Source organism: Lytechinus variegatus, chromosome 18 (assembly GCF_018143015.1).
Source record: "Lytechinus variegatus isolate NC3 chromosome 18, Lvar_3.0, whole genome shotgun sequence".
Lineage (NCBI taxonomy): Eukaryota > Metazoa > Echinodermata > Echinoidea > Temnopleuroida > Toxopneustidae > Lytechinus > Lytechinus variegatus.
The window spans coordinates 6,362,692-6,492,255 of NC_054757.1; the positions used below are offsets into that span (position 1 = coordinate 6,362,692).

Below are 129,564 nucleotides of genomic sequence, written 5' to 3' on the forward strand. Positions count from 1 at the left end.
TTCACAAACAATATTTGTTTGCTCTCTGAAAGGAGGGTGTTCCAATTTGCTTGCTTGATTTACTTTTCACTAATGCCATGGTCACATTTGTTCTACGGCGGCCGTACGGCGAGTCGAAAACAACCGTTTTAACATTTTTTTTGTCCAACTACATATACCGGTAGGTGGTTTGAATCAAAATTGATAAAACGGCTGTTTTCGACTAGCCGTACGGCCGCCGTAGAGCAAATGTGACCATGGCATTACTAGTACTTGTTTTCTCTTCAACCCAAACTCTCCATCTAAAAGACACCATAGCAAAACTAAACACAGAAAGGTAAAGAAGATCAAGAGGAGTGCCCATCGCCAAGGAAAAGGAATTAATTTTGATGATTTCAGGTATTCAAGCTCTCTTTTCATTTTCATTTTGATGATTTTCATATCCGAGGAAAATAAAAAAAGTATTATAGTTATGAAATCGCCATGATTTTTCACTTTATCAGCTCCAGACGTATCCATCATGTCCCGCGAAATTAAGTGCCTTTGCTTTGGCTTTGGTCCCATTGACTAATATTTAAGTTAGTTTAGAAATATTGGCAAGGTAAATCGCAGGGAGAGTAGCCCACTCCTAGTACCAATGAGGTCCAAACATTACATGTATGGACCTCATAGGCGACATCAGTGGAAATGCGGGGTTAGAAATCTTTGAGTACAGGATATTTCGATATTATTTCACAAGTATGCGCTTTATTTGATGATTTTTTTTTCTCTCCTAGCTTTTTTAACCAAAATACCCCCCCCCCCAAAAAAAAAGGGAACTAGTGTTAAAGAGAAAGAGAATTATGATAGAGGAACACAAAATACTTTATTTTTTCAGCTTTTATTTATTCGACTTATAATCCCATAATCAAATATTAAATGGGGCTTCCACAGTTTTTTAAGCCCGGGGGCCACTTACATTGACGAGTGGATACCATATATGCGCGACCAAAAAAAAAATCTTTTTCACTATAGGGCACGTTACGTACGTAACGTGATAAGGGTGTCAAAAACACAAAAATAATGAAAAAGGGGTATATCTATTTCGCTAGGAAAATTACGTGTTTAGGGTCGAATTTGAGGGGATGATAAAACAAGATTAAAATGTTTTATAAAGGATGTCCTTGTTTTCCCCAACACTTCGTGTTTAGAGTCCAATTTGCGCAAGGTGTAGAAGATAGGTGGGGTCGTACTAAGCCAAATAAGGTAAAAAAGCCGAAGACCGAAGGACCCGTAACAATAAACATTCCTGTACTTGTTTAGGGGTCATTTCAGGGAATATTTAAAGAGTATCGTTTTGTTTCCAATTCTTGTCAAGGGTACGGTACACGTCAATACTTGTTAAGGGGTGCATTTTCAGAATCAGGAAATTACGTGTTTAGGGTGCTTTTTGAGACCCCATGATCGCGCATGGTATCCACTCGTGAATGGAAGTGGCCCCCGGCTTTTAAAGTCAATTCATGAAAATATTCCTCCTCGGGATTTGAGCTTTCTTTCATGAAATATCAATCTTTTTCGTGATTACCAAAAATACTTAAAATGTCATTTTTTTTATCTTTGTATAAAGCTTTAGCTCATGCGTTGCGCCTGCAATATTTTAATGTTGAGATACAACTTTATGCTTTTAATGAATTCCTAAAAACACTAAATTCTCAGATCATTTGTCGCAATCGAATGATTGGAAATGAATGATTAATAAGTTTCATGAATAATGTTTAAAATGCGTCTCTATCAGTTTTGAATATTTAAAAAAAAATGTCAGCTCGTGCTTTTTGCTCGCAATATTTTGATTAGTAAGAAGTTCTTGTATATATGCGAGTTTGATAGATAAATAAATAGAGAGGGGGAGGGTCCCTCAGCTACTTGTCCGCGATCGCTTATTCCATTTTTTTTATTATGCTCGTACGTGTTGTGAGGTTTTCAAAGTCTTCTTTTTCTCACCCTTTTTATTGTCTCGGAGCTTCCCTCTATTTCTTTGCTACGATGTATAGCCCTTCTTACTTGTTTCAATTCTTTTATGTTCTCATTTCACTGAAAACATAATTATTAAACTGACGTAGAAGACTTTACAACAAAATTTTGATATTGTTTTTTCTTGTTTGTTTGGCTTTCTTTTTTCTTCTCATTTCTTGTTTTTCTTCTTAGTTTCCCTTTCCTTATTTTCTCTTATTTCATTTCATGAGGCATCCGCCAACTTATATACAACAACAAACATATTTAGAGGCCGATATCCAGTGAGGGGGCGTGGTGGTATGCCCCTCTAAAAAAGGAGGAAAATAGGAAGGAAAAAAGAAGGGAAGGGGAAAAAATAAGAAAAAAAGAAAGACGATGATGGCAATGATGATGATGATGAAAATTATCTTGGTGAAGATGATAGTGGTGGTGATGGTGGCGGTGATGATAATGATGATGATAATGATGGTGGTAGTGGTGATGACGATGCTATGATGATGATGACTAGATGTAATTTTGTTATTTTGTCTTTAAAAAAATAATAGTGCACAGGCGAAATCATTTAAAGTTTATTATGAAAATAGCAGAAAAAAATAATTTGAAAAATTGTACCGTTGTGTATCCAGTGGAAAATCCATCCCCCACCAAAAAAGAAAAAAAAGTGAGATTTTGTTTTGTTATTTGTGACGGCGTAGGTCTATGCGAGCAGCTATGGGATGGGAAAAAAAGTAAATGAAATGTCAAGAAATACATGATAATGACTTTTATTGTACATTCAGTATATCAGTAGATAACTTCATACTCTTTCCAAAAAAGAAAAAAGTGGGTATATTATGGACCATTAAAAATGGGCAGTTGCTCTGTATATTATATTACATAGAATATATAGAGCAACTGCTCTTGTGTAGCGGTAAGTTATTCACTGATCTACATAATTCATGCGGCGCACGGCGCGTGCGCAATGTTTAATAATTATTGCTGTGAACACAATGAATGTCATCAAAAACATAATCTCACAGATCAAATAATGCCAGCTCGACGCGCAAAATCAGAAAAAAAATATATTTTCTGCCCTGATAATTTGGTAACCCTAACCTAACCCAATTTCTAAGTATTTTAAACATTAACAGGATAACTACAGACAATGATTTAAATTAACTTTATATTCTTTTGCGAAAATGAATATGAAGGACAGCTTTTTGATAAAGAACACAGTTTTAGAGTGTTAGAGCGCGATTTATACCTACAACCGCTAAATCCTGTCACTGTCGGTATGAAGCAGTGATTCCATCATCTTGCGGTAATAATTTTTGCAACACGGGCGCCAGTCCGAGAAACAGACAGGCATTTGCCCAAACGGACAACATCTCAACCTCTGCTCATTTCTTTTTGCACGGGCACATAAAATCTTGACGTAACCCATCACATTTCTCCCTATTTTCTCCTCCCCCTTTTATTTTCCATTAATTTTTCTTTCGTTCACTTTTATCTGTCTTCTTTCCCCAATTTTTTTTACCCATCACATTTCTCCCTATTTTCTCTTCCCTTTTATTTTCCATTAATTTTTCTTTCACTTTTTTCTGTCCTCTTTTCCCTTCTATTTTTGTTCTCGTCTCACCGCTTTTCCTCATCCCCCAGCCTCCGACGCCTGTGCAGATTCGCAAACAATATCAAGAGTATGTCTACTTGCAAGGGCGGAAATCTCTCCCCAAAGGTAGGGGGACCAGGGGCTGGAAAATTTGACAAAAAAAAGAAGGTTTATCACCTCCTAAAGAAGGTCATCTTAACCAAAAGAAATTTGACAAGCAAACAAGCAAAAAAAGGGGGGCATCCCAAAAGTAAGATCGTCTCTTCCAAACGTTTCATTTCGATTTTGAATGAAATGACCAAAAATAGTAGGGGGATATTTCATAATGTGCCCCCTACTATTTTGGGTGAGGGGTACATGTCCCCCGGCCCTGGGATTTGCGCCCATGTGGGTGGGGGTGTTGCGCCTCCCTATCGGGATCATATCACAGCGAGTATACACTCTTCCATATGGAAGAGTGTTTACTCGCTGTGATTTCGATCTCACACATATAAAAAAAATAGAACAGCTAAGCCTTGATCACAGGCCAAAATGCCTAACGATTTCTCCGCAGCATTAACAACTCTCGTAAGGGGCGCTCCATTTATAAATAAAGTTGCATGAACAGCTGTCTATGGCGACAAAATCGTAGGCAGAATTGTTGCCAGAAGCGTGGGAATTTGGCAGAAAATTCAAGAAAAGAACCGGTGAGTACCGATTTAACAGTAATTATATATTCATTAACATTTATTGAATCATAAGGATAAAGATTTTTTACGGAAAGAAAGCTTAGTTCTAAGCTAGGGCTGCCCAAATGCGCGTGAGTGGAGTCCCAGTTTCTTAACACGGGTAAGTATTGTGGTGTCGGCTAGAGTGCTAGGACTAGGCCTAATCATGTAGGCCTACCGGTTCATTTCCGACATTTCTGCAATATCGATTCATTTTTAAAGGAGTATTCATTAATAAAATGAGAAAAATATTATGAAAAGACGGAAGAGACTTGCCCGATGTTTACGCCGCCATCTTTTTTCTTATTCTTCCCCAACGTTACGCGACGCACGTGTCTGTAATGTTGGGGAAGAACAACTAGAAAGCAGAAACAAGATGGCGGTGACATGGTTCATGGTGCGAGCTACCTCGAGCGAAGTTTGTGCAGCCTCTACTCCACTTCCGCTACACTACGCTCCACCTACCCAAACTTCGAGACCGTGAACTCGATCTGATATTCTGAAGGACAAAGCAGACCTTCATTTTTGAGGAGCGCGATCGTGCCGGCGCTCCTACCGCGCTCCTTAAAAAGAATAAGGAGAGCAAAAAATCGCGCTCCTAAAAAAAAAAAAAAAAAAATTATCATACATGTATTGTAATGAATTGATTTTAGCTCCTCACGGAGAGCGATTCTGAAGAGCTCCATGGAGCTCCTCAAAAAATGAGGAGAGCAATTCATTGAGCTCCACGAAATTATAAACGTGAAGGACTGACAAAGGTGGGATTTTATGGGGGAAAATATAAAATTCATGCAACATCACAATCTTTAAAAACAATTAAAACTAATATTCTTACTTTACACAAAGTTTCACTTCTTTTCCATGCTTCTATCAGTCTAGAAATTGGTGAATTAGAGCCAACATGAAGTTCCTCACACGTATAATTAATCCGCTGCCGATTTCAAAACATCGCATGCGCTTGCGAGGGTCCGAAATCGGACCGGACCCGGTACCTCATACATATCGCATCCGATACGGCAGCGAATTATTTATATGTGCGAGGAACTTCATGTTGACTCTAAATCACCAAAATTCTAAAATATCACAATCACTTTCTTATTTTCTTCAGATTTCAATGAAGTTTACTGTATTATGCTTTTTTAGATTAAAATTTTTTGGGATGGACTTTGTCTTGAAACTGTATAAGCAGTGTTCAATTTCTAATACCCTATTTTTGATCCCATATAAATTTGCCCCTTCTCATTATACAGGAAGAGCAGCAGTCATAGTGCGGAGAGCCTGGGCCAAGCAGAGTCCGGTTCTTGGAATAAAGACAGCACTTGGTCTGGGTCCAAGTCCAGCTCTTGACACCAGGACCATCCACACGAGTCGGACCTGGACCATGGCATCTGGACCAGTGGAGAGTAGCATCAGGGACAAGCTCATGCAGAAATTTCAAGTGGGTGGAATAAAGCAGAGAAAAAATTAATGATCATTAAATAATTTTTTTCTAGGGCTACTGTTTTTAGCTCAACAGCCCAATTATATTGTTTATATTGGACACTACTTGGGAATATCAGGAGCTCTTTATTAGTTTTACAGGGCTCTGTAGGGCATTTTGGAAGCAAATTAGTCCCCAAGGCCCCACCTATATTTTTTCCCTGGACCTACTATTGTGCCCTTGTCACCACATGCATAAATGCTAATTCAACTCTCATCAAACAAGAAATGTAATGAATATGTAGTTTCTATCATGAATACAGAGAGAAATAGTCATAAGAGTCTACATACAAGATTGCGGTCTACATAGCGAAAATGTTTGATGTCAGCCATTTTATGCTCAGGGATTAAAAATGCTGTCTTTCTCACCAGAGACTCTGAAGTGTATGCTGAATGAATCAATGTTCAGACAGGTGGCCACTGTTTCTTCTATTTTTGTATATTTAATCATTTGCACCCCTGGCAGAATGCTGTAGGATACAAGGGCACTGTTCAGACTTTGAGCACTATAGATGGAAATGGAAATTAATGTACAGTACAGTAACAAATAAGGGGTCTTAATATGGCAGATGGAGCAAAACTTGTTTTAATAATGCAAGTAAATTTTGTTTTGGAGGTCCACTGCCCCAAACTCCAGTGGGAACCTCTATGGCCCGTATTCTGAAGTCAGGTTTAACTTCGACCTTGGTCTAACTCTGTGCTAAAATTATGGGAAGCCAATTGTTCAAAAATTCTGTTATTTATGGTATATTTCGTATGTTTACTATTTTGTTTCCTTTTGCTTTCATAGTGAAAAAAAAATACTTCAGTTATCATTCCGAGACAATTATGAACAATTTGGATGTCTTGTGAGTTAATAAAATGAATGTGTACTGTTGGAGATTTGTGCTCCAATTGGCTCTCCATAGTTAAACCACAATTTTAAGCCAGGGTTTAATTTAAACCTGAGTTTAGAATACAGGCCTATGGGTGATTCCATGCTAGAAAAATCAGCCATTTTTATAACATTTTTCAACCAGCTGTCCAAACAAACAAAGAATTTCAATTTGCTTCGTGGTAATATTAAAGTACTACTGAGTAGACATGCAAAAAACTGACAACCAACAAAAATATGTTGTCCATAGGTGAATTAGAGCTTAAAATGTTGCATGTCGTACGGGACATTTCTGCGTCCCGTACGACACACAACATTTTCACCTATAATTTACCCACAATCAATTTGTTTGTGTTGGTTATTAGTTTATTACATGACTACCCACTGTAGCTTTATCATTGACAAAAAAGAACATTTTATTGCTCAAGCATTCGGCTAGGAAACTAGAAATTGTTGTCAAAATGTCCTGTACGACACGTATGGAATCGCCCCTATATATGTCAGCAACACTGAATTCAGGCATGTATGTGATGTACTATGTTAATATTCAAGTTCTCTGTATTGGTTATATAACCACCTGTCCACAGCCCTCTCATTTGGAAGTCATCAATGAGAGTAACATGCACAATGTCCCACGAGGATCGGAGACACATTTCAAGGTCGTGGTGGTCTCGGAGGCCTTCGATAACGAGAGTTTGATAACGCGCCATCGCCTGGTGAATGAGGTCCTAAAGACGGAGCTTGATGGGCCTGTACATGCTCTATCAATACAGGTTAGTCCTGGAGTTTGCGAAAGTTGACCATCAACCTATTAGTGATCTCTCAATAAGCCAGTTCGTAGTTCCTTTCTGCGCATGATCAAAAGAGTCTACACATGATCAGAGGAAGGTCATTTGTACCTTAGTGACATGGTGGTTTAAATTCTAATGAGATAAGCACCAACTCTGATGTCTTGATTATTCATATATTCTTTTGAATAGTGGTTTTCATTTACATCCACAAAAACAACAATGCGTCCACGAACGACTGGTATTTCACAGTTTGCCAAGTACATTGTGTAACATGCTATGATATGCGTTCAAAGAAGGAATGCAGCAAATACCTTCATAAAGTGTTCATTGGTGTGCTATTCTAGTCACCTGGTCTATTCAATTTCTTCATCCTGCTATGTAAGGCAAGCTTAAGTAATATCTTGCTTTGAAATTTGCCTATCATAATGAAAGAAATGAAAGGTCATTTGACCAAAATTGTCCATGAAGTAACTACGAACTGGTCTATTCTTGTTACGATGAGGCAGCAGTTATCTTGCTTGGCATTTATGTTATTGCAATGGGAAGATACACTGTTCCTTACAATTTTGTTCTTCTGTATTCTGGGTGGATTCTAGTTTGTGTTTATCAAATAATTTAGATTGCTATAGTGCCCAATTTCGCAAGATACCAAGTGCTTTGAGATGCCATTCCTGTCTCAGCATAGGAGATAAGATATTTGCAAATTAAAGGCCAATCAAACTCTACTCCAGCTATTAGATGATTTTCATAAAGAGGGAAAATCAACCATGTTTTACTAACAGAATTCATCAAAATCAGATTTGATTTTAAAAAAGTTATGACATTTAAAGATTTTTGCTTTATATTATCTCACAATAGTGGTATAATTTATGTACAAGTTAGGTGGTACGTTTATGAGGTGAGCTGATGAAGTCATATACTCACCTTTTTTGTATTTCATAATATGAAATAGCAAATATTACAGTAATTTTGATACAGATATATGATAAAAGAGCTGTCAAGTTGGTGACTTTTTCATTTTTCATGCCATGTTGATGACAATTTCATTGTCATACTTGTTTGATTTTATCTTTTAGTTCAACTTGGCTTTATGTTTTAGGTTTTCTTGATATACAGTGCGTCCCACGAAAAACGAAACCAAGATTTATCGATGATTTAACTTAATCACAAATACAATTGACAAATGACCTACCATTGTAAAGCTTAGAATCTCTTCTTTCATCTGAAATTACTTAGATCATTTCTCATTCATGCATAAGTGAGCAAAAACAATTTGAAGAAAGGATACCAAAAACTCATTTGGTGGGGGGTATCTGAATTTCAAAAAGAAAATCACATGCCTAAAAAGTTCAGTATCTGCTCTTTCATTTGATACCTCAATCACAGAAAATGGTCAAGAAGTAAAAAAGTTATGTTCCCTTGAAACAATGCTTGTATTTCCATAATTTTATTAAATAAACATGTTTTCACAGGTTTCCCACCGAAGCTATCGCACGGTAACAAAAGACTTAATGCATGGCTGATCGTCAACAAAACAGAGTGTCGAGTGAGTCTGGACGCTCACCTGTAAAACCTTCATTTTATGAAATTATTGAAATTCAAGCCTTATTTCAAATAGAACTGTTCTATTTCTACTGTGATTGAGGTATCATATTAAAGAGCAGATATTGAACTTTTTAAAAATTTGTTTTTCTTTTTGAAAGCCAAGTAACTTTTTGGTATCCCCTCTTCAATTGTTTTTGTTCACTCATGCGTGAATAAGAAATTATCTTACTAATTTCAGATGAAAGAGGAGATTCTTAGCTTTACAATGGTATGTCACTTGTCTATTGTATTTATGATTAAGTTATGACAAATCATCGATAAATCTCGGTTTCGTTTTTTGTGGGACGCACTGTACAGCCTGTATACAAGAAAAAAGTGTCAAATATTTCAATTAAACTTCCTGATTATGTGCATTTGACCACACTTTCTGTTTCCTTTTATTAAAAATCTTTATATTAAAGGGGAATGAAAACTTTGGAACAAATAGGCTTGTGTAGAAACAGAAAAATCAAAGAATAAGAATAAAGAAATTTTGAGAAAAATCGGACAAATAATGAGAAAGTTATGAGCATTTGAATATTGCAATCACTAATGCTATGGAGATCCTCCCATTGGCAATGCGACAAGGATGTGTGATGTCACTGATGAACAACTTTCCCTTTGGTGGACTATAAAATACCCTCAAAATGTCTCTTTTTGCTTTTTCTTATGATGATACAAACTCTTTATCCATGATGTATTCTTAAAAAATATGTATTACATGCCCTCATGTAAAAAGAACACATGATCTATGGATAGATGTGATAAAAGAGGCAATTCAAGGGAAATATATACTAAAGTAAAGGGGAGAGTTGTTCACAAGTGACATCACACATCTATGTCGCATTGCCAATTTGCTATCTCCATAGCATAGTGATTGCAATATTCAAATGCTCATAACTTTCTCATTATTTGTCCTTTGTTCTTTGATTTTTCTGTTTTCACACAAGCTATCTTGTTCCAATGGTTTCATTCTCCTTTAAAATATAAAGATGATTTCGAACAAATCATGATAAAATCATTTTCAAAAAGAGATGCCCAAGAGTTCAATGGCATGGGTTGAAGTGACTATTTGGAAGTTTCTTTTATTCTCCGCCAATCTCCACCTTCCAGGCTAAGACCCCGTCCCAGTGGTCAAGCAATGCAACGGTCACCAAGTCCCCTCCTTGTCTGGGAGGAATGGCCAGAGAACAGCGAGATCATCAGGGTACCTGACCCCGGACACCTCGCCACCCGGACAGAAGGATTACTATGATATTGCATTCTCCTAGAGGCATGCTGTCTGCTCATCCCTTCGTCCCGTTTTCAATCTTGTGGTTACTATTCAAAGAACGATTCACAGATCATATTCATCGACCTCCTACATGTACTTTGGTCATGTATAAATATTTGAGTGATAAAGCTCTGATTAGACATGGGTCACCAGGTCAAAGGTCAAGTTGCAGAGGTCATTATATGAATATATCGTGTTATGCAATATGAAGGATCATTTCTGTTGATCACCGCCAAACCTCGCACAAGTATGCATATGGGAGAAGGGATGGTTTATTTTGGGTCAATTAATTAACTTCATATGACAAAGGTCAAATGTCATAGAGATGATATTCTGTACATGAGTATGATATTTTCTTGCAATAAATGGACAACCATTTGATGGATCAACTTCAGATTTAGCTCTCGTTTGCATACTGTATGGGAGTGACAGTGGTCCGATCTTATTTGGGGGTCACAAGTTACTAAATAGGTCCAGTAGGTATATTAGAATTATAATTGATTTACACATGAATTTTGGATTGGTGATCTCACTAGATTTTGCTCTAGAAATTTTTAAAAGTACAGTGTGCAATATACTTCATATCTTCCATGATGGATGCATTGATTTACATGTGAACTGCTCAGAGTCGAGAATCCATCCAGTTCACCGCATCATGGAAACTTACTATGGTGCAACATTTGCATCATATATGTATATTTAAACATTGTAGGCATCTTTTGATTGGTCAGTTGCAATCACATGACTTTGTACAATTCTTTTCTACATTATGGACTCCCTTAATTCTCCTGGTTCACTGCAGCATCAAACTGTGAATAAGTTTTAAAATGGGGCTGACAAGATATCAGTTATACTTTATTATGATATTGTGATATCATTTCAATCCAAGGAATTGGGTATTTATGTCTATCAACATATGAAGCAAGTTAATTCTCTTATGGTATTGCCCAGCCCCTCTGCATTGAATATTAAATTTGAAATAATTTAATGCTTATAGGAAAAACATGGAAATCCCCTCATTGAATTTGTAATTTAACAATTTCAAGATACACACATGACATCTCTTATTAAATATAACTTTGAAACTCTATTAATATCTTTTAATGAATAGTTAACAGACCGTATGTTTATCTTTTCAACTAACTTGAAGTCAGGGGTTTACTTCCCTTTGAATTAGAAATCCCTTGCTTTCAGTAAATAGATTGTGGCTCTAAGGCCCAAATTCACAAAGGTGGTTTCGTTTGAAACTATGGTTTTTGAAAAACCGCGGTTTCTAAAACCTGTGATTCACAAACGATGGTTTCTAAAACCCACGTTTTAAACCATGATCTCAAATGAAACCACGGTTTCAACAGTGGCTCAAATGAAGGAATCATGGAAGCGACAACGCATCATTGCCAAGAAGGAGTATGGCAAGTACAGGAGAAAATTATTACAAACCGACGGAGGTCCACCACCATCTCCCCTCAAAGCAACAACCATAATCCTCAATGAGATTCTTCCATATGATTTCAAACAGCTACAAAATCTGTATGACGATGATGTAATTCTCCAAAATGACCAGGCCATATCAGCCCAGCAATGTACCAAAATACTGTACTGTGATTGGTCAATGTGCCTAAAAATCATGGTTTTTGTAAAACCCACAGTTTGAAACCACCTGAAACATTCGACTCAGAATCATGCCGAAAAACCTTCGGGGGAAAACCATGGTTTCATTTGAAACCACCTTTGTGAATCGCAAAATCAGTAAAACCCACAATTGAAATCATGGTGCCGTTTGAAACCACCTTTGTGAATTCAGGCTGAAATGTCTACTGTCAATTTAGTTTCATCCCAAATAAAACTTGTGATTTGAAAATGAGACAAATTTGAAAATAAATAAGCTGAAGAAGGGGTGTATTTGAGACCCTACATTTTATTGAATATTGTGTTAAGATGGTACAAACATTGGATTGAAGTACATTTTATAGAATAAGAATGTAAATTTAAGGCAAGCCTACCCCAACTCGTTGATATTATTAAAGTTCGAATGAGCATTTGATTTCATCAAAATTTGATAAAAGAAATAAGAAAGACTGTAATTATTATTTATACTTATTTTAAATCTGCTTGTTGGAAATAAAATTATACTAAATTTATTTGGATCTCCTCAAGTATTTATGGTTTTATTCTACCGTGAACATTATTAATAACCATTATTGTATTTAAGCATAATTCAATCAGAAGCTCTTTCATTTCCATATCACATGTTGTGCATATATATTACTCTTATGACAAAAAATCATGTCATGACTTTCTTACATCCAGTGTTGAAAGTTCTTGGGAGTGAATATGAGAAGTGGGAAGGGAGAAAGAAAAGAGATGGGGGGGGAAGAGATGAGAGGAAGAAGAGAGCATAAAAGGAGAGATAGGAAGAAAGGAGTTAAAGAAAGAGTGAAGGCAAGGGAGATGAAGACAAGAGAAAAGGAAAGAGAGAGGGAGAAGAAGAAAGAATAGAGAAAGAAAAGGGGGACAAGGAAGAGAAATGGAAGAAGAAGAGAGAGACACACACACCACGAACATTAATCTTATCATCATCTCAATACACATCTTCACTCGCCACGCATCTTCATCATTAACATAAGAAATGCAACAAACAGTATTTAGCATTATTCTTTTGATGTGTTTATTTCTTATTTACATGTCCAATCATATACTTCACATATGACATTAATATAGATTGACATAGAATTTTCATATATTTACATGTACACAGTATTCCATTTTTTTCATCAAATAGACATGTGATAATAATACACATCCAATGTATATGTTTTCCCATAGAATACATTCTGTACATAAAACAGAATACACTGGACATAATAAAAAGTACATACACATTATGTACAATCCACACTGTACAAAAAGCATTTTGAAATTATTTATAAAGTTAAAAAGATTTCAATCACGATATATAAATTTAAAGAACATCACATAAATCACTTTAGGCTTTGTAGAACTTTAAACTTAAATATAAATATTTTAAGGTGAATAATACTATAAAATTTAGATGGCAGTTTGTCTAAAAATTCAAATAACTGCACTGATAATTTTGATTTTTTTTTTACAAATTAGCAAAAATGCTTTTCACGGGAGAATACAGGATTAGGTAAGGAAAATTATCTGCCTAAATACTGGGTGTAAAAATCAATGTCTGATACAAGACCTAGAGCCAAGTACTTTAAAAATGGGAGATTTGTGGTAATGAAAATTATAAAAATGTTTGAAATAAGGGTTGCAAATAATGTCATCTTCATAAAAATCTCAATATAAATAGAAAATTGGGCAGTTTAAATACACTGTAATGTTATCCTCCAAATCATGAATTCATTCATATACAATTACTATGAAATAACATTAAAACTCACACATGGGACTAAACTGGGGGATATTCTCTACTCAAGCCATCAAAATTCATGGATTTCAGGTCCTCCCATTCACTTCTAATTAGTAAGCCATGATCACTAGACCTAAATAAATACACCAGTCCTGAAAGAAGACTAGTTATATATCTACATGTACCAAAATAAATAGTCTACTTTCTCTCTCTTGCTTAAGCCACTGTCTATGTACATGATACTGATGCAATCATGTTAGCACCTAATTTTCCATGACTCTCACAACAAGTTACTGTACTACAATATCATAGCTACTTTGGCACCAACTGAAATACTAGCGAACTACTGAAAGGCAAGACATTCTATCAATCAATCTCCTGAAAATAATGTGACATGCTGAAGCCTGCAGATAAGACTAGAAATGCTAGATTAAAACCAGACTAGTTTCAAACATATGAACCAAGTGCTTCTGTAAACAACTTTAGCTTTGTGCCAAGCCCAACTGGTTGTCGACTCCATTGCTAAACTAGCCTTGTTTACACGTTAAGGACTGCGTTCAATCGACACTTTTTCATATGTATGTACTAGAAATAAAGTTTTCAAAGATGTTTAGCTCAATTTAATTTTTGTTCTAAAATATGTTTATCAGAATAATGAAATAAAGATGTTTTCAAAAAAATATCTGCAGAACTTTTTGAATCATACTATTTCACTCCAAAGTTTGACCTTTACTTCCGGGTCAAACTATATGTGGTGGGTGGGCTTAAAAACTGGAAATCTGCATCTTCAATCGCTTTCCCAAAATGACTGTTTTGTGCTTGCATTTCTATCTGTGATTCTAGCCTATGTTAATTACTACCATGTCCCATTACCTTTTGGCAGAAAATAATATTCATACTTCACCACTTAAAGTTGTCTTCATTTACTTGTTACAGAGAGCAGGGGGTGTTTCACAAAGATTGAAGTATAACTTAAGTCGCACTTAAATGCCAATGCGTACATGATATGCAACGCGCGATCTTATTGATAGATACGCAGTAGTGCGCGTCCTCATGGCACGATCTGACCAGTGCGGTCAAGCCTTTCATACCGTACGCAACTCGGCATTTAAGCGCGACTCTAAGTCATACTCAAATCTTTGTGAAACACCCCCCAGGAGTGTTAAATATGGATAACAGTATATAATTGCTCAGTATTAGAACTTGCAAAAAAGAACGGGTAGTTGTTTACACAAATACATTGGCTTGTTCTTGAAAGGCATTTTTAACACCGTTATTCCTTTAAACAAAATACCCAGATTCCATAAGTAAATATGAAATACTGACCAACGGATATACAAAATATGTGACATAGTACCGAGGAAAAGTATAATTCAGCCTATTCGATATGAAAGTAAACAGATATTACACTTATAAAATTTGGTCACATTGAATCAATGGGGACTGGGTACTAGACTAACCCTACAGACAATGAACAAGAATACCCTGCATAAACTAACTGAAATATACACCACAAATTTCAGAATAAAAGAAAATATGTTGCTAGAAAACATTAAAGTGGTCTAGACTATCAACTGGTCTAATAATACAAAACTAAAAAAATATTAAATGGGGGAAAGAGTGAAATAAAAAAAAGTACTAGCAAAATTACAACTTGGGCAAGAACAAAACAAACTTATGTAAAAAACCTAAATTCTTCAACCATTAAAATAAGGTTGTTTCCAAACAACCAACTAGAACTGGTTATCTCCAGGTAACATTCAAAGAAGAATATTGATTTGGAATATAAAAATACACAAGAAAAACTTGCTCCCAAGAACACGATGGAAATGTTACTTCACATTCACAGTCATAACGATTAACAACCTGAAATTTTAGATAAGTCTTGTAAACAAAAAAATGATAAGGGATATAAACTTTTTTTCTTGATTATTATATTGAACTATTTGAATAGTCAAGACGTGACTTTCATGCAACAGCATTGTTTTCATGAAATACTCCCAGGGTTTGCATTTGCAAACAGACCACTCACAACAGGGTATTTAAAAGAAGAAAATCCAACTCATAAATAAATCATGGTGATGATGAATATGGTAATGCTTTCGTAAGGATTTTAGAGTTCTTTCAGATAGTAGAGGAAATCTATTTCCCGTCTGATGCTAAAAGGCAGTTTTCCTCTCCTGGAGGTTAATATCATGATTGCATCAGATCTTTCTACTTCCTGAAAAACTCTTTGCTTCCATCATCAGACGACACTGGATCCGCGAAGTTAATCACCGCCCGCATCCTCACGAGTTACAAGTCTTCCAGTATCTCATCTTGATCAGGATTGCATCAGGCATTCAAAGAGACAATCTTGTGTTCAACTACGCATCATCTTATTTGTGCCATTCTCCCCCTCCACATAAGGGTTTAAATCTCTACATTCATCAGTCTTATCGTTCAAGCTTCTGATTTTATCAGGTTTCTGTCATGAAAAGTACTCTCTTTGCTCCGTCATGGTGCATCTCGGGTCATCCAGATCTCATCATACTGGTGATTGGTGTTTCCAATCCTGCTTTGGTATTCCTAAACATTTTAGATGCTGGCAAACAACATTCACTCTCCATCCATCTTTTATATGGATGAATTGGAGTCTCTTGGGGAAAACCCGCAGTTCATGCTGATACCACCAACCCACCGGTAGCTCCGTCCGTTCCTTCGTACAACTGATTTCAGTTCAAGAGTTCGCTCTCGTGAGATGTGATAGCATCAGCCATTGCCATGGCAACCATACCTATGATGACTTTGATGACGTCGTTGACGTGCATTGCAACCTGTAAGGTGGAGAGAAAGGAATAATTTGATCAGGAATTTGAAAAAAAACAATGCACAAGGAAATCTATTCAAAACATAAGATGTAGGGACGTTGTTGATCAAGCAAGTATTGTAAATTTGGTTTACATCATGATTATGGAGATTTGGTATTTGATAAAGGATTTCTCTCATTTCAGTGCCAATACTATAAAGTTGGTCAACATTTTCCATTAATTTAATTTGATGAACACATAGTAAATTGATCAAACTAATAACTCAGTGCTGCACAAATACAAATTAAATCTTCAAATATTTCTTAAAACATAAGCTCTTCAAAAAACAATTTAAACCACATTAATTCCTCTTCTGTTATCCATTATATTAATTTGTTGGTCATATTTAGCATGGTCTGACACATGCAGACTGTGCATTCCCTTGTCAAAACTCTCCTCCACTGAAAACATTTTGCTGTAGCAGTTGCCAAGACTTGGAATGCTATCCCTCTTTCAATAAGAAATGCTTCTAGTGTTCTTGGCTTCAAATCAACCCTTAAGTAATACCTTTTCCTCAATCATTAAATTCCCTTTTTATCTTAAATATTGTGGTAATTATATTGCAAATGTTAAATTATCATTCATACATTGTACGCGCTATGGTACTTTTCGTTTTTAGCGCCTCTAAATATCCATTATCATTATTATGGTTAGCCTTATTGGTGATTGATACACTAGTTAAGAGACTGCTGGGGTCAATTTCGGGGCTCGGGTCTGCCCTTTTTATAAAACTCACTTGAGGGTCTTGTATTGGGTCTTCTCGAAATCCGTTTCTGGACTTTCGCTTTCGTACGAGGCAAGATTGAGAGCTGTTGGGGAGAAACGACAGAATATGAACAAAGAATTACAGCCTTGGCCAGTATTCATTTACATTCTCCTATTATGTAATAAAATAGGTTTTGCACTTACAAATATAACATAGCCAATTCTTCTTTTATGTGAGGCATTTAGATTTTATTTCATCGTAAGGTGAAAGTTTTAGACAGCTTCAAGTACTTGTAATTACAAGTCTTTTTTTCATCAAGTTTATTTTCAATGGCATTTAACTGGCAAGTGTTATGGAAAGTGAATAAAAATTCATGAAAAAATAAAATGAAATAAAAAAACAATTGACTGACAAATAGTCTCTCATAAAATGGAGGCACTTGAAACTAACATGTATTATTATGACATGGTGCCCAGCCGTTGAGAATAAACAAATTTGAACAATCCCCTTATTTTAATTCTGAATTAACAAGCTATATATCCATGCACTGTAGTTTTTTTTATTTTGTAAATCTATTGTATTACATTGGTCAATCTGGGGACCTCTAAGATGAAAGTGGGTTGAAAAAAGAAATTAATATACTTACAATTTTCAGAGAATACAGGTGCGGTGAGGAGATAATTAAGGGCTTGTCGATCCCGAGGGTACGGACACTCTACAGACTTCCACGTTATGAAGTTTGTCACCTGCTTCGCAAGCTGCCAGAATTTCTGTAAAATAAAAAAGATAAAAAAAGAATAAGATACACTGTACTATTCAAACACTGCTCTTGTATGCAAGAAATGCTGCAAGATCATGTTATTATGATTTCAAACAAATGAAATTAAATGGTTTTACTTTTGTTCTTGGATAAATGGTGAAGTGTTGTTGCATTTTGAAGAAAATCTCATGATTACATTATCATGCAATGATACATTTTTAAGGAATAAAAGTAAAACTAAGTATAAATTATGTTCAAATATTTATATTTTACCATATCTTTCAAATAAACTTTGCAACAACGTTATTCCATGAGGGCTATAACGTGAAACACAGTAATATTCGAAGAATTCGTTTCCCTAGGCTGAATATTTCAGAAACTCGTAAAAATTATCAGTAGAAATCACTGACACATTGATTCTTGACTCATTCTTCCCATGCCTTCATTTCAAATCCCATTATAACAAAATATAATCTTAATAATATTAATTCAATGACTTAATAAAGGAAACTATTAAAACCAGATTGAACTGGTTTACAACAAGATTGAACCAGTTCCTGACAAGATACAACTGGGACCAGTCTTACAAAGAGTTGCGATTGATCAAATCAATCGTAACTCCATGGAAATCCATCAGTGTCATAATTTCTTATACAGGAAATGTGCAAAATGTCCTTTGTAAATAAAAGAGAACACACCAAATTGTCAAGAAATCAATGAATTTATGGATATACATGTACATTCATATCTAGAATTTCTTTTTAACAAACATGCATTTTATATGTTGACTTTGCTGGCTTTCCATAGACGGGGCCCAGGGTTTCTGATAACCACCCTAGTCTCCATCCACTCACCTGAAAGTTGAGGTATCCATTAGGCATCTTATTGTTACAGCCCTCGTTGAGGAAGTAAAGATCCTTGACGAGCAAACTAAAGAATGGGATAACTATCTTATCACAGGCGCCGTCCTGAGCGCTCATTGCTCTCTGCATGGCGGCTGTCAATGATTGTCTGTACGTCGAGAAGTTGGATGTGGGGTCCATTTGGTGCTATAAGGAAGGGGAACAAGAAAAATAAAGTGTGCTAGCTACTTGTCTTTCATGATCCTATAATTAATTCTCTGTTATCCTTAACTTTAATATTCAAGTAAACCATTTCCAACATATTAACTACAAAATTGAGTCATTCCAAAGACTATACTGTATGCAACAGCTGAAGAAATTGAATTTTCTCGTACTGTAGAAATTCTGTTCCTTTTCTTATATTCTGATATTTTTGTTTTCTATTTCAACTGAATTCAATCAGATAGAGTAATCACACTTCATTCAAGAAGTTGCTCAATAAATGAAGGTCACTTTTCATTTGCATTTTCAAATGGCATAAGATGCATACCTCTAGACAGTCAAATTTGTCTGTGTTGATCTTGTTCCACGTTTTCTTTAACCTCGCAACAGGACTCATGTTAAGACCAGCTGTAAAAAGATAGAAAGGAATATCAAGATATGATTATACTAGCTATTACATCAAATATAGCTATGCACAATTAATATCGTATTATAATAATGATAATTATTTGGCTGATGAAAAGGTTTCGTATTATTTCTGGAATTTCACCCTCTTTGTGTACCATAAAAAGCTGGCATACACATACACACACTTTTGCATGTGTATCATATCCTTATAGCCTCAACTGCCTGTCTTGAATGAAACTAAAAGCTTCACTTGTGACTCTTTTGCTGACAGACTTGTAGTTTTCAAAACTATAAAGGATTGCTCATTGTTTAATAACCAGACTTTATCACCAAGGCTGTAACTCTAAGAAAACGTAAAATTACATAACAGTAGGCAAACTTTCATAAGACATTTTACTCAGTGTAGTGTGGATTGATGAATTCAATTAAATTATTTCAATTCAATCATTTTAATTATTATCTAGTTCAGGAACTTACACATAATTGCCATAAGAGAGTTGAAGTTGCCGATATTGAAGCACTCCCTGGCGACATCGGTGAAGTACTCGATGAGGCGAGCTCTGTGCTTCTTCTTTATGTGCATGCAGACCTCCGTCGCTACCAAGAAACTCAGGCGATTGAACCATTCCACGTAAGCCTCTAGGTTCTTGGTCCTCTTCAGGTCCTGGAACTTTACCGTCTGCAAGAATAAGACCAGGAACAGTTGTTTAGCATAAACGGGGTTGTATTGTGTAACATGTTACATAAATGGTGAAGGATGGATGGACGAGTATGAGATTGATTCAACAGAAAATATTTCTTTATTACTAGTATTTTTTTTCTTTGTGCCATTCATTATTTAGTATGCATTATTAACCAATACGCATGGTTTCACTCTTATCTTATTTAAATTCATTTTTTTTTTATGGGTGTACATACATATTATTATTGATTGATAGAAAACTTACTGACAAATGGTTAAAGGAATATATAGACAGAAAGACTGATATATATATATATATATACATAGATATAAGGATGGATGTACATGTATGGGTGGGGGCCTGGGTAGATGGAAGGATAAATCAAAGGATAGAAAGATGGATGGATAGATGGATAAATACAAAGAGATGAAAAAATGTAGAAACTTACTTGAGTATCAGATTCAGTTTGTTTGATGAAAGATTGCACAAACTCCTCTGGCCCAATATTCGTCAATCTCTCCTGTAAATTCAAAAACAGACAATCAAATTAATAATTCAGTCAAGACATACATATATTTCACTACTGTATAAAACAAAAACACAATGCATCACCACATGCAAACTTCATATACATATACTTGAAGAAAAAAACAATAGAGAATGAATTAGGGCATGTCTAGTAAATATTTGAGTAGGAAAGATTTGTGTTTACATTTCCAAATCAAAGGGAGGAAGTGGGACCATTCCACAAAAGATAATAATCTTCTATAAGTATGTGTATGTATCTAACCACAGATTGTTCATATATGTAGAAAATAGGTTTGTGTGGGTAACCACACATCTACTAATTAACTTAAAATACCAGTTTGTTCATATCCTACCAAAGGGTATTGTTTAGAATATAATCAAATAGATGTAAATTCCTTCACTTCAACGACAACATCGTAGATAATAGCAAAGTTCATGTATAATCAGTAGACATAGATTAATTTGAGATTTGAGAGTATCGAAGAATACAGCACGTCTCTGGTATCTACTTAAGTCTGTGTTATATTCAATGTTACTATTGCCAAACATTATCGCCTAATTTTACCGATTCATGATGTTTTGTAGGTAATTCTGTGTCTCATGATACTTAAATAAAATGTTCCAATAATTGTTTTCTTTCTTTCTCACTTTTTCCACTGATGTTTATATTTCAGCATACAAAGAAACTTCATTGTAATTTGCACTATATCAAAACTGACTATATTACCATTATTATTATCATTATCATTATTATTATCATCGTCATCATCATTATTATGATTATCATCATTATTACCATTATCATTATTATCATTATTATTATTATTATTATCATTATTCAGGGGCCGCGGAACGGTTTTCAAAGTGGGGGGGCTGAGCCAAAAGTGGGGGGGCTGACCATGCTAAAAATCACAATCGTATGGTCATTTTTGCGTTTTTGTACACGGTTTTGGAAAAAAGTGGGGGGGCTGAAGCCCCCCCAGCCCCCCCGGTTCCGCGGCCCCTGTTGTTATTATTATTATGAATTGACAAATCAAACTCAACACTTACCAGTTCTATGTGGGTAAGCTGTTGCGCTAGGACATGTGGATGCGGGCAGACATCCATGATGTTCATCTGGAAAGATGCCGGGTTTGCTCGGAGGGCGTGCATCCTCTCTGATGCCGCCGTGTTGACCCTCGCTAACACATCCTCGTATTTCTCTAACGTGGCAAGCTGTAACAAGATAAAAGATGGAGGATAAGTTTATGAGCTAAAGTAAAGATTTAGAATGGGTTAGATTAATTCAATACCAATCAATCTAATAATTTTGCATTTTGTGCGAATTCACCATCAAATGTGCCCTCTAATATAGATCATCATGACAACACACACTATATACATATATATTTTATTTGAGGTAAATGAATTTGTAGATGACAAATTCAATTGAAGACTATTGTTTTAGTTGAGAATATTTGTATTTTGTTACGACAGCAACTTTTATTGAAATGCTGTTGATTCTTAAAATTCATAATATACCACCAAGGGGGGAGATCCAATACTTTCTGCAAATATGAAATTTATGTTTTCCATTTTACTAACATGTGTGTTTTTTAATAAAGATCCTTTCATTAATGACAGTCTGAAATGAATGCTTTTGTTTTTTTGTATCATATATAATCATGCATTGAAACCATCAAATCTCTGCTAAATTTAGAGCAATTTCAAGGTTTAATTATGATATTTCCTTGTTTTCAATCACTTTCTTGTCTTCCTTCCTCATCCCACGACTATTTCAATCACAATCTTTACATTCCGATAAATCTTATAGGAATGCTAACCCATTCATTTGAACTTGAGCTTTAAATCTAACCCCCTTGTTTATAAAAACAAACTCATTTTACTTGTAGGTGTCTGTAATGATGATCATTATGATGTTTATTTATTATTGTATCTCTCACTCTCCCACACAAATATATTTATTTTCTTTTATTCATAAACTTCCCACACAATTTTCTCTCTTCATATTCTCAAGTAGGAGATCTATTACATTTTCGTGAGAGAAATATTGTTCTTTCATTTTGAATGTAAAAACTAATATTAGGAATGAAAGAATCAAATTAATTTTGAACCAAATCTATGTTATCCCAAGCCCCCCGCCCCCTCCCTCAGCTCTTGTTGAGCTATACATGGGTTACATGTATGTGCATTTTTTCTTGAGGTTAATGATATAATATACACTTTTGTGAAAATGCACTACAGTTTCACATCTTATACAAGAAAATAAAACAATCTTTGCATTCTGCGCCCTGGTGCACATAACACAAAGCTAAGCGTTGATCTTAGATCGTTTTTCTACGATTAATTGCATTGACTAAAATGTACAATCAATCATTAAAATCAAGCGTACGATTAACCTTTTGTGTTACGGGACCCAAGTTGTATGTATATAGCATCTTCCCCAATCCTTAATTTACGCTTCTTTATTCAGCTCGGGACGAGTTGCCCGGCTCTGTTCCCGAGGGTGGGGTCGAGGGTGAAGCACTTCATGGGAATGCCTTTGGAAATTGTCCTAATCTTGGTATTCTTTTCCTGTGTGACTACCTACCCCCACCCACTCCCCCTCCCCTTACACTCACCCTTCTTATTAAGCCCTGCATGAGTTGTCCGGCACTTTTCCTGAGGGTGGGGTCGACGGCGAAGCACTTCAGGGAATGCCTTTGGAGACTGTCATAATCTTTGTATTCTTTGCCCGTGTGGTTACCCACCCCCACCCACTCCCCCTCCCCTACACTCACCCTTCTTATTAAGCCCTGCATGAGTTGTCCGGCACTTTTCCTGAGGGTGGGGTCGATGGCGATGCACTTCTGGGTGATGTCTTTGAGGTGTCTCATCATCCTCTCGTCCCTGAAGTCGTATGGAAATGTCTCAGTCCACTCACTGGAAAGATAAAATCAAATAATCATATAATTTCTACTGTATAAAAATAATTTCATTTCTATCCTAGTACATTTCATCATATCTTTGCTCTGTTATTATTATATATATACAAATATATTTTGTCAAGGTGCATATTATGAAATAAAGATGATTTTTATAAAGAAAAACCTGATATACTAAAGGGGGCATTACAGTCAAATGCAAGTAAAGTTTAGGTTCCCAAATCAATCATACTGTAGATATTACAATCAATTACAAATTGCAATTGATTGCTGGTCAGTTTCTTGCTTCAAAAAGTATACATTGATTTGTCATGATCAAATTTACCAAACCTTTGCATGATTACAATGTATACAGGTCATTAACTCAAAATCAAAGGTTATCTCATGCTAGAAATGAAACAATATCCTGAGTAAAATACATAAACATTAACCAACGAGCAGATAAAAAGTGCATGTTAACTCGACTCCATGACCTCATTAAGTTCAGTTTTGAGCCCCATGGCCATGACCATACAAAAACCTGTTAATCCCTTGAAACATAAAATTCATTTTCATAACCTAAGGGGGTCAATGGCTGCTGCATGAGGTCACAACAGACAGGAAGTAGAATGAATGACTGAGGTCACCTTCTTGCTGCTTTATCGGAAGTTTTGAAAGGCTTGTAATAATTGGAGGCCTAGTTGCCTTTGAATGGGTCCAATCAGATCACAACAGTGGAGTTTTATTACCCGTGAATAATCGCTGTAAGCTCATTCATAACCTCCAATCATACATTCCAATTAGCAATTGACAAGGAAAAGAGACAAGTATGGCATCTTTTTTCTTTTACAAAATGCATCCAGTTGCATCAGTAGATAATTATAGCAGCACAAAAATCAGACTTTTAAATACAAATCAGAATGCATATTTGCATATCGACTATGAATCGGTGGCTAACTGTTCTGTAGTAAAGCTGCTCAACATCATAAATAAACTTTGTTCAACCCTGCTATGAAAATACGGACACTGGTCCCTACTAGCATCTACTTTTTCCCACGAGTTTACCCCATTCTCTTCAAAGTGCAAACGGTGTAGCTCACAGACTTACCCCAAGTTCAGTTGAAGTTCAAATCAGAGTTCAGCAATTCATATTAACTACTAAATGACAGCTGAAGTCAAACTAAACCAGGCCTGACGATTGGGGGAAAAATGTTTTTGTGGATACAATGTGTGAGTAGCCACTTACCTGAGCAATTGCATGAGATTCGGACCGAACTTCCTGATGGCCTCTCTGTCGACGTCCTTCGACGTTAGCCTCTGTTGTCTAATGCACACCTGAATGGAAGAAAGTTCGTTCAAATCGTCAACGTCACTGTAATCACAAGTTAGGTCACCCTGTTTCCTCCGAAAGATAATAAGACCTATTTCTATATGATTCCTATCTGGAGATGTGATCTGTGTGATTCTTAGTTACCTACTGACTATTTCACGAGGAAGGTGGTGTAGATATAGGAACCACAATGGTGTAAATCTAACAAATCGCCATGGTAACATTCACACCATCAAAAACAAGCAATGGTGTATCAATTAAGAGAGTTGTAAACAACTAAGTTCATCAATGACAAAAGGAACACAAACCACAAAATTACCAAACTCTATCCTCCCACGTACGTACGTAAATGATATCACGTTGTGTCTATTGTAAAAACAAAACTATATGCATTGGACCAGGACTTGCATCATTTGTATTGTAGCCTAGCTGTTTAACCGGAAGCATGGACCTATCTCAATGTAGTAGGTCCATGCCGGAAGTAAGGAAGACCTTCGCGTAAAGCGTATGAATGTTCTGGCTTCCGGCAGAATTTCCCTGTTACCTTACTATCAAATCTCATCAGGAAATACATGTAGCTGATTTTACATAGTTGAGCTCCAATATCCAATCCTAGCTTGAAAAAAAAATTCTCATCTTAACTCTGATTATCTTCCTTCGCATGTTTGTGAAATTTCCGCCCTTTGCATAATTATTTATGAACTTAGGTCAAAATATCTCGATCATTTACAATTATATTTTTTCTAATTATTGGCAAAATAATTAACACATACTTTCCATACCTTGTCACTAACAATTTCATTGTATTATCCATATTAATTGAACACTATCATCACAATAGATTAACTATTTAAATCCCAGCTGCACTTTTAATGCACCCAGTTTTGTATTGAAGGATTGTTCCCACAGAGGCCAAAAGTTAAACCTACCTGGCAGACATCATTGAGAAGCTGGTGCGGTTTGATATGTAACCTTGATGTGAGCAGGAATGCAAACAGGTACGTCCTCTGCAAGAACAAGAGAAAAACATGGGAAAAAATGTTAGATTTATGATAAATTTGGCATTGGCACTGACTGCCTGCTTGAATGGAGCTTGGCGGAACCTGGCTGTGAAAAGAGTTTCAGAATCAAATGAGAGAAATTGTTGTTTTACGTCATCAGGTATTGTTCTGCTGTAAAATCCCTTATAAGGATTCACATCTAGAAAAGTAAAAACTCATGGATCATGGAACATAAAGGAATACAATCAATATCTACAATTTGAAAGCTTATTTTGGTACAGGCAGACTTACAGTAGAATGGATTATATGTCACCAGGTACTGTTGTCAAACTGAATTTATTTCAAACTGGAAACATGGAAAAGGACTGTACGTGACTCCCAAGAAAAAGTTAGAATGAAGTATTTTGTACAAGTCCACCCATTTTCATCAAGGAATAACAATCACATGGTATGTTTCCAAGTAACTAAATCCATGTAGGCTGACCAAATAGACCTAAAACACCTAAGAAGGCTCAGCCTAACAAGTGACTAAAGAAAAAACCACAACAAAATGTGGGTGCTTAACTAGGATTCACATATTTGGCACTCCCTGCCTCAAATCTGGTTGCCAGGACAACCCCATTGTCAGAGGTTCACGGTCATATTTTTAGCCTTCACAGACAGTGACGTCTGCTGTGGTCGCAGGGTGAGTTTCGCCTCTCGGGAGCGATCAATAAAGGTCAAATTTCCGGAAGTGGGGAAATTCGGCGCTGGACTTCGGGGGCCAGGTTCTGCGCTCCCCGGTGGTAGGTTTTGATGGGTAAGGATTGAAAGGTGGGCTGGACAAGGGGACACGAAGACAGGATACATGAATAATTGTTACAAGCTACCTTCGACAGGGGTACAGAAGATGGGTAATTGATAAAAGCTACCATGGAAAGGGGTATGTATCAGCATTGATTTCACAATGATAAAAGCTATTGTTAGAAAGGGGTGGAAAAGATGTGGTATTGATACAAGCTATAATTAGGGGAAAACAGAATAGATTGATACAATTGATAAACCTAATAACAGAAGGGTAGCACATAATGCACAGTGATAAAACACTAGAAAGTTATTAAATTATAAGCCTATTTCACTGCATGACTGTGAAGTCATGAACGACTGAATCTATAACTAGTTAAAGCTACATGTAACTATTGACAACAGAAGTTGAGATTGGAGTTCATAAATATATAATAAATAGGCCTAACGGCATGTCATGGAAATGGGGCAGGCCTAGATGTAGATGGAGAGGGGTAAACGAGAAGCACCACATCGAACTTCACTTCATATCAAATAAAAGCTACTGAGGAGGGGGATGAGGTGTGTTTACTTGTCTGGAATGGGGTATCTTATTACTTTGGTCTGTCTGCAGGTGAGGCAATGAGGGGGGCATTTCATGAAGTAATTTGTCTACGATTGTATGTTATAAGCTACTGAAATCCTCGACTCTGATTGGCTGGGAGAAAACTTGTCAAGGTAATTCACACTGACAACACGCCCGATGGAACCAACCCCAGGAAAGGAGGATAATTGATACAAGCTACCAAGGAAAGGGGGGAATAGTTGTACCGATGTATGTTAAAAGCAATGATTGAGGGGAGGTAGAGATCGATGTCTGGAGATGTCTTGACCTGGCTTCCAAGTGAGGTGAGGATATAGGATCAGGAAAGACCGATAATTGATCAAATTCTTTGACCAATCCCCACTGATCATGCGTTTAACTGTCATCTTTGTTGTGTATCTATGCAATACTGTCAAAACTTGTCCCCCTACAAGCCCGGCCATAGGCCTACCTAATCCACAGGTGCAGTAAACTATGCTAAAATGAAGCTATTTTTAGTGGGGTGGATCTCAAAATGATCTTACAAATCTGAAAAGATATATAGGGCCTGCAAGTATATTTATAGGTGAACATTGGTAGAGCCACTGTGAAATCATACGAACCAACTACCTTCTACAAAAAAAGCAACCACAAAAAACAATGGCTGCATGCAAGATACTGTTGAAATGAGAAAATTTCCTTTGATAGACACATGTATTAATACCCCTTTCATAAACCCAATTACTATGAATAAGGCGGCTAAAAGCAGCATAATTTGGTCGTAAAATTGGAGGAGGACAAGAGTTATTCACATTACTCTGATGCTGCTATTATCCGCATAATAGCAGCATCGGGATAAGATTTTGAGTTTATGAACGCATTTCCAAATAATGCGGATAATTGCCATAGTGCGGTCACAAGGTCACCCTTTTCCAACACAACCGCATCGGAGGGGGCGTGTCCAGTTGTCATGGCAATTATCCGCCTTTTTCAGGACGGGCGCTCGTAAAAATAATGCGGCTTATTTTCGGAGTTTATGAACGCAATTTTTATTGAATTATCCGCATTACTCTTAGGCGGCTAATTGGAGGATAGGTTTATGAAAAGGGTATAAGTGTCAACCACAGTGCATCATGCTATGAAAATCACATATTCTTCAATATATAGTTTCAAGAAAAAGTAGTGGGCCTATTCATAAGAATTTGCAAGAGGTTTTCACTCAATCAGCTATCCAATGAGTAAATGGATATTAATGATGCCCAAGCACTTATTATAGGCCTAGAGACTTCTTGGAAAAATTGGTAGTATTATTAATCTTCTCCAAGAGTCTGTTTCATTCCAAGGGACCTTCTCAGAAGTTTGTGGATGCATGAATGATTTATTTTTCTTTCATCATCTTGAAGTGAACTGAGACAGAATGCCAAACGCCTACTCAAAAGTGGCACCATCGATATCGAAGCGATTGCGACATTTTCTGCCCATATTTTCACTCTTTTAAGAGGAAGAGCTACATACATGCAAAATACCACTGCACTTTACTGCTGTTCTTTTCATTGGTATCCACAGCTAACAATTTCTTTAGTTGACATTTCTGCAATGAAATTACGAGGCAGAGAAGGACCTTGGGAGTCCATTGCTGGCATGGTAGAAATCATAAGCACTGAACTTCATGCATGCTTGGCTAGACGTGTTAGTAATAATGTTGGACTACGATAGTCTGCCACTCCAGACCTTATCTTATTCAGTGGATGTATATTGTAGTTAGTAGGCCGAGCTTTCATTATGCAGTGTAGTGTACTAGTGCTTGTACACCTCAAATAAATCGATACTTGTCAGCATGGAGAATACTGCATCTTATGTGTATCAAGGTACACTTATCATGGTGTAAGCAAACTATAGGCTATTCCATTTTTTAAAATCATTACTAGATTCTTTTTCATTTGTATAGCTTAATAGTCTATTAGGAAACTGGTGAATCTTCTACAACGTGAAGACAGTTCACATTACCAAATTTATAGCCATTGTTTTTATACCTTCTAAACCTCTCCCTAGCAATTATAGTACACCCATCTTCTTTTCCAAACAAGAAAATGTTAATACAATCGCCGAGGAATGAGAGATTAAAAGTTTATCACATTTCATCATTCAATCGCAGCAAGCTGATTGAAAATCTGTTTTTCTCTTCGGAAAATGATGATTTCATGCATGATCACTCTCGACTAATCTTTCAATAGTAAAGAGGGTTGGTTACAATAAGAATCGCTTGATCACCCATTTGAACAGAGGAGCCGCAATCAAAAAGGGGGAGGGGCATGTACTCTACAAGGTGAAGAGCAAAAAAGTCCCGCTATCATAATGAGATCAGTGTACTTACATCTGGGTAGTATGTTGCCGTGGGAACGAGATGCTGTACGAAAGCTTCCAGCGTCCCGGATGAAAGGATGCCATCTTGGTATACCAATGCCTGCAATACGCAAAATAGAAAAGAAAAATTGAAAAAATTGAGTTGCTAATATCATCTAGCTAACCATATTAAAACTCAAACATATAGGACAATGCCAAATGGGAAAATGTAATACATATTCGAGGAAAAATATATTTAGAGGTATTGACATTTCTTTTCAGCAATCAAAGACATACCATGTCAGATCTTGGAGTTACTCATCATTTCTAAATAAACTCTGTATCACTGCTTCTACAGTTCAGGATTAAAATATCCTTTGAAAACTCTAAGAAAATACTCCATGGTAGAAGCAACCTCTCCCCCTTCTTGGAAAGGGAAGGCTCCTTCCATTACAGAGGAGCCATGCAAGCTGCCCGCTGTTTATTATCCCCATAAAAGAAAATCTACAGTATCCATTTTGATGTCTTCCACAAAAGACAAGAAACAAATTCAACACAGTTGCAGTTTTATTTGACTGTCATCAGTTGAATTCCTCTTTCAATAAACAATCGTAACCTTTCCACTTTCGATGGTTGTAACTTCTTCCAGTTGAAGACTCCAATCCATGGACAAAACCAAGTTCCAGAGCAGACAGTTACGACAGATTATTCTGTCAAGCCCATTTACTTTTCGGAGAAGTCATGCAAATAGATTTCTTCACAGCAATGTGAAGTTCAAGCAAATAGAGAGTTGTTTTTACACCAGAGAGATTTACAACATAATCCCTCAAAGGTCGAAGGTCAATCGCTGATAAACTTGGCTGGGGAAAAATCAACAACATTCCTGCGGTATCATGGGACCTGAATTCCATGCATTCATGACCCCATCTGACCTTTCTCTCAAGTTTATCGCCATGGTTACCCCGATGCTCTTGGAGGTTGGTGCTACGAAAGTAAATAAATGGATTTGATAGTCTTGTCAGAGTCACATGTTAAATTTATGTTCTTTTTCATTAGTTAATATCCCTCATTCTTTTTATAATGATGTTGGTTTCTCTGTCACAATTATACTGCCATTTGCTTCACGATTCTTCAGAATAGTTATACTAGTAATTTACAATCCTACTTGGACCTATAAATCTTTGGTAATAATTCAAACTGCACACACCTCAGCCTGTATCCTGTAAACTGGGATATAAAATTTTATTCCACAAACAATTTATTTTTAATTGGTCTATTTGTGACCCACAATGACCAATATTTAGAACACAAACTCCTGTAAAATTATAATGAAGAATGGAATCACACAATTACAACTGCTCAAACCTCAAACCTTTAAAGTAAATAACTATGAGTGACCACATCATAATAATCCACATACTCACAAAATCACTTTGAAACCACAAAAAAAATCACTTGGGCTATTTGAATTTGTACAATAATATGATGCTATTGTTTACACACAAAACTATAGCATATGTACAAACATGGAAGAGGAAATTTTTATAAATAACAAGAGTTCGCTAACCTATATTAAAGAATGAACCTTACTCATCCCTTGTGATCTTCAAGCCACTTTTCCCACAAGTTGTGACTCATTCTACCACTATCAAAACAACCGAAACCTGGTGTTTTCCCCATCAATACAGGTACACAAAGAAAATATTGATAAGGCAAAGATGACATCCATGTGTGAAGTTATGAGAGATATCATGATAGTTTTGGAAACCTTCTACAGTGTTCGGGAGTCTGCATGACAACAATGAATGAATTCTGCGTTAAGAAGAGGAACAGCTCTCGATATTTTGTCAGAGTCACATGTAAATACGATGTTACACAGTTTCTACCTAAAAAGCAAATTACCATAGGGTGTTCTTCTAACTAAATGTAGGCCTGGATCATATCTTCAAAAATATGCTACTTTTGTCTTTTTTCAATCAAAGTCTGATTCTGTAAATGCCTCATTAGTGTATTTCATTTCTCGTTGATGAACTCTAACTAATTCATAACTTTGTTCCTTTGCCCTATTAAAACAAGTCGCAACATTCACTTTCATGTAGGCCAAGTCATACACGTATATCTTTGTTGGAAAAAGTCGCAAGTTCAAAAGTTCTTCCTTTGCTTTGATAAGAAAGTTATTTAAAAAAACAGTGAATGACAGCACGATTTCCAGAGCAAAAGTTGTTTTAATCCCAGTCCAGTGCCAGTCTTTGCATTGTGACAGGAAACAACAGGAAATAGCCCGGATGTACTCGCAAAATAAAGAAAACTGCCTCCCGGTATTGTGAAAGAAACGATGGAAAATTTTTCACACACATATTTTCTGTCAGATATTCTGGCCACAATACCAGTGAAATTCTTTCTAAGAAGCTGCAGGCAACCAAGAAATATGATTTAGCTGTCACAAGTTTTGAAGACCATTATGAAAACAAAGTAGGTCGAAGAATTAAACCTTAACTTATAAGGCCTTATATCAGGTTTTCACAATACAAGAAAAGGGGGAGTATATAGGAAACATAACTGGAAAAAATGGAGGAAAGTATCTGTCATAAAGGTAGAACTTGAGTAATAACTAGTAACTGGCATGATTAAGTATAGTATAAAGTAGGCCTATATCTTATATGGATCACAATCATTAAGACCTGCTATTAAAGCAAATGAAAACTCTGGTAGCACATAAAAAATTATGAAGTAAAAGCATTAAGATCTGACCAAGGACAATCAGATGACTCTGATACCCTTTTCATAAACCTATCCTCCAATTAGCCGCCTAAGAGTAATGCGGATAATTCAATAAAAATTGCGTTCATAAACTCCGAAAATAAGCCGCATTATTTTTACGAGCGCCCGTCCTGAAAAAGGGGGATAATCGCCATGACAACTGGACACGCCCCCTCCGATGCGGTTGTGTTGGAAAAGGGTGACCTTGTGACCGCACCATGGCAATTATCCGCATAATTTGGAAATGCGTTCATAAACTCAAAATCTTGTCCCGATGCTGCTATTATGCGGATAATAGCAGCATCAGAGTAATGCGGATAACTCTTGTCCTCCTCCAATTTTACGACCAAATTATGCTGCTATTAGCCGCCTAATTCATTTTAATGGGGTTTATGAAAGGGGTATGAAACAGTTGATCTAAGAATTTTTTTTCAAATAAGACCTCAACAGTTTGAGTCAGAGGGGTAGGAGATAAAAATTGAAATTGAATTTGGTTTCAGCTACTTACATGTAATAATGTGTCCATGAGAAACATACCAGGCATTTATCAACAATAAGTAAAATTGTAACTAGTTTTCTGGTCAAAATCAATGTTTGATGGACCAAATTCTATCTAAGAAGTGATTGATTTGATAATCACCACGTACCTTATTAGTACTCTCCTGTAGAATCAGACCGAGCCTTTTCCGCTCCCCGATCTTTGTGGTTAATTCCTTCATGACTTCTTTCATGATTAATGTGCACTATCTCCACCAAGAATGGATGCCAAATATAAACCTCAATCTTAAAATAGGCTCAAAGTCCCACTAAAACAGGTGATGCAGAAAACTATTGAAACTGCACAGTTCCGTCTGAAGTTATACATTAACTTCAACTAAATTTGAAGTCTACTTGCAACTGTGTCGGCCTATACATCAAGCTGTCTAGACTAACAAATGAAGTTATCTTGATATGAACGATTCTTTAAATAATCCTCCCAGGTTTCAGTCCAGAACGCTAATGGAAACCTCAACTTCACCTAACCACCGCTACCACCACCAGCACCAGAACTACTTCACGTTGTCCACAGAGGCACTACCTAATATGACGGACGGAGAGGAAAAAACTGCTCTCCTTGCGGTGAAATTCCCCTCCAACTTTCATACTTGGGACTCTTCCTCTTGATATCAATGTCATTCAATGGGATAGAATAGCCGATTAAAAATAGAGAGTGAGATAGCGTATCATGACTTGTACTTGAAAAGCTCAGCAGGCTATTATGCTTGCCTCGCTCCGCCCCCTTCCGCTCTCTTCCTCACTGTATAAACGAGCTACGTAACACAACTACTTCCCGCTATGCTCCATATTTGTGACCACTTAATGAAGGAGGATGTTTAGAAATGGGGCTATTTTTGGTTTTAATTAATGTGTTTTTGTTTCTAAAGTGAACTATAGACTTCTTTCAAGTAGTGTCCATGCGTAGGTGATGTCATGAATAATTGTGATTAATAATCATAAGATTTGTGCACTTGAATACTCTTCAATAAAATTAATGATCTAATCATAGTAATTAATAATTTTTTTTAGAAAAGCTTAATTCAAGTTTCAATTTATCAAAGCCATCTCCATTTTTTCAAATATTATTAAAGCTAAATAGAAAATGCTTCATTTTACATAGAGAGAAAATACATGTGGGCGGGCTATTTTATATACATGTATGAAGTAACATAATAAAATATTATACTTTCATCTTTTAAAACAAAGTGAAATTTTTAAAAATATCACCTGACATGAAACTGAGAACAAATTTATGAAAGCAATACTAAACACAAATAAACATGTAATACTGAACATGCTTAATAAATAATACTATACAAGTAAGCAAACTTTCCTTTGATGACCTTCAAGAGCATTTTGAATGACATGTGATTTGAGTGCTTCTGTAAATTGTTTGTTTTATTATTGCCATAATTGGAAATATGTAATTCTATATATATTGCAATAGATATTCTGCCAAAAAGGCAAAGAAATAAAAAAGAAAAGTTTCAATAAAATGATAATTTCTTTTAGAATTTTTGCAAGTTTGTTTTCCAATTCCTTTTTTTTTTATTAAATGTCATATCTTAATCAGCTAACAAGATGAGACAACCACATTGGGCATTTTTCAAGTTAGAAGAGAAATTACAGAATTTGTTTTGCTGAATATCTGTACAATAATGGATTTCACTTGATATTTCAACATGAAGATGATACAGAAATTATTCACCCACTGAATAAAAAAAAATATATTTTACATGAAGCAAAATAAGAACTCAAAGATTTCACCAAACATGTCCATCAACCACATGACCAAAACAATTAGGGAAAACAGGGTCATAGAAAGTGAAAAAGAATTTCACCAATTCTAAAATTTCTTTGTAATTTACTTCAAAAACATAAAGGAAGAATCACAAGACGTATCTTCTGAGCCCTGACCATGTGATTATTCTCCAGTTACAACAAACCCTGAATGGAAATAAAACCAGGTTAGGATTACTGAACAAACACATTTATTTAGACCTCGTGTTTTTCAGGATATTACAACATTCACTTTCAAATTAGGGGATTCAACGATCGAGCTATGACGTTGGATACGTATCAGGAAAGAGACCCTTGTAAATACTTGTTCGTTCTGTTCAGACAGAAGAAAAACCATGCACAATGTTAATAATAATGAATCTATATGTTGTAATATGAGATATGTTGTAATATGAAAGTGTCATTCACTATACCAAGGGTCATACACACACAATTAATTTTTTTTTGGTATACAGAAATTAGTTATAACGAGCCAAGAGTTGTGGAAGCTAGAAAGCTCGCTGATCATCAGTGTGTGCTCACAATAGGCCTTGCCAAATTGACTAAACCTGAAAGTTTGAATCATTATTTATGTATTGTTTAGACAAGAATATATAAATATTCATATTCATAACTTTTGTGACCTGATAGCCACATAAGCATGAATTTCATCTCAACAGAATATCAATTATGTGATTTTTGAGACAAGACAGTTAAATGACAGGCCTATACAACAATTTTTCAGTCGTGTGCATGTCAGATCATCATAAAAGATTAAACAAATTATAAAATGGGGAAGTACCCAAAATTGGCAAATGTCTTAATTGTGTTTTATTCACATTTTCATCCTCATCGTGAATTATGACGTCAATTAATATATTATTAGGATGTGTTATCAAATCATTTTGAATAAGGAAATACTTGTGGGCCACTAGTAATACTGTATACAACCAGTATGGCTGCAATTGAGTAGTTAAACAATCACCGAACACCAATTCATCTTAAAATCAAATGAAACAATAGTGATTCAGAATTATTGTTTTTGGAGCTCAAAATAAAAAAAATGCATTTCATCTGATATTCTTCTATCAGAATCTATTATGTCTGAGAACTTAACCAAGTGAGATACTAAAAAGATAACACTAACGAATGCACCATTAATACATTCAAGTGGGTAATTCATCATTTCCAATTGAAAAGAGACATAAGGACAAATCAATTTGTAAGTTTTTGTTAGCAAATTATACTGATGTTTATCTCAAACCCGGACTCTGCAACATGAACTCTCATGTTTTTACTTTCACTCTCTTACTTTCGCTTTTGTATGTTACCTGATATAATGGACACCAAAAATTATTATTAAGCAATGAAAATTCATCTGGGGATTTTCGGGAAATAAGCTGTTGAAATGATAAGGGAGAGGGTGGGTGTGCTTATCAACCCTTAAAATCAATCATAGCAAATGACGATCAAAATCAATCATTTCAATTTCAACAAGACCATCCTGTCACATGCCACCACCAAATCAATATATTTTCAATTAATTATTGTCTATTGGTATTTCTTTTTTTATTTATGAAGTACCATGGTGGATGCGGGGAAAGAAATTAATTTAAATTAACCTGATCACTTTTACATTGCAAACATCGCTTTTAAATACAGTTTGAAAGAATTTATTCCAGTCACATGCCCCACTTTCCAATCAATATATTTTCAATTCATCATTGTTCATCAATTGATACATGTTTTTTCGTACATGTAAGTACTACAGTGGGAGTGAAACTGATAATTTGTTTTGTTATCTGAACAAATATGTTTCACTTTTACATTGCAAATACTGCTTTTCAATAGCATTTGATGGAATTTATTCCTGTCACATGCACAATCTTCAAATCGATATCATATTTTCAATCGATTATTGTTTGTTGGTATTTTTTGTAAGTACTAAGAACGAACGGTGAGTGTGAAATAAATGCATTTATCTGATTTATCTGATCAAGGGTTTCATTTTCACATAGTAAATATTGCTTTTTTAGTAGAGTTATGAGATGACATATTTCCATCACATTCACAATGTGAAAATAAAACTACATCAAGATTCTAATTTAGGCTGGGTTTGGGTAATTTCAGATGTACAGTGAAAGTAAAAAGTGAAAGTTTATGCAATCAAAAGAAACATTTACTTATGATCATTTCTAAATCGCCCACTCATGCAGCGAAAACGTCCGCTTACATGGCATTGATACTGTGGACCTCGGCAGCTGGAAATAAAAGCAATAATTTGGTAAACAACATGACATTGAACTGAAGGGGATATTATGGAATAGACGGTCCCTTTTTATGAAAAAAATATGGAAAGTTGTGTAGGGTTTGGAACGGTATTCCCCAGACTGCAGTAAACCAGTGATGTGAATAACAGAGAGACCGAACTTGATAAATATGCTGTATCTCAGAAGTTGGCGTTGTTTTTCGATTAATTGCTTAAGTAATTAAAATAATTCTAATAAATTGTAGAATTAAGCTTGTATTTCATGGACCTATCTATCAGTTATCAAAATCAAATAGGCCTACATCTTGACTGCATTTGGCCAGTTCCTAAAATTTCTTTATCAAAACTCTGATCGCCCCTTTCATGACATACAATATACCCAGGGTGAACCACCTTCACCAAGGTACGTAATGGAATACGGGTGTGGCTCCCTGATGCCCCTACCTATGACAAGTTGAGGATCAAAGCCCCTGGTTTTCTGCTTTACCACCATAACCATGGCAATTACGATTGATTGATCATCTTCTGCCAGAGCTTTCACACCTTCTGATCAGGAAAAATATCTATACAATAATAAAACAATACAAGAACTTGCTTGGTTTTATTTTTCATGGGTTTTCACACATTCACATCAGGAAAAAATATATGTAAATTACAATAATTTTTCAAAGTCTCTTGATATCCGATACCCATTTTCATACTAAACCGGCCAAACCAGATGAAGTTATTGCTATCATGAGCCTACAAACAAGTCTGGAATTACTGTGGCAAACATACTTTTCTTCCAGGTTGCTTTCAAACTACACACATCCCTGAAAAAAAATCACAATTTTTAAACAGAGACCTTACCTACAACTTCCAGGTATTTTTTTTTTCTTCATATAAATTACAAGTAGGCCTACTTATTTTACACTTGCAAAATACCGGGGGTTTTATTGTGTGGATGGTGTGAAAGCACCCCATGGTGATTTCTAGCTCACATTCGGTGGCTAGAACATGGAATCCCCAACTGGGTTCATGACAGCTATTGTCTCACCCAATCATGAATCATCAGAGATTCCCATGATAAACTAATTCAAGACACCAGCGAATGTTTCATGATGCAGTCATAATCACTGATAGCTGTTACAAGCTACTGAAATCCCGGTATCCAATTGGCTCAGAGCAAACAGGGCATGGAAAACTACTGAAAAGACGCTCCATGGAAAACTCCCCTGGTTCATCTTCTTGGGGATGACTATGCAGATAAGTGTCTTGGTTGACAAACATAGTTGATCTGATCGGTATCAACCAAAAAACCTCAAGTTCATGACCGTGCATCTCCCAGTTCAAAATCCAAACCAATCCATCCAGATACCTGAAATGGATAACCGTGGATTCTGAATGTGGTATTTTCCATTAACCATAGCCAAATAAGGCATCTATGAAGTTTATTCTATAAAGAAAATCAATTAGGCCTACTTTTATTAAATACTGGAAGTCAGAACTGATACAGTGCAAATGGAGAGCATTTCCATTTAATCTTAAAAAAATAATAAAAATAGCGTACATATTAATAACATTTTTTCAACAGATGAGATCATATATTGTATAATGAAGTCGAAGCCCAAATGAAAGGTTTGGTATATTAAGACAATCATCAAACTCATATCAATGGGTTATTCCTTGCAGTTTCAAAATCAATTTATTGTACAAAAAAAAATCACCCCATTGGGGAAAAAACCAGGTACAATAGAATAACCACAAAACCATATATTGGAAGCCATGGTTTACATAAGTCTCCACAATGTCCTTGTTTCACATTTACATACAGAGATAATGATCAAAAAGCAAAGTTAAAACCGAATATATCTGTCATTTACAACTTGTCCAAAATGTAGTTTGGTTTTCCCAATGAAATCTTTAATTTTTTTTATAGGCATATGTGTGGGGTGGTTTAGAGGGAGAAGAAACCAGAAAAGGTGACAAGATCAAAACATTTCTTCATTGATGGAGTACATAAACTATCCAGAAGTACATCATGTTTTGTACAGAGTAGTTTGAGCCATGATGCTAGAGAAAAGGGGAATCTGTTGACTTCCAAATATGAAAACAAGCAAAATCATTGTGAAAGAATGTAATACATCATAAACTATCAAATGTTACCTGGGTGGCAACCTGCAACTTAACCAAACCTTACATGTCTTGGGGATTTTTATTTTAAAGAATGAAAGTGAAAGTTTGATAAAAACTTGATTTCTAACCGAATAATTTCCATCATTTCTCAAAGAATTTCCTTTAACAGAAGAGGGCACATATGTGATATCAATCAGAAACTGGAAGCACCGAAATAAGATGTAGAAAATTAAAAGATGGAATGCAGGTTTTGCAGGAAAACATTAAAATTATCTGATCGATGGACAAAATCAAGGCTTAGAAATAAAACCTGGTCTGTCCGGACACCAGCAATCGATTGGAGTGACAGAAGCCGAGACAAGAGACTTCAAAAGAATGCTGTCTGCCTATAGAACGTGCCAAATTTCTTCACCTGTTCATGTTTGGGTTTTCTTCTTTCCTCCTTCCTTTTCAAAACATATTCAGGAAACATTCCCAAAGAAGGTAGGATGTTTGACTTTGATTCTTTGGCAGCCCTTACAATACTTCTGCACACCGAAGTGCCAGTGTCTTCATAATCTATACAGGATGCCTGGTTGCTGTATTGGACTGATAGCATCTTTAATATCTTTTATGAAAGTAATTTTTTATGAAGAGAAACCTATTATATCCCCCCGCCCCTCCAACTTTCAATACCAACTGAAAGTGAAAAGAAAGAATCTTATGACTAGGGGTCAATGACCAGGTAGTGAGACTGAAAGAGCAATGCAATATGGTTGCAAACCATGAACCTTTGGAAACAGAACTGCTGCCCAGCCGTTACCACTACAGCCTTTTTTTAAAGAAAACTTCCATAGATTGGTTTTGAAAAAAAATTATCAAATTGGTTTTGAAACTTCTAAATCAGAATCCCTGGGTAACCGGATCAAGCTTCTTTACACTAAGCCTTTGTCCCTATATGTTTTGAGAAATACTATGTTAATAACACCAATTCATGTTTCAATTGTAACTTTTATCAAACTGGTTTATATCTGGAACAATCGATAACAGGGTCACTGCACTACACCACAAAGCCAATGCACATTTTGTTTGGTAAAGGTTTAAAAAAAATTTTGATTTGTCATAATAACCATTCATGTTTCAATTAAAAACATTTTCACATATTCCTACTACCTTGGAATATCAAGAATATTGAAAGTAAAGCAATATGCTCTTCCTGCCTCAAATACAAGATAGACGTGACTATGACATTGCTGAAAGTGAACTTGTAGAGACAGGCATGGTCGTTACCACAATTTAACAATACCTAGTTATAAAGGCTTATTCATCAAATAACAACTGTGAACTAGGTTGCATGATCTGCAAAACAAGAAAATGTAATGCTAATCCTCTATAACCTTGGACTTGTGGTATTACTGGCAGAGAAAACTCAAACTTGCCACTTACGACTGTTTAGAGAATGGACCACACCCATCTTTCTTGGTGCAAAAAGGACATATATTGAGATATTATATTATATATATGCATGCCATTTTACACAGAACCCAAGTCTTATTTGCACTAAAGCAGATGAGTTAAACTTGATTTGAACCTAGCTCTGTAGTGAAAAAAGGCTGTGAAAATATTCCAAACTCTTCAGAAAACCCCCGTAGTACCAGTGAACGAGTGTTGACAATAGGCTACGCTACACAGATATGGTAATATAGGCCTTTATAAATTTCATAACAGCATGTCCTCGATAGTAAGGATAACATTGACTTGACCGACACATAAAATTCAGATCAAACAAGAACTAAGAAATAAAAAATCAAGAGAATGTATCTATGTCTACATTTCTAATTTCAGTGATATCAACAATGGACGAATTTGGGGCCTATTTCACAATTCACTGAAAAATGCAGCGGTTATATGTCCAGACACTTTCGGTTTTGTATATTTTTCAGTCCATTCCAGTATGTAAATAAAGGATTCATTTACAATTTAAGGTGAAAAACCACAATCACTTGCCATTGTCACCATTTGAAGAAATCACTGGGAGTGGCATGTTATTCCCTCTCAAAGAACACCTTTATTCCTTGTAAGATCCTTGAAGAACTTGGTTGACCATCTCCACATGGGTACAAACAAACAAATTATCCAATACTACCATAACACTCATGATACATGCACCCACCCACCTACCAAGCCCCCATACCCACAGATCTTAACATACTTATCAACCACACTGAAGTCCCCAGCTTGGATCCAAATTGGGTCCAGATAATGTTCAGTGGAGTGCTCTCAAAACCCAGACAGTGATGACCGACCACACCAGAAAAAGAAAATAGTGGGAGTATTGTGTGATTTTTTTCAAGTGTTTTTGAGGGTTTTAGGGGGCAATTCATGCCTGAAAATGGTAGCAAGCATCTCTACCAGTATACAAAGGGGTACGTACTGATGTCACTATAATATGACCACAGATATTGGGGGTGGGGATTTTCTATGAAGGGGGAGGGATTGAATAGGATTATTGGGAATTCAATGAAGAATCTCATCAAGCAGCTATTTAGGGGATTAAAAGCGTTGTCCAGTGGTTTTCAATGGTTTTTCCTTTGAAGTAGTTAATTAATCACACCAATGACAATAAAGTGTGAACAAGCTTCTTGGACTAAGATATTGGATAAAGGATTCAGTAATGATAATACCATGAAGACTCATAAAGACGTGGCAATATGATAATTGTACCAATGCCATTGACATTAGTATTTTCCTTTTGGTGGGGGGGGTGTGGTAAAAGAAGATCTTAAGTCACTTCTGTATCGCACTCTCGATTTCAGGTGGTTTTGAAATTATGAAAATATAACAAATTTGTTGGTCTGTTTCCCTTGCACTTTTAAAAGAAAATTCTTAGAAAAGACCCATCAGGAGAAAAATGCTCTGAGAGAAAATATGCCTCAGACGAAACACTGAAAAATAATTTTCTAAGTCACAGGGAAAAAAATTCAATGATTGATGGGGAAAATATCAAATATCCACACCAAAGTTGCTTATAAAATGCCAAGACAGAATTAATTACATTCTCTCTATGCTTTAATACAATGGATATATACTGGTACATTACAGTGAAGTCTTGCCAAATCCATTATCAAAGACTCAAACGAAGCCTGTACCTCTATTTGCTGAACAAGTCTCTGAAATATTTCTATTCTATGGATTTCTGAGACTAACAATACCCCAAGCAAACACTCCGTCTTTGAGCCCACATTCCCGCCCGCAAAAACCTCAGAATAATGAATTCTGGTTCGGTTCACTGCCGTTCTTCAATAGACGATTACATGCCGTGATTTGTGCTCCTGAACTTCATTTCTCTCTTTCATTTCCCCTCTCTGGCATAAAATTCCCTCATATTTTCCCCCAATATTTCATTTAATATGAAGTTGATTTTATATAGGGACTTTGGTCTGCATTGAAAACTCAATTACACTTCAGTACACATGTAATGCATATGCATGGGAAATTAACTTTTTTTGTAGCTACAACACTTAATATGGTATATCTTGAATGTTGATAATTTGATACAAACTTTGCAATTTCCAGTATGTCTGTATGATGTTGATAATGTTGCGTATGCGCACGTTGTAATCTATCCACATTCATTTTTTCTTCATCAGTACAAGTTGCAACTTATGCAAGTTCATTTATGATTTCTATGGTTAAACAATTTTTATAGTTCAACATTTTCTTTCTTCTCCTTCTGAATCAAACTCTAAGAATGCTCATTCCCTTGGCTTATCTCAATGAAGTAGACAACTATATAAAGAACCGGAACTGGTATCAAGTTTCATATTTCTCAAGAGGTAAAGGTGCAATGAAATATGATCGCTTTATGACCAAAAAATAAACACCTGACAAGATTAACCTAACCCTTGAATAAAATTTGATCAGCTGCCACACCAGACCATTATAAATCCATAAACCAACCCATAATATTTATCTTCATCCTTTACAAAATTCATGTAAGCCATAAAAAGTAATATTGTAGGAAGCTGGTGTTGTCTGACTAATCGACACCCCCACAAATGTTAGGACAAAAATTGACAAGAGATGGTTGTTAAAACTTCCACACCAAGTTGGGAAGTAGCCAAGTAAGTCATATACATCTTGTGTTTTAGTTTCTATCTTAGAAGAGTGAAATATTAGGTTTCTTTTTTATCTATTTAAAAAAAAAAAATTAACTCTTGAGGATAGGAAAAAGAAATCACACAAAGAAAAAAGTATAATGCAGACAGAAGGGAGCAGGGGCCTGATTCACGGAGTAATTTCTGTTACTTCCATAGAATCCTTGGCTGTGATTGGCTGATGTACAGGGTTTATCAGCCTGATGTGCCGTTTTCATGGTAACAACTCTTTATAAAATGGGCCGAAGAAGATAAATTGATAGGCCTAACCATTTAAATTTGACTTTAAATAATATTTATTAAAATATAACACAATACCAAAAAAATGTCTAATTCCTTTATCATTGGTAATGTCATACTCTACAGGCACGCATAGATTCTCCCTTAATAATAAAATAGAAGCAATCGAGCACCAGAGGTCGATCTATCAGAGGAGCAATTTTCAAAAGAAAATGGGGTCTTTATATCATTGATTCATTTGAATATCTGACCTCCTCCTAATTTTCCCATGTGAAAATATCAAAAATATAACAACCCACAACTATTAGGGTAATAAAACAAGACTGATGAGATCTCCGCAGTCCCAAACAATTTTTTTTTTAGGCAATCAATGACTTGAAGCCCGATGCCCCTAAACGAACAAGGCACAAGTCATTTCAACATATTAGGCCCCCTATATACTTTTAATTATGCCTTGTGGCAAGGAGAAAGATGAAATCAACTTGGAGCCAAATTCATCTAATTATAAACTACAATAATTATGGGCGATCAAGGCCTGCCCCCTTGCAGACTACAGGTCAATGACAAATTGCTCTAATTCTTTGATTTTCTTTCACTGTTTGCAAACTTAAAATCCCGGGCCTTCCCAATAATAACTGCTTATCTATCATGGCTGATTTTGAACTGAAATTAGTGAGATCCAGGTGCACTTATTTCTGTTATTCCCCATTTCTTACACACCCAGTAAATGGAGTTGACCTATGGTGTCTAGACCACAAGCAGTTCATCATCCCTACAAGAGAGGCCCCTAACCCTCCCCCATCATAAAGATGAAATGAATGAACTCTATAGATTTTTCCAATTTGTGAGGTCAACGGGGGCATGGCCATACCATTTCACCTGTCTTTCTGGTGTAGTTTAACAATTTGACTCCACCAAAATCCCATCATGTACCTTAATAACTTGAAGCTCCTTGGTCCAGTCAAGACAGAAATCCTGACCTGGGAATGGCTACCTTGAGAATCAAATAAATGTGACAAATTCCTAAAAAATTGATAAGGCATATTAATGTGTGGAGTGAAAATAAAGCCCTGCCAAAAAGTAGCCTTTAAAGGATATTACAACACAATACTCAAGGAGATATGTGATTGTGTCGTAGGGTCTGATTAATGCAACTAGTCATTTCATTTATTTTTAGTAATATTTTTACCTTAAAAAAAGATTTAGGCCTAAATAAAACTAAGAGTAAAATTGAAGAATTTAATGTGACTCCATGCATTATAGTTCATAAGAGACACAATAGACAAATTGCAACTGAAAAATAAATGCCTTTGGGCTTTGGAGCTAGATATCATGCAAAATGTTTATGTAATTACAAGCCTATTTTATCAGTACCAGATAGCAAGTGAAAAGTACAGTAAGTACAGAAACTCTATGAAAGCCTGCAGTTCATTGTACAAAAAGATAATACCTTTACATGTATATTGCAGTGAGTTTGGTATTTAACTTTCATTTCCTTAATGGCACAGAACTCATAAAAAGCTATAAGCGTTCTAATTTCTTCCCATAAATCCGCCCCCTCCTCCTCTAACAAGTGACATAAAGTTGAATCCATATACGGGCAAAGCTTTCTTTAATGGAGAATTTCATGAATTGAGCATGTGCATATAAGTACTAATGAATACGATGGGTTTAGGTAACTTTGCATGAACAAAGTTTTTTAGGCTATGCTAGAAAATGCTTTATAATAATAATATTCTTACTACAAAATGATTAAGCCCATGCTCAAAGGAATACAGACAAGACAATTTTCACACTCTGCATTGTTGTTTACTAAACGCCCTTGTGTTGGTAGTAGCAGCTGGCATTATTTCATTATCTCTTATAACAATAAAAGCGGTATTTCTTGTTTATACTTTGCTTCATGCGATCAATTTCAGACAAGGACTCAAATTTGATATTATTTTCATACCTCCCATGATTGCACATTCCTTTAAAAAAAAAATTTTAAAGGGAATTTTTAAGAAATCTGAATTGGGCCTTTATGATTTATGATATAGTCAGATTGTTTTGTGCCTTCTGTTTTTGTACAGTACCTTATACAAACAGTTCTAAGCAAGTAATAACGAAGTTGTAATTGATTCATCAGAATATAATTCAATATCATTGGCCTATGCGTACTTGTTGATCAAATTAAGATTTATCAAACCAAAAATTTGTTTGCATCACTTGATAGAATCACTTCATACTGTGTATGTATCAACTAATACCCTTTTCATAAACCTATCCTCCAATTAGCCGCCTAAGAGTAATGCGGATAATTCAATAAAAATTGCGTTCACAAACTCCGAAAAATAAGCCACATTATTTTTACGAGCGCTTGTCCTGAAAAAGGCGGATAATCGTCATGACAACTGGACACGCCCCCTCCGATGTGGTTGTGTTGGAAAAGGGTGACCTTGTGACTGCACCATGGCAATTATCCGCATTATTTGGAAATGCGTTCATAAACTCAAAATCTTGCCCCGATTACCGTATGCGGATAATAGCAGCATCAAAATAATGCGGATTACTCTTGCCCTCCTCCAATTTTACGACCATATTATGCTGCTATTAGCCGCATTATTGGGTTTATGAAAGGGGTTTAAGGAGTTGGTTTAATTTTATTGTTTTTTTTTACAGATTATTCTTACAAAATACAAGGAAAAAAAGTAATTTGATAAAAGTAGTTTAAAAAATGCACGAGTAGATGACTATGGGCCGTACACATTTGAAAGAGATCATAATAAAATGCGGCACCTTGTGATCAACTTGCATTAAAGATGAAGGCCTACATGAAATATATATTCTGTCAGCAGTACAATGCAAAAAGGCCTACACACATGTAGATTACATACAACATGCTACTCTTCTGGTCCTTAAATCAAAGTTAGAATTTGATCAAGATAAGCCATGTATATATTTGTAGGTGATAACATTAAATATATTCAGGCCTCCAGCTGTTTTTATATCAACAAACTGATTGGAGAGTGAGACTTTACCAGTTTACTGTCTAAACATCCACGTACCCAATTCTGATACTTTGAAAATCAATTTTACTTTTCTGTTTAGTTGAGACTTGTTGTTGTAAAGCTCTAAAGCATGATGCTTATCTGTATTCGAGATGATGTCTCACTCGGTAGTGCTGCACCATCCAAAGTTTGCTCAATCTCAAGATTTTAGCCCGATTGGCCCTCTTCACGATTAATCTCGAGATTCAAGAAACCCCATCTCCACCATCGCAAGAAGAGCGATTCCTGCTAGAGCGGGGCATTAATGCATTATGGTCTAACACCCTGAATAAATAATCCCAAGTGCATCTGCACCTACGAATTAGTGCGATAATTCGTAAAATTGCGTGCTATTTTGCAAATAATCCCAAGTTGACTTGGGATGGCAATCAATCCTATGAACTAGCGCGATAATTGCGTCTCCATTGCAAATAATCTCAAGATTGTTCAGATCGCGATAAATTGCCTGATCAGAAATAGCGTGCTAATTTGAAAACTCGGGATAGTGAAGACGGTCCTATTGGAGAGCTAACTGGACATGCATCTCGAGATTGAGCAAACATGGGTTAATACCTGGTGTCCACTGTCACCATTCAAACGATTTAAACGGCGTTCTTAATCGTAAAGTAATCATAGTGATCTTATTAACTCATTATAGATCGTACCAGGGCTCCTTAACACAAAGCATAACAATTGATTGTACGCTTGATTTTTCCATAAAGAGTTCACACAGATGAAAACAATGAAACTGAATTAAATTGAATGTAGGCCGTCTAAACCTGCTTGGAATCCATGAGAGAAAAAAAGTTTTTATATTTCTTTTCATTGTGGTAGCACTAAGAATAAGATAGTAGACTTATCACTATGAAGGCTTACAATGTGCTATTTAACACAACTCTAGCTTTCACAACCAATATGTACATATACCAGCTTTATCAACACTCTTGTCTTGAATACTTCCTGAGAGAGGTTCTAATGTAAACCTCAGCACTGATTAGCCAAATTATCAAGTTTGTTTTATGAGGTATTACAGGTCATGGAATAGGCAAGGGTGCCAAGTTCTACGGCCTATTCACACTACGGAAATCTACTCAAACTATAGGTATTATAGTTCACGGACTAGGTAAAAGTGCCCAATTCTTTGGACCTATTCTCACTGGAACATCAAACTTGGTACAATCAATTCAAAATAAAATAAGAATTCATGTATGAAAGCTTTTCTTTTACAAATAGATACTTCTATCCATCAAAATGTAACTGGATCACCAGACTAAAAAGAATATCAAATAAGAATTTAGGATAAAACAATATAGTCCTACACATGCAAACCGAAACGGTCACTCTCCCGATTTCCCTGTCTGAATTAATGAACATAATCAGGGTTTGCAATATTGATAGCAGTATAAAAATTCAAACAAATTCCAAATTATAGGCCTCTTATACTTTTCTGTGGCCATGTTTGTTATTGTTTTCTGTTTTAGAATGGGTTTTATTTCTGATTCTGAACTGGATTTAGGAATCTCAATCACAACCAAAGTTCCGTAACACAAAGGTTTGCAAGTAATTGTACGCTTGATTTTTACGATTGATTGTACATTGTAGCCTATGGAATCAATCATATAAAAATGTTCTACGATTCATTTCTAAGCTTTGTGTTACAGGGGAGGGGGCCCAAGGTGATATAGATCAACTAGTTAAGGACATTACCACACCTGAGAAAACACATGATTGTCACAAAACATCACAACTATCCCAACACTTTCCCTTTTCGTGATGAAATGAAATAAATGTGTTACACATCAGACCCTTTGCCAATTTTTTGCAACTGCAATATGATAATTGGGGTAGAAAAGTGGGTGGCCTAACAGAATGTATATGCACATTGTTTGTACTCCAAACAACACAGGGTCCAAAAAATTGTTCCAGATTTCCCTCCATTCTCTCCAGAATTGTTTCCTCAAAATCAAACCATTTGTTTTCATTGAATAGTACACTGACCAATTATGTTGTGTAATGGAGAGCTTATGGAATGCATAAAGATCGCAATGATAATTTCAGAGAATGAGGTGTTATGTTATTGAATCAAAATTCCTCAATGTTTCTAATTTCCTTCATTTACTTTATCAATCAATTGCATATGTTGTGTTCTTCATCTTGAAATACAAAATAATGATTTTAGAAAAGTTCTGTGCGTTGTGGGGGAGGAAGTGCGTTACATACGTCTAGAAGATTTTCATCAAATATTGCTTTCCAATGCATGCATGCCAACAAGCTCACATGTAGTCATGGATCGCTGACAATTTTGGATGCTTAAACTGATTTAAATGTATTTCTTCAATGAACCATATCTCCATCACTTAAATCGAGGTGTGCATAAGATCTGACTTTTCTACACCAATGCATTTACTGGTGAAGAAAATCCATGGAAAAAGGTGGAATTAAGTCTTCATTCCAAAATGCCACTCTAATGCAAGGACACAACTAGATCCTTGACTCCCAAAGTGCTTAATTTTCATAAGTTTTATACATGAACCATTTTATTTTGGTGACAATGGGTTAATGGATCACACAGACAAGATAATCAGCCCAGACTGGCCATGTACCAAGAACTAATACTTCCCCTTTTTTTAGAGAGAGATTTTAAATCTTCTGCACTCTTTTTTATTTGTTAAGAAGGATAAGGAATAGGCTTACTTGGACCAAGAGCTTCAAGCTTCTTCTAGCTTAAAATCCAGAAAGGAAGAGAGGATTAAACAGATTTATTATTTCACCATGAATAAAATAAATCTCAATGAAACAGTTACGTTCTAATTCTTTTGATCCCTTTACTTTCAGATGCAAAATATACTCTTGAGCAACTCTCAATAAAACAAATAACGAAACAAATATCAAAGAAAGCAACAGATAACTACCTGTATTAAAAAAAATATTTCAAGATGGATCAACAGGAGTAATATAACATACCCCCGGTAACCCCCCCCCCCCCAAAAAAAATATCCTGGTGCCATGGTGGCAAAAATTTCCATCCTTCCAATGTTGAAGACTTTAATTTGCTGAAATAAAATACCAGACAGAGGAATGGTGGACAAAACATGAAGAAAAAACTAATGAGCACCTATGGAAAAAGGGCAGTCTGGCAGATGTTTCAAAGCTGTTTGTAAGTTATGAGAGATGTTACAAATGACTGGTGATCCTTTCCTTTGGTAAATCATATATACATCGAATTCTCAATGGTGTTCATTCAGGTCCTATAAAAAAATTGTCACCAGTTGTTCGTAAAATTGCTAGTATAAAACAGCTTTATGAAACACCCACCTGATTTGAGTAAAACCCTTCATTAAAAAAAAAAAATAAGTGCACACCTAGTTACCAAGAATGCATAACATTTATTTGAATGTAGGATAAAAGAGCAATTGCTTTGCTCGCGAGTCAAGAGCATAGGTGCCTCAGCCTGGGTTGAACCTTGGATTTTCTAATGACTAGTCAGGCACTTTAGACCACTCCGCCACAGCACCACGCACGCACACACACACTCACTCACTCACCCTCACAATTCAGACCTACCAGGGAACCACTTCCAAACCATTTACCAGGAAACTCCCGATTGAATTACCACTTGCTAATTGGCTGATTCAATTTGGCTACTGTACTTGGCTTGGGAGAGACATTCCACTTGATCTTCCCTATGGCAAGGTGTTAATGGAGGGATTGACTTAATCAGGTCATTAGGTAGGAAAAGGATTAGGGAATGCCATTCTAACTGGTACTTGGTGACATTGATATATCCTGGTCTGGACCAGACTCCCTGACTCTGTCCAGTTTCCAGGTCTTATCAAAGGATTATATAATTGGTAATTCAAAATAATTAGTTTGGACATTGAAAGAACTGGCCAGATTCTCTTCAGCCTTTATAGTCTATAGTTTATTTTATACCTTTGCTTACAAGGTCAGGGAGCCGAGAATACTCTGTACAATGTATTTGGTCTTCAGGCATTCGAGAATTGAGTTGGCCTATTCTCTGGGTTAACTGAAATATATTATCTGGAAAATATGATTTAGTGTCAAATAACTAGCTAAATACATATATCAAAAAGACTGATTATAAATCATGGATATTAAAATGAAAGAATACTTGGGAAATCTACAAGCAGCTTGCATCATCATTAATATCCAAGCAAAACATTCTTTGAGTTGATATTTCACATTACTCTGGGTTGGAGCTACAACAGCCTCTCATAATGGCCAAAGAACCTCAGGAGCCAAAAGCACTGGAACTGTGCAAGTGCAAACAAGGTTCCTTTTCCCATAACACTTCACATAACTAGACCTGCACTTCAAGACAAGTGTATTGCATGTTGTCAAGAATCTGTGACACTGTTTTGTATGAAACCTGATTTGTTTTGAGATTTTTCACATCTCCAAGACGGAACAAGATTCCCACAGTTTTCAGCACTATCTACACGTATAGAGAAGCATGAGAAACAATTCTTGTTCCCTTTTTGTGCTCTAAATAGAGCAATATACATATCGGCATAACATGTTTATTCTAAAATTGCCAAATTGCATCTATCATCCAGTTATGGTTTTCCCCTTTGCATTGATTTTCTGTTCCTCATCCTTATATATTGCTTTTGGAAGCATGCACTTCATCCATTGGAGTTTGTTTAATCTTTGTGCATAGAAAATGTGGGAGTAAATAAGAAATGGTTTTACATCTTGGGAATGAATTTCAACACTTCATAGTTTATTGTACGACATAAACACTTCATAGTTTATCATATGACATTAACCTATTGTTTTTCAAAGTGATTAAGTCACTCCATTTGGGAGATCCTTGCTCAATTAATTGAGTTTAAACTAATGTTGTAAGTTAGAGCAATTACGGGATCGGAGTTCGGTTCGGAAGTTTTGCTCCTAAAATCGGAATCGGTTCGGATATCGGATCGGAAGATATTCAAAAACAAAAAAATACATTAAAATCTGTATGTGGCCGGCGCGTGGACAAATGCGGCACGCTACACTGATGGCAGAATTTGTTTTGATCTCCGACAAAAACGGAGGAAGAAGATGATGAATTGTTTTGATCTCCGACATAATCGGAGGAAGGAAAATAAGATAATGACGTTCCAGCGCGCGACACTACCGCCGATCAACGATAGGCCTCTTCTCTACAACATCGTGGTGATGTCGGAGGTAATCGTAAACTCTTAAAGGTCGCATGACCTCCCGAAAAAGACGCATTATTATCCAGAGTTGTTTACCATGATATTCACCTTCTCTACAACATCATAGTGATGGCGGAGGTAATCGTAATCTCATAAAGGTCGCAGGACCTCCCGAAAAAGACGCATTATAATCAACAGTTGTTTACCGTGATATTCACCTTCTCTACAACATCGTAGTGATGGCGGAGGTAATCGTAAACTCTTAAAGGTCGCATGACCTCCCGAAAAAGACGCATTATTATCCAGAGTTGCTTACCATGATATTCACCTTCTCTACAACATATCACTTCGATGTTTTAGAGAAGGTGAATATCATGGTAAACAACTCTTGATAATAATGCGTCTTTTTCGGGAGGTCATGCGACCTTTTTGAGATTAGCTTACCTCCGCCATCACTACGACGTTGTAGAGAAGGTGAATATCATGGTAAACAACTCTGGATAATAATGCGTCTTTTTCGGGAGTCATGCGACCTTTAAGAGATTACGATTACCTCCGCCATCACTACGATGTTGTAGAGAAGGTGAATATCATGGTAAACAACTCTGGATAATAATGCGTCTTTTTTGGGAGGTCATGCGACCTTTAAGAGTTTACGATTACCTCCGCCATCACTACGATGTTGTAGAGAAGGTGAATATCATGGTAAACAACTTTGGATAATAATGCGTCTTTTTCGGGAGGTCATGCGACCTCTAATAGTTTACGATTACCTCCGCCATCACTACGATGTTGTAGAGAAGGTGAATATCACGGTAAACAACTCTTGATAATAATGCGTCTTTTTCGGGAGGTCATGCGACCTTTATGAGATTACGATTACCTCCGCCATCACTACGATGTTGTAGAGAAGGTGAATATCATGGTAAACAACTCTAAATAATAATGCGTCTTTTTTGGGAGGTCATGCGACCTTTAAGAGTTTACGATTACCTCCGCCATCACTACGATGTTGTAGAGAAGGTGAATATCATGGTAAACAACTTTGGATAATAATGCGTCTTTTTCGGGAGGTCATGCGACCTTTAAGAGTTTACGATTACCTCCGCCATCACTACGATGTTGTAGAGAAGGTGAATATCACGGTAAACAACTCTTGATAATAATGCGTCTTTTTCGGGAGGTCATGCGACCTTTATGAGATTACGATTACCTCCGCCATCACTACGATGTTGTAGAGAAGGTGAATATCATGGTAAACAACTCTAAATAATAATGCGTCCTTTTTGGGAGGTCATGCGACCTTAAGAGTTTACGATTACCTCCGCCATCACTACGATGTTGTAGAGAAGGTGAATATCACGGTAAACGCATTATTATCAAGAGTTGTTTACCATGATATTCACCTTCTCTACAACATCGTAGTGATGGCGGAGGTAATCGTATTCTCATAAAGGTCGCATGACCTCCCAAAAAGGACGCATTATTATCCAGAGTTGTTTACCATGATATTCACCTTCTCTACAACATCGTAGTGATGGCGGAGGTAATCGTAACTCTTAAAGGTCGCATGACCTCCCAAAAAAGACGCATTATTATCAAGAGTCGTTTACCGTGATATTCACCTTCTCTACAACATCGTATTTTTGATGGCGGAGGTAATCGTAAACTCTTAAAGGTCGCATGACCTCCCGAAAAAGACGCATTATTATCCAGAGTTGTTCACCATGATATTTACCTTCTCTACAACATTGTAGTGATAGCGGAGGTAATCGTAAACTCTTAGAGGACGTATAGTCAGATAGTCGTAAATATTACCGCGCATGTCAGTGTGTTCAACTAAATCTTATTTGCCTCCGCTTAAGATCAAAACATGTCGTCTTTTCGTTGTTTTTCTTCCTCCATTTTTGTCGGAGATCAAAACAAATTATCACCAATTATCATCATTATCGTTTTGTTCTTCCCTGATTATGTCGGAGATCAAAACAAATCATAATCTTCTTCTCCACCTGCCTTTCCGCTAATATCGGAGATAAAAACAAATCATAATTTTCTTTCCCTTTATCTTCTTTTCCTTCCACCGCTTTTGTCTGAGATCTAAACAAATCACCAGCGCATTTTGACGGCAAACATGTCGCCACGTGTTTTTTTGTCTTCTTATGTTTTGGTTTTTCCGATCCGATTTTTTCCTCACTGGTCAAAAATCGGAGTTCGGAAAAATGTAGAAAAAAGGGGAAAATCGGATCGGATCGGGAATTGGAATAAAAATCGGTTACAGCATTAGTTTAAACTACCTTTGAAATGTTATGCAATGACCCCTATAATCTCACCCAAATTTGCATTTCATTGGATTACCAAGTAATTAATTAGCTTCAATAAACGATCTGCATGTAATTTAATCAATCACTTCCACAATGCATTAAAATGATTACAGTGCATTGGCTACTGTCATTGATAAAATGTAAATACACCTGAAACTAAAAAACCCCTCAATAAATAGCCTAAATCATTATATTTATGTATTTCATTGTAAATCTCAAACAAATTCAAAATGTAAACCTTGTCTGATATCATAAATAGGGCCTATCAATTCACTTACGACCATGTGTTTCATTTCTTTCAATATCAATACCTGAACCTTTCCCCTCCAATATTTTACCATCACCCATCAATGCCAGCATCCATATTTTTATCCAGTTCAACTGAAAGCAATTCTGTTATACATGAACCTATTTTCTCTTTTCCAGCTTTTATCCTCTGAAGCGAAAAGCGTCTACCAACATCCAGAAGACAACTCTTAACTTCCACCTCGATGACTTATCTTCTATCAGCGACCTTGCACCGATATAGGATTATAGACCGCCATCCCCTATAAAAGCCTATTTTCCAATTACAGGCAAATGTTGAATAAATTTCCCGTTTGTAGGGTGTACATCATGCATGCTAATCAGGAGCGATAAAATTAACCTTTACAGTAGTAAAGCTTTCCTTGATTGCCCGGGCTGAATTAATAAGCCTTGGGAAACAGCGGAGGGGCCGCGCACTTGAAGTAAAAACATTCCTTTGAATCGGTAGGGAGTCTGACGTGAGGCGTAGGGGGCCCTCGCCGCAACTTCTTCCAGGGGAATGCGGTGAGGGGGAAATTGGAAAATTTGATGCATCCAAGATTCTGAGTTCATGAGGAGAAAGAGTCTTGGACTCCTGATATTGTCTATTAATCTTAGTGAATTAATTGTTTCCTCATGAAATAGTCTGTTCTTGTTCTGAATAAACTAATTACTTGTATCAATGTGCAATATAAAACAAACTGCTAGGAGTGCTGGCAAAGCCTAGCATTTATCTTAATCATAAAAGCAACAAAGTATAATATGAATATGAATCACAAGTTATTTATATTCAAAACAAATGTGAACATATCAATGAAACCTGTGCTACAATCTCGCCCGACTTGCCTGAAGTCATAATGGCAATAGGCTTAATAATGGGCAGAAACATCTTATTTATATCAGTATGTAATTGATATTATGTACCATTTAATAATTAAACATTTGAATAAAATTGTCTTCATCTAACCCAGATCTTAAACAACTTCATGGCAACATCAGAAACTTGATACGTCATCTCCATGACATAAAACACAGCGGGCAATAAACTGCACTAATAATTTGCATCCATCTTTATTAGAAGACAAATTATCAAACGGAATGAGGCATATGGTGTCCGACTGTGTCTCTACTCAGTCTTCTAAATCTATGGCAATGGTATATTTTCCTTGGGACTAATGATCGTTTTGGCGTCGGTGAAGAACCTCATCATTGTCAATATGGAATGACTCATATTGTTTGAGTCTAGGAGGATGGAAGGAATTTCAGTCAAGCATGTAACTTAAAGTTTTTCTTCTGATTTGTTTCATGCTTGCACTTGGGCTACAGCACTGATTTGTAATGATTCTTGCATCTATCTATAGCAAACTCTGCAAATTAAATTAATCTATCAAAATGTAAAGGATGAATTGTCGATGCTTATTTCGGGGAGACCAATCCTCCCTACTATGCCTATAGGCCTACACACCAAAATTCATGGTCTTACTCTGTAAGAAAGGTATTCACTGTCTGTAAACTCTGTCTGCATTATTGCAATTGAGGCACATAGATGTGCCATTTTATTCCTTACCTCCATAGTAAATATGGGTTTTGCACAGTTTAATCTCTTCTGATTTAGAATTAAGTAGGCCTAAATGTAGCCTACATAAAATGCTCTTACATACTAATGCTGCATGTAGTTGTCAAATAAAGCAAGCCAAGGATTCAACAGGAATCAAAGAGACCAAAAATCTCTCCACACCATGAATGACAGAGAACCATTCTCTCATGTTCCACAAATCTGTTTGATAAACATTACATAACAATGGTTGCCCAAACAAATCCTACTGATTAGGGAATTACTGCATAAAAAATATGCCAGCTTATGTATTCTCTGTTATAATGAATTACAAAAAATCCACTTCACACTGCATTGGCTGTCTGAATGAAGTTTTGAAGAAACTTCTGTTATTAGTCAATCAATTGAGCATGATATTCATTCACTAAACTTTGCAGGATAGGACTAAGTCTATGTGAGTTAAAGGGGAAGTTCACCCTGACAAAAACTTTATTGCAAAAATAGCAGAACAAATAATAAAAAATGTTGCCGAAGGTTTGAGAAAAAATCATCAAATAATTAAAGTTATTAGAATTTCAATTATTTGATTTGTGACGTCATATGCGAGCAGCATTCCTACATAGCGAATGGTAAAAAATCAATGAAATGTCATTTTCTCAGAAAATTGATAATGGTTTTCACTGTACCTTTTGTATATCAATAGACAAATCATTTCACTCCTGATCATGAATAGAAAACAAAATTAAGTCATCAGGAACCATAAAAATTGAAATTCATGCATTTTATATTACATAACACATGGGGCAGCTGCTCGTTTATGACGTCACAAATGCAAAACTTTGATCTCTAATAACTTTCTTACTCTTTAACGGATTTTCCTCAAACCTTCACTAATATTTTTTACTATTTTTTCTGCTATTTTTGAAACAAAGTTTTCTTCAGGGTGAACTTCCCCTTTAAGAAATACCAAATCACAGTCTGTTGTATGTAGAGAATTGTATGGGCAATTTATATGGCCTCAGTCGTGCAAACAGTTTGTTTGACAAAACTTCAGTGAGTCATAAGCGAAGTACAGAGTTTCAAGACTTTGAACTTGATGTTGCTAATTCTTGATATTCAAATGAATTTTAAGTTGTTATTACATACCTGCACAGAATATCCTTACCTAGATAGGTATTGTCACTGCCCTTAATACGAGTGATTATCAATTGACCAGTAATACAAAAAGATGTTTCCATATTATATAGTAATTCATCATTATTCTATTATTACTTCTCTGGCCCATAATGAGAACTTTTGGAAAATGATAAATTCTGATACATAAACATTATTTCTGAAAAGGATTTCATGAACAATTGTTGACATACATTTTAGCCTACTGATGGATCATCAAGAGTTCTGCAGCTTTGCAAGTCATCACAGTAATATCATATCAGCAGTTCATCCACTTGTTTATCTAGCCCACATACAATTAGCATACAAGGATGGCCCTATTATACTGCTATTTACTCAGAAGGCAGGGAGCTAGCTATGATTCCACATCAAATTCTGATTTGATACAGCACCTAATTGGATAAAATTGACATCCCGCTGAGTCGAAAAATAGGGAAAGTTGTCAAGTGTATATTTACTCAGGGTTTGGCCTATTACTAAGTGTATATTCCTATATCTCATCTTTACTCATTGGTATACAACGTATCTCCCCCTGAGATCATTGCCAACATGCCTAATTGACTCCAGAATACTTGTCATCACTTGTAATGATAGCTAATGAACGATGATCTGATGTAAAAATCCTACGTAAAACAAGTGCCATTGGGGAAAAATCAATTAATTCCACTAATGAATTGGGTGTTTTTATTCAGCCCACGAAGCCAGATTCATCATGCTCACCTATTATCAGCTCTCATCTCGAATCTTTGGTTTTTGTTGGAATAAAATGAAATCGGTGATTGTATTTTTTCAAGCCACAATCATGCTAATAAACTTAATTATTACTTTATAGCATTGGTTTTTTTTGGTACTATAAACAAAACAAATACTAAATCAATTGTCCTTGCTATACCCAATGACCCCCCTTATTATTTGATTTTCCATTAAAATCATTTATCATCGCTTGAAAGTTGAAACTAGGTACTATTATTGTGTGCATGAACCATAACAGGAAGGAGTGTTTACAAATACAGTAACCATTACATATTTTATGAATATTCTCATTAATATTTCATTCAGTCGATTGTATTGAATCGTTAACAGTAAATGAGTCCACTTGAAGCAGACAGCCAGTGATTATTGCCCATTGTTCTACATGTAGGCCTTAGTCTTGACGGAAAATGATGTCGATACAAGCATTGCCAGATAAAAAAAAATATGGAGAGACTATGCTTGCAAATGGAGCAAGACCATATAGCAATGTGTCTGCTTGAAATGGTATGCTTGAAATCTAAAATATTAGATGCTTGAATACAAAGAATATAGAGTTAAGATATCAATAATATGATATGTAATTTTCACATTTTTAGATTTGATGATCTATGTTTTATATGTTTTCTAATATCAGAAGTTCTAATATCAGGGACAATTCTATAAAACATCTAGATATTAACATCCATTCATTGCATAGGCGGCGGAAGCGGGGGGACGTGTCCCCCCCCAATTTTTTTTTGGATAACCTTTTTTTTTCTTTCTTTTTTTTGCTTGTCAATTTTTTTTCCAGTGTCCCCCCCTAAAGTCACGTGGACCCCCCTCGGAACGTGTGCTGTCCCCCCCTAAAATTTAGGTTGATGACCTTTTTTTTTTTTTGCTTGTCAAAAAATTTTGGTTAGCCACTCCTAAAATTTAGGTTGATAACCTTTTTGGGGGGCGCTTGTCCAATTATTTACCTGTGTCCATCCCGAAATTTCAGGTGGACACCCCCTAAATTTTTTGGCTTCCGCTGCCAATGATTCATTGCCATGGTAACAAGCTCCCTTGAGAAACACACCCTATCTCTGATAAAGTGCCATACAAATTAAATTTACCCATTGACAATGATCTTGAAAATGTCTGAGGAGTGAGAGTAAGAATCAACTTGGTTTCTGTGATTCAAGTTTCTGTGATTCTGTGGTTCAACGTGGATAACAAAAGTTATCACTGAAGAAAATATATCACAAGTTTAAGCATTTTGAACTTACCTCATCATAATTCTGATTCAAATCTATGTAGAATGTTTTTCCCAGTGAACCAGTGTTCGTTATTGACATTCTTTTCTGGTGATGGATGGGTGATCCATTAATTTTCGGACTTGGAGATTTGTTCACAAATTTCAACATGATGTCCTTGCAAGGTCGCCGTCCGCTCGGCGACTCGGAAATGAATGTATTCCAAAATAATAAATATCCAATGTAGAGTCACAAATTCTCCTCTAAAATAATGTTGCTGTAAATTTTCATCAAAGAAATAAGAAGGCCTGTTTTTGAAGAAATGGATTCAAAACTTCATCCATCATGGCAGACTCTAAGATGCAACTTGAGAAGTATTCCCGCCAAAACTCAACCCGAAGCTCTGTACGGCTTTTTAACACGCTAGATGGCAAATCCCAGTGTTGTAGTGGGAGGGAAGACAAGTTGTTTAGTCTGGTAATTGAATTCCGTTTGGGTACATTTCATGTGACGACATAAGAGGGGGTGGGTTAATACCCTATGTTCTTAAATCCCCACCTTGGGTTAGGGGAGGAGGAGAAGAAATATTGTTTGGAAGACCAGCACGTAATAGCTAATCGAAGCCGAGTCTCAATTTCAAATCGCTGGGGGAAGCAGGGGGTGAAGGAGAGGAGGGGATTGTAAAGTAAATCCACTTAGCAGAGTTTCTGGGGGACAAAATCAATCTGATATCATTTCGCAATGTATCATGTTTGGTCTAGTTTGGGAGAATCCAGGATGTAATGTAAAAATATCTTTATGACTTTATTTATTGATTAACATCTTCAAAAGCAATCAGTGCACAGAATGATTCTCTCAAAACATTCATTCAAGACGTCCTTATGAAATATGGAACAGTCTCAATTGGTTCTTTCACAACTGAGCTGAAATGTGTCTGTCATTTGAAGTGCATCCGGGTCCTGGTTTCACAATGATTACCAATATTGTCTGAAGCATCTCCTTAATAGTGGTAGTACACAATAGTAGAAAAACCTCTTCCACTTTACAAAATCATATACCATTCACCAAGTATACTTCCTTTTTAAGAACAGGTGCACGTTGTAAAAATGTTACTGGTTACCGATTTGATGTGTCTATCTGGCATCTGAAGATACTTGAAATCCAACCAACCTTCACTTCGGCAATACATGGATCTACAACATGGGCTAAACAATGTCTTCAGTAAGGTCAGGAGATCAAAACTCATTCAACTTGTGTGGGATGTAGCTTGTCCCCTTCACAAATCTGAAATGGTGTGCAGGATGTCAATTCTTGGTACTGGTATGGATATTTCCCTGAAGTTTAAGTGTAACCATTTCCTCTAATCTAGGAGTAAAGTCAATTGTTTCCTGAAGGTTACCGCTTCCTTATTGGGGGTAACAGGCCAAGTAAAACGCCCCTTTTGGCTTGATGTAGAAGAATGAATTACAAATTTATAACTGATTTCATTATTTTTCGATTTATAGATAGGAGGTTGAACTTTCCAAAAACATATATTCCAGACACACAGATGTTAGAGATGTATTCCTCCAGCATCAGCCATAGAGGTATTGTGTTATGGGAGATGTTCTTTGATAACAGAAGAAGTAGTAGTGGTAGAAATTCCTAGAGTGCTTACAGAGATTAACCCACAGATGCTATTTCCTTCTTTACTCATAGAAAGCACAATAAATCTTTTCCTCCATGCATTCCACACAAGGCAGTCATCAATGAACTGAACCACCAGTAACACCAGCACACTCAACTACCAGAAATATGGATGCGGGATGGATGATGATGATACAGCTCCGATTTCACCCTCTCCGCTGGAATTACACTTGGGGGAAAAGGCAAACTCTGTAAAAACAAAGTTGTGGCCAGGATACAAATTGTCTGAACTTGAGAAGATGGGGAAAATGGAAGTTCAACAATGATTCCACTGTTTAAATACAATTGATGGTTGGAATTTTGGCTGTTGGGTTTCAAGAATTCTTGGTTCCTAGAGAAGAATTAGGCAATCTTTCTTTCAACTACGATTTGATGAATTATTTCAATTTTCACTCATTCGGCATTCTCCAAGACTTTTTCTACCATGAATCAAAATCACCATGGCAATGTGGTATTCATCAACAATTATAATGTTGTCTCATATAGAATTCTCCAACAAGATTTTTACCACGATCCAGTCTATTTCGAGTCACAAAAGGAATATTTACGAGCAGATAAACTAAAAATGAAATTGGTAATCTTCCGAATCTGCCCTTGTGGTTAGATTTGATGATGACTTTCTTTCATCTGAAATCACAGAAGCCGTGGGCAATCACCTTTCAACAGCCAAAGAAAAAAAAAGAAATCACTGGATACGTTCTTTTTACATCACAAATTTCTGAATGGGATGAATTATGACGCTCTCCAGGTCCATGTGTGTGATTCAAAATCTAGCTGGGTTTAATAGCTAGGGTATTTTTTTCTTGAATATACAATGAACTTCATAGAAGTGAAAAGTTCACAGAATGATAAATAGAAATCCCTTTTCTCTACAAAATTCATGAATTGAATTCTGAATCCTGGCAAAATGATCCCTGCTCTCTCTGTGCTATGGTAGATTCATGAAGATATTTCCCATGTGTGTAAAGTTCTGGTGTCCATGTAATGATTACAGGATTAATCAGATATTTTAATGATGATTTCCAGGATCTGAACAAATGTACTGGCAGAAAAAAATCCTCCAAATCGAGTAAACGTAACTTAGAAGAAGCCCTTGCTAATCCGTAATCCACAGCAATAAAATTAAGAAAGTAATTTGGTAGTTTGTGCATACGCTGGTAGCGTTGGATCAAACACTGCAATCCAAAAATAATAGGACCTGTTAGGAGATTCGTCCACAAGCCAAATAAATGAATGGGGGCATCAGCGATGATAAGCGCAAGATTGGAGCGAGACCACTTGGTTTTCAACAGGTTTACTTCCCCCACTACTCTAGCATGTGCGGTGGTATCCTGAAGAGAATGTTACCAGTACGGCATTAAACCAAAATGGTAGCACTAAAGAGAAGCTCCACGATGTTGTAACTGGGTGCAAAAAGCTGTTCTTTTTCAACAGGAATTACTTTAGCAAATCCATGGAGAGATATGGGTGCACTTGAGAGGTTGCCCAAAATCCCTTCTCTGTTTCCCACAGTCAACTGCAGTGACCTCCACCAATCTCCCGCGGCTAGTGTCTATACCGACTCCACTGGCGCTGATGAGGGTAGTGAGGATACAATACAGGGGTAAAGAAACCGGTGTCTTGGCCCTACCACTCCACTCACGAGACCCCCTTTCAAGTACCTATTTACTCTGGTATGCATGGAGCTTGGCGGTTTTGTTGCAAAACCACGAGTTTGTATGCACTGAACAAGTTTGTCAATCCTTCTCTATACCCCTCTCTCCATCTCTTTCTCTCTCTCCTCTCTTTCTCTTTGGTTTGGAGTGAGGGGAGAGATGTTGAATGGAATTTGTGTGTTTCCGCTGAGTGCGTGCAATTTGTATTGACAAAGTGCTGTGTGTATCTTATTTCAACACACACACAATGTGTGCAGGGTTTTAATTTCCCCCCTTTGGTAAATGTGTGTGCTCCCAAGCATTATTTCTTCTCCTCCTCCCAATTTAGTCTTGGCATGCAGACCCTAAAAGAGTTGTCTTCACAATTATTCCAGTACTTGTCAACATCCACTCCTGGAATTTGCGATGCTGCAGGGTTTTTTATCCATATATATCCGAAGCATGATGTATTAATAAAGAAATATATGATTTCCTGGGTAAAAATCTAAATCCACTCTTTCAAAGTAAATTTATAACATCTACAGTATAATAATTGTAAATTGCATGAAATAATCCCAATTCATCATTCTAAAAAGTCATAAAAAAAGTTTGAAGGGGACAAAATTGGTAAGAGAATAAAAAAGAATATCTAACATGCAAAATGATAATAGTAATAACTCCAAATTGCTGCACAAAATGGAAGAACCTGTGTTCCTCAATATTTCCTGATGAAAATGAGATCATGTGACTCCAATATTTAAACCATGAATGGTTGAATCCATTTATATTATCCACCCATATTACATCATCTCTAGCTTGCAAAGTGGCTTCACTCATTTCTTTTTCACAAGGCCTAGGCATTAGTCATCTACTCATCCTGAGTTGATGGATCGCATCACTTAAAGAGGCCACACCCTAATGTTATTGGATGCAATAAAAACATCCTGATTTCCATCCTCCTCTCCTCATGCTTGTCCCAATCATCAACATCACTTTCCATTTTTACTCATGACATAACCATTGAAATAGCAAGAGAGAGAGGGGGAGAGAGTGAGAAGAGAGAAAAAGAGAAAGGGAATGTGGGAGAGAGAGAGTCATTGCATTTATTTTTCACACCAGATGTTGCGAATCTTCCACTCCCTGTATCTGATTCACAATGCGTGGGTGCAGATATACGCCCAATCTCGCTCTGTAATGGTCAACTCTATAAATTAATCCTCATTAACAATACCCTCGCATATTATGACTCCACGCTTTGGTACCCAGTGCATTTAATCACTTGTAAAACAGCAATCATCTAAAATTGGTACAGAAGTAATGAGTGTTTACATGTCCTGTTTTGTGTTTTAAAGGGGAAGTTCACCCTGACAAAAAGTTTATTGTAAAAATAGCAGAAAAAATAATAAAAAATATTGCCGAAGGTTTGAGAAAAATTCATCAAATGATTAAAAATTTATTAGAATTTCAATTATTTGATTTGTGACGTCATATGCGAGCAGCAATCCAACATAGCGAATGGTAAAAAATTAATAAAATGTAATTTTCTCAGAAAATTGAAAATGGTTTTCATTGTACCTTTTTTATATCAATAGACAAATCATTTCACACCCGATCATGAATAGAAAACAAAATTAAGTCATCAGGAACCATACAAAATTTAAAATTCTTGCATTTTATATTACATAACACATGGGGCAGCTGCTCGTTTATGACGTCACTAATCCAAAGCTTTGAACTCTAATAACTTTCTTACTCTTTAACGGATGTTCCTCAAACCTTCACCAATATTTTTTTACTATTTTTTCTGCTAATTTTACAACAAAGTTTTCTTCAGGATGAACTTCCCCTTTAAAAGGTTTCTTGTACAGAGTAAATAAATTCTTTCACTAAAAAATGACATTATAATGTCCCTCAAATCAATTAGAAAGAAATAATTTCTTGCAAATGCAATAAGGTACGGGGCTGGTAAAATTATCTTTTCTGTGAGAGTGTGTTTTATCATGATTTTTTGTTTATTTTCACATAAAATAAGGTTTTCATATAACAATAACATAATAATACAGGGTATTTATATTGTGCACATATCCACCTTGTTAGGTGCTCAACCCGGCTAAGCTAGGCGTTCACAGCGCACACAGCTTCTTGAGGAATTACTTCCTACCGGTACCCATTTACCTCACCTGGGGTGAGTGCAGCACATTGTGGATCAGTTTTTTGCTGAAGGAAATTACGCCATGGCTGGGATTCGAACCCACGGCCCTCTGTTTCAAAGTCTGGAGACTAATCCACTGGGCCTCAACGCTCCACAGACCAAAGAACAATTTACACAATCTATATGCAACTTTGGGGGTAAAACACCTTTACACCCCCTCATATCTTTTCACTGGGAAGAGAGGGGGTGTGCAGGATAAAGCTTTCTCTGAGTACATGAATGGGGTCCCTTAACCCTTTCACACAGATCAGATTTGACTAATTAACTGAGATGTTTAATATCTGGGTTTCACCACTTTGCATGAGGGCAGAGAATGTCTGTCTTCCATTTATATGCTGCCGCTAAACAAATTTATTTTCTCTGGTGTGTTTGACGGTAAATAGAGAGGCGATTTAATTTGTGGAGTTGGTGGCTCAGGGAATTAATGGGTGAGGGTAGCAGTAGGATTAATATTAAGGTAGAGGGAAAATGGTGTGAGAAATATGAGAGAGAGAGAGGGGGGGTAGAAAGATGAGAAAAGAATGAGAGAGGGATGGAAAGGGGGATGGACTGAGAGAGAGGGAAACAGAAAGGCGCGGAGGGGGAAAGAGAGGAAGAAAATATGTGATTTGGAGTGAGAAAGGGGAAGAGAGGAAAAGAGAATGGGGTATTAGAGAGGGAGAAAGAGGAAATATTAGATTGGCAATGGCCTGTTTTGTGACAGGTGGAAACACATTCCATTATATATATATATTTATATAACTCAAACGGAGATTCATGCCATCTGATTGGTTGAAAGGTGTTCAATATTTGGTCCATTCTTTACTGCGTGCATTTTTGTAATTTTCCATTGCACAGTGACCGTGCATTCTTTATTTTTCCATTGCACGGTAAGCGCGCTAGCGCTCCCTCATAATCATGTGTATGTCTACTTACCTGTGTGTGTATGTGTGTGTGTTTACGCGCATGAAGTTAGTGCAGATTAAACTGACTGTACGCACTCGACTCAGATCCATGAACAAATGCGCGTCACAAAACAATGAAAGCAAAGGGCTGATGAGCTGTCGATACATGGTGTAATCCACCGACTTGCAATTATCAGAGAAATTAAAAGAGTTGATGGAAATAGGCCAACCTGATCTTTTTTTTCCATTTTTACATTTCAAAAACTTTGAAACTTATATGAGTTATATAAAAAAAATAATGAATGTAAATATTTGTGCAATGGAAAGAATATTTACATTCGATGAAAGATTAAAAGTTCCATCGTTGAATGTAACTTTACATCTTTCATCTCATGAAAATATTCTTCCCATTGCACGCATTCATATTCATTATTTGTATAATATATACTGGACATACTCATGATCTAGACCCTTTTAAGCCTGAATCAATGAGGAACATGGGTAGATGACCGAGCATCAACGTTCTGAATTGGCGATGGGAGTCGAACCGTAGAATCCTACTTGTCAACCTAATTTCTGGTCATTCATTTCATTAAGTTACATTACTACAGAAAACACAGAGACGAATATCACTTCTGATTCTGACTGAGAACTTCTCTGCATGTAACGGTCACTTATACCCCTTTCATAAACCCAATTACTATGAATTATGCGGCTAATAGCAGCATAATTTGGTCGTAAAATTGGAGGAGGACAAGAGTTATCCACATTACTCTGATGCTGCTATTATCCGCATAATAGCGGCATCGGGATAAGATTTTGAGTTTATGAACGCATTTCCAAATAATGCGGATAATTGCCATGGTGCGGTCACAAAGCACCCTTTTCCAACACAACCGCATCGGAGGGGGTGTGTCCAGTTGTCATGGCGATTATCCGCCTTTTTCAGGACGGGCGCTCGTAAAAAATAATGCGGCTTATTTTCGGAGTTTATGAACGCAATTTTTATTGAATTATCCGCATTACTCTTAGGCGGCTAATTGGAGGATAGGTTTATGAAAAGGGTATAAAACTATAAATACCACAAATTCTTTATCCTTTCGTACACAAAAATCAATATCACCTCCAATAGTGCAATGAAAGTCAATCACAAGCTGGTCATTATTTACTTCTAATCTACAAGGTATAAGCTGGTAATATGCGTGGTTTGAACAACTAAACATTGATTCCAGAAAAGTGAGGTATTTGTGGTGGACAATAAGCCCTACTTATGGTGCTTTGAAGAAGTATTGATGATGGAATTTTAAAACTTGTTGGTCCAACTATTACCTGGTGTTTCATTGATTAGTTGTACAGTTTCTGACATGGTATTAGTCATAAGGATGTTTGGAGAAAAAAAACAGCTTGAGATGTTCATTTACAAATAACAATTAATACAAGTAATTGATTATTCACCAACAGTGAAATCTATACTGAATAAAAAAGACCCCCTACATGGAAATCTAATACCCCTTTCATAAACCCAATTATGCGGCTAATAGCAGCATAATTTGGTCTTAAAATTGGAGGAGGACCAGAGTTATCCGCATTATTTTGATGCTGCTATTATCCGCATAATAGCAGCATTGGGACAAGATTTTGAGTTTATGAACGCATTTCCAAATAATGCGGATAATTGCCATGGTGCGGTCACCCTTTTCCAACACAACCGCATCTGAGGGGGCGTGTCCAGTTGTCATGACGATTATCCGCCTTTTTCAGGACGGGCGCTTGTAAAAATAATGCGGCTTATTTTCGGAGTTTATGAACGCAATTTTTATTGAATTATCCGCATTACTCTTAGGCGGCTAATTGGAGGATAGGTTTATGAAAAGGGTAAAACTTCTAATCTCGTGTCTCTGCAGACAAAGGATTATAAATATTGGCCTCAGAAAACACACAAACTACTAATTTGCAACAGAAATATAAGCTGTTAATTGTTTATAAAATGTAAAAGCAACATTCTTAATTGGTCAGAGTGTAATTAGGGATCAAACAAATAGTGATTTATGGTCTAAACTTTAAGGAATTGAAAAAAACCCTCATTAATTAGGCCTACACATCTTACACTATCATATAATATTACTTTAATTCTTTGCATTTACCGTGCTAAGAATAACATTCAATCTAAGAAAGACGATTACATACATTTTAGGTCTGAATAGAATTTCTTCCAACCATCCCCCATTTATTTAGGCAAGAATTAACTGCCACATTTATGTATTCTACGCAAGTCATTTCCAGATGCCTCTCTTCATACGGGTGATATTACAAAATGTATTTGTCTACACAGAAACAGTGTATAGAGGTTAGCTCTGTGGATGTACACTGTAGTGATGTGAAGAATAGGAAGTGGCCAGGTCATAAATTTCACAATCTTCAAATAACAATAAAAGAGATGCAATTTCCTTTTACTATTAAAAAAAGACACATTATCGGACTTGGCCGTCATGTAAATCTAAAAGAGCAAGTCAGTAATCTGTGTTAAAGTTCATATCATCATGTTACAGGATCTGCTACATATAATAATTTGATAAAACCACGCAATACTGTATAAGTTTCAATAATGTTTCTGAATAGGAAGTTTATTATAATTATGACCACGTCAAACTAAAGACTATGTTACAACCACAAGGGCCAATTTTAAAACAAAATTTTAAAAATCTTTGTGATTCAAAATTTGGTTGGATTAATGTGCCACTAAAGCAGTGAAAAGCCAATGCAATCCTCAATATATATTTTCCCCTATGAATAACCTACAATATATCACAATATAAGAATAAAAATTAATGGCATCTTCAAAAAAATATATGAATTTTCAATCACAAATTAATGAATGGGTGAACTACAAAGCTACAACTATTCAATTGAATTTGTTTTGAGTAAATCTAATTCTATATTCAAAAATATTATGCACCTGCAAGGTGAACAAATTCGATAATTTGACTCTTATTTTTTGAATGAAATCATAACCCTTTTACATCCTTTAATTCCATTTCATCTACATGCCGAAATAGAAATCTAATCGTTCAAACAGGAAATAAAATGCACCTGCTGAATGTTATAGGGATCAATAGACTGATTCGTTGCTCTCCTCAAATGAAAGAACAAACTACATGTAATACGTGATTAGGTCTGTCGACAAAGAACATTCCTACGTTGACAATACAGCTATGAAAAATCAATAAGTCAATATGTACCCTTCTTTGTGACTTCCCCAGTGAAGAAAAGTTTCATTGTTTTCAGCGACTTTTGATGGCAATCACCTGTCGTTCGTGGGATAATCCAAATCGATAGACCGACCAGGCCTTTTCTTTTTCGTGAATGATATCAAGAATGGTTGTTTTATATGAGAGCCATGATACAGAAGTCAAGATTTACAAGACGCTATGGAAATAAAGGATTGACATCGCAGCTGCGAGATTGACGAGTCATGATCAATAGTATATCATTATCAACCTCTTGTATGTGTATACTAGACAATACTAGTTGGAAATTAAAGGTCAAGTCCACCTCAGAAAAATGTTGATTTGAATCAATAGAGAAAAATCAGACAAGCACAATGCTGAAAATTTCATCAAAATCTGATGTAAAATAAGAAAGTTATGACATTTCAAAGTTTCGCTTATTTTCAACAAAATAGTTGTATGAACGAGCCAGTTACATCCAAATGAGAGAGTCGATGATGTCACTCACTCACTATATCTTTTGTTTTTTATTGTTTGAATTATACAATATTTCAATTTTTACGAATTCAATGATTAGGACCTCCTTGCCTTAAGCACAAAATGTTAAAATAATAGAATTCCACATGTTCAGGGAAGAATGAAACTTCATTTCACATGACAATGATGAGAAAATAAAAATATTTCATATTTCATATAATAAAATACAAAAGAAATAGTGAGTGAGTGATGTCATCAACTCACTCATTTGGATGTAACTGGCTCGTTCATATAACTATTTTGTTGAAAACAAGCGAAACTTTAAAATGCAATAACTTTTTTATTTTACATCCGATTTTGATGAAATTTTCAGTGTTATGCTTGTTGAAAATTTTTCTTTTTATTCAAATCAAGTTTTTGTTGGGGTGGACTTGTCCTTTAAGAATAGAATGGTACGTTGACAAACTAAGATGATCTTACAACTAAGCATCCTCTTTAATTGGATGTAGATGTTTAATTGAGTAAAGTACAACTTTTGAAGAATACTGCATATCATTTCAAAATTTACTTCATCATAATAAGCCAGTTCGTAGTTCCTTTCTGCGCATGATCAAAAGATTCTACGCATGATCAAAAGAAGGTCATTTGCACTAAAGTGACATGGTGCTTTAAAATCTAATGAGATAAGCACCAACTTTGATGTCTTGATTGAATTGTCGTTTTCATTTACATCCACAAAAAACAACAATGCTTCCACGAACGACTAGTATTTCACAGTTTGTTAAGTACATTGTGCAACATGCTAAGATATGCATTCAAAGTAGGAATGCAACAAATACCTTCATTAAGCGTTCATTGGTGTGCTATTCTGGTCACCTGGTCTATTCAATTCCTTCATCCTGCTATGTAAGGCAAGCTTACGTAATATCTTGCTTTGAAATCTGCCTATCATGATGAAAGAAGTGAAAGGTCATTTGACCAAGATTGCCCATGAAGTAATTACGAACTGGTCTATTAAACTAATAATCACCTAAAAATAAAATCTGAAGTTCAGGACAATCTGACTCCCATAGTCCTTAATTGTCAAGCGTCCACATGACGAAAAATGAATATAAAATCAGGGATTATGAGATTGGTCAGAATGCTACTATTTCAGTGAAAATATAGTCCTATTATGCAAACTAGAACCCTCAACAATATTCACAGATTTCAGTGAAATACATTAACCTCCCCCCCCCCTGCAAAAAAAACCCACAGTAATATATCACTCTATTTTTGATCAACCTTTTTCCATAAACATATGTTCAGACCAGACACCAAACAAGAGTTTCACAGAATTACCAGGTTGTAATTCTTACAATTCACCTCATATCTAGAGGATACTGCTGCAACTACAATATAAATAAATAATAAAAAGGAAAAGAAAACATTCATTGAGTTGATTCACTTGACTGTAACATCATGGAAAGTACAAGAGTAATTTGGATACTGCTCAAAGCGATCTTCTTTGATCTGGGGAGAGTGATTGTAAAACATAGAGTCATTCCAATTTATCCAATCAACATTCTGACGAAGACAAATCAGAAAATAATGACTGGCTTTCATTATGAAAGGCAGTCTCTACATCTGTCAGCATGGCAGCGACAATAAATATTCATCATCATGTTTCTTGTGAGGAAGCGGCAAAGAGGGAGTCTTGCAAGAAATTCTTAAATCTCTTTGGGAAAATTGAGGATTTAAACATCCCTTCCAATTGGTAGTTATGAAGTCCTAAGGTATATTCATTTCAATGACGGTTGGAATACTGGTAGTAAAACAAATCTTAAATCACTTTGGGAAAATTGAGGATTTAAACATCTCATGTAGTTACGTCTTCCAGGTATATTTATATTAATGAAGGTTGGGGGATTGTAATATTGGATGATTTTTAGGGGACCAAATAAGGATGTAGGAACAAAATTTGCCATCAATCTAGATTTTCTTTGATATGTAAACAGATTTGGATTTGACAGCTTATCTGTCAGATACGATTTGGGTAGGGAGAGAGGGAGGGGGGAGGAAAAAAGACAGATTGGGATATACTCAGTACATGAACTAGAAAATTCAAGTTCAATTTCAAATTCAAGTGTAGCCTATGATACTTCATTTTTCACCACCCCCTTCACAACTAAAATCAAATTTTGATTAAAAAAAACTTATTAAAATTTATGTTACAGTGAATAAAATGTTTAAATAAATTGCGGGGTTTTGACAATTTTGGAAGTAAGTATCAATCATATAAATTTATATCTGGAAAATTTGGTTTTGTTTATCTGTTTATTTGAAGAAAAAAATGTTTTCCTCTGTTTTCCTTTTGGTAAGCATGCTCATACTTCTTGGAAGTAATGTAAACAATGAAAAAAAATCAGGATACTTTAAAAATATCATTATACTTTTATAGCAGCTTATAAGATTCATCCAATATAAGGAGCAATTTGGAATGATTTAGAGGTAAAGATATTACTAAAGATATGATATCAAATATAATGCCATAGCAATCTAAATGAGTTAAAGGGGAATCCAACCCAAATAAAAACTTGTTTTTATGAGCAAAAGAAAAATCAGACAAGTTGATAGGTGAAAGTTTGAACAATATTGGACAAACAACAAGAAAGTTATGATTTTTTTTAAGTTGTAAATATTGGTAATCACTATACTTATGGAGACTTCAAATTGGCTGTATATGGGATGTCATAGTGATGTAAGGCAAGGACTACTCTTCCATGTACTCCAATACATATAATGGCTAAAATGTCATTTTCCCCAAAAGTTTTATTTCAAATTATATTTTTCTTTCATGAGGACATTAAACAATATACTACCTGGGTAATATTTAGATTACTGCCCCAGGGGAACGGGTACTTAGGAGAAAACCACAAATCCCTGATAAGTACATGGCCTATGGGAAAGTTGTCCTTGCCCCTTGTCATAATTTACTTACCCAGTTGCCAATTTGAAATCTACATACTATTAGTGATCTCAATTTTAAAGCAGCTATAACTTTCTTATTGCTTGTCCGATTTCTTTCAAACTTTCACCATTCTGTTTAATTTATTTTTGATCCTTCCCAACACAACGTTTTATGGCCAAGGCTGGATTCCCCTTTAATGGTCAAATCAAATAGTAAAATAGGCCTACATCATAAACTGAAAATAATAACAATTTCACGATGACACATATCTGTAAAACTCCAATGGCTATGAGAATTGTCATTAGCTAAATCACCTGACCGATATATTCGTCTTTTTAATAGCTTTAAGCAAGCCTGTGTCATCTTCAGAATGTCTTTTCATGAGGAATATGTGAATGGAATCTTTCCACTCAACGCACTGCATGAATCACATCAATACAAGGGTCATTTCTAAGATGTATGGCAATCACTGACCGTGAATCAGAATTAATTTGAGAGGAACTAAATTACACTTCACCCTTATTTTACAATGAAAGAAGCAATATGGTATGAAAGAGTCTGGCAGCAATTGAATGGTTCCCATGGCGATCCTATTCATGATGAGCTATGACTCACAGAATAATGTCACCATTAAAAGAGACACCCTAACACAAGATAGGCTTTACGCTATCTTGTGAAGTGGCTGAGCAGATTCTGTGGAATGGATGGTCTGCTGCCCTCTATTGATGAAAAACAGGAACATGTATAGAAACTAGAACTATCACTGACTGATTTACAAAATTTTCACCTCATCAACATCTTTCGCTTGATATTTATTCTGTTAGTTCATGAATGACATCAGAACTTTATTTTCATCACTAACCACTTTTAATGCAATTGCATTGTATATTTTTTTTGTATTTTTAATTTTTTTGAGAGAAAAGTATTTATGTACAGAAATGTATTTAATTCAATCACATTTTCATCGTTCTGCACCTGTGTGTCACCTTTCTTTAACAATGAATATATTTTACAGGAACATTCATGTATTGATATTAAAGATATTATTTGACTTTGTGAGCAGCCGATTTAAAAATTCTCAAACCAAGATGAAACATGTGTACAAGTACATGTATTAGAACTAAAAAAACCCTGAAAACAACCAGTATTGAGAATGAAAAGCTAAACATACAAGGCAAAATCCAATTTTGTAATTAGGCGTCTTAAAGACGCTTAAATAGAACACATAAGTGTATGGGATAAAATTAAGATGGGGTTTCCGGTCACTTTATATTTCACTTTTGAAGCACTAAATAATGATTTCCGTAACATATCACACACACAGGTGACAAGTGTGACCTTCTAATTCAGATTTTTAAAAAGTCAAATCAATGTTAGTCAATCACTTTAATAAGATGAAAATAATTCTATAGGGGTATAAGGGGCATCATGAAGACTAACTATTGAGGGGCAAATTTGAAAATTTTTATAATATCTCTCTTTTGTCAAATCAAAGTTGGATGAATCCACAGATCTCTAAAGAACTCAAATTTGACCTTAAAATATGGATTTTTAAAGCAAATTATAGAAAAAATATAATTTTGCAAAGAATGAACTTGATCTCGATCTCTCTCCCTTTCTCTCACCTCTCATAATCTCACTGGCTCCATTGGGGAGCGAACCGATGAACCACTTTGCAGCGAGATCAAAAGGTCTTGAAAGATTGAATTTGTTGGACGCAAAATCAGCAGGCGAGCTAATGAGAAACACAGTTGGAGGTGGCAGGTCCCTAGGTCTTAAAGGGACTTGTGTAAATTATTTAATGAGTTGATAGTCTGAGGGGCTTTAAGGTATATTCAGTGGTGCTTGAAAGTTAATGAACCCCACCAATCAGGTGATTAAAAAATTTTACTTTTTGGATAAAGTTTGTTTCTCTGAGCTCGCTAAACAATGTAGTAGTGTTGTCTGAATCCAACACTTAGTATCAAGGAGTGCATTTTGTAGTGTGGTTCACCAGGGTTCACTAACTTTTGAGCACAACTGTATGGCCCGAATTCACAAAGGTGGTTTTGAAAACCCACAGTTGAGTCTACCGTTTATGCAGATTTCCTACATAAATTACTCTTAATTTAGCGCGTATCGGACGCGTGTATGAAAAAATGTCCAATCCTGATGCACGCTTTTGTCACAGTGCGCCAAATTGACACCTGTTGCCGTGGTTATCAACGCTATTTTATTCATGGGTCCGCTCTTCAAACAGTGGACTCAAGAATAAAATAGCCTATCTAACCATGGTAACAGGCGCCAATTAGGTGAACTGTGACAAAAGGGCACATCAGCATTGGACGTGTTTCATACACGCGCCGGATACGCGGTAAATTAAGCATAATTTATGCAGGAAATCTGCATAACCCATGGGCTCGACCGTGGGTTTTCAAATCCACCTTTGTGAATTCGGGCCTATGTGTCAGAACACATATTGAATATTACTCTTATAGCAGAAAACACTGTGGAAAATGACCCACAGTGTGACCAAACATAAGTGTGAATATGAATGTCTAAACCATGAAACAACATAATAAAATACACAGCAAACTTTCCTCTCATTTTACAATAATTCAAAAGATGAATTTCTTCTCAGTTTGGTTCATGGCTTCATGTTTATGCACAAATCTTTTTTTCAATCATGCATTTTGCAGTTACATATCAGGCTTTGAATGTGGATGCACTCCCCCCCATGAGATACTTTGTTTTCAATTCCTGAAATATATTTCTATGCACTGGTAGTGCACATAGTAACAACTATTCAATACTTCCTTTATTAATTACACACATAAAGATTCACATGGTAGAAAATAATAGTTCATCCTTACTGAAAGCCAGTTAAACCCCTGGAAGAGGTCAAATACAGTACGCATTCCCTCCGGCCCTAAACAAATGACTTACAACTTGAGGACGATAGACCCTGTGGGGTGCATGATGACAATAGGGTCAGGTTGCAATGCAATCAAAATCATGACTACCCATTTCTGAATCGAGCTTCAAATAAGAAAAAAATAGACATTTATATGCTTTTCACATAGCATTTCCTTAACCCCATACTATCTTTTTGGGATTCACATTGTCTTTCTTAACCCCATGGACTATCCCACACCTCATGAATATTGATGATTTTCCCATACAGAGCGTGATAAACGTGCAATTTCGACTTCTGTGATTGACTACTGCTTAGCCCCACTTTTCCTTAGCCCGGTTCGGTTTCGTTTCACACTGCATCTCTTAGCACCACAATCAGCCGACTAACCCTGTTTTTTTGCACGGCCAGATAGTACTGTACTATTTACCGTGCTAGCCCACTTTGCGTAGTGTGAAAATGAAGTAGGCTAAGCTTAACCCTGGGAAATTGGTGGGGCTAAGGCTCTCCCCCTTAGCCCCACCAACTTCCCAGGGTTAAGGAAAAAAAGCACGGTGTGAAAAGCAAATCAGAAAAAAAAGATCTGTCACAAGTACGAATTCTGAATAGGCTTCATACATGTATGATCTATTTGGTTCCAGTTTAGACAATGGGATTATTGGGTTCAAGTTCAATATCATCGAAGTATAATTATAATCGAGACAAAAGAATCTTGAAACTATAAGACCAGCTTGTACAACTTGGCTTCCAAGCACACGGAGTAGATTTTAAAGAAGGGAAAATGGAATATACATCAGATGAGGCAGAGAGTTAATGAATCCTTTTCAGTACTTCAAATGAAAAGATCTAGATCATTGACATTTTTTGTAAAAAGTCTGTATAAAAGTTTAATCTGTACATCGAGTTTGGCAATGAACATTCTTTGAGTGACAATTATTCTATATGTGGTCTATAACTGAATCATTCTACATTATTTTTCCCTTACCTTTCAAACATTCATGCGTCAAGTTACAGAAGTGATAATTCAATATGGTATTTCATGGAAACTTCGCCTCATTCAATCATTCATCACGCAATCAAGACAGGCGCAGCATATTTCTCTGAATTCATCATTTTGTTTTAATCTAATCGACATAGCTCTCTCCAAACTTCCCATGCCACTAACTTGCTCCCTTGGCAACGGGAGCGGAGACTTTCCTGTCAAAACCGGGCTATGGGCCGAATGAGGTGTTGATAACATATAATTACTTTTAAATACAGTTTGTGCATACTGAACAATCATTAGGCATATTATTTTGATTTGGTAGATTAATCAGGGTGACAACGATTCTGAGACAGCCTTCAGATATCAATCTACAGGATGGTAAGGAATTTTATAAAAAAAAACCTGCAGTTTAAAATTCTAAGCACATTATTTAAACCCATCACTTTACCAACTACTGGTTAAGGTTTGAAACACATTATTCAAAAAGTTTAAACAATTATTTCAAAATATTGAAAAACAATTTTTGTTACAGTGACGGCTTAAACAATGTTATTTTTCAGTGAGTTCTTATGGCCTACAGAAAATTAAGATTGTGTAATGACTCGATTTCGATGGGATTATAAATAATTTCAATGATAAAAAATATATAACATATCATATTATCAATGTTAAAATTATTTTAATTGCTTTCACTACAAAGAATTGAGAAAGACTAAATTCTCATCAGCTTTTATCTAATAACCTAATAAAAGCATCCATACTGAAGAGCTAAGTCGTTTCAATTTTCTTTTTTTACCAAATTCATTAACATAAACTTTTATAACATCAATCAATCTGGTTATATTAATCTTTAAACTTTGAATAAAATATCTTTTCTCTTGATGCCTTCCAAAATGCAACAATTAACACATTGGTTTAATTTTATCCCCACTGTATTGAGCCTACAAAATATATCAAATGAGACATATATTTCTGAAGTATGTGTTCCTGCTGAAAGGTATCATCTGTATTTCTTTTGAATGATATCATACTGCTATTGCTATTGCAGTAAATTTAAATGATTCTTCAAGTGCTTTACAAGATATCATTTATCACTGTCATCAAATTCTAGCTTTCCCCAAAAAGATGTATACAATTTATTCATAACATTGGGAAAAGTCTGGTAGGACTTCCAAGAAAAATGGTGAAATAAGGGAAAGTATACTAAAGAGTCAACTTAACCAAACTACCATCAATAAATCTCCTGGCAGCACAGATACCTAGCTCAGTACAAGCATGGACCTACCAGTAGGTCCATGGTACAAGCATGGACCTGCCCAGGATGAGGGTGACTCTAAAGACCCAGGATGAGTGTGACCCCATGGACCTACCATGGTGACCCTAAACTAGACTCTGGCGGTCAACTGACCCGCCAATTTGGAGGGTGTGAAAAGAGAAATCAGAAATGAGAAGTAAACTAAATGAGTAAACCAACCCCAAATCCTTTTTAAAAACTGAGACTTTGGAATCATCATGTCAAGCTGGGATATTTGTCCAGGACAAGAGTATGACCCTAAACTCTTTCAAGGTCAACTGACCATCAATTTTAGGGGTGTGAAAAGAGAAATGAGAAGTAAACTAAATGAGTAAACCAACCCTAAATTCTTTTTAAAAAAGACTTTTGAATCATCTGTCAAGCTGGGAAGTTTGTCCAGGACAAGAGTGTGACCCTAAACTAGACTCTTTTAAGGTCAACTGACCATCAATCAAGAGGGTGCGAAAAAGAGAGATCGGAAAGTAAACTAAACCAAAGTCTATAAAGAAATCTTTGGTAACACACCATGTAAAACGGGAAGTTTGCCCAGGACACAAGCATGACCTCAGACTAAACTCTTTTAAGGTCAACTGACCATCAATTTCGAGGGTGTGAAAAAACTGATTTCTGTTCCTTCCTCGGCTAAGGACAGGTGTCACTGCATGCATCTGTCATTACCAACTCAATTGTCGAGGGACCAATTTTCCCCAGCTTCAAACCACTGTAAAGGTAGTCCAAGATGAAGGAAATAATCCAATTTGTCTGAGGGTGTAAAAGCCCTTTGGTGGGAAAGGAAACACTTATTTGAGAATTAAAAAAAGGAATCTCTTCAAGAATATAATGAAAACCTGCTTGAGTTGCCTTACCTCTAACCAAAGTCAAATATTTGTAATCTACACCCAATTATAATTGTGAGCTGTAAGGCAAATAACCTTTTTATTTTCTTTCTCACCATAAGGCCTACTGGTTGATCAGAGCCTGACTATAATTATGGTATTATGGAGTTGAGGGGTAAAAAGTACCATATTACAGTCTGTGGATAATGCTGAGAACCCCTCAAGTTTTATGATTCTGATATGCAAACACAGGATCAGAGTATACGGTATTTCTTTTACAAGATTTTTTATATCAAATTGCCATTTTTTCCGTTCATCAAATTTCAGTTTCTCTCTAATAAAAGAAATCAAACTTCCTAAGTAAGAGAGAAAAATGTATGAAAATGATTATTTCCACATAAATTAGGAACAGACAAAATGGTCTTTTTTTTCACAATCAAAATTAAAAGATGCAATCAGTACAGGTGGGTGTTTCATAAAGCTGTTCGTAAGTTAAGAATGACTTTACGCACGACTGGTGACCATTTCTTGTAGGACATGATATATCCCTATGTAGTTGACATAGCAAGAACATGTTCCAGTCGTGCGTAAAGCCATGCGTAATTTTTACTAACAGCTTATGAAATACCAACCCGATTCAGTGAAGTCTGCATCATATTTCACTGCATTAAATACATTTTCATTTTCATCTTTTTCATCTTCCTAATTACATTCCAGGGGAGCATTTCATGAAACAAACAGTCAGTGATTTTCACTGACAACTGTTATAAGCTACTGAAATCCTGCCAACAAAGTAGTCAGTAAAATTCACTGACTATTTGTTCCATGAAACACTCTCCTGGTGCTATCTCACTGAGGCAAAGACAAGACACGCCCTTTTTGGCGAGAAAACCCCACCTTCTTGGCAGCTACTTGGCTCTTTTTACGCAAGGCACGGATACGGGACGGACATAGATTACGAGCTTTAAATCACCCACATCCAGATCAAGAACAACATCGCAGTCATTAGCCCAAAAAGGGAGACAGAATCCAATCAAGAGGGGCGAGAGATGGATGAAGATGAGGGGGAGAGAGAAAACGTTAAGGAAAAGGTCATTTGTAAAGATGACCCCCTGAGGGGCGCGATGATGAGAGTCGTTAATCAAGCGACACGAGATAGAGGATCCGTCTCTCTCGGTCATGGACGTGACGACGTAGGTGATCATGTGACCCATTTGCGACAAAGATACCTTTAAATGAATTGGCTTTCAATACGAGAGGGATGATCGATTTGTGTCCCCTGATAGAAGGAAGCAACTTATTTAACCACTTGGTTTCAAATCGGAATGGTAATGAGGCGTGTTATGTATAGATTTCATCAGCTGAAAAGCCGGGACGAATTTGCGTGAACCCTCTTGTGAAATATGTTTAAAGAATGTGGGAAAAAAACGTGAGTTTTTAAAAGAGAGGCCATCTCATATTGAAATAGAATTAAAGGGCAGTGTTTTAAAACAAACACAATTTTTTTTAAAAACAAATTTGAATAACATTGAAAAGTAGATAAATCGATTTTACAATAACCTGTTGGACTTTCTCCTTTGACCATTTTATGCTCATACTCATAGTTATATAGAAATACAGTATAATCAGGGGCTGACTGTGATTGCTCGCATAGTCAGCCCCCTCCCCCCCCCCCCACTTTCAAAACATTTCCACAACCCCTGATAATGACATCAGATGAATTCAAGAACATCTAGATGGAAACACTAGACAAGATTTGAAATCATTCCTATCACATGGAAAACTGCATTTTTGAGCATTTTTATAAAAAACAAATGGTCAAGGCCCTAAACTTAATAACATGAGGTTGTTTGATCTGTATTTTCTGTCTTTTCATAAACATGCTTCGTACAAGATAATTGAAAGAAAAAACTACAAATTCTTATAGAAATGTGATATAAAGTTGCAATTTTTTGCATAGATATGCCTACATGTAGAGAGACTACTGTGTGAATACATGTACATGGCAAATTAGGATTTCCAACACGGTTGACTCACTCCCTGAAATAAGACAGAAATGGCACAGTTATGAATCAGGACATAACAGACCTGTTCATCAAATCAATACTACAGAAAATATAGGCCACAAGAAAGGGGTGAATTATCATGGCATAGCCAAAGAGTGCTTGAGAACACACTACCTTGAGTTTGGGGATCAAGTACCGTCCCATATACTGGATTAAGGGTAATTCAAATGCAAAGGAAATTGTAAAGTCATATAAAGAGGATAGACAGAGAACAGAATAAGTAAAAAGCGCTTATATAAAAACCTGCATGAAATAAACAGCTTATTGAGTTTTAACCAAAGTATAAAAACAAAGGGAATTCTTATCTGCATTTACCTGGAAATATAAATCAGGTCTATATAAACCTTTGTGAAAATTTAGTATATTTCTGCTGATTAAAAAAAACATATATATATGCTTTGTCGTTATGTTGCAGTTTATGATACATCTAATGGTTTTCCCAATTCTGAGCAAAACCTAGAAATTCAAATCTAACAACTCAATAAGTGACAAATCTCCAGTCAAATTCACCCCGCTACAAATACAAGTAAAGTCAAAGTATTCACCAGACCCCAGTCAAAGTTGACAAACAAACTTTGATGGTAGATAATATGAAAATTGAGATTTCCTGGGCATTTTCACACACCAAACAGAAATAACTGTCTCTTTTAATCCAAACCAATGTTCTGCTCTATTTGTCTATAATCATAATTGACCTAATTTTTTGGTCCTGCACATCATGCTGTGTGGCTCTTGTTAAGTTTAATGATCACTTGAGTGCCCTAATCAAAGTCTGCAAACATTTTGTTGTCATTTTCATTTGATACCAAAATATCATGAACCAGGGAAAAAATTAATAATTTATTTTCCAGGGCCATTTTTGAGCTCACTAGCCCAAATATCCTAATTTGTGTTAAAGTTTACATTGGACCCTATATGAATTTCAGGGGCTCCATTTTAGTTTTCCAGGGCTCTTTAGGGCATTTCGGGGGCAAAATCGCCCCGAGCCCCCATGTATTTTTTCCCTGTCATGAACTTACAGGAAAATTGCATGATTTCTGCCCCTACCTTTATAGGTGACAATTGAAAACAGTGGACTTTAGCTAGTAAAGATTCACAAATTCCAACCAATTTCAGACTTTCAACTCAAATGGAATCAGCTCAAGGGATTCCGATTCAGCTTTTTACAATCACTTCATTTTCAATTATCATGCATAATTTCATCAAAAATTTTAATGCTGTCAATCACTGTACATGGAATTTTTCATGTCTGCATTTTTTCTTGTTTGTATTTTTTTCAGGTTTTTGAACACTGAATCAGAATTTAAAAAAAAATCAATTTAATCAAACCTGCAATTGTCATCAAGAACATATACCCTTGCATGAAATTTGGCCCCAACAATACATTATTTTAACAAATTAACAATTGATAGTCATTATTGCAGAGATCACACAACAGCCCGTTCCACAAAAATCATATCATTTTCTTCAAAAGCATATTTAAATGACAAAAAATTGTGGTGGATCTATTTCAACCACACTGAATCCACAGTCAAAGGCCTAGGCCTCATCTCACAAGGAGTTATGATACATACATATCGCACTCAAAATGGAGATTGATATCGATTCATGTGGTTAAGAGATGGGAATTTCATATTGATCCCGATTCGAGTGTAATTTGAATCAATCGCAAACTCTTTGTCATGTAGGTACCTTACCCAATATCATCAATGACCTAACAGGTTTATAAAGCATCACAAAGATATTAACCAAGGGCCCCCAGACAGCCATGCTTGAAGCATAGTCGGCATGTATAGCTAAATAAGTTTTGACATACATCTGATGAGGAATTATCCCACTGATTGGCAGGATAGCCAGAAGTGAATCATGACCCTAAAAAAGCTTCCAAAGAGAGTGAAAACTCCACAAACTGTTGTTATTGGCATGTGCAAATAGGGCCATCAAGCAAATTTACGAAAGGAGATTGACTACACCATCACAATTCAATCATCTGCATTGAAACCAACAAGAATTTAATAATAGTTAAATCTTGTGCAATTTTGGAATCCTCTATAACCAGTTTTATTTATTATGATGAGTCAGGTACTGGTAACCTCTAAAGATATCTGGCAAGTTCCAGACAAACTACTACCGTTTCAGTACTGACCACAAACAAAATTATCTTAGATTCCCACATAAATCATTCCAACAAAAATGCAAGAAATTTGTACCTATCAATGCTTCACTTTCATCAAAAATCAAATGAATAAAACAATTTATAAGACAGATAAAATATTAAAACTATTTCTGCCGCAGAGTCAGAAGGGCATTAACTTCTTAAAGGACAAGTCCACCCCAACGAAAACTTGATTTGAATAAAAAGAGAAAAATTCAACAAGCATAACACTGAAAATTTCATCAAACTCGGATGTAAAATAAGAAAGTTATGGCATTTTATAGTTTCGCTTATTTTCAACAAAATAGTTATATGAACGAGCCAGTTACATCCAAATGAGAAAGCTGATGACATCACTCACTCACTATTTCTTTTGTATTTTATTATATGAAATATGAAATATTTTTATTTTCTCGTCATTGTCATGTGAAATGAAGTTTCATTCCTCCCTGAACACGTGTGATTCCATTATTTTAACATTTTGTGCTTCAGGCAATGAGGTCCTAATCATCAAATTCGTAAAAATTGAAATATTGTATAATTCAAACAATAAAAAACAAAAGAAATAGTGAGTGAGTAACGTCATCGACTCTCTCATTTGGATGTAACTGGCTCGTTCATATAACTATTTTGTAGAAAATAAGCGAAACTTTGAAATGTCATAACTTTCTTATTTTACATCCGATTTTGATGAAATTTTCAGCATTGTGCTTGTCTGATTTTTCTCTATTGATTCAAATCAACATTTTTCTGAGGTGGACTTGACCTTTAAAAGATCCAAGACCAACTTTTCTTAATTCACACAAACAACATTGCACATCACTCCTTCTATCACTAAAAAAAGCACACATGAGTGCCGTAAGGACTTACCGGTCCTGACTTCTCCTCCTTCTTGATCTCTGGAGACTTCTCCAACGCATGGAGCCCGTTGCACTTCCGGCTCGCATCCCCCGTCACGTGCCTGTCCTGGATGAGAGGCTTATGCGGCGCTGCCGTCACACGATTGGTCGTTGTATGCTGTGGCTGTTGCTGATGATGTTGTTGGTGTTGCTGTTGTGTTGTCTGGGGTGGAGTCCTCTGTAGGAAATAAGAGTTGTTTGAGAAAGTTACAGTGACTTCCACTGACCACATCCTTTGGTATCCTTTGGTAACGATGGGAGGCATCTTTAGGAATGTGCCTCTTTACCTTTTCTTCGTCAAAACAATTTTACATCCAAGGGGAAATTCATTAAAAAACACACTAGTTACTTCAGACTGAACACCATGGTGCTCAAAATAAGATGAAATCCTTCAGAGGTATCACACAACATAAACTGCTCTTTCCAGACACTGAAGATATCCACATGATAGCTCCTATGACCTTTGCTGGAAAAAGATGGGTATATGTTAATCTTAGAGTTGGTAAGAATAAAGTAGCTCAATATATTCCTTTGCTATGGCTAAATTTCTTCTTGGGTATAGCAAATGTGGAGAACATTGATGCACAAAGATCAACAAGATCTGTTAACAAATAGTTAAAAATCTTCTATAATGCATAGGCAGGTATGTGAGGTCACTGTATCAAGTTTATCTCAAAGAATATGCAACGCTGCCTTTGCCAAGTCCGTGAGAGAGAGCTTGCTGTATAAGCCATCATAGTATTAAAAACACAATAATTTTCTGCTCATGTAACGCAGCCTAAGCAATCAATAATAGCTTCGGCTTTCCTGATATGCTTACATTACTCCTGCATATGAGTAATTGGAAGCAATTTTGACATTACTCCAAGCCAAGCTAATTGCTATTAGCAGCACTTCCGACAAAAATGTCCTGGATTGTTTTTAAAAAAATTGTATGTATTTGAGAAGCGAGACTGTACATGAGTAATTTTCTTTATTAATTCACGACGATGTCCCTCGTTCCCCAAATAATGATAGAAAGAAAGCAGCAGTATCTCTGCTGTGTCCTGGGATAGGGGTCCGGGTGTTGTTGGCAGAGATTGTTCAATCCATGAACACACTACCTTGGAGAGTTTACACGCGATGATGAGCAGATTTCTGGGAGAAAAGTGAATAATTACATTCCAAGGTTCCTGCAGACAACTTGCTAATGATCAATGGGAAGGACGTTTCTGGCAAAAAACACAAGACGCCAATCAAGACACCTCTATTACTTGGAGCATGAGAGAAAAATACACTGAAAAGTTTGTTCAACATAACCGCAAGTTCACAGGTGTAAAGAGGCCAATCATGGATTAGAAGTTAATTAAATAAATTAATAAGCTGCTTGAATAATCAATTGATTGTTCCTAATCATAATTATTCATAGCTGAGGAAACATCAAATAAAACATTCAGTAGAATGTTTGATAGATTTGAGGGATTCACCATGAAGCAGCAACAAAGAGTGATTTTGCTCTGGAGATTTAACATTGCCAAAAAAATGTTCTCTCTGCAACACAAAGGATCATTAAACTCATGTTCTAATCACGCTATGTCTACGCTTTCACACGCACAATGAACAGCACGTTTCAAGGGGAATCCAGCCCAAGGTGGCTATCACATTGTGTCAGGATTAATCGCTTAGTGACACAACCAGAAATCCCCTCTGAACAGCACATTAAATCCACGTAAGCTAGTAATCCACACTCTAACACATTTCAAAACAACGGTTGTCCCTTTGTCCTTCCAGCTACGATGAACCCTTTGACAATGAACCTTGCAAATGTAGCTCGATATATATCCACTTAGCTCAAAATTGAAGATATGATGCTCAGGTCCCAACAGGTTACTTGCAGGGTAAAAGTTTGGCGAAGCACGATTCGGAGAAGTGAGTAGCAATTAATCATACGTTCAAAAATCACGTTTTCTGATGTTAGGTAGAGGAGGGGGATTAGGAGAGCGAGGGAACGAGAGATCCCGACAGGGTATGACGTTGACAATAGCATCAGCTGGTACGGTGAGGTTTGAGCCGCAATGTCAGGTGGTAGGCTGCAAAGCGAGATGATGAATGCAACACTATCTCTTTCTCTGCCACTTTCCTAACTTTGATGACTCGTCAAAATGTTAAAAGGTTCTTACAAGAAGGAAAAAAAGACTTGAACATTTAACATTTACAGTGTCTACGAAGACGATTGGTTCATTTAATTACTCCTGATGACTAGTTCCGATTTAAAGGCACGGCATGCGACTTAATACAGCTTTTGCATTGGATTAGGCAGCGAGTAAGCATTTTTAGCCGTTCAGCCTCGAAACAAGGACAGGGTTTGATCCTAAATGTTTCTGAATGTGTGGAAGATCATCTATATTCAGCAATGAGTTGGCAATCTAATCACAGAACAGTTTTAACCGCATCATAGCCAGGAAGATACGATGATCTCACAATTTATGTCCCTGATAATTCCAATATAACTTGAATAGAAATGCTTGTCATTTCGAAATGGATATTTATCAGTGATTATTCAATTGTTAGATAGAATTACTGTTCAAAACCACCAAATTACATGAGTAAATCAAGTTCGTGATTCAGTTTCATGTGTCACGTGAACAGGAGAATCTCCAAAACGATCAATGCTCTACAAAGATAGGTCAACCGTGAAATACTCCATAACTTGTGCTGCTGGAATCAGGAGTTCAACAACCATCATTGATAGTTCATAGACTTGCAAGAGCTTCCTGTAATACCTCCTTGATATCGTTCCCATATCTCAGATGACTTGAAGATTATCCTCCGTGACATACTTCAATGTTTCATCCTTCGCATAATCAACATCTCCGAGAGCCGTAATAAACTCCTTCAGTAAAACATTCCAAATGGTTCCGTTTTCGATGAATTAGGCCTCGAAGAGAAGAGAAGAGACATCAGACAGAATTTTGTGGCGAAGTAGATTCACCCATCGGGAAAGAAAGATGAAGAGCAAAGTCCTTAGGTCTTCTTCTTGTCTCCACGAGTGTCCAGGGAAATGTTACCAAGATTTTTTTGCTGCAAAATGCAAAATCCTGGCTACAAACTCGAGGTATATGATGAAATCAGTAGCGAGAGTGTCTACGAAAACAGCATGAGTAACGGGAAATTTCCATATTAAGATCCGACATCCTCAGTCCCCTAATAGGCCTGTTATTGGTTTGTTCTGTCCGATTTTTGACTGTCTTCAAGTAATTGTGAAGAAGGAAAGGAGTAGTCTTGTGTTGCTTCCCTGAAGACCTTACTGCATGTTGTTCTTTCTTCTTATTTTTTTTTTGGGGGGGGTGTCACTTCTTTTAAACGATTTTACTTTTTATTCATTTCCATCATGTCAGAATGACAATATTTACAAGATATCAACAATGATGCACTATAAAGAAATAATCAAGTTTTGTTCAGTCATTTCAGCCTAATAATCATTTGTCATATACATGTAGTTCTACTTAAAATACATTTAAAAAGAAATATTGGAGCAAATTATTGAATTTAGCACTACATTTCCACATCTAATTTTTACACATTGCCACAAACTTTCTTTTGATTTATCATAATGAACATTAAAGTGAATTCAATAAAGTCAATTTATGAATAATGGTGAAAGGCAATGGGAATGATATTTACCCCCCCATACTTATTACCTCTTCAATGGACACAACTTACAAGTGTTTTCTTGACTGATCAAGAGAAAGAAGCTAATTAAAATCACTTGTGCTCCCTTCTTGTAAAGGCCTGTAATCCAAGACCATGTTAGCTGATAGTGATTGGTTCAGGAAGGAAAATTAGGAAAAAGGTTGGAGGAGGGAGGGGCATCTTTAGGAAGGGTGCTCTAATAGTAATACCCAAAACTCATTTTAATAGGTCACATTCTGACGTCAACCTCTGGTAGTCATATGCATTCATACTCATGGAGGCCATTCTCATTACGCTTTCTAAAACTAGTTTACTGGAAGCCGATTCAGGAAACCAGTTTGGAAGCTTTGCTAGCGTTCCCACTTGATCACACGAAAGTGGTTTTCAAAATCACTTCACGTAAAGCGCTCTTGTTGCTATGGAAACACTCTCAGTGGGGTGACACGTTTCGCACGAAATTCGAAACCGCAGCATGGTCATTCTACACCTGTCGTGTGGAGTAGCGGGCGCAAAATTTGCAAAGATCGCTTTCCGAAGAACGGTTGTGTCCTCACTTACGCTAAAACCGTTTAATGAGGCAAAGCGATCTTGAAAACTACATAGCGAGGTGGTTTTCCAAACTGGTTTAGAAGATCGCTTCCAAGACCGCTTTGACCGTTCTCACTACACGCTAAACTAGTTTCCAGTAAACTAGTTTTAGGAGCATAGTGAGAACAGCCTCATAGAGAGTGGATAGTATAAAAAAAAAACCTTCATAGGATATTCATATGCCATTACAGCTCCACGAATTCTAAGAACTTAGTTTCAATTACAGATCAATTTAGTATTTAAAGAGAAATTCCAGTAGTTGCAGTATACACTGATTTCATGAGAAAGTCTGTAGATCCAGTCTTAATTGTCAGTATATCATCGAGGATCTAGATCTGGTACTGTTACATTAACTGAACTTTGTGAAATCTTGAAATCTACGCTGAAAAATGTTCACGCCGAAGATCCCCAACACAGATAAGCGCACGTGGGACAATGTATAATTATTGCATAGGGCGTCGGCCCGACGCCCTACCCGATTCCTGTGCTTATTTGCTGATCTCTCAGCAATTACACAATTTCTTCCAGAATTCTTTGGCACATGCGTTTTATTTATACAAACAGACACTTTGGTGGTCATTTCATTGGATTCTGTATGAACTCATTTTGATATCGTTACCAAAACTAGCATTTACCTTTAAGCCTTATTTCCTTGCTCTAAGCCCCCCCAAAAAAAAACACACACCCTCCTCTCCACTTGCTCCTGCCCACATCATATCTTCCTTCAAATCCATATAAAAGAAGTGATCCCAAACCCTTTTTGCTTTCTTTTCTTCAAGATGGTATTTCTCCAAGAGGGGCTCTTGTGCGACACATGAAAAAAAGGGGATGATTTCGCAAATTTTCTCATTGGACAGAATTACAGTCCGGAGACACGGACAGGAAGGGATGAATTGTCCCCATTGCAGATGTCTTGGATGACAGTCAAACGGCAATTTTACATGAATTTACAAGATGACTAACGGTGTATCAAGGACTCGACTGGTTTCTTCCATATTTCTTTTAGTCACAACAAGGTCAACAACAACAACAAAACCCTAAAGTTTACACCCTATTCACAACTTTCAATGTTTTAATACCCCCTTATTATTAATTCCAGGTAAATAAATCCATACCAATATTGAGAGAAATATACCCTTAAAGGTCAAGTCCACCTCAGAAAAATGTTGATTTGAATCAATAGAGAAAAATCAGACAAGCACAATGCTGAAGATTTTATCAAAATCAGATGTAAAATAAGAAAGTTATGACATTTCAAAGTTTCGCTTATTTTTAACAAAATAGTTATATGAACGAGCCAGTTACATCCAAATGAGAGAGTTGATGATGTCACTCACTCACTATTTCTTTTGTTTTTTATTGTTTGAATTATACAATATTTCAATTTTTACGAATTTGACGATTAGGACCTCCTTGCCTGAAGCACAAAATGTTAAAATAATGGAATCACACGTGTTCAGGGAGGAATGAAACTTCATTTCATATGACAATGACGAGAAGATAAAAAAATTCATATTTCAAACAATAAAAACAAAAGAAATAGTGAGTGAATGACATCATCGAATCTCTCATTTGGATGTAGCTGGCTCGTTCATATAACTGTTTTTGTGAAATGAAGCGAAATATTTGAAATGTCACAACTTTCTTATTTTACATCTGATTTTGATGAAATTTTCAGTGTTATGCTTGTTGAATTTTTCTCTTTTTATTCAAATCAAGTTTTTTGTTGGGGTGGACTTGTCCTTTAATAAACTTGATTGAAACATACCCTATTTCAGTGGTGAAACCTGCACTGGACAATATCACATTTGCAAATCATGGTTACAATTACCCTCAATAAATTTCATTTACAATTAAACAAATCAAAAACAAAATATAAAAAATACTAAAAACACTGGTACGAATAGGACTCAAGGAAATGAGTAATGGAGTATGAAACAGATCACTTGACTGTAATCAATAACGACTGGAAAATACCTTCAAAGGGAGACCACTTTGTATCAATTTCATCCACTTCACTATAGCATTTCAGAGAAGCATCTTAAGTAAGCTACAGGCAGTCACTTTTTCCTACTTTATTTCGTTTTTGGCATTTTTATTCTTATGAATAACTTCTCAAAAATTATCCCAAATTGATGGAAAGATGAAGAGGTTTTGTGCAATTGAGGATATAGGGTTCTTTATTAGGGTTTCTGACATGAAGTTGCCAATTTGATACTCTGACACAGTAAGGGCTTAGCATCACGATTGCATGTACGAAACAGACCCTTACAAGCTTCAAAACTCCAAGGGCAGGAAGTAGCATTCATTTTACAAGGCCTTTTTACAAGGCCATGCGTATCATATTCGGCACGAGGGAATCCGCAGCTCAGAGATGATTTTCATATTTTGTTATATTGTATGCTTAGAGGCAAGAGGGCAATAGTAAATGCTATTCAACCCAGTGATTATGCCCTTTTAGCTCTGAATTGAGGATATATCATCAAGGATGTGATCCTACGTGGAGAGAGAAAGTTAGAGAGGGAGAGAAGTGTTGCATGTGCTGACATTTGTTTTAATGACTGGGCTGGGCCGGGAACCTACTGAATTCAAATGAAAAATCAAAGTTATATATCTATTTTATTTTCCAATAAACATGCTTGCTGCAAAGTTTTATAATGAATTCCAGGCTCATAAATATCACCGCTTCACTAATATCATGTAGTTAGCTACAGCATATGCATGCATGATGAAAGGAATGAAGGAATGAACAAATAAAGACACAAATTTAGGGCCGTCTGCACTATCCCAAGTTTTCAAATTAGCGCACTATTTCTGATCCGGCAAATTATCCCGATCTGAAAAATCTCGAGATTATTTGCAATGGAGACGCAATTATCACGCTAGTTCGTAGGATTAATCTCGAGATTGCAATCCCATGTCAACTTTGATTATTTGCAAAATAGCTCGCAATTTTACGAATTATCGCGCTAATTCGTAGGTGCAGACACACTCGGGATTATTTATTAACGGTGTCAGACCATAATGCATCGATGCCTTGCTCGAGCAGGAATTGCTCTTCTTGCGATGGTGGAGACAGGTTTTCTTGAATCTCGAGATTAATCGCGAAGAGGGCCAATCGGGCTAAAATCTCGAGATTGAGCAAACTGGGGATGGTGCAGCACCGCCTCATGTGAGTTTTCACCAGCAGTGTTTGATGACCATCATGTTTCGAAATTATGATTGTGCAGTGTGAATGACCCCACGGCATATGAACTAGTCATGGACTTTGAAAGATAGAAAGGCAAGCTGTGGTGCAATAAGAAGAGAAGTTAATTGGTTGTGAGGCGAGGTGGACAGACATATGGCCCAGGTGATCCGATCAGCAATGTCACAGACAGCTAAAGGATAAGAGAAAAGAATATGCTTTCAAGAATAAAACTTTGTATGCATGCCATGTTTATGTGAGAGAGAAAAGAGAAATGGAGGAGGAATAAATGAACTAATCATTTTGAGATATCAGAGGAGAAATCGTCTTAAACATGACTCTAATTACCCATGCTGCACACTCAAGCTTTCATTCTATCGATTGCCTAAGTCATATGAACCTTACAATAGGTTTTTCAAATAGTTAAATAGTTGTTTAAAATCTTAAACAACAAAGTTTCAATTCGTAATATTGAATTCTCAATGAATTAAGCATGTTTGTTTAAACTGTTAAACAACTACTGTAAGGTTCATAGAGTAGACCGCATTGTAAATTTTAAACAACATTTTGTACTAACTAGAAAAGCAAACAAAACAGATACACCAGACTAACGATTGCTGTAACATCTTGGCCATGAAGCGCTCTCCCTCGCGTCAAGATCTGAATTAGATTTCAACGCACGGCAGGGAGTAATAAGTTTTAATGTCTTCAGGAAAGTGTGGGCTTGGCTAGCTAATGATATCCAATTTGTTTTTAATTTTTCATGGTTAGGGAACAGATCCCTGAAGGTTTCGCCTCCCATGATAGTCAAAGATTGCATATGTCTCTAAGGCCGTGTTTATGCTTCCACTTTTCAGGCCAGAATCAGCGTTTCCAAACGTTATTAGTCCAAAACACGGTTGCGTCCATGCTCACTTTCATTTAAACGCTGTTTCAAAATTCTGATCTTAAACTCACAAAAAGGTGCGTTTGTAAACGTCGTTTGACCAGAATCAGGCTTTCTGGGAAGTATAAACAGAACCACGATCGTAAACGTGTTTAAATGACGTCATTTGGTACATGCTTCCGGTGAGATGAAAATCTGCGGGCAAATACAGTCATATTGCTCCATGTTCAATGTAATAAAAAACAATCGGAAAAAAAACTTTCGAAAAAAGGCACGCTCAATTTGACCTCGCTTTACGATGCGAAGCCAGCCGGAGATCATGATTTGCTCTCAAAAGTTAAGCATAAACAGCACTCCCAGAACCATGTTTACGATCGGCGTTTTGAATCGACGTTTAAAATCGCTGATTCTGTCCTCACAATGGAAGCATAAACACACCCCTAATTCAACTGACACTGACAACCCAATTCTTCCATTCCTATACGTTAAATAGAGGTTTCAAGAAGGGTATGTATTAATCTGCCACTTAAGGGTGTGGGGTAGAAAAATTATCTTTCTAGTGGAAATAAAGAGATAGTTGGCATTATTACACATCAATTTACAATATATGAAATTTTATAGGGTATGTATATTTCTTCAAAAGATAGAATAAAGAGAAAAAGACAAGAGTGACTGCTACTGAATATAGTATACCCCACCCCCTCCAATCCTACAAAAAATAATATACACTTAAACATTACTTCATTCTGCAAATAAGTAAATTATCATAATCTGATGTGTTTCACGAGGAGCTAAGTGTGACTTTGGATTCATGCTTAAGTGTTCATGGGGACATGCTATTTAATATATGAACTCATTGATGAATAAGCAGAAAGGAACACATCTATTGAGTACGATCAGATCTGACCACTACAACGGTGCCTTATATATGTGCAACTGGGAATTCAATGAAGTTTTTTTGAAAGGTAAATGCCAGTTTTGGTAACGATATCAAAATTAGTTCGTACAGAATCCAATGAAATGACCACCAAAGTGTCTGTTTGTATAAATGAAACATATGTGCCAAAGGATTCTGGAAGAAATTGTGTAATTGCTGAGGAATCAGCAAATAAGCACAGGATTCGGGTCAAGCGTCGGGCCCGACATTCAAAGCAATGATTATACACTGTCACATGTGCGCTTGTCTGTGTTGGTGATCTTCAGTGTGAACATTTTTCAGCGTAGATTTCAAGATTTCACAAAGTTCAGTTTGTGTAACTGTACCAGATCTAGATCCCCGATGATATACTGACAATTAAGCCTTGTTTTACAGACTTTCTCATGAAATCAGTGTTTACTGAATCTACCGGCATTTCTCTTTAAGTCACACAAACTCTTCGTAAAATATTTCCCACCTCGTTTCATATATCTTCCCTTTCTGCTCAAAGTGTAAAATTTTTTCCGGGGACAATTTCTGTGAGAGAATCTCTCTGACCAAGCGGACGTCTTTGGTTTTTATATTGGCCAATTTCAATAATACACATATGGTTAAATATTTATATTGTTTTACATTTATAAACTACCACAGAGCATGTGGATAGGGACAAATATTCTCCAATGTACGGCGCAGGGACAAGTCCCGGGTTGATTCTCTTACGTCAGCGAAAGAAGCTGATTGTTGCACCATATGGTACGATAACTCGTTGATTGAAAATGGGGTCAATTTGTTGCCAATTTTAGAATGATAATATGAACATCATATAGGGATCTGCGACCCCTTTGACGCTGTGGATATAAATTAATTCAGTGACAATAACTTTTGCGGGAGCCTGAGGATCGTGAACACTTGGTAATGCATGGATGATTGAAGCAAATATTGCAATGTACAATGACGTATATGAATCACAATCAACATTTTTCTTTCTTTCTTTAATCATTCCATGGTTCAGCCATTGTAATTCATTGCAGATAACATCATTTTTATCCATATATTCATTAAAGGTATTGTTTAACTTTGTGAGCAGCCGATTTAAAAAATTCTCAAACCAAGATGAAACATGTGTATAAGTGCATGTATTAGAACTAATAAACCCTGAAAACAACCATTATTGAGAATGAAAAGCTAAAACTACAAGGCAAACACCGATTTTGTAAATAGGTGTCTTATGGACGCCTAACTACTACACATAAGTGTATGGGATGAAATTAAAATGGTGTTTCCGGTCACTATATATTTCAATTTTTGAAGCATTAAATACTAATTTTCGAATGCAATTTTTTTCTGGGCTTCATTTTTGTAACATATCACAGACACAGGTGACAAGTGTGACCTTCTAGCTCAGATTTTTTAAAAGTCAAACCAATGTTAACCAATCACTTTAAATATACTTAAACAAAGAACCACCCTATGTAAAGAATACCCCCCCCCCCAAAAAAAAAATTAAAAAATAAAAAAAATCAATTTTCTAGACATCCTTTATTTAAACAGTTCACTTTTATCCAGCTTATTAAGTATTCAGTGTGGGAAGCGATTCTCTTCGGGAGAATTCACAATTATTTCTCTGACACGGCTTAGTCGGGAAGATGTGCATAATTTACTCCTCTGTCGCTATGGCAACTCGACAATGGATTCATAATTCATAAATGTCGAGAGGAGAGTGAGGGGTTTCTATTCTTCTGTGTATTCGCTGGTCAGGTATCATATATATTCCAGTTATTCTCGTGCAACTCTCATGTCTAATCCCTTTTTATATTCAAATTTTTGACACTTTTAAATTGGATGCATTTTAAGGTGGGCCTATGGTTCATTTCTGGTCAGGTGAAATTTATATCAAAGATATTGTTTCAAATCAACTGGGAAAGCCTTGCTGAAGTATATTTAAGTATCTGTAATTAGATTTTGCGATTACTAAATTGAGAAGATTGCTTTAAAAATCAAATGCTTTCCCCCCCAAAAGGCTTGCACTATTAAACAAAAAACATTAAACTATGCTAGCATGAATGTCCAGCATACTGTTTTGAGCAAAACTGCGTAAGTGGTAAAACCAGGATCACCTACATGTATATCAGCACAACAAAAGCAAGATACCCAGACTTAATAGTTATAGAAATGTCACATACGCCCTTGGGCGATGATAACGCCTCCTAGCTTTGCAAACCAGCACATTTTTTCCACCCTACTTTTTTTTTCTCTCGGTCTATTCCCATGGTGGTATTGATTTATAAGGCTATTGATGCTTGGACACGTCTCGCCTCTCCAATTTCAACAGTGTACAAACTCACTCTGCGTTTTACGAATCAATAAAGACCCGGTATCCATTACCCTAGATAGCCTTCCCGTATTGACCATTTCTCTCCCCTTTTCAGCCTATTCTCGTTGAATATGAACTCCTAGAGGGCTTTTCATACTGTCCATATTTCCATTCCATACACATGTATTCTGTAATTATGCATAGCTCCCCTTTAATATCGATAGGAATGTAGCTGCCTGATTAGCATTAAGATGAAAATATGTTTACATTTGTTTATAGTTTCTGAGCATCAAGGAAATGTTGTGGATTCAGTCAAATATTTAGTTAATAATGTTGAAGTCTATTTTAATGTGCATTATTATATTGATATTGTTTTCACCTGCTAATAAGGCGAGCTCTTTGCAGAAAATTATATTTCTTTTGGGGTAATCAGCAGGCATTATTTATTGTTCTTGTCATTCTTCAAAATCTATATGTGCTTTACTTGTTGTTACTATTCTGTTCTTGTAATTTACATATTATATTGTTAATTACTCATTGTTATTGTATTCTCTTGTAAATGAAAAAAAATAGATCAAATAAATATACAAGCAGAGTATTCTAATCAAATATGTACTCATTAAAAAATCTCTCTCTATATAATGATAAATTAGATAAGTATACAATCACAGAAAATGGGTAATTGCTAGTGTCACGCCTTCAAAATCAGGTTAACTGCCTCTGTCAAAAAGGAAATAACTGCTTTAAAAATATACAACAGACCCTGAAATCTTTTCAATTATTGCATACAAGATTTCCAGCAATCAAGATTTACAGTGTTATCTGTAATACCCTCTAAAGTAAATTATTGCTTCTTTCTCAGTATAACATAATTATCTATGAACACATGCATGACAAAATACCCAAACAAGGTCACAATTTAACGAGCAAAATGACTCCACTAATGTAATTTACCATCATCATCGTCGTAAACATGACTCTAATTACCCATGCTGCACCATGAAGCCTTCATTCTATTGATTGCCTAAGTCAATATCGGCTTCATTGCTTTCGACCGGGGCTTCATTTACAATATTACGTGGAGCAACAGCAAATTATGGGCTTTATCTGCTGAAGTCGTTGAAGTCGATACGACACCAGTGCATGCGTAATTAAGCTGTATCATCGCGACACGCTTGTAATTAATAGCATGTTGTTATTTGCATGCAGGCTTTGGAATTAGCAGGAACATCGGTGCATGCAATGTTTGAGTATACCATGTGCATGTTCCGTTGTATTACACACATTTTGCTGCAACATAATGTTCACTTCTTCTTAATTTGAACAAATGTATCCAGGAATAAATTGATGTAGCATACAATATTCAAACAGTCAGCATAAGCTAAAAGCATATACTTTACACACTTCTTGCAGAGATTTCAATGCCAACTTTTTCTTTTGAGAATATGCATATTGCTTTGATGCTTTCCTGATCCCAAAAATATACAAGCATTTTTGTAACACCTGTCCTATAATACCTAATACCCTATTCATAAACCTATCCTCCAATTAGCCGCCTAAGAGTAATGCGGATAATTCAATAAAAATTGCGTTCACAAACTCCGAAAATAAGCCACATTATTTTTACGAGCGCTCGTCCTGAAAAAGGTGGATAATCGTCATGACAACTGCACACGCCCCCTCTGATGCGGTTGTGTTGGAAAAGGGTGACCTTGTGACCGCACCATGGCAATTATCCACAATATTTGGAAATGCGTTCATAAACTCAAAATCTTGCCCGATGCTGCTATTATGCGGATAATAGCACCATCAAAATAATGCGGATTACTCTTGTCCTCCAATTTTACGACCAAATTATGCTGCTATTAGCCGCATAATTGGGTTTATGAAAGGGGTATAAAATAGAATGTAAAATTCATACTGCTGAAAGCAAAATATGAAAACACCTGCTTCAAATAAGACTTAAAATAAAACTGACCAGAGGCAGAAATATAGATGTCTTGATGGGAAAAATTGTGAGGGGTATAAAAACGGACATCTTTGGCATCAGGCAATATAGAAAAAATTGACAGCTAGATAGGATGAAGGAAGGGAGGGGGGGAGGATAGGAGGGAGAGAGAGATAGATGACATACAGGCAGAACAACGCACATGTATATATGTGTGTGGGGTGTGTTTGTAAGAGAGGGAGGGAAGGAGGGGGGGGAGGGAGGGAGGAAAGAAAGACAGACAGACAGAAAGAAAGAAAGAAATTAGAAAGAAAGAAAAAAAAGAAAAAAAAAGAAAGGAAAGAAAGAAGAGAGAGAGAGACATAATAATAATTAAAAAAAATCAGCTTTGTTAATTTCCTATCAATGAAGTGACATTAATACCAATGAAAATTATGGTAAAAAGTAAGTGGTAAACAGTCAGCGAGATGATCATGATTTAATGGGATGGAAGGAAGCATACAAAAATCTTTCCGACGTATTATTTCTCCAAGGTCATACTTAAAATGCATCAAAAGCTAGAATTTCATAGAAAAGTTTGTCATGAAGGTCAGCTTAGAATTTATGCAAAATCTACAGTAGATGTAGACATAGTAGAAAGAGAATCGAGCAAAACCCAACTTTTCTAATTAAATTCACTCCACGAGTCTTCCAGAATGATTGCATTCACCCATTAAGAATATGTTTACTAATGGGTAGGGTGCGAAATGCATGCATAACATGATCTTGAGTATAAAAGGCAAACTCTCTTCATGTCTCGACTAATTACATCTGATGTGTGATTGTGATTGCAGTCAGGCGACTGTAATATGATAATTTATGAGAGACGGATGTGATGATGTGTTGCAAATCACATTTTGATCACGATCTTATTTAACTCATTACAAACATATCTTTCGAATGAAATCAAAACGAAAATAAAAAATTAAATGGAGAATAATGATTTATTATTATAAAAAAAAAATAAAGTAGTATGTCAGAGTATCTTTATATTTGAAAAAAATGTGAAAAGAGGAATAATAATCAAGGAAATAGTGGATGGGAAAGATATTCAGAGGAGAGAGAATGAGACAAAAAAGGAGAGAAAGGGGAGCAGTATAGAGGACAAGAAAAAGGAGAGGGGAAAAGAAAAAGAGAGAAAACAGAACAATTAAAAAAGGGAAAACAGGAATATTAAAGAAAGATAATGGAAAAAAAGGTAAAAAGAGAAAGAGGAAAAAAGGGAGATACAGAGTGAGAAAGAAAGAGGAATGGAAGAAAAGGAGAGAAAGAGAGGGAGAGAGAATATAAGGGATCACAAGAGAGTAATGTGTGCCTTGGTAAACAGAGTATAAGAGTACAAGGCACAATGATTGTATCACGTTGCTGGCATGCGTGGATACATGTGACTCTTTTCATTCAAATTTGAATACACTCCCACAAGTTAAAGCATGACTTGGGGGCTGTTTCATAAAGCTGTTTGTAAGAGTGACTTTAAGAACGACTGGTGAACCTTTCTTTTGCGCTAAACCATCACCAACATATACACTATTTTCCACAAGAAAGGATCACCAGTCGTTCTTAACTTACAAAAAGCGTTATGAAACACCCTTCGGTGCTCATTTTGAATACACTACTTCCATATCTACTCCAGATAACTTTATGTACACTGAAATAAATAAAAAAAACTGACACCAAATTGGCATGTTAAAACTAACACCAGTTGGTGTCACTCCAGGACCATACTCTGGGGTGTTAAAAATTACACCTCACAGATTTCAATATGAACTACACTACTTCCATATCTACTCCAGATAACTGGATGCATAGTGCATACTGTAAAATGTAAGGTGTTAATAGTTACACCCTACAGATTGAGCATCACAGATTTCAATATGAATTACACTACTTCCATATCTACTCCAGATAACTGATGCACAGTGCATACTTTAACACTTAAGGTGTTAATAGTTACACCATAGAGATTGAGCTCACAGACAAAGTCAATGTGAATGATGTCATTTGGTAGTCATTGGGTTATCCTACTTGTAAGAGTATTGTTTTTATTTCATTACAGAAGGATTTTTCCACATATAACCTCCATCTAATTGGATATACTTATCTGGAATAACTTATTTTTTTCATATAGGAAATTACTTTTAGAATCACATTCAATGTTTAAAAATCTTTATAGGGATATTGTAAAATGAATACAATCTTTCAAAATTATTTTCATTCGGAAGATTTTTTTTGAGGGGAATTGGTAATGTGAAAATATAAAAATCTATTTCTCTTGACAAAAGCCTGAATTAGCAAGATTTGATCTGTTATATACATTCTATTCACTTCTACACATTAATCACTGGAGAGGACACATCCAAACAGATGCAAAATATCATGCCTCAAATCTCCAGTAATTCTTAATTTTTTAAAATTAATTATAATTCATATAATTATTGTCCGTATTGTCGTTATAAAGACAATACGGACACAATTTGAAAATTGATTTTGATTAACATTGATACTAAATGCAATTATGTTAGAATGCTCTCAAAGATGCCATGAAGAGCAAAGTGAAGACCAAGGAATATGATTCAAAATAAGATTATGCAAGTTTATTATAATGGTGAAACAAGTAAAGTGCACCCAGGGAAAAGAAGCAACACATAGAGTTAGTGATGACTAATAACAAAGATGACTCATACAGAGGGGGGAAAGAATATGGTCTTACCACGCCGCCTGGATGGAAAGTGGTGGTGGTATAACTCCAAGAATGCACGCTGTACATGTTTGCGATGAGGTCGTCCAAACTCAGCGAGTAGGAAAACTTGTCGAGCAGCGAGGGCTCGTCATCGTCCGAAGACATCTGAGGATGCATGGCCGTGCGATTGTTCACGCGCCTCGGCACCATAGTCCGGAGAAAACTGGGGGGAGGGGGGTGGGGTGCGAGGTTGACAACAAGTCTCCGTCAGTGCGTGCGTAAGTATGTGAGGGGGAGTGTATCCAATCGCACCTGTCTGGTAGTCCGTCCGGGCGTGATCACGCTTGCATGCGTGCGTGTGTGTCTGTGTGTATTCACGGCCGTTGATGATGCAGTATGCAGCTTTGGTTTGTGGCATTAAACACAGGCCAGATGCCAATTATCAACTATCCTATGCCTTGGATCGCGGTTGGCTGGGCATTACCTATAACCAGCCCTCCATTCAACAAGGAACGCCCCAGGCAAATATCCCTCTCTCATCCACCGTGCAGAGCAGGAGGGGGCGGAGGAAAATAATGAATAAGTGATAATGGTGGGGATTCCTCCGTCAATACCAGCCGCTCGCTCTACTCCTCCGCTCTACCTGGATGTGGTCATCGTCATGGCGATGTGGAGAATGCATCAAATGGTTGCGTGTAATCCTATTCTCAAATAGACCGTCTTAGTTTGATGGCTGCGGGTAAACCCATTAATGTAATATTGATGAAAACCTCCTTATGGCATGAGACACTCTAACAATCTCCTCTCAACGTATTCATTCTGATATTTGATTTGCTTTTTACCTTTTCTGAAGAAAAAAAGATGGAGATGAAACAGCACAAAGGCAATGTCCTCAACTAATGCATGGAAAATATCTAAAAACATGAGCTCTGAAGCCTGAAATAACATCACTCTTTGAGAAATGCCTTGCCATTTTTGTTTTTTATATTACATGACATACAAGAGAGAGAGGAAAAACACAATTTATATGAATATATGACATTTTAAAGACAATATACCAGCAATATACTTTAAAAGTAAAACCAGTTAAACAGTTACTTATATAGCAACTTAAGCACTCTCATATAAACCAACCATGAAGTTAGACCATATATATCAGCATAAAACTTCCGATGAAAAACATCTAAATATGATATCTTAACCATTGAAATTGGAAAACCTGCTACACTCATTTCCATAAATCTTATTTTAAGTTGAGCATTATAATAATGTCATGAAACTGAATCATATCAAGTATATCATAAAAAGCTACCCTATCAGAAGAAGTAAAACCTCGACAGTAAATATTTAACCATTGCTTGGCATCCATCAAATACAACAAGTCTAATTCAACAACTTTCATTCATGTTTTATTGCCAGCATTCAAATAAGGAAACTGAAACAGAATTATTAATAGAAAACAACTCCACAAGAATTAGCAAAATCTGAAAACCTAACCATTAAAATCAATCTCAAGCAGGACTCCTACAGAAACCGACACTATTTATTCTTACAACGAGCATCCGTCTCACTCTCATCCGTCATGAAATACAAATGTTACTTACATCGAAAACAAAACCACAAGGAATCTCTATAAATGAAAGTTAATCAATAGCTATAATGTCTCAGGTAAAGTCCCAAGTTTTTCATGTTATACAAACAGAAACAAGCACAAAATTTGAGTAGTAAGAGTAATTCAAAAAAGATTTCAAAGACACAAATTGTCAGCCAGAATAATGGAAGCAGGCCTACCAGGACTGCATGGAAACCATGAATACCAAAGCAATATCCAATAAAAAAAACATGAAAACAGTACATAGCATATGTCCACCAAACTTTACTTGCACTCTGCTATGCGTGTAAAATGGATACTTCATTTTTTTACAATTGCTTTTTTAAAATCATGTTTTATGCATGTCACAGAAGAACACATAACTTAACATTAAGAATGTAGGAGACACAGAACTTGAATTTCAAAAGCAGAAAAATAAGGGGCTTCAGTCTACAAGGCCCTCCGTCAACTTTCATTCTTATTATGATTCAGAGCCATTCCTCTGCGTACGAGAAGGACAAGATGTCACTCTCTCTCTTCAATTTAGAGTATTCTTGACACGTTTGCCGATGCAGAGGAGAAAAGGACAATACAGAATATCTCCCAGCTGGCTAGTAGGTAAATAGAGAGCTACCCATGTAATTCAATTTACCCCATCTTATCAAAGCTAAATTCTGAAGCAAAATCAATACAGAAGACATATATTGTAGATGTATAGGGGCTCCCAGATCCAAAATATATCTCTCAGAGAGGATTAAAAAGAGTGGTAGCAAAATTAGCTTTTTAAAAGAGGATGTGCGGTATAAAATGCAGTAAAACCTGTCTATAGTGACCACCCAAAGGGAAACACAAAATGTGGCCTTTATAAACAGTGGCAGCTAGACTGACGACTATGCAGGTTCTTATACAAGAGGGAGTGCAGAAAAAATGCAGTAAAACCTGTCTATAGTGACCACCCAAAGGGAAACACAAAATGTGGCCTTTATAAACAGTGGCTGCTAGACTGATGACTATGCAAGTTCTTATACACACAATCTGCCTCGATGGGAACTGGTTTGATTTGTCACTTTAGAAAGGTGGCTGCCATAAAGAGGGGACCGTTAAAAAAGGTTTGACTTTAGTACAGAAAAAAGAAGCAACTACTATGGAAAGAGCAGTGACATTTGCTGGTTAAAATAAAAAATAAAAAAATATTGGGGAAGAGACACACATAATGTACATGTAGGTAGAGCTGAAATGATAAGATGGGAAGGATCGAAGGAAGGAAGGAAGGAAGGAAGGAAGGAAGGAAGGAAGGAAGGAAGGAAGGAAGGAAAGAAAGAAAGAAAGAAAGAAAGAAAGAAAGAAAGAAAGAAAGAAAGAAAGAAAGAAAGAAAGAAAGAAAGAAAGAAAGAAAGAAAGAAAGAAAGGAAGAAAGGAAGAAAGAAAGAAATAAAGAAATAAAGAAAGAAAGAAAGAAATAAAGTAAAAAAGAAAGAAAGAAAGAAAGAAAGAAAAATGGCAACTTCTCCAAACATGCTAAAAGGGAATTTACATTTTAAATCTTCATGGAGAGCTTTAGTGTGCAGAAGCAGCGTCGTCGTCGTTTCTTATTCCATGAGCATATACATCTCCATCACTATGGTAACCCTATCCTCCTCCGGTAAATGCTTTGATGCCGAGCCCTAAAGCCCGCAGGGGATTTCGCGCCAAAATGTTTGGATGTGATTACAAACATGTCAATTCGAGGAGTGAAGATGAACTCAGACAACACTCAGGCTTCCTGTAGCTGGTAAACAAGACTGTGTCAAGGGCAAGGAATTTCTTAGGGTCATCCAGGAGATGAGGACACAAAAAAGACCATGTGGGACTGTGCTTTCTGTAATGAAGGTTTGTGTTGTTCAAAGTCAGCCACTGGGGTGCTTAACTCCACTAACTACAACCTCTCTTTTCCTTTCCAATTAGTGTTAAATCCTAAAGATAACAAATACAAGATAAATCTTAAAAATAATCAATTTTGTAGGTTATGATTTTTCTTCAGGGGCACAAAGTGGAAAAGCAGGAGAAGAAAATGATGAATTTAAAATGCTGACAGAATCCTTAAACACAGTGCTTTATAAAAAAAAATAAAATAAAGCTAAGAAGAAACAGTAACAGATTTGATACAAGCAAGCCTAGAGCCAATACATTATCAACCTCATTTTCAAAATAAATTGCATTTCAAGTTTCAGTTTTGAACAAGTCAATATTGAAATGCAACTGGTCTCCAAAATCAAGAGTAGATCTCTCTGTGTAGTTTTTCTTTTAATTCCTTGTTTCTTGGAGCTAGAAAATGTACATCAAATAAGTTTCAAAACATAACTATTTAATAAAAATCTAAAGATTACTTCTATTACTTCATGAATACATCTGCAAGCAAATCTAATTAACTGTATGCAAGTACAACAACTAAGTGGATTCATTTCTTTCCTTCACAATATGTTCTTCTCTCTAATAAAGTATGTTTGATATACAACCTTGACACCCCCCAAAAAAAGTGGTTTTCCATGAAAGTAAACAGGAAGTTCCTTTCTTCTTCCAAATAAGTATCATATACCCCTATCATGACTCTAAATTTCCATTCTTCTGTGGGATCTGCACAATTATGTAAAATCTCTTCTTTTTGTCATATCATTTCCAAATGTCTTCTTGAAGTTCATCCCACACATCAATGACCACTGCATACTACGGATCTCAGAGCATAATCAGAGCATACTATAGAGCATCCGTCTCACAACCGGGAGGTCAGGGGTTCAAACTCAGGCTGCGTCTGACCAAAAGACATTAAAAGATGGGAGTTGCTGCTTCTCTTTTTGGCATTCAATAATTAATTAATTAAATAATTATTTCATTTCTGGTGTCTACTTCGAACAATAAAATATGGATTTTAAGATTTTTAAGATTTTAAGATCTGCTATCTGATAATCCAACTTATCCATACCTGAATTTCCTCAACCTCTATAAAGTTTGAATAGACATTACATGGGACATGTTTAGGAATCAACAAAACACACCTGGATCACAGGCACAAATTGGAGGGGAAGGGGGCACATGAGGCTTGTGCTCCCCCTTACTTTGCCCTAAAATGTAGATTGTCCTTGCATTCTTCTCAACAAGTGCCCCCTTTTCTACATGTAGGTGAAAACATTAACTAGAAAGAGTGACCCACTTTCTGTGCTCCTCCTCTTTTTCCCTGCATCCACCCCTGTCCGATCAAAATTCTGAGATGTATTTCTAATCTGTTCCCACCAGCAAAGGAACCAAGGTCTCCAACTGCTCCTAGTTCAAGATCTAGGTCAGAGGTCAAATCATCAAACAGCAACAGGGGGGAAGTGGGATCAGATTTTAGGAGAGATGTTCTCACATCGTATATTTTTGCCACAGGATGTCGTTTGACAGATTAAATGAGATGGGAATACAATATAAAGGGCTATCTCTTAGTGATCCTTTCATGGCATAAATTGTGTTCCTACCATATGTCGAATGAACAAATACTTCAGTGCGTCTATTGGGGAAAGAATACAGGAAAAGGAATATTCATTCTTGTAGATAGGTTTGTTTTAAGAGAAATGTCCCCCCCCCAAAAAAAAAAATAAAAAAATCAAATTATCCTATCCATGTGTTAATTCTATAGCATACAGTTCATTTCATTTACATTCTGACCAGTACAACCAAGTCAACTTGAGATATATCACAAATCCTTTAACACAAATACAACAACATTTATATCCCCATCTTCAAAACCAGCATTCAAACAATGACAACAGTTCACATATGTATACTTTAATAAATAAAATATCATTCTAATGAAAGACAGATATTGACGCGAGTCCAAATCGATCAACCCAAAGAGATATATCACATATCCCTTAACACAAACAGACAGTGTTGTGGAATGAGCAACGAGGGGACATCTTCCACAAACTGTCAAAGCCTTCCCGTGCCGCCGGACGACAGCCATCGCATTCCTTCGTTATCAATGACCTCCTTGCAGGGTCCGTTGCTTGCATGCCGATGATAAAACATCATGGAGGCATCATTACCCTGACTCAACCTATATATACATATCACATCGGTGATAAATCTATGGACGGTGGTATACACAAGGTGTATATATAACACATCGTCATTTAAACAAGTGAGCTAATTCAATTCTCATTGCACAATATGCTCAAGTAAATCATCTTTCTCCAAAAATCTGTGCTTAAGGATGAAGACAAAATTGATTATTAGTTAGGATAGAGCCAATGATTCATTTTTTTGCTTTATCTACTGAAAAATATTCAAACTTTCAAGGTTCTTTTGAGGCAACAAACTTGCTCATTTAAATAGATAAAAATCTAAACACCTTCTTAAAATCACATGTCATGAAAAAGACATAAGTTTTCCATCGCATATCTTCAATTTGAAATTGAAAACATATCTCTTTAATTAAAAAAATTGCTGGTTACACATAGAATAAAGTAAAAAGAGCTCTGAACTAGCGCAGCTGAATATATAAAAGCTGCTCTACATGAATTCATGCTTATTGTTGATTGAAAAAATATTTCAGTGTTAAGCAAAAGTGGATAAAATCTTATCTTTTGTTCCTGTTCAATCACTTTTAATCACTTTTCATATGTATAATTCAATAATTCACTAATATTTTTACAAAGTTTATTTGATTCTGCAGAACGGTACCAGCAAATAGAACCTCTGTTGTGTTATTCATATTCTTCCATAATTTTTGTTGGCAAAAATAAGATTTAGGATGAAGTATCTGGAAGACTCTAGTTGCATTTTTGCTTACTGGAAAGCAATGCTGTACGGTAAAAGATGCCTAGCAACAATATACTTCCAAGAGAATATTAACGTAGACACTTTAGATGCTCTCACCCTCTTCAAAAGACATGAAGATTCAGCCTCCTGGGAATAGCAACATTTGAACCAGTAAAGTACACTTGCAACAATGCGTGCTAGAAAGGTCCATTAAGAGATCTTTCCTCAAAGGCAACAAGTTCCTAGGAGACATCATCTACTGATCAACTGAAAGGTTTGTAACCCCTCTTTCAATTCAAGGGCTTTCAAAGCCTCTACTCCCTCTTTTGCCCTAAGCTTAGCAACATTTTCCAGTGAAGAAAATTCACTTCATGATACAAACTTACAAAGAAATCTTAGAAAGCTCTTCAGTCCCCAAAGGCAACCTAAGGATAGTACGTCAAGAGACGGATAGGCGTCAACTATTTCTTAAGTGTTTTCACCCACTCCCTTTAGAACTTAGTGTCAAGAAAGTAGTACTGGTAAAAAGGTATGAACGATTTACATTGCAAAGACAAATTAAATGATCATTGTGCCACTGTTTTCATGAACTGTCCCAAGAATATTATGTAGACAGTAACAAATTTGGTTATAACTTTGTTGAAAGTTATTTTGGAGGGTTAAAGTATGTCAATGAAAATGGTGTGGTAAATATACCTGTTCCTTATGATAAACAATTTTCACTTGTTTTGACTCAGCTACAGACCAAAAGCTTTAAAGGCTTTAAAAAAAATAACTTGTAGAGGATGATTTGCTTATAAATCACAAATTATAAAAAGTACAATTGACCTTTGACAGTTCCACCATTAATGCAATATTTGTGAAATTTCTGTGAAAACAGTTATTTTCCTATATCGCATTAATAACATGCTCTAAAGCCTGTTTGCTGAAAATAGAGAAAATATAATATGGTGGTACCTGGAAGTACAAAATTGACATCTATAGGTGGTTTCAGACCGCCTCGAAGTTCGTCAGTTCCAGGTATTCTCTGATCGGGAAATTTACCCCGATCAGAAAATACCAGGTATTTTGGTAATGTGAAAGCAAACTACGCGTAATATCCCCGAAAGAAAATACCCGCTAAATAGTAGGTACTTGGCGAAATTACGAGAACTTTCGCGGGGATTTTTCTAAGGTCGCAGGTATTTTGGCGACGTGAAAGCAAATTACGGGAACTTTTAGCCCAGCGTGCCGTTGGGCGCAGCGGCGTGGGTGGCTGCTGGGCTAGTGATTTTGAATCTCGCGCCTTGCCTGCTTATCAGACCATACTGCGCATGCTCGTAACTTCGGGAACTTATCCCGAAAGGGTATGTTTCAGGGCGGTGTGAATACAGGAATAATTAATGGGTATTTTTTAGCCCAAAAAAGTTCTCGTAATTTAACGGGGATTCTTGTGATCAAGGCGGTTTGAAACCACCTATTGAGAAGAGAAATGTTGAGATAAAAGATGCTGAATTAACATTAAACTTTGTCAAGTACCAAGAAAATCCCTTTTCGGATGCAATCAATGACCCAACAAGCTACTAAGTCAAGGTTGCGAAATTCCCCAGGATTAATGTGAACGCCTCCGCTAATGGATCATCACGGTTGGCTGTGTTTCAATGAATACCTCATGTGCAATTGCCAGTCTGGCATTTAGCTGATTAACATTTTCTGGGATGGATAGAGAAAAGCTGGATATGTGATTCACATCAGAGCATTAGCATCAATCATCGCACCTCCATATCTCGCTCGATAAAGACCCGAAGAGTTATCGGTCTAGCCGCTCCAGAGCGTCGGGTCCCATTTCAATATTCGGGCAATCGATATCCATGAAAATGCCTCATTGCGTGGGGCCAAAACTATGAAATATGCAACAGCAAATGCCTCTAATTACACACGGGAGGTAAGTAGCTATCCATGTTTGCAAATAGTTACAGCAAATGTCTCTAAAAATTCCACTACACAAATGAAGACACTGGAACTAACATAAAAATGATGTAGAATTCCATTTCATGAAGTAACTGAGAATATTCATTTACATTTTATCATTAATATGTATTTAAATGCAATTCCATTATGGGTTTGATTTCCCATTTAGTGCAAGAATACTAGTCTTGATAAAAGAAAAAATGATTGTTTTAAGGAACTGAAAATGCATAGAATCGCAGATATCAATAATATTTTGACCAGAATAAGGGATGCTGTAAGGTTAAGTGGAAATCATAATCATTCATGTCTTACTCAATAGGTGGTTTCAAACCGCCTCGATCACAAGAATCCCCGTTAAATTACGGGAACTGTTTTTGGCTAAAAAATACCAATTAATTATTCCTGCATTCACACCGCCCCGAAACATACCCTTCGGGATAAGTTCCTGAAGTTACGAGCATGCGCATAGTATGGTCTGATAAGCAGGCAAGGTGCGAGATTCAAAATCACTAGCCCAGCAGCCACCCACGGCGCCGCACCCAACAACACGATGGGCTAAAAGTTCCCGTAAATTGCTTTCACATCGCCAAAATACCTGCGACCTTGGAAAAATCCCCGCGAAAGTTCTCGTAATTTCGCCAAGTACCTACTTTTTAGCGGGTATTTTCTTTCGGGGAAATTACGGGTAGTTTGCTTTCACATAACCAAAATACCTGGTATTTTCTGATCGGGGTAAATTTCCCGATCAGAGAATACCTGGAACTGACAAACTTCGAGGCGGTCTGAAACCACCTAATACTGCATATTAATACTGTCTCAAGAGACAAAGAAAACTTTAATCTTGCCCATCATAACACATTATATTTCTCACCGACAAATACAGGATAGTACTCCTGAAAACTGAGACTTGAAATCCAGATCTTACAAAAATGACATCATACCCCAATCTAAACAACTCCATGATGGACTCCATTACATTTCCAAAACATGAAAACCAAAGAAGCATATCATGTCAAACATATGCAATATGGCAGACAGTCTTTTTGAAGCAATAAGGGCGTTAGTACTCTTTCAAAGTATATAGTCAATGCCCTTCTGCTTCTGAAAAACGATATGTTTGATCTTGATTCTAAACTGATCCCTTCAAGTTTCAGATGGATGAACTGATGTATGCAACCAATGCCCTCAGCAAGCCTTCTAAATACACCTTCTTCAACTTGATGTATAGTAGAACTTAAAAATAAATGCCAGTTGTGGTAACAATTTCGAAATGAGTTTGTGCAGAATCCAATGAAATTACCACCAAAGTGTCTGTACAAATAAAAAATATGTGCCAAAGGATTCTAGAAGAAATTGTGTAATTGCTGAGAAATTAGCAAATAAGCACGGGATTTGGGTCAAGCGTTGGGCCAACATTCAAAGCAATAATAATAACAGTGTCCCATGTGCGCTTATCTGTGTTGGTGATCTTCAGTGTGAATATTTTTCAGCGTAGATTTCAAGATTTCACAAATTTCAGTTTATGTAACTGCACAAGATCTAGATCCTCGATGATACAATGACAATTAAGCCTGGTTTTACAGACTTTCTCGTGAAATCAGTGTTTACTGCAACTACTTTCATTTATCTTTAACAGACACGTGGCAAACTGTCTGTCTTCATAACAACTTCCCAACATTATCTCACATTATTAATGCTAAACAAAATGATATCAAGTTTCATACAGACATCAGGCAGATATCAAGATACAGTTCAATACGAGAACTTTATACCCTCTGAAAAGTTCTACAGACGGTCAAAGTGAGATTACAATCGAGACAGGCATAAAAAATGCATCTGCCTTCTTTAACATGCAACTATCATTAGGCCTACTCTCATCATGTTCATCTTTAGAGTATTGCTACCAACAACTCAACATCATTATTAAAACTTGATCAAATGCCGTTTTGCTAAAGAGAAAGAACGAAATGGGCGATTCCATGCTAGAAAAATCAGCTATTTTCGCAACATTTTTCAACGTTTTGTCCAAACAAACGAAGAACTTTAAATTGTTTTGGGGTAATAATAGAGTACTACTGGGTAGACATGAAAAAATGACAACCAAGAAAAATATGCTGTCCATGGGTGAATTAAAGGTGAAAATGTTGCGTGTCATACGGGACATTTCTGAGTCCTGTATGACACACATTGTCGCCCTTAATTCAGCCATAATCAAATATTTTTTGTTAGTAATCAGTTTTTCACATGACTACACACTATAACTTTATTATTGACTAAAAATAATTGTTCATTGCTCAAGCACTTAGATAAGAGACAGTAAATTGTTGACAAAATGTCCCATACGACACGTATGGAATCGCCCAAATGTGTACTATAGAACCGAACAATTGGCAAAGCAAAGCCGTGTTTGTCTATCATTCAAGAGTTCCATGATTACCACCAAGGATATGCCAGGTCGTCACTAGGTATATTCCAAGTATCTTCCAAGAAGGTACTCCATAAGCTACCAGTATAAATATAAACCTAGACGAATATAACCATCCAAACATGGAGCTATCCATGATCCAAACATCCCGAAAAATGACAGTTTTCTATCCAAGCTGCTTCATACACACATTTAGCAAGCGCAATCAAGGAATCATCTGCACATTTCTTTTACTTGAAGGAAATACTCTCTCAAATCCACATTGCATCGGCAAGGCATTAATCCTCATTACCAGGGTCCCCTGGATAGGATGGAAAGCTATCAGTCATCTGATGCTTATTATCAATTATCCATGGTTTCTTGGGGGTCAACATCGGCACCACTAAACCACTAGACCATGAGAGATCTATCACACAGATTCACCTTATCGATGTCTTCATAAACTCTCTACGTAATCAGCGAAGAACATAACAAGGAAGTCCCAGGGATGCAATCCAGCGATCAGAACCACACACGAGAAAACAAAGTCAACGATTCAAAGATAATATGACAATAGATGACTAAAAGCAGTCTCCTAATTGGTGCAAAATGAAGAAAAGAGCAAAATTACTAGGAAAATCCATTGATGAAGGCCTACACAACCGTTCCGGAGATTGGGATTGCACTATATTCCATAGAGTGGTGAGGAGGTGTATACCGGTACTGGTTGGTAGTAAGAGAGCTGGGATGTTTTGGGGCCCGATCAATAATGCGTGACCGTGTGATTCCCGACCAGTCAGACTGATGATGTTACAGAGGGATGCGTGCATCCGATCTCTACCAGCCCCCTGGCTCTCTTTCCTTCTCTCTTGGTGTCTGTTTCTCCTATTCCTTCCTCCCCTCTCCATCTCTCTCTTTTACTCTCTCCCTCTCTCTCTCTTTTCTTCTCTTCCTGACTCTTTGAATGAGCAAGCATCTCATTCCCTATCTGTTCCTCTCTTCTCCATTCCCAAGTTATAATTCATCATCATCAATTTAATGACTTCTCTGTTCTCTCTGTTTTAATCTATCAATTTCTATGCTCTTCTCTCCATCCCCTCGTCTTCTCCCACTCTTTTTACCTTACTTACTTTAACTTCCATTTCTTTCTCTGTCTCTTTCCGGGATCTCTTGAACCATCCTTTTCTCTGCTTCTTTCTCCCTCTCTCCATCTGCCTCCCTCTCTCACTCACTCTCTCCATCTCTTTCCATCACTCTCTCTCTCTTACCATGTCTCTCATTTTCATTTGATTGCTCAGACACTTTCTCACCAACAAGACCGAAAACACAGTAAACAAAATCTCAATCTTCATCAGACGATATCAATTAGACACATTAGTCAATTCGTAACAACACCTGGGTCTTGCAAATTCTAAAATGATCACTTTGCTAGTCTTCATCCAAGTATTCAAGTTTTATGAATGATTGATTGATATTTGAAGTCTGAACTCTTAAACTAATTTTCTTCTACTCCAGGCTCTGTCTTGGCCTGAGGACGGAGGTGTGTCAAGTTTCTCTCAGCTGGTAGAAGGAGAGCATGCCACTGAGGCCACAAGTCAAATCTACCGAGTCTCCTTACCAGACTCCCATTACCACTTTCAATATAAATGACTGCGCTTCCTTTCACATACCCCACCCCAGTAATTTTTACGTCTCTTTTTATCACTCCTTGTTTACACCTTCTCTGATGACCCCCCACACACACACAAAAAACACAAAGATAATTCAGCTATACCAAGGCTCCTCATCAGACTTTAGACCTACTTTGTGTGATGCTTTCAAAATTCAATGAAGAAAGAATACAATGTCCCACCCCCTTAAAAACACACACATGCAAGTCAACATTTTGTCTCCCTTCTTTCATAATCGATAATTTGTAAAAAAAAAATCCCCCCCTCCCCCTCCAAAAAGCAACTCGATATCTCATTAACTAATGTAGTATTTCTGCTTTAAAATCCATAAGGTGCAGAATACGAGCATCTCCATCATTCTTTCTTGCAAACTGAAAGCAAAAAATTTCACTCACAAATAATTGCTTGGTTTTGTTGGATGCAATAAATCATAAAACTTTCCCTTTTTCAACTTCATACAATTCAAACAATTTATTTCAAAACCATGCACAAAATTGAAAAAAGACTATGTGTGACCTCTTTACAACAAAAACTCCAACCATTCATTAAAGTCGTTCACAAGTAATAAATTATCACATAAGAAAAATTATCTCCGAAATATGGTATTTATACAAGGATATGAAATTCTCTACCACTTGCACCGAAGCCAACAACACTAACAATTATCCATGGGACCTGAGCATTGGCTTCAGAACACGCTAATGGATCCCTCTGATGTCTTTCCCTAATTGAGTTTTCTTGAATTTGTCCACAGATGAGAAATAAACGTGTCTTTAACTATCAAATGCTTAAAGGACCTTGTCAACATTAGGGGGAAAAAAAGATGAATATTTAATGCATCATAATGATTGCATTAGTGGCATTTGCAAAAAAGAATTGTTAAAAACATTTTGTTTTCTACTATGTTATCCATTCAAAGATCATTTAAAAATCCCAGCCTCATTTCATGTTTTCTAAAATAAGTAGAATTTGTTGCTAATAAAAAAAAAGACCATTAAAAATATGTGTTTAGCATATGCTTACAATTTTCTTGAACTTATCATGTAACATTTCCTCTTAAATCATGGCATATGAATATTATTCTTCACTACTTTATCACTCATGATCATCACTGCCTTCTAAATTCAGAATTATTCTTTTCATTAATGACAAGAATTTGTAGCCCCTCTGTTATTTGAATCGACCCGAGGTGACATTTTTGATGATGACTCATTAATTCCCCCGACAACCAATCATCTTCTTCGAATCATCAAACATTTCCCTAGATCCACAAACCAAACGTATTTCTGAAAGAAAAATCTGTGAAGGCACTATCTTCCCTGAATCTCAAGATCTGTGAAAAAAAATCTTGAACCCAATAAACACGATATAGATGCTGTATTTTAATATTTCATCATGTTGTTATTGCATTTTATCTTTCTTTAAAAAACCCAGAATCTTCAATTCTTATTAAAATGTGCATCACTGCGATTGCAAAGATATATTTTTGAAACATGTACATTCTCTATTTGGACTTTTTCAGTTAGGCCTACGTTAGTACCTTATTTTCCATTCCTTTATTACTTTTTTTTTTGTATCCTCCTCTTCCTACTTATCTTCATCTCCTTCAAATCCTTCATTTTCTTCTTTCCTTTTTATTTAGCAGTAAAATAATTGCTATTATCCCCACTGCCTCATAATCGTCATCCATTTTAGATTATTTAGATTATAGATTTAGATTTATTTCCGTTCAACAATTTTTTTTTCAAAATACAATCAAAGTGACAATACATATTCAATATAATAGATATTACAGACAAATCAATGACATTTCGTAACAAATGTTGAATATAAATTCAACAAAACTACAATTTGTTGCAGTAATTTTATCAATGAAAAGAAACAAGAAATGAACGGAGGGTCTTTGTATTATCATACAAAAAAACTTTATTCTTTTAATGACCAACTATCCTCTCTTTAGCAACAACATACTTGAAGAGAAGAGGATTCCTAATCTGTGATAAGATAAGTTTTGTATAAATCGAATGTTATCAGTCTGCTAAGATAGTAGATACGTCTAATATTTGTCAGTTGACGAAGATACGTAGAAGCCATTAAGGAATGTAATGAGAAACACACGTTTCTCATCAGCGGATGTCACTTGCTACTTGAAAGTAATTACTTCAAACCTCGAGAGCTGAATTCGTTTAGTGCCCAGCTGAGATTGCGGGGGGGGGGGGCATCAAAAAATATTCCTGTTCATATTATCGGGTGTCGACCCTTTATAAAGAGATATGCTTATATTTGCATTCAAATGTAAAGTTTATGTATCTTACACTAAATCACTGAATGCATTTAAGAATATCTTCTATGAATGTTAAAAGAAGGATTAATTTTGGGGTTTAAAAGGAAATTCATAACAGATATGAACAATGCTTGCATTGAAAAAAATATTCATTTTTATTAAATTCTTTAAAAAGTATATATTACCATTTTAAAAAGTCTTCAAACTGACAATCATATCTAGACATACTTTAAAGGACAAGTCCACCCCAACAAAAACTTGATTTGAATAAAAAGAGAAAAATTCAAGAAGCATAACACTGAAAATTTCATCAAAATCGGATGTAAACTAAGAAAGTTATAGCATTTTAAAGTTTCGCTTATTTTCAACAAAATTGTTATATGAACGAGCCAGTTACATCCAAATGAGAGAGTTGATGACATCACTCACTCACTATTTCTTTTGTATTTTATTATATGAAATATTTTATTTTTCTCGTCATTGTCATGTGAAATGAAGTTTCATTCCTCCCTGAACATGTGGAATTCCATTATTTTAACATTTTGTGCTTCAAGCAAGGAGGTCCTAACCGTCAAATTCGTAAAAATGGAAATATTGTACAATTCAAACAATAAAAAACAAAAGAAATAGTGAGTGGGTGACATCATTGACTCTCTCATTTGGATGTAACTGGCTCGTTGATATAACTATTTTGTTGAAAATAAGCGAAACTTTGAAATGTCATAACTTTCTTATTTTATATCCGATTTTGATGAAATTTTCAGCATAGTGCTTGTCTGATTTTTCTCTATTGATTCAAATCAACATTTTTCTGAGGTGGACTTGACCTTTAAAAACAGAGGGTGATTACAATTGCAGCGTGACATCATTATAAAAATGTCCCCTCCTTTCACTACTCCCAGTGTTTTCAATAAGCCTGTTCACGATTGTAAACTGAGCACGAGCAGAAAAAGGTCATTTGAGATAAACCATGAAGGCGGCTTTCAAATTCACTGACATAGGCATTCATGATTTGATGACTATTCATGTATTCCTTTCAAAATATCAATTTTATCACATCCAAGCTGAAGAGTAATAAATAGAGCTTTCATAATCACTGGTATTATAGCCAAACAATGCTAAACAATAGTCAAATGTGCCAAAGGCAGACAATAAAACAGATTTCCAAATTTATCCCCGATGTACTATTCTAGTCACCTGGTCTATCAATGCCTTTTGTTCTTAGAATTTGAGTACTCTACTGGTAAAGCTTACGCAACATCTACATTTGAAAATGATAGTGCTTATCCTAATGAAAAATCACAAAGGTCGTTTGAGAAAAGCTGATCATGAGCTAACCGTGAACTGGCTTATCTGGGCAAATTGTGAGTTTGCAATATAGTGTGAAGCAGATAACAGATATTCATCATCTTTTTCAGAAGAGCAGGGGTTTTTACCACAAAATTAATTCTGCCAAAACACAAAGGAGTTTTAAAAGGAGTGTGAGAGCAGTGTTTGCAAACTCCCAGATTTTCTAGCCTCTCTTCAAGCAGATCTGATTTTCTCTAAAGGAATTTGAGACAAACAACTTCCATCAGATAAGGAATACATACATACCTTCCCATGCTTCACAGGCGACCCATTTATGGTAGAGTAGCAAAAGGAGGTTAATTGCTACTATGAGGCAAATGCCTTGGTTGCATTGAAAGTAAACCCCCTCCAAAGAAACTGAATTTCCTTGTAGAGAACAAAGGGTTTCTAATAAACTTTACCAAGTACAAAGTGGGAATGATATCATCGGAAAAAAATATGGAGTGGTCATCTCCGCAAATATTTTATGGAGTAAACAAAGGGGGGTGGGGAGTCTTTGACGTCACCGGGAGAAGAGGGCGCCTAGGATGTTCATAGCCACACTTATACCGTGTTTACACAGTGACACAGCTCGGGGGTTCCATTACGAAAATGTCCCGTTTGATTCTCGACCTCACTTCGGACTGCAAACTGCGGTTTTATACCCGATTTGCGTTTGGAATATCTCAAACAACTTTTCCAACCCCGATAAACCCATCTTGGCCAGGTAATCCCCTTGTCTCGATTTCACCACCACGGGCCAGCTAAATGAGCGTTGAGCCAAGGACGAAATGATAAACAACGCTGTGCTATTACGTAAGACTTGTCTGCCTGTTGAAGGATCTTCGGAATGAAATTATTGTATTCGATATTAAACACGTTTTCAAAGGCATATTACATTCAGACATCCAATGCTAGTCCATTTTCAATTTCGAACGAAGAAAATCGACCTTGAAATAAGGAAAGTAAGCGAATAAAAATTACGGTATGCTTAGCATGCAAGGACCGCGATGCATGCATAGTTTCTGTCCGTCCAGCAAGAAAATGGGTTCACTCGCGCAATGATACAGTCTTAACGTTCGAAAAATAGTAGTAATGGCATACCAACATACAAAGTATAATAATCATGCTGCTGATATGCACAAAAATATGAAATCATTATTTTTTTACCCCAAAGTCTTATTCATAATTTAAATACAAACAATGCCTGTAACTATTTTTTTAATCGCAAACGTATTATTGCACCATACGTGGTTCTCCGGTAAACTGCCCATGTGCGCTGCATCCATTCCACCGTTTGTTTTGGGTCGTTTTAGTTTCCACCATTAAATGTCTAACTTAGGTATGTTGTGCTAATTTTTTTGTAAGTCAAAATGTTCATCGTTGGAGAGCGAGTTCAGGCGATTGATGAGTTGGGAAGATGGAGTGTTGGAAAGATCGTTTCAGTAATCGCAGACGAAGTTCAACTTCAAGAGTTTCTTAATCAGAGTCAGACTGGAGAGGCAGGTCTCCGAGCCGGCCCCAGCACTTCCACGCAACCAGTCTGAATAGATATGAATAGAACATTGAAATGCTATCCAAACATTGTGATTCATAATGCTGGTCTTTGTATTTTAATGTTCTATGTATAGGCCTACACCTCAGCTTTGAGAAAAGGACATTTATAGGCCTTACTACAGATATGATTGGCAAATGCACGTTCTTTAGAGGTGTAGAAAGGGGGTGGATGAAGAAAATAAGTCTAGAAAGAAAAGAATTAGACAGCCAGACAGAGAGAAAGAAGGAAAGAAAGGAAGGAAGAAAATAAGTCTAGAAAAGAATTAGACAGCCAGACAGAGAGAAAGGAGGAAAGAAAGGAAGGAAGAAAGAAAGAAAGAAAGAAAGGAAGGAAGAGAGAGAGAAAGAAAGAAAGAAAAAAAAGAAAGGAAGGAAGGAAGAGAGAGAGAGAAAGAAAGAAAGAAAGAAAGAAAGAAGGAAGGAAAGAAAGAAAAAACTTTCTATCAACGCGTGTATACATCCATGGCCATGCGCTCTCCGGAACTACACATATTGCAATCCATCGTGTGTGGCCCCTGCTGTGACCGTAGATGCTGGGGTGAATTATCTTCGCGGACCGAGGTCAAGAAACAGGTGTTTCTATACTTAAATTTAATCTCTTGAGGGCAATAGGATTTGTATTACTGGGAGAAGATATTTGTTGATAAGGAAAAATGGGGTATACAGCCCTCAAACAAGAGATTTTCGTCATGGACACGCGAGCCGTGCTGTGTAAACGCGATCAGTGTGATCCGCGAGCCGTGTCGAACACGGCTTTTTTGATCCGCCAAAATCGTAGGTTTCAACCCGCGAGCCGAGTCAGACTCGGCAATTTTTTCGTGTGTTAACAGAAAGCCGTGTCGAACTCTCTTGACCAGGTCACTGCGCGCGCTTTCACTTTTGGCATTGTTGTTGTTCGCACGGACAAGATTCGATTCCGGCGGTGAATTTCCCGCATTTAATTTGCGACGTCATAATTCTTCTTCCGTTCGAGATCCGCGAGCCGTGTTGAACTCGCCTTTTTATATGTACGTATAAACGCGATCTCTGATCCCTTCTTCGCAGTGTTCAACCCGGCTCGCGGATTCAACACCCGAGCCGAGTCAATGTGTAAACACGGTCATAGACCGCCAACATGTGGGGGGAGGGGGGGTTATGACATAAACTTTCAGTAAGTGGTATGATATAATAAGAGGATGTGGGGAATTATGAAAAGTATGACAATGCAGAAAAAAGGGGAAAAGAAAGAAGGTTGTGATTTTGGTGTTAGCGGTGATGGGTGTGGCTTTAGACGGTGATGACGACGATGATGATGATAAACAATAACAATGATGACGATGATGATGATGATTACAATGATGGTGATTAGAATGACCAATATGTATAATGCAATTATTCATTGAAACAAACACTATTGTTACATATATGAATAATTGTAATAGAATTTTAAAAGCAATTACATTTATCTATTAGTTATTTCCCTTTAAGGATAGCCAAGAATTGTAAAGAACATTCCAGGATGTCTTTTTATTATGCAGGCCTTGCCTATTTTTAAAGGCCAAGGAGTTTTATTGTTGAATAAGGAAAAGCCAAACAATAGAATTGTATTGGTAGTGGAAATGAATAGGCTTAGGTATTTTGTTTACACTGTTGATTTCAATGAGGTCATTCAAGAGTGTTCTGGATTTTGACTGCTCCTGAAAGGAGAAAGTTCTTTTGGAAGACAATTCTAGAAGCTTGTAGATTAGTCGAAATTTGAGAATGATCTAGAACACTTGTAATTAGTATAAAGCTGCAGATTTTTCAAGATGATCATCACATCATATTAGATCACACCATCACATCATATGAGAGCAGGAGATCACATCATATGAGATCACTTCACCAGATCAGATCAGAGTAGTTTATGCATCAATGAACTGTTTGCAGTTATTTTGAGAAATTATCAGTTCTCATCGAGATCATCAACATCATCAACCTGTTCAATGAACACGCTTCAACCCATGGATTGCTGAAATTGACTGTTAATCATCATCAACATCGTCTTCACGGACATTTCAACTCGTTGCAGTGACTCTTATTATTCATCGGACTTCAACATCAGTTTCATCATCGCCATCATTGTGAATTTTCGCCAGTCAACTGGGATTTTTATCATTTGGATTATTACTTGGATATAGCATCATCACTTCGGGATTTTACATCGGACACTTCAAGAGATTTATGTAAGATCATTATTTGTTTTATTTTATGTATAATTATTTCCTGTAATAAAAAAAAGGAAAATTCAAACTTTATATTTAAAAATCTTCTGTTATTTGTTGCAGTATCGTAACACTATTGAGACAAAATAAGCAATAATGATGACAAATATGTGTAACTCACTTTTTCATCAAGTCTTCAAAAAGCCATTCAGACAAACTGCATGCTAAATGATCACCCAGGAGCCTAAAGAACATCTGCGATTTATTAAGAAAGCAGCCATAACTGGCCTTGTTCTAAAATGACCATGACATTTCTCTCATTCTAATGAAGTCAGCTGGACTATTCATTATAACCGGTCAAGGAATTCATATTTGAAATAAATCATGAAAATTGAGAAATCATAAGAAAAGAGCAAAGCAGGGCAGGTCCGTAACCCTAAAACTACTATTTAATAATAAATCTTAATTAAAAAGTAATTTCCTAAGGGAGCAACACTACATCAAGGATATAAAGCTTTTGTCTTCAGAAATCTGAATTAATTAGATGAAAATATATATCAAACATTTTTTTGCAGTCTAAAAGTCAATTCAATATTTTGAAAAAATTTAATAGCTAACTCTGACTAATCTTCAGAAATTATTATAAGTAGGTTAATTTTTTTTGAAGAACCCGGAATAACGGTTATAAGTTCAGGGTCAAACAAATGGGGACCAGGCAGGAGTTTTCATGTGTTATTTCAATAGCTCACCCTAAGCAAAAGTGCATAGCAGCTGCTCTGCAAAAGCCAGGGTAATTATGCCAAATTACTGTAGAGCAATTACAGACATCAGAAGATAGAAAAAGTGATAGTTCAAAAGCAAAACTAAGCCTCAAACATTATTAGTATTTTTATAACTTCAAATAGTATAGGGCTCTTAAAATTCCTTTACTCAATTAAAAAAAAACAGTTTATTCTACAACATTATAAGAGCACTAGCGTACCTACGGAGTCAAAACCCATGCAAAGGACGTATCCCTGCCCCCTGACGAGCTTGAAGACCTTTTTTGCCCCCCTCCCCCCGACGAGCCTGAAAACCTTATTTTGGTTGTCAATTTCTTTTCTGGTTCTAAATCCTATATTTGTGGTTGAAGACCTTTTTTTGGTAGTCAATTTTTTTCCTGCTACGACATCCTTCATTTTTGATTGAAGACCTTTTTTTGGGGGGGGCTTGTCAAATTTTTGGCGGACCGTTTTGCCCCCCCCCCCCCTGTGGAAAATCCTAGGCATGATACTGTATAAGAGTCTGTTATTCATCTCTTGGAAGAAACAGCCACAACAGATTCAAAATGAACAAATGAACTCATGCACAGGAGGTTTACCACACTGAGAAGGCATTACACCTGTATTATGATTTTTCATTTTCTTCACAAAATAAAGGAGTAAAACTAATAAAAGTGATCCAAACTATTAGGGGAACAGGTGAAAGATCATTTCATAAAGCCTGAACTGTCACTGAACTTTACCTCTGAATGTCCTTGCTCGATCGTGGCAAAAAGTAATAAGTGACAATTTAAAGTTAAATTTTTGGTAAATGAGCAAAAGTGACCATACATATTTTGTGTTTGGAGCAAATTAATTTTGAGACTAACAAACACAATTGACTTTCATATTAAATGCATTTCAGAAGATAAATTAAAAAATAAAACAATATCATTTTAAGATAAACAAAGAGAACCGCGCTCCAAGTGCTTGCAATATCTAATCTTTTATTTTGTTTTTGCAGAAAATTCATCTCAATAATTAGAGATGAATTTTCTCAATCTCAATAATTAGAGATCCCACTTCTGAACATTGTCCAAATTACCGGAATTACATGGTGGAAAAGGCAAGTGTGGGTCAATGAAAATAAAAATGTTACATAAATTATTGCAATCCTTTCAGAAATACACAGAAAATCAAACTGAAAGAGCTCCTATACTTTTGTCCCTTGATAGAGGAAAGCTACAAAAATGATGAAATTAAGCTGAAAAGCTGAACTCCCACATAATGCTCCTTTCAGAAATACATTGAAATCTTGAGAATGATCATATGATCTCACGCATCATTTTGAACAATTTGGCAAAGTATTGATGCATGTTACTTGCGACCTTCTGTCACTGACTGGCATGTCAGACTGGGCAAGTGACAATAACCGCAGCCCGGAGGAGAAGAAACAAAAAAATGGACAAGATCTCCAGGAAGAATCATGTGGAATACATGTCCACATGGAAGGGAGTTTCTCTTGCATGACTGACGATGTCATCCACCGCAAAAAGTTCGAGAATAGACCTTCAGAAATTGATTTGACGCGACTTAAGTTTGAGGGCAAGTGTTGGATATTTGCAAGTGCAGACACCTTTTAATTGGTTCCAAGAATATGAGGGAGGTGGTTTTTCAGACAGAGACAGAGAGAGGGGGGGGGGGCAAGAGAAATAGGCAAGAATTCACCTCAAAACGGAGCTAAGTGCTCCCAAGACAACATACAACCTACGACTTCTTTCTTTGTATGTTTAACCTGAATTTGCATGCATGTGAGCATTGAGTTCATGTGAGAAAAACCTAGTTTTCTCAGGGCTCGAATGTTTGGTGAAGTTTTGCAAAGATGTGAATGTAAAAAAATGTCAAAGTCAAACATTTGTATTCTAACTGTTCAAACTGCGTGCTTACATGTACATGTTCAAAAGGTTCACAAATTGTTTGTGGGGGTCACTTGGATTTGATTTACATTGGTAAGAAGTTTTGAAGAAAAAAAAAATTTTAAGTACTCGCAAACGAATAGAAATAGTTATAGTATTCTTATATATCCTCATTAATCCACACTTTGCCACTCTCGACCCAGGTGCTAAATGGGTACCCAGTAGGATGTGAAAGTCATTGTAGCTTGTCCAGTACTGTGTGCGCCTCACAGGCGACTGACTGGAATACTCCCCAGGGAGTGGAGGATGTGCACACATTGTGTGCGGGAATGACTGATTGAATCCGATGACCGGGGTAATAATATATCTGTAAAGCGCTTAGACACGTCGTTCCGATGGATTAAGCTCTATATAAAAGCGAATTATCATTATTATTAATGTCATTATCACATACCAATAACAATTCTATACATTGTGCATAAAGTGAAAGTTGCAGGCCCTACTTACCACCAATTCATCATCTCAATCCGAGATACATTTCCGATACGATAATTCCTCTCACTGATGCGCAATGATCACAAGGGATATAACACACCTTTTTTTTGTCTTCCACTCATTCAAATTGGGGTCAGATATCCGCTAAGCTGATTCACTATAGTCCAAAGTTTCCTGCCCGCTCTCGAGACACAAAGATAATACCGTTACCATGACAACCTCATTACACATTCTTAGGGGTAAGTCCTGAAGTCCGTTGGGGGATTTTGGTAATTTGCAACATTGGGCCCGTAGTCATGATGTATGGTGTATATTTAGATGATGCGGTTGATCTGACTCTGAGGCTATATTCAAAGATGGAGTATAGCTAATTAATTACATTGATATGATCACTCAGATCGACAAGTTACCATATGGACATAAAAGCATACAACTTTTGGTATTGAACATACAATATAAAATCTGAGATGATATAGAGATTTTCTTTTTTCTTTTTCCCTTCTTTAAAGTGGGTATTGAATAATTGTACTTCATGGGTGACTGACTGACTTTACAACAAAAAACTGGTATTTTTAATAAACTTCTGGATTATTTCATCTTTTGCAGTTTATGAATGACCCTATTTGATACACATGTATATTTGGGGTATTAGAAATAATAATTCTATTGATGATATGTAAAAAAAAAAAAGTTCTAGATTGGATTTTATGTGGATTGTAGGCCTTTATAAAGATAATGGCAAGTTGGAATGTCAACGCATCATCCAGAAGTTGACTGAACTAAAATGGCAAACCAATCAGAAATCAGCGTTTTCTTACTTGGCTAAGAGCCAGAAATAATTTGCTTTGAAGTGGAATGCAAATTCAGAAAAAAAATGCTTGGCAGTTCCGAGCTGAATTCTAAACAGCTCCCCCTCTTGGTAAAAGACAGTATAACTTTGCTGGAGGCTGTTCTGGTTTGCAGCAAATTATCTATCACAATCATGGCTAATATAATCATGCATGCATCTATTTCATTTTTTTATTTGTGTGAGACCAAGGCCTCCAAATAAATCCAGGCACCAGCATGGGGGGGGGGGGGGACGAAATCAGAAAGATAAGCGGAATAGTAACTTATGTGCATCATGATTTGAATTTTTTTGTTTTATTTTCTTACAATGAAATATAATAATCAGATTGGAATTTTTAATGAGTATTTCAATTTGCAGAAAGAATGCATAGTACAAACAAAGGTCTAAACAATAAATACAAATCTTTCCCCCAAATTATCAAATCTTTACCCACAATGTGCACCAATAAAACTAAGAACTTGATGTAAAACCTCCCTATCATAACTACCAGTACATGTATTCTGTCAACTCCTGAATTCGTCAGTGATTTTAAGAACCTGCACTAGCCTAATTTGTGGTCAAATTTTCAATCTTGAGATTTTTGCATATTTTGAAAGCCTGTCATTAACTCTATAGAAGTACCAAATTTCAGATCATATAGATTCTGATTATTAAAAGAATAACAGCACACATAAATCTCGCAAAAAAGACAGCACATACCCCTCCTTTGATTTTATAAAGTGGCCTAAACCATTCTTTCTATAGTATAGCAGTCTCCGGAATGGCGTGCAGAGGTCAATAACCTGACCTAGATGTTCTGCATATGCATTGAATGATTTTACAAACTGGTTTGTGCCGCTAAAAACTTGGTATTTAATTAACAATGCGCGTGGTAACTCCCTGTATTTCTTTAAAATAAAAAGTTTTTGAAATGCATACCTGCACTTCATTTCAAATATTGATTTTGCATACTATAAAATGATATATCATATTTTGGGGACGAGCCGAGGTTTGTGCCAGTTCTTGAAGTACTTGAAGGGCATCTTTTTTTCTCTACAGAAATGTTGGAAAGTATCAGTTCAGAATGGAAGATAATCAATATTAATACACTCTGAAGAAAATTCTTTTGAAACTTGTAACAATCCCCCCATGCCCACTGACCATTAGCGTACCTATGGGGGGGCAGACTGGGCCCCCCCCCCCGATAAGTCACAACCCATCCCTGCCCTCCCCCCCTGACGAGTCACAACTGATCCCTGATGAGCCGCAAGTGGCCCGCTCCTTTGAACTTGAATTGAAGACCATTTTTTTGTTTACGAAATCCTTTATTTGTTGTTGAAGACCTTTTTTTTTGCTTGTCACATTTTTGGTGTACGAATTTGCCCCCCCTCCCCTTTGGAAAATCCTAGGTACGCCACTGCCACTGACCTCAGAAAATTATGTATAGGGGGAGGGGGTAGCTCCATTGAAAGGTTGAGATGCAAGTTGAGCATGACCCTTGTTTAAGGGTAACAAAACAAACCAGAAAAGGGGCCTTTTTTACTTGAAAATGTTTCACTTCAAAAATGAAAGAAAAGGAAAATAAACAGGTGACATATTTCTGTCAACAAATCAGAAAATCTTTTTAATATGCAAATAGAACGCCTGTAATAACGACCTTGGGAGGATAAAACTGGTACGTCTTCTGACTGATTGAATCTATCAAGGGCAAAACAGGTCTGGTTGGGAAAGGAAAGGGAGTGGAAGGAAAAGGAAGGATAGAAAACTCTGATATCGTGAAAGTTGATGATTTATTAAAGAGAGAGAGCGTGCTGGTCCCTCACGCCATGTTAAGTAGTGACCAAAAATATCAGTTCTAAATAGAGAAATGAGGTAGAAATTCAAGATCTAAAAGAAGGTTAGGTCAGCAATTTTCTAGCATCTGAAATAGAATATATTCCAAAACTTCACTATTAGCAAATTATACAAACACCTGAACAGATGCTCCCTGCTTCAATAAGTAGGTGAGACTGTTAGATTTCAGCAGTCTCCCCCCCCCAAAAAATAAATAAATAAACTGTCTTAAAAAAGGCTAAAAAGTCAAGAATCTTTGGTGTTGCATTCAAATATTAGATTTTTTTAAGGAGAGGTGGGGGATTGGTAACACATCTTATTTTCATTCCCAAAGCTACTCATACATATTTTTGATAAATATACTCAGCTATGCATAATATTGCAGATTTTCTTTTAAACCGAACTATACAATTAATTTCATACTTGACAGTGAATTTATTTATAAAGATAGAAAATCAATCAGGAATAATCTATTCCTGTTAATTCATTCAATCACCTTCACCAACGGTAATTAATTCTCATTGTCCTCTAAAAAAAATAAAAGCAAACTCAGTATGGTAGTATCAAAAGTAGCACCCATGACATGCATGCACATATTGTACATCAAACCAATCAATCTCTGAGAAAAATATATCAATTTTGTCTCGGATTTTGACAAGTAGGAGAAAGAACAGACATGATCAATCCAATTTATGTCTTCTTCATTGGACATTGATATCTTACGCAGGAAATGAATGAATACAGGAAGCCAGAGGAATTGTGGTTATGGAGTAAAATGACATATGAGATGTGGAATGAGGGTAATTTGAAGGATTGTGATCTGTTTATGGTGTCTGCAAAAAGATAGAGTTAGTAGGTGGTTTCAAACCGCCTCGATCACAAGAATCCCTGTTAAATTACGAGAACTTTTTAACGCTAGAAAATACCTGTTAATTATTCCTGCATTCACACCGCCCCGAAACACATCCTTCGGGATAAGTTACGAGCATGCGCAGTATGGTCTGATAAGCAGGCAAGGCGCGAGATTCAAAATCACTAGCCCAGCAGCCACCCACGCCGCAGCACCCGACGACACGCTGGGCTAAAAGTTCCCGTAATTTGCTTTCACATTGCCAAAATACCTGTGACCTTGGAAAATCCCCACGAAATTTCTCGTAATTTCTCCAAGTACCTACTATTTAGCGGGTATTTTCTTTCGGGGAAATTACGCGTAGTTTGCTTTCACATTACCAAAATACCAAAAATAAATCTGATCGGGGTAAACTTCCCGATCAGAGAATACCTGGAACTGGCGAACTTCGAGGCGGTCTGAAACCACCTTGTATGGCAAGTACATTTAGAATCATCAGTGCTAATAACTAAAAGCAATCATGATACAATAATTGATTTCACGTTATTTAGGTTCACATCATCTAGCTCTACCATACCATAAAGATATATTAAATGATACATAGTCGCTTGAGGATCGCTTGAAGTTTTGACTTATGACACTAGCTTAAACTAAATTCCAATATTATCAGTGAAAGTATAAATTTTTAAGGCTACTCTCGAAACTGTGCATTATCTGATTCTGAGGTATGCAAATAAATAAAGAGTAACCTGATCTCATATTTCTACTAAATTATGAGATCAGAAGAACTACATATTTTGTTATTTCAGATAATATATTAGGTCAAAGGTAAAGGAATTTATGTAGCTGAATAGATTTAAGGATAGGAGCTCATGTCAGATATGATTTTCCTACAGAAAATATGAGATTGGCAAACTCATAAATCCAAGCAAACAAGCTACTAATGTTATTTAAGACCATGGAAATCATTATATTCATAAGTTCATATCTAAAGGGGCTTTAGAAACTAGTATTTCATCATTAAGATACTGCTAGTCACTTCTTGTGCAAAATGCAGACAATATTTCACTTGAGTAATTGGACTGAGGTTAACCTAAATGATCTTCCGTGCCAGTAGTCATAGAAGATGATCTTAACAAGACACTGTCTGCACTAGATTAACACGTAAATTATGACCTCCCGAGTCCTTTCTCCAACTCATTCAGACAAGCCAACAATCACATTTTATCATGAATGAACCATAATTCCAGACCCATCTAAGTAAAAAAAAAATACAATTCTGTTTATCATTATCATTATTATTTACAAGTTTGGAGCGCCGTGGCCCAGTGGATTAGTCTCCAGACTTTGAAACAGAGGGTCGTGGGTTCAAATCCCAGCCATGGCATCATTTCCTTCAGCAAGGAATTCATCCAAAGTGTGCTGCACTCGACCCAGGTGAGGTAAATGGGTACCGGCAGAAAGTAATCCCTCAAAAGGCTGTGTGCACCTGAATAGGTAGCCTAGCTTAGCCGGGTAATAATAATAGCAGGGACCGCTGGGAGAACAGTTTTCGGTACTGAAGTGGCTACCCTGGGTAAATATATCATTTATTATTACCATTATTCTCTCAAATTCTAAATTCAATCTTTGGAAATAATCATGAATCTTCCTTGTAAAAAAATACATTTAATTAATACACTGTAATTAATGCACGATCTTTCAAGTACCTTGAAAAAGTGGACCCCTTAAACCCCCCCCCCTCTATCTGTCAATCCTGGCCAAACATCTCAGTATGTGTGAACAAATCACAAACTGATTAGGTAAAGATGAGCAAATTGGCAAGATGGTTTTAGTTTGGCAGGTGAGGATAAAGAGATCAAAACGAAAGCTAAACTAGCCATGATCAAGTCATTAGTCATCGGTGATGATTGAGCCAGAGGGACACCAGACCTGTAGACAAGGATCAAAGGCGATGACATAGGGGTCTCCCACACACCTTCTTGAATCTTGACGTCTGTTTCTCACCCCATCCCCTAAAACATCCGTGTCTTTCCACCTGTCCCTGTCTGCACCATCCCGAGTTTTCAAATTTGATTTCCGATCCGGCAAATTATCCCGATTTGAACAATCTTGAGATTATTTGTAATGGAGACGCAATTATCGCGCTAGTTCGTAGGATTAATCTCGAGATTGTAATCCCAAGTCAACTTGGGATTATTTGCAAGATAGCACGCTATTTTACGAAGCATCGCGCTAATTCGCAGGTGCAGACGCACTCGGGATTTTTCATTCAAGGCGTCAGACCATAATGCATCGATGCCCCGCTCTTCTTGCGATGGTGGAGACAGGGTTTCTTGAATCTCGAGATTAATCGCGAAGAGGTCCGATCGGGCTAAAATCTCAAAATTGAGCAAACTCGGGATGGTGCAGCACCGCCTATATAGATCCCTAGTTGACTTGGGATTGCAATCTCGAGATTAATCCTACGAACGCGACAATTGCATCTCCAGTGCAAATAATCTCGAGATTGTTCAAATCGGGATATGTTGCCGGATCAGAAATAGCGCGCTAATTTGAAAACTCGGAATGGTTCAGACGGCCCTGGTAAAATTGGAAATAAAAATGTCCTGATGAGCTATTCATATACATATTTTATTTTATTAAAACAGGGTAGCCCTGTAAATAAACAGAATGGTGGTCCAACCTCTTTCTAAAAAAAAACATTGCAAACTTATAGGCACATTTATGCAAATAACTCAAAACATAAGTTTTAATTCTGAGCTGGACCTACAACTCGGGATGGTGCAGCACCGCCTTATGTCTGTCTGTCTCTCACTCTATCTTCCCTCACTCAATCTGTTTCACCTCAAATCTCCCTCATATCCATCTTCTGATCTATTTGAGTCACTTTAACCATGGGAGATGGGATTAAGGCATCTATTATCATTTAGGGGAAAATATAGAAGAGATTATACACCTCTTTTCTTTCTTTTTTTCACCTTTTCTATCTCCAGTTCATGTTCTTCTGTTCTTTCTTGTTTCTCCCTCATCCATTCACAACAGAGTATTTCTGAAGGGCCAAAGTAAAAATTGAATTGATCCCATCTACTTTTTCTTTGATTGGTAACGAAATTAACCATTAAAGTTTATTTTCTTTTAATTTTGTAATTTTTATACTAGCATACCACCATGTCTTTCTCTCTCTTTCTCCCTCTCCCCCACTCCTTCTTTCCCTCTCTATCTATTTCTCTCCCTATCTCTTATTCTCCCTCTCTCTTTCTCTTTATCACTCCTACCACCTTCTCCTCCCTCACTTTCTCACCTTTTGAGTCATTACATCAAGGGAGCTGGGATTAAGACACCCATCATCGCTTCAGTCACAACGAGAGTTCAAAGAAACATCATCATCACAAAAACCTGGCCGAGACCAAGTTTCAGGGGAATGTTTCGTCTGGCCTCTCATCCATGCATAACCATGGCGATCGTCAAAAAGACCGAAAATGTCACACTTTCCAGGCATACGACAACCCTTGGAGGGTTAGATCACAAAGGCAAATGCGGCACTTGCTTTCCAGCATTCACGATACCAATCTTTTTTATGTACACGCACCTCCTAAAACCTACAAAACAAGCCTCTCCTGAATGTTTGCACAGGGTCAATTAAAAACCTGACAGGGTTTAATTGGGAATTAAGTAATTCGATTAAACTAAATTGGAAATTTAATTGATTAATGATCCATCCAGGTATAGGTGGATGCATATAAGGGTAACTGAGGTGTTTACACTTAAGTACTGCAAATGATGCCCACTGAATACATTCAGTTTTTGAATAAGCAATGTGTAAACTAAA

The 129,564-nt window shown here is 36.3% G+C and overlaps 3 protein-coding genes and 1 long non-coding RNA gene across 7 annotated transcripts; 2 read left to right on the forward strand and 2 right to left on the reverse strand.

Moving 5' to 3' along the window:
• The first annotated feature begins 272 nt into the window (after positions 1-272).
• Positions 273-12,302, forward strand: LOC121431852 (bolA-like protein DDB_G0274169). Its single transcript, XM_041629620.1, has 4 exons — positions 273-378; positions 5,517-5,704; positions 7,207-7,392; positions 10,108-12,302. The coding sequence occupies exons 1-4, from the start codon at positions 369-371 to the stop codon at positions 10,207-10,209; spliced, it is 486 nt and encodes a 161-aa protein (XP_041485554.1). The 5' UTR covers positions 273-368; the 3' UTR covers positions 10,210-12,302.
• Positions 12,303-12,766: 464 nt separating this feature from the next.
• Positions 12,767-15,406, forward strand: LOC121405587. Its single transcript, XR_005968654.1, has 2 exons — positions 12,767-14,592; positions 14,807-15,406. It is a non-coding gene; the product is annotated as an uncharacterized LOC121405587 (long non-coding RNA).
• Positions 15,407-15,757: 351 nt separating this feature from the next.
• LOC121405586 (ras-GEF domain-containing family member 1B-like) lies at positions 15,758-62,358 on the reverse strand. Of its 4 annotated transcripts, none has more exons than XM_041596514.1 (13): positions 58,931-62,358; positions 29,598-29,687; positions 25,807-25,884; positions 24,794-24,882; positions 23,425-23,566; positions 21,695-21,859; positions 20,565-20,636; positions 19,911-20,112; positions 19,354-19,433; positions 18,816-19,010; positions 17,848-17,971; positions 17,232-17,304; positions 15,758-16,462 (listed from the first exon to the last, which is right to left on the reverse strand). In XM_041596514.1, exons 1-13 carry the CDS (start codon positions 59,066-59,068, stop codon positions 16,423-16,425), a joined length of 1,488 nt encoding a protein of 495 aa, XP_041452448.1. In that variant the 5' UTR covers positions 59,069-62,358; the 3' UTR covers positions 15,758-16,422. The 4 variants fall into 4 exon arrangements, with proteins under 4 accessions (XP_041452448.1, XP_041452451.1, XP_041452449.1 ...); XM_041596517.1 differs by lacking the exon at positions 58,931-62,358 and adding an exon at positions 41,013-41,188; XM_041596515.1 differs by lacking the exon at positions 58,931-62,358 and adding an exon at positions 32,974-33,478.
• Positions 62,359-82,954: 20,596 nt separating this feature from the next.
• LOC121405575 lies at positions 82,955-100,174 on the reverse strand. Its single transcript, XM_041596502.1, has 2 exons — positions 99,356-100,174; positions 82,955-83,273 (listed from the first exon to the last, which is right to left on the reverse strand). The coding sequence occupies exons 1-2, from the start codon at positions 99,533-99,535 to the stop codon at positions 83,031-83,033; spliced, it is 423 nt and encodes a 140-aa protein (XP_041452436.1). The 5' UTR covers positions 99,536-100,174; the 3' UTR covers positions 82,955-83,030.
• Between the last annotated feature and the right edge of the window lie 29,390 nt (positions 100,175-129,564).

Excerpts from the sequence above, each read along its gene's own strand:
- LOC121431852 (XM_041629620.1), top strand. Across the intron at positions 5,705-7,206 it reads AGCTCATGCAGAAATTTCAA|CCCTCTCATTTGGAAGTCAT; the intron begins GTGGGTGGAATA and ends ACCTGTCCACAG. Across the intron at positions 7,393-10,107 it reads TACATGCTCTATCAATACAG|GCTAAGACCCCGTCCCAGTG; the intron begins GTTAGTCCTGGA and ends TCCACCTTCCAG.
- LOC121405586 (XM_041596514.1), bottom strand. The coding sequence starts at position 59,068 with ATGTTGAAATTTGTGAACAAATCTCCAAGTCCGAAAATTAATGGATCA. Across the intron at positions 23,567-24,793 it reads AATCTCATGCAATTGCTCAG|TGAGTGGACTGAGACATTTC; the intron begins GTAAGTGGCTAC and ends TTATCTTTCCAG. Across the intron at positions 20,637-21,694 it reads AGCTTACCCACATAGAACTG|GAGAGATTGACGAATATTGG; the intron begins GTAAGTGTTGAG and ends TTGAATTTACAG.
- LOC121405575 (XM_041596502.1), bottom strand. The coding sequence starts at position 99,535 with ATGGTGCCGAGGCGCGTGAACAATCGCACGGCCATGCATCCTCAGATG. Across the intron at positions 83,274-99,355 it reads CTTTCCATCCAGGCGGCGTG|AGGACTCCACCCCAGACAAC; the intron begins GTAAGACCATAT and ends TATTTCCTACAG.